At 42.0% G+C, this 136,297-nt stretch overlaps 20 protein-coding genes across 29 annotated transcripts in view; 11 read left to right on the top strand and 9 right to left on the bottom strand.

The window, feature by feature from the left end:
• Positions 1-1,093, top strand: part of LOC306714716 (endophilin-A1-like) — a gene marked incomplete at both ends in the record, with an annotated part of 17,763 nt that extends 16,670 nt beyond the window's left edge. Inside the window, 3 exons of one of the 2 annotated variants that reach the window (XM_079184829.1) lie at positions 1-45; positions 141-271; positions 897-1,093. The exon at positions 1-45 is cut by the window's left edge and continues 59 nt beyond it. In XM_079184829.1, the coding sequence (XP_079040955.1) occupies positions 1-45; positions 141-271; positions 897-1,093 (373 nt within the window). Of the gene's footprint in view, positions 46-140; positions 296-896 lie in introns of both variants that reach the window. The other variant, XM_079184828.1, reaches the window with a different exon arrangement.
• Positions 1,094-7,800: 6,707 nt separating this feature from the next.
• On the top strand, positions 7,801-13,021 carry LOC306714717 (acidic leucine-rich nuclear phosphoprotein 32 family member D-like). The gene is made up of 7 exons (XM_079184830.1): positions 7,801-7,939; positions 9,625-9,774; positions 10,135-10,257; positions 10,415-10,607; positions 10,707-10,804; positions 11,267-11,330; positions 11,443-13,021. Exons 1-7 carry the CDS (start codon positions 7,886-7,888, stop codon positions 11,529-11,531), a joined length of 771 nt encoding a protein of 256 aa, XP_079040956.1. The 5' UTR covers positions 7,801-7,885; the 3' UTR covers positions 11,532-13,021.
• Positions 13,022-20,861: 7,840 nt separating this feature from the next.
• LOC306714731 (C-type isolectin Sp-CL4-like) lies at positions 20,862-22,889 on the top strand. The gene is made up of 6 exons (XM_079184851.1): positions 20,862-20,939; positions 21,572-21,693; positions 21,779-21,906; positions 21,992-22,129; positions 22,241-22,349; positions 22,675-22,889. Exons 2-6 carry the CDS (start codon positions 21,618-21,620, stop codon positions 22,740-22,742), a joined length of 519 nt encoding a protein of 172 aa, XP_079040977.1. The 5' UTR covers positions 20,862-20,939; positions 21,572-21,617; the 3' UTR covers positions 22,743-22,889.
• Positions 22,890-23,757: 868 nt separating this feature from the next.
• LOC306714723 (uncharacterized protein) lies at positions 23,758-26,832 on the bottom strand. 2 transcript variants are annotated; one of them, XM_079184837.1, is made up of 4 exons: positions 26,737-26,832; positions 25,946-26,001; positions 25,464-25,817; positions 23,758-25,301 (listed from the first exon to the last, which is right to left on the bottom strand). In XM_079184837.1, exons 1-4 carry the CDS (start codon positions 26,745-26,747, stop codon positions 25,066-25,068), a joined length of 657 nt encoding a protein of 218 aa, XP_079040963.1. In that variant the 5' UTR covers positions 26,748-26,832; the 3' UTR covers positions 23,758-25,065. The 2 variants fall into 2 exon arrangements, with proteins under 2 accessions (XP_079040963.1, XP_079040964.1); XM_079184838.1 differs by having other exon boundaries at positions 25,696-25,817.
• Positions 26,833-30,124: 3,292 nt separating this feature from the next.
• Positions 30,125-32,034, bottom strand: LOC306714719 (uncharacterized protein). 2 transcript variants are annotated; one of them, XM_079184832.1, is made up of 4 exons: positions 31,873-32,034; positions 31,286-31,341; positions 30,699-31,058; positions 30,125-30,536 (listed from the first exon to the last, which is right to left on the bottom strand). In XM_079184832.1, exons 1-4 carry the CDS (start codon positions 31,959-31,961, stop codon positions 30,304-30,306), a joined length of 738 nt encoding a protein of 245 aa, XP_079040958.1. In that variant the 5' UTR covers positions 31,962-32,034; the 3' UTR covers positions 30,125-30,303. The 2 variants fall into 2 exon arrangements, with proteins under 2 accessions (XP_079040958.1, XP_079040959.1); XM_079184833.1 differs by having other exon boundaries at positions 30,125-30,533.
• A 577-nt stretch (positions 32,035-32,611) lies between these two features.
• Positions 32,612-34,933, bottom strand: LOC306714724 (uncharacterized protein). Of its 3 annotated transcripts, XM_079184840.1 has the most exons (4): positions 34,743-34,933; positions 34,125-34,180; positions 33,545-33,901; positions 32,612-33,382 (listed from the first exon to the last, which is right to left on the bottom strand). In XM_079184840.1, exons 2-4 carry the CDS (start codon positions 34,171-34,173, stop codon positions 33,144-33,146), a joined length of 645 nt encoding a protein of 214 aa, XP_079040966.1. In that variant the 5' UTR covers positions 34,174-34,180; positions 34,743-34,933; the 3' UTR covers positions 32,612-33,143. The 3 variants fall into 3 exon arrangements, with proteins under 3 accessions (XP_079040966.1, XP_079040965.1, XP_079040967.1); XM_079184839.1 differs by lacking the exon at positions 34,743-34,933 and having other exon boundaries at positions 34,125-34,223; XM_079184841.1 differs by lacking the exon at positions 34,743-34,933 and having other exon boundaries at positions 32,612-33,379; positions 34,125-34,223.
• Positions 34,934-35,508: 575 nt separating this feature from the next.
• On the top strand, positions 35,509-44,179 carry LOC306714709 (butyrophilin subfamily 3 member A2-like). The gene is made up of 6 exons (XM_079184820.1): positions 35,509-35,645; positions 37,974-38,327; positions 39,549-39,762; positions 40,193-40,257; positions 41,053-41,166; positions 42,198-44,179. The coding sequence occupies exons 1-6, from the start codon at positions 35,597-35,599 to the stop codon at positions 42,785-42,787; spliced, it is 1,386 nt and encodes a 461-aa protein (XP_079040946.1). The 5' UTR covers positions 35,509-35,596; the 3' UTR covers positions 42,788-44,179.
• A 494-nt stretch (positions 44,180-44,673) lies between these two features.
• LOC306714528 (Fc receptor-like protein 5) lies at positions 44,674-48,919 on the top strand (the record flags this gene model as incomplete). The annotated part of the gene is made up of 5 exons (XM_079184572.1): positions 44,674-44,704; positions 45,219-45,485; positions 45,612-45,857; positions 46,421-46,564; positions 48,075-48,919. 5 exons carry the CDS (start codon positions 44,674-44,676, stop codon positions 48,134-48,136), a joined length of 750 nt encoding a protein of 249 aa, XP_079040698.1. The 3' UTR covers positions 48,137-48,919.
• Positions 48,920-49,183: 264 nt separating this feature from the next.
• On the bottom strand, positions 49,184-56,101 carry LOC306714727 (butyrophilin subfamily 1 member A1-like). 2 transcript variants are annotated; one of them, XM_079184846.1, is made up of 9 exons: positions 56,048-56,101; positions 55,824-55,889; positions 55,605-55,721; positions 54,263-54,286; positions 53,160-53,501; positions 52,610-52,653; positions 51,244-51,273; positions 50,688-50,781; positions 49,184-50,526 (listed from the first exon to the last, which is right to left on the bottom strand). In XM_079184846.1, the coding sequence occupies exons 3-8, from the start codon at positions 55,687-55,689 to the stop codon at positions 50,725-50,727; spliced, it is 582 nt and encodes a 193-aa protein (XP_079040972.1). In that variant the 5' UTR covers positions 55,690-55,721; positions 55,824-55,889; positions 56,048-56,101; the 3' UTR covers positions 49,184-50,526; positions 50,688-50,724. The 2 variants fall into 2 exon arrangements, with proteins under 2 accessions (XP_079040972.1, XP_079040971.1); XM_079184845.1 differs by having other exon boundaries at positions 55,824-56,050.
• A 2,420-nt stretch (positions 56,102-58,521) lies between these two features.
• Positions 58,522-62,687, top strand: LOC306714718 (sialoadhesin-like). Its single transcript, XM_079184831.1, has 5 exons — positions 58,522-58,556; positions 59,113-59,370; positions 59,470-59,730; positions 60,962-61,111; positions 61,737-62,687. Exons 1-5 carry the CDS (start codon positions 58,526-58,528, stop codon positions 61,778-61,780), a joined length of 744 nt encoding a protein of 247 aa, XP_079040957.1. The 5' UTR covers positions 58,522-58,525; the 3' UTR covers positions 61,781-62,687.
• Positions 62,688-65,793: 3,106 nt separating this feature from the next.
• On the bottom strand, positions 65,794-68,031 carry LOC306714527 (sialoadhesin-like; the record flags this gene model as incomplete). The annotated part of the gene is made up of 5 exons (XM_079184571.1): positions 65,794-65,807; positions 66,105-66,233; positions 66,536-66,778; positions 67,115-67,375; positions 68,001-68,031. 5 exons carry the CDS (start codon positions 68,029-68,031, stop codon positions 65,794-65,796), a joined length of 678 nt encoding a protein of 225 aa, XP_079040697.1.
• A 1,261-nt stretch (positions 68,032-69,292) lies between these two features.
• On the top strand, positions 69,293-73,829 carry LOC306714726 (myelin-oligodendrocyte glycoprotein-like). Its single transcript, XM_079184844.1, has 5 exons — positions 69,293-69,426; positions 71,100-71,477; positions 71,606-71,695; positions 72,030-72,088; positions 72,246-73,829. The coding sequence occupies exons 1-5, from the start codon at positions 69,360-69,362 to the stop codon at positions 72,288-72,290; spliced, it is 639 nt and encodes a 212-aa protein (XP_079040970.1). The 5' UTR covers positions 69,293-69,359; the 3' UTR covers positions 72,291-73,829.
• A 603-nt stretch (positions 73,830-74,432) lies between these two features.
• LOC306714733 (guanine nucleotide-binding protein G(q) subunit alpha-like) lies at positions 74,433-79,221 on the bottom strand. Its single transcript, XM_079184853.1, has 7 exons — positions 79,083-79,221; positions 77,925-78,109; positions 76,483-76,637; positions 76,143-76,271; positions 75,763-75,892; positions 75,316-75,469; positions 74,433-75,131 (listed from the first exon to the last, which is right to left on the bottom strand). Exons 1-7 carry the CDS (start codon positions 79,216-79,218, stop codon positions 74,941-74,943), a joined length of 1,080 nt encoding a protein of 359 aa, XP_079040979.1. The 5' UTR covers positions 79,219-79,221; the 3' UTR covers positions 74,433-74,940.
• Positions 79,222-80,160: 939 nt separating this feature from the next.
• On the bottom strand, positions 80,161-83,168 carry LOC306714721 (uncharacterized protein). The gene is made up of 4 exons (XM_079184835.1): positions 83,020-83,168; positions 82,433-82,488; positions 81,944-82,300; positions 80,161-81,773 (listed from the first exon to the last, which is right to left on the bottom strand). The coding sequence occupies exons 1-4, from the start codon at positions 83,028-83,030 to the stop codon at positions 81,538-81,540; spliced, it is 660 nt and encodes a 219-aa protein (XP_079040961.1). The 5' UTR covers positions 83,031-83,168; the 3' UTR covers positions 80,161-81,537.
• A 539-nt stretch (positions 83,169-83,707) lies between these two features.
• LOC306714725 (uncharacterized protein) lies at positions 83,708-88,871 on the bottom strand. Of its 2 annotated transcripts, none has more exons than XM_079184842.1 (4): positions 88,709-88,871; positions 85,174-85,229; positions 84,689-85,045; positions 83,708-84,526 (listed from the first exon to the last, which is right to left on the bottom strand). In XM_079184842.1, the coding sequence occupies exons 2-4, from the start codon at positions 85,220-85,222 to the stop codon at positions 84,291-84,293; spliced, it is 642 nt and encodes a 213-aa protein (XP_079040968.1). In that variant the 5' UTR covers positions 85,223-85,229; positions 88,709-88,871; the 3' UTR covers positions 83,708-84,290. The 2 variants fall into 2 exon arrangements, with proteins under 2 accessions (XP_079040968.1, XP_079040969.1); XM_079184843.1 differs by having other exon boundaries at positions 83,708-84,523.
• A 104-nt stretch (positions 88,872-88,975) lies between these two features.
• LOC306714728 (uncharacterized protein) lies at positions 88,976-93,528 on the top strand. Of its 2 annotated transcripts, none has more exons than XM_079184847.1 (5): positions 88,976-89,058; positions 90,727-90,780; positions 91,409-91,464; positions 91,597-91,953; positions 92,116-93,528. In XM_079184847.1, the coding sequence occupies exons 3-5, from the start codon at positions 91,416-91,418 to the stop codon at positions 92,289-92,291; spliced, it is 582 nt and encodes a 193-aa protein (XP_079040973.1). In that variant the 5' UTR covers positions 88,976-89,058; positions 90,727-90,780; positions 91,409-91,415; the 3' UTR covers positions 92,292-93,528. The 2 variants fall into 2 exon arrangements, with proteins under 2 accessions (XP_079040973.1, XP_079040974.1); XM_079184848.1 differs by lacking the exon at positions 88,976-89,058 and adding an exon at positions 89,766-89,953 and having other exon boundaries at positions 89,998-90,780.
• A 10,420-nt stretch (positions 93,529-103,948) lies between these two features.
• Positions 103,949-106,705, top strand: LOC306714720 (uncharacterized protein). Its single transcript, XM_079184834.1, has 5 exons — positions 103,949-104,089; positions 104,277-104,486; positions 104,793-104,848; positions 105,076-105,435; positions 105,598-106,705. The coding sequence occupies exons 2-5, from the start codon at positions 104,428-104,430 to the stop codon at positions 105,828-105,830; spliced, it is 708 nt and encodes a 235-aa protein (XP_079040960.1). The 5' UTR covers positions 103,949-104,089; positions 104,277-104,427; the 3' UTR covers positions 105,831-106,705.
• An 886-nt stretch (positions 106,706-107,591) lies between these two features.
• On the bottom strand, positions 107,592-118,895 carry tec (tec protein tyrosine kinase). Of its 2 annotated transcripts, none has more exons than XM_079184814.1 (18): positions 118,777-118,895; positions 116,916-117,119; positions 116,369-116,473; positions 115,855-115,936; positions 114,725-114,853; positions 114,131-114,186; positions 113,769-113,983; positions 113,478-113,543; positions 113,226-113,280; positions 112,890-112,972; positions 112,260-112,393; positions 110,969-111,043; positions 110,703-110,874; positions 109,917-110,133; positions 109,419-109,483; positions 109,207-109,325; positions 108,939-109,096; positions 107,592-108,270 (listed from the first exon to the last, which is right to left on the bottom strand). In XM_079184814.1, exons 2-18 carry the CDS (start codon positions 117,051-117,053, stop codon positions 108,187-108,189), a joined length of 1,953 nt encoding a protein of 650 aa, XP_079040940.1. In that variant the 5' UTR covers positions 117,054-117,119; positions 118,777-118,895; the 3' UTR covers positions 107,592-108,186. The 2 variants fall into 2 exon arrangements, with proteins under 2 accessions (XP_079040940.1, XP_079040941.1); XM_079184815.1 differs by having other exon boundaries at positions 113,769-113,980.
• Positions 118,896-120,620: 1,725 nt separating this feature from the next.
• On the top strand, positions 120,621-127,947 carry txk (TXK tyrosine kinase). The gene is made up of 16 exons (XM_079184819.1): positions 120,621-120,910; positions 123,386-123,434; positions 123,831-123,912; positions 124,026-124,157; positions 124,236-124,300; positions 124,627-124,686; positions 124,782-124,836; positions 125,117-125,196; positions 125,292-125,416; positions 125,562-125,636; positions 126,267-126,438; positions 126,537-126,753; positions 126,844-126,908; positions 127,041-127,159; positions 127,315-127,472; positions 127,728-127,947. Exons 1-16 carry the CDS (start codon positions 120,898-120,900, stop codon positions 127,797-127,799), a joined length of 1,539 nt encoding a protein of 512 aa, XP_079040945.1. The 5' UTR covers positions 120,621-120,897; the 3' UTR covers positions 127,800-127,947.
• A 1,565-nt stretch (positions 127,948-129,512) lies between these two features.
• On the top strand, positions 129,513-134,502 carry LOC306714526 (cyclin-dependent kinase-like 4; the record flags this gene model as incomplete). The annotated part of the gene is made up of 10 exons (XM_079184570.1): positions 129,513-129,680; positions 130,035-130,229; positions 130,328-130,512; positions 130,600-130,712; positions 130,807-130,946; positions 131,292-131,380; positions 131,683-131,987; positions 133,578-133,800; positions 134,141-134,219; positions 134,299-134,502. 10 exons carry the CDS (start codon positions 129,513-129,515, stop codon positions 134,500-134,502), a joined length of 1,701 nt encoding a protein of 566 aa, XP_079040696.1.
• Positions 134,503-136,297: the final 1,795 nt, after the last annotated feature.

Below are 136,297 nucleotides of genomic sequence, written 5' to 3'. Positions count from 1 at the left end.
CTCTGCCGAAATCCTCCAACAGCTCTCCAGTAAGGTGGAGGAAAGGTACTGATTCATGTGCCTACCTGGGATGAATGTAAACCAATAGAAACAGATGGTGGTTAGACAAACCTTTTTTTGTTTGTTTCTGGCCCTTTCAGGATAAAAGAAGTGTCCGCTAAACCGAGGAAGGAGTACGCTCCTAAACCCAGAATGACCCTGGAGCTGCTGCCCCCCAGCGAGAGCCACAACGGCGGGATAAACTCGGCCAAATCGCCCGGAAGATCACCAGGTACAGAGCGGGAGTGCGTTCTGGGTTGGTGAATGAATGCTTGACCAAACCAAGATACGTTTTTGCTTGTTGCCATCTTGGCTCTCTGCAACCAGGCGGCAGCCTCCGGTTTCGGCAGAGTGAAGCCGATGCGGAAGTGTCGTAGAACTTGCATTCTCTCTAATGTCCATCAGGGGGAGACTCCTCTTGTTGTATAGAAGTCTATGAGAAAATGACTCTACTTCTCTCTTGATTTATTACCTCAGTAAACAGACAGTAGACCTGTCAATCACTGTGTAGCCCCGCCCTAAAGCATCCCCTGCTTTATGGTCTGTGTGACTCTAAATGGACCATCATTTACTAAATGAACATCATGCTGTATTGAAGAAGACTTGAAACTAGAGATTGAGACCATAAACTCATGTTCACAATGTTTACTGAGGTAATAAATCAAGAGAGAAGTAGAGTCATTTTCTCATAGACTTCTATACAACCAGAGGAGTCGCCCCCTGGTGGACATTAGATAGAATGCAGGTTTAAGGAACTTGTGCAAGGTACCTAGGTTGTCGCCTTGTAAAATATGACAACTAGAAGCCGTAGCCCTTCGATTACAATTCCTATACCTCTTGTGTCCGTCCCTTCACAGCCCCCATGGACCAGCCCTGTTGCCGAGCGCTCTACGACTTCGATCCAGAGAACGAAGGCGAGCTGGGCTTCAAGGAGGGCGATGTCATCACCCTGACCAATCAGATCGATGACAACTGGTACGAGGGCATGATCAATGGCCAGTCGGGCTTCTTCCCCATCAACTACGTGGATATCCTGGTTCCACTCCCTCATTAGGAATCCCGCCAATGACCCCTCGACCAATCCAGACACCCCGGAGAAAACAGCCTGTACTTGCATAAACAACAAAAGCACGCCCTCCTTCTACTACTTCTTCTTCTTCTGTGCTTCTGTGCGATTCTGCTTTCACAAAACGGGACTGAAATGACGGAGACGGGGGATGAGGCGGTAGTACGGGATTAGAGAAGGAGAAGAAGAAAGGGGGGATTTGAGGATTTCCTCACGTTAAGAGCTGCAGAACAGAAGGAACGAGAAGGGATGATCTTTTACGGCGCTCGCTCAGCCGGGCGGCACCGGAGACCCAATGAGGCTTTGGAGACTTGAGGCGCGGTGTATATGTACATGCATGTTTGTGTCTGTAAGTGCGTTTCGACCTGTTCTTACTCTGCGGCCGAGCCAGCACAAAGCTCTGCTTGTCCGTTAAACTGCCTGACAGCTGTTTTTGTAATGCTGTCTTCTTCTTCTCTTCTCAAGTTTCTTGCTGTACTTCTGACTTTTCTACCTTGACTTGCCTTCCTGTGCTTTTTCTTCAGCCCTAGATCTCTCAGCACTGGTCACAGTCTTTCCCTCTTTCTGTCCTTTCTTTCCTTCCGTCCCTCCTCGGCTAGCACTGCCTCTCAGCATGGCTCCATACTGAATGCAGGCTTCTAACCCTACGATCCAGAGCTGCAGTTGGTCACCTGCCCCGCTGCTGTTGTTTTGAGTATATCTCCTGTAACATACTCTGCCTTTCTTTCTCAGAGTCTACATAGAGTCTCCGCTCAGCGGCTGTATGCATGAACCAGCCAAATCAGACATTTGAGCGATAAGACGCCCCGGGGGAATTTGGTTTTCCAGAGCGCATCTTTGGATTAAAAGCTGTGTCTGCAATAAGTTGATTTTTACAGAATGAAGAAGAACGTAAAGTGGTCGCCTATTTATCTTATAAATGGGGATGTTTTTAAAGGTTTGAGGGTCAGGAAACTTAATTCAACACGTCAATAAACATGTCAGCTCAAGAGATTAAAAAGGAAAACTTGGTGTTTTACCAGGAAGCAGCAATATGCTAACACCACCAGCACAGGCCAGTTGTGTTGAACAGAACTTTTCGCCAGATTTGGGAACAGATAAGAATGTTATTACAGTGTGTGTAGAGGAAAAGATGCTTGTTTTTTTCTCTGTGTACTATTCTGACTTACCCATTCACAGTGTTTTGTGTGTACTGTGTGGAGTAGATGCTTGTTGACTCGTCCTATTTGTGGCTTTTTGCATGCTGGACCGTGTGAACAGTGGTAGCCCTTCTAAAATTCCTGTTTTCCGTCCAATGCCTTCGATTACATTTGGGAAGGCTGATGCTCAGTGTGTCCTACAACAAGACGTATCATTTAAAGGGACAGTTCACCCCCAAAATCAAAACACATACATATTTTTCCTCTTGGTTCCTGTTGGAGATATCAGCCGTTGAGATGTCTAGATTGATAAATAGCACTGCAGATAAGAGGAACAATATGTGGTTTTGATTTTGGGGGTGCCCTGTCCCGTTAAGTCCACTAAACATTGTAGAACTCCCAGGAATTCCAGAATGCTGACAAAATTCTGGAACCGTCAGAACGTTGGAGACGCGTAACCATTGTAACCCATATCCAGCTCATGTAACCAATCGATGATCTGTGAGGTCTCAACTACTTTAAAGAAATGTATTCTGCCGAGCAAAGTGAAGTTTTATACGTACAGTATACTTACATTGAAGCGTTAATGACGTTACAGAGCTGTCCGCTATGGTCTGTTATGAACGTTGTCGTCACTACCGTCATACTGTAATATTTCACCGAAAATAGTTAGCAATTAGCTTACTATTGGTTTCATACTACGGTTTCGGACAAATCTCACGTACTGTTTTTCAGCGTGCTAAAAAAGCATGTTAGCGCAGAATTTTCGGAAGCAGCCAGAGTCTTCAAACTCATCAATACAACGACGGTACCTGTGGCCCGGGGAACAATCTAGAACCTTGAGAGAATGATGTGGAAACATTTCATCATTCCGGAATCTTGGCAGCGTTCTGAAACTCCCCTTTTAAATTTAAGAAACTCTCAAACATCGTAGAACATTGGTGACACTTTGAACAGTATGAGAACATCCAGAAGTGTTCTCATATGTTCTGAACCTTCTAGAACCCTCCATACATTGAAGCATTAACACAAGATTTAGAACCCTTGAAATATGCTGATGGTGCATAAAAACCCGTTTGACTGTTCCAAGCAGTATCATGTCAGTAAGCGGTCGGTATTGGTGCTAACTGTTAGCCGTGCTAGTTCCCTGGAGTATGCATCACATACAGTATAAAGTGGAACTTGTTCTGTGGACATAACCGTTACTCCACCACAGTTATATGTGTTCAGAAGTGTTAGCGCTAGCTACAAGACAAGTTGACAGGAGGGAGTTTCACATGCAATGGACCAGCAATGGAGATGTTAAGAGATCTGCTGTGTTGATCTGTTTTTATGTTTCTTTGGTCTGTTAAAGCGAAACATAACGGTGAAGAACTATCATATCTGTTGTAATGGGCGTTCAATGTGGTGCTGGGTTTTTATTGAAATATAGTAAAACTGAAATTTGAATGGGTATCATATTGGATATTCAACGTGTTTTGATAAACTAAAAAGCTTAGGGTTTCTTCTTCCCAGGCGTTGTTTACTACGTCCTCAAACATCAGCAGGAATCTGTGCCAGATGTGGATAACCGGCTAGCCGTTCGCTTCACATTCCAGTACTTGCAGCGTTGAGCAGAATACTTAATAGTATGTAGTGCCTGAATAGTGAATACCTCATCATAAATTAAACGTATTCTGTTAAAAAACAGAGAAATGTTGCGTATTCTGAACACATGTGGGAAGCATTGGTTTAAAAGCATGGCATACACGCAAAACATTTGTACTTTGCATTATTTTTGTCACATTTTCTGCCTTTTCTTTACTACTTAAAATTGTAATATATGACAATCATTACGAGTCATATATCACAATAACTCATTTCAGTTAGCGACAGCTTTACTGGGGTGAACTGGACCAAACTTTTAGTTTGAACCAAAATCTAACTAATATCACAAATGTGTACTTAAGTGGACGATTATGACTATTTTTAGATGTTAAAACTTCCCTGATTCATACTCAGGATCTTAACCCAAAATCTGCATGATGGAGACAGTGTCAGAAAATAGCTCATGAGTAGCTTGTTTCAATCATTTTTAACGTGAGGTATCAAAGTATTCTCAGAATGTATACAGTACCTTTTGGTGTTTTAAAAATGTACATCAAATTATTTGTGTATTCTGCATATCCCATGACAACAAGTCGACACAGTTCATAATAGCCATGAAATGGATCGCGTAGTTGATAGTAGTAATAATTTTCCGACACAAATAGTAATAACAAAGAATAATAAAAAATACTGCATTTTTAACCAGAGATTCAGTATAATATATCTACAGTCAATAACCATTGAATACCAACGCAATAAATGACGATTTAACAATAAAATATAGAAGGAAGAGGTGACTCTGAAGGAAAACTGTGGATATCAATAACTGTAGAACTTGGACATCTCTTCCATTGCCAAAGCACATTAATTACAGCAACATTACAATCAGAAACTAACTTTCTCCGTTTCTGCCACACGCCTGCTCGTTCTGTAACCGTTAACAGGTTGTTGGTGTTTTCTCTTGATTTCATTTGTTTTGTCTGTTTGTTCTGATTGCGAAAAAAAAAAAATGTTCTGAATCCATTGTGGAAAGTCTGTGAGCTGCATCCAACCAAACCACTTCACGGCTGTTTGGGTCGATTATCCAAATAAAAATGGGGAGATATTTGTGCTGCTGGAGCCGATGTTAACTCTTTTTTTCTTACAATCTTTTGACAGGCTTATGCTATATTTGTATAGCACTCTTCTCCAAATTACAAAGTGCTTTAAGACGTTTTTGACTTTTCTCGTTGAGAATTTCGTTGCTCTTTTCTCCTTTAATTTGTGTTTTCTTTTGTGCTGATTTGCCCTCGAAGGCGACATGTATTCTAACCTCAATGAGGGACTTGTACAGTGTTGCGCTCCCATATTTTTTTTTTCCTGTTCACCTAAAATGAGAGTCGGACGTCGGCCGCATCACCGTCCACCGTTTCATTATCGATGTCGCTCTCGATTGTGAGATCGGGCGGAGAACTCCGAACCAAACCTGCAGACTGAAGCTTCAGTTCTGCAGTCTGTCCTCAGCGGTAAAGCAGCTCTGAAAGCATCTGAAATCTCTTTTTAAGGAAGTTATTTTAAAGCTCAAAAGATGCCTTTTTAATTGTGAAATGAAGGGAAATCAATAAAGATGAGGGATTATGGAATTTGGTTATTTTACATTAATCAATAAACTAGTAAATCACACACAAAAGGACCAACATCTCTTATCTACGACTGCCTCCTTGAATCAACCGTTCAACATTTTTGGAAAAAGTATTATTGTTGTTCGCTTTCTTACTGAAGAAGATTGCAACCAATCTGGTGTTTAATATGAAGCCAGTTAGCTTAGCTTAGCATTGACTCTCTGCAAAGAAAGAAATGAAATGGTTGAAGTAAGAGTTCAATATTTTGGGGATATATTAACATTTGTATTAGCTTTCTTGGTGTGAGTTATGTAAGAAGATTGGAAACCATGAAGTCAGTTAGCTTAGCTTAGCATAAAGACTGGAGACGGGAGGAATCAGCTAGCCTAGTTCTCTCCAACGCCTAAAGAAATTACGTAATTTGTTGAAGGAAGAGTTCGACATCTTGGGAAATATTATTATTGATATTAGCTTTCTTGGTGAGAATTAGATAAGAAGATTGAAACCACGTGTGTGTTTAATACGACGCCAGTTAGCGTAGCTTAGCATTGACTCTCTCCAAAGCTTAAAGAACTTAATTAAATGGTTGAAGTAAGAGTTCGACATCTTGGGAAATATTAACATTATTATAAGTTGGAATTTGTTTATATTTTGTTCCACTTTTTAGGCCCCTCCCACCAAATCCTCAGTGAACCAATGAGATTACTCCTGCTCTCTGGGCTGCTTTGCCTTTAAAGAAACAAACTACAGTCTGCATTGTGACAACGTGGTCTTGGTCTGGACTCTGATACATTAAACTATATGCCTTGTGGCTGTATAAAATAGCCCCCATGCCTATGGAAGCTGGTGTCTTCTGGTGATATGTGTGTATGTGAGGATATACACACTTTGTTGCTATTTATTTATGTATTGTATGTATATATGTATTTATTTATTTATTTATTCCTTCGTCCTATTCATTGGTTCGGCACCTGTTGCGTATTTGACGATTGTCAATACATTGGTGTATGATGTGCAGGAGGGGAGGATGGCGGCGTGGTCAATGGAAAAATCTAGCTGTTACTAACTAACTGTTGCTCTCCTCGTATTGGACGATGATATAATCTAAGACCACTGTATGTATAACTGCTTGTCGTGAAGATGATCTACAATGTACGGACAATAAAGAATTAACATGATTAAAAATGGCAAGAGTCCATTTTGTTCTTCATAGAAAGACACCATAAATAAAAAAAAAGGTGCATATGACACTTCATGTGTACTTTCTATGGGATGGCTTTTATTTTGAAATTATATTTGGGCCTACAATTTCAAATCACACTTTGGAAACAATGTTATTTTCATCTTCAAGCACTGGGTAGGCCTAATATATTAAAAAATATATATATATGAAAGAATTAGTATTATACATTAATTATACATTACATAACACACTTAATAGCCCAAAATCCCATCACAAATTTGCCTCAGAGGGCTTTTCAATCCTCTGTCCTATGGCCGCGTTGGGCTCAACAGTAGAGATCTTTTCAGTTGTTTTTTTCGTGTGCAATGAGCCAAAATGGCCGCCGCCGGCGCTGTGGAGACATGTTTCCCTCCTGCTGCCGTTTGGTTTCCCTCCTTTTACAAATTAACATATGGTGCATTCAAGGGCTCCTTAAAAAATTGAACTTTATCGCTCACGAGCAGCAAAATATGACGTTTGTGCACGAAATCAAGTATATATGCCAATAATATTGTATACAAATTGACTCAATGACGCATGCATCTTTCTTTGCGGTGTATTGTTGTTTATATGTAAAAATACAGCGTGCTGGAAGAGTAAAGAGGAGGAATTTGCGTTTATAAACATACAAGATGATGGGAAAGATACGTTTTTAACATGTTTGTGATATATGTATGTATTATCCCTATATGTTTAATTAAGTATGATGTATTGAGTGAAATCCTAACTTGCTTTATTCATTTGGAGGGTCATTGATGTTAAATGTATGTATTTTCGAGGACAAGTAAAAGCAGCAAACGGCTTGACCCACTTTTCACACACGCCACGGGAACGTTTCACACGCTGTGTCAAGCTCGACAGGAAAGACAGAGAAGACCGGAAGTATAATAGTGTTCCTTTAAAATAAATATATAAGTGAAAAAGCTCCATACCCACAATAGAAATATTTAGCTTAAGAAGGATAAAAAACGTGTCTAAAAAGTATCAGTTATACCATAGGTATTGTGTGGCGGTTGTAAATTAATATTCATCACAGGATATGCTTCAGTTCCATTTCCGCCGAGATGACTGAGAACTTTATTTTGCAAGTCTTGCCCGGAAGTCTTTGCGTTTTGACTCTAGCTAGCTTCACACAGGTTTCCGCGTGTTGATACTGAAGAGAAGAGGTTCGAGGAGAAACAAGTTTTTCCGCGTCTCAGAGACCCAAATTCAGGCCAAAAACCAGAGGAAAATGGACATGAAGAAGAGGGTCTCATTAGAACTAAGGCACCGGTCGCCGACAGAAGTGAGTAGTTTAATGTTGTTGTTTTTTTTACGTTAAACCTGACCGGCAGGAGAAGAAGGAGTGATGGCGAGCACATGGCAGGATGTCTGCAGCTCCACGGAAAAGTGCTCAAATGTAACATTTACCGTTTACTGTTTATACCTAAGCTGCAACTAGATATAACGTTTAAAAATATATTCAATTCGCTACCAATAAATCCTTGAAAAGACCAACTGCGCAGCTGTTTTACCGCTTTGTTTCCATTTTTAACGTTCACGCTTTTCTCTCGCTTATTTCACTCCAAACGGTTGTTAAACGATTCATTCATGAAACTGCTCGTGTGCAAAAGAAACTTGCGCGTGCCTCCTTGCTCGAGCACCGATATATACACATCCGTGTGTCTCGTGGGCCCGGCTAATGTCTGGGCCTGCCATATTTTAATAAGTTACAGTACGGCTTCTATTTGCCTTGCACGAGATGGTAACGTAACTCAATTTAAATACAACATGTATTGTGACCGGTCGAATAAATTCTCTATTTATTGTAGTATAGGACGCTAACGTTAGTACGTAAAAAACGACTCGTCACGATATTTCTTTAACGTTTAATACTCGTGTAATGCAGGAAATGCGTCATTGTTTTTTGGGGTTACACACTTAAAACGTTGGTTAAATCCGAAGTTATTCATTTCAAAACCACAACCCCCCGTCTTTAAACTAGCCTCGCAACGTTCGGGGTTTTACGTTCTTAAAAAAGTCTAATTTTCGTTGTTGTTTATCGTCGCGGATCCAGGAATTAGTCGAAGCCCAAAAGGGCGCGTAGCCAGCGGCGTGCTAGCTTTTGCTAAAGTGGCTACGTCGCGTGCGCTTGTTGTGCTTTTTCGTCGCCTCCATTGTAACCAATAGAAACGAGTTATATCCTCTCGCGCGCACTTCATCGGTAATCAAACGGGATAATTAGTAAATGTAATACTTTAGCAAGAAGCTATAACTTAGCAGCGTCACGTGTGTGTGTGAGGAGTTTATAAACAGTCTCGCGCCGGGATCCCGTCCAATATGAAACTGCGCAGGAGTCCTGCGCAGTAGTGTTATGTACAAATATTATATAAAAAAACCTATATATATAAAATAGGATGTATTATATACACTATTATAATTGTATATATAATGTGTTTAATTTTGGTTAAATTAAAATGTTTGAATATGTCAACTTAAAGTTTGGTAGATTGTGGTAGCCATTTTTTAAAAATACTATTATCCGATATTTTATGTACCAAAAACTTGCAGCTGTAGTCACATGTTCTGGGTTTTTGGTAAGCGTGTGAAGTTTAAATATCTTAAAAATAAATATGCCATTGCATTTTATAAATATAAAATGTTTGTTTAATATATTTAAATTCTCTTAATATCAGGTTAAAGAATAAGTAATTGAGTTTAAAAACAAAGGTTGAGCTAGCTGGTACACACAGCAGTAAAGTTCTTTATTTTTACAGCTTTCTCTGGTTTTCATGCAGCATGTTCATAACACTCATCTTTGCTTTTCATCACCGCGTGGCAGAGCTGGTTTTGGGTGAAATGAGTCTCTGGATTAGTCATACTGACACCGTCAAGACATCTCAGTCTAGCTAAAAGACAAAGGGGGCATTACACTTGTACGTGGTTGTAAAAATGTAGAGCTCATTGTTCTCGTCTCTGCGCCCTCTTCAGGTCCAGGAGCTGGTTCTGGACAACTGTCGCTCCGGCGAAGGAAAGATCGAAGGAATCACAGAAGAGTTCTCCAACCTGGAGCTTCTGAGCCTCATCAACGTCGGCCTGACCAGCGTAGCAGACATCCCCAAACTGGACAAACTCAAAAAGGTGAGCGGACCAGACGCAGTGACGCCTCAGAGACGCTGGAGACGGTGCAAATGCAACCGCTTAAATCACAATTACACAATGTAGTGTGAACGCGTGTATCAGGGTGTCCTCGGTGGAACAACCCGGAGCTGAAACCAGCAACAGAGAATATTAACCGGCAACAAGTTTGATACATTTATGAGCAAATTTGCCAAATATTCTCTGATTCCAGCGTCTCAAACGTGTTAATTATTATTCATGTATCACAGTAAACTGAGCATCTTTGAGATTTGAGCTCCACCAGCAAGTGAAATTAAACTTTGTCTCTCTCTCTCTCTGTCTCTGTCTCTCTCTCTGTCTCTCCCCCCTTCGTCTCCACAGTTGGAGTTGAGTGATAACAGGATATCGGGCGGTCTGGAGGTCCTGGCAGAGCGGCTGGTGAACTTAACGCATCTCAACCTCAGTGGGAATAAGTTCAAAGACATCAGCACCCTGGAGCCTCTGGTGGGTGGAGTCAAAGAAACGCACTTTCCACCAGACCTCGTAACCCGAACCGTGCAGAATAAACAAATGACGCTCGCGGCTTAAACTCCCACCAAAGAGCTGAAATCAGAAGTGTGATGGAGTAAATGATCCCGTCTTGTCTTTGAACCCCTTCCAGAAAAAGCTTCCCCTGCTGAAGAGCCTCGACCTGTTCAACTGCGAGGTGACCAACCTGACCGACTACAGGGAGTCCATCTTTAAGCTCCTCCCCCAGCTCACCTACCTGGACGGCTACGACATTGACGACTGCGAGGCGTCCGACTCCGACGGCGAGGGAGACGGCGTGGAGGACGAGGACGAGGAGGGCCTGGGTAACGGCGACGCTTTTGATATTTAAAAAAACATTCCCGTTTTCCGGGCGCCTCGCCCGAAATGTTTTCTCACTTTTCCTCCGTTTTCTTGTATTCCAGAGGGCGAGTCAGAGGACTTTGACGAAGAGGAAGAAGAGGACGAGGAGGACGTAGTGGCCGAAGAGGAGGACGATGATGATGATAGTAATGAAGACGAGGTGAGTCCGGGGCCGCCTCCGAGATACAAGATGAAGTGTTTCAGTTTGTTACAGAATCCGTCAAAACGTGACGCGAATACATGCAAACGTTTCCACAGTTGGTACAAATGTGTGTTTTTAAATACACTGAAATGAATGTCGAGTTAGCAACAGAGCTAGCTCAGAGGAGCCGTTTGTTTTTATTCGATACCAGTACTCATTTCTACCGAGTAGAGCGCTTGAACGCATCATGGTCGGGTCGACGATCCCACTTCAGAAGACCCGTACTGTCCCTTTAATGGGACGCTAACGCGTTAGCAATTAGCTCGCCAGCTGCAGCGGCCCTGGGAGAAGTCGGAGCTAATTGTACGCAGATGAATCGCTACTTTCCGCCGTCGTTAGCTCCGTTAGCTCATATAGTGGTTCTTCAGGCCTTCGTGTTTAACTCATTACACCTTCAACAACCAGCGTGTGTCTCCGCAGGACGGAGAGGTGAACGGAGACGTGGACAGCGAGGACGACGACGAGGAAGACGACGAGGATGACGGTCAGTAAATGAAAATGTTAAACTGTAGTTTACTTTCAAGAGGAACTGTTCAGTGCAAACTGCATAAAACATTTAAAAATAGTAGAAATAATGTTGATGTTGTGTTCTGCAGACGAGGACTCGTCTCCGGCCAAAGGAGAGAAGAGGAAGAGGGACCCTGAAGCTGAAGATGAGGATGATGATGACGAAGAAGATGATTAAGGACCCACAAAACCTGCTTAACCCCCCCTGACCCTCTTACCCCCCCCCCCCCCCCCCCCCCCCCCCCACCAACGCTCGCCCTCCCGCCTTCCTCTCGACTCCTGGGCTGCGTCCCATTTCTGAAGCCTGTCTCCTCCCGCTGCTCCCTCGTCTCCTCCTTCCTGCAGACGCTAAACACGATGTCCTCGCGTTTCATTTCTTTTTTTTAAATTCACGGCATCAAAAATAATCTAATAACAAATTCACGAAACCTTTAAGAACTCACACTGATGATTGTTTTTCATCCAGTTATCGGACGATTGTTTGAAAATCGTGATTAAAAACTCCCGTTTATTATTTCTCAGAGCAGAAAGTTCTCCGATGTTTAGTTTTTCAGCACAAAGAAAACAAAAGAGACTCAAATATGACAAAGACTCACATATTAGAAGAAGCGGTGAGTTCTTTGGTGTTTTTTTTGTTTGTAAAATCGCTGCGATGTTAACGTCTTTATCGCGTTAATCGTCGTAACTATTCAGTGGATGAACCAGCGACACTGAAGTGGAACATCTTTTCAGAGAAATGTGAACTAATTGTGATAAAAGTTTAATTTCACAAAAACCTCTTAGTGTTTAAAGTGTTAATTTTGGCTTCTGTGATCCTTGAACTGCCAAAATTCCCACTCAAACAACTAACAAGTGAACGCATCCCTCGGTCATGAGAAGAAGCTCAAGAAGTAGCGATCAAAAGGACGGGAAGACTCGATGAAGACCGCTTGATATCTTATTATTTCTAACTTTAGGTCGATTCATTCTCGATATCAGATGTTTCGTGAACTCGCGGAGCTTTAAACGTTGAGACGATTTGAGTCGTTAGTCGTCTGCAGAAGGAGCCGGAACAGAGAGGCTCATGGGAGGAAACGGAGCTTTAAGGACGCAAAAGCCAAAAGACACCAAATCTCCCCCCTCCTCCCCCGTTTTATTGTTTTGTTTCTTTTACCATCTTCCTCTGACATCACCGCTCTGGGACGAAGCCAGCAGCTGTGACCTCATTGACGGGCTCTGTGATGTCATCAACGGACAGTCAAACGTAGTCAGAGAGGAACCCTCCCCCCCTCCCCCTCCCCCGAGGCCGAGCGCGCTCAGGGCAAACTGTGTTCTCTCTTTTTTGCCAACAGAGCTTTTTAAAAGAAATATTTTTTCAGAGAAATTGTTTTTTGTTTAATTTTGTATGGTTGTCCGGGGACTCTCTCTCTCTCTTTACCTCCCCCCCTCTCTCTCTCTCTCTCCCTCTCTCTCTCTCTCCCCCCCCCCTCTCTCTTTACCTCCCCTCTCTCTCTCTCTCCCCTCCCTGCGCAGAGAGATCCAGTTGATCCTTCACACTCACACTGACTAGTTGACGTTGTGTTTTTCTTTTCTTTCTTTTTTTTACTTTCTGTAAGTTAAAGGAAAAACAAACAAAAAAAACACACACAAACAAAAAGGACTTTGTAAATAAAATCTTAACATTTTGCTCCCGGCGTCTCCTCTCTGGCCTTTTGTCTCCACGACACGACGACATCAGCCGTCCAACAACACGCTGCGGTGAAGAAATGGTAAAATATGTGTGTGTGTGTGTGTGTGTACAGAGTTCCCATGAAACAAGTGTTGATCACATGACTTATATCTTGTCCAACAACATAAAACAGTCATTAAGGAGTTATTTCAATGGTGTTTTAATACAGCCGTCCACCTTTATTCATGGAGCACAGTGTGAGATGAGAATAATCCTTTATTGGTACGATTACAGCAGAGTGGACACTGCAGATCAGAGACATCAGTAGAAATAGTCAGTAACGGTTTAATTAAGTAAATCACAAAAAGAAAAATATGTAATTTATTTGATGATACGTTTTTAATTTAATGGAACTCAATGTGCTTAATATTTAGAAGAGAAAATAAATAAGCATGCAGCGTCCACGTCCTCATCTACACCGTTAGTCCCACTATTCATATTGGTGAATAAATACTAATAGCAGCTGGTGGACTAGTAGCCTGAGGTTTTGATGCCTTGGTGACTGATCGGCTGTCTCTCAGTGAGGAGTTGAGGTTTCTGTGACTCAAACGTTGAGAAAGTGTTGTCGTGGCGCCGTGTGTCCACTGGAGGGCGACACACTACAGGCTGCGTTTAGATGCACAGTCCATGAAACTGTACACCTGTGTTATTACATATTAAAGTGGTTTATAAAGGTAAATGAAACACTTTGTTTTCAGGTTGACAGACTTTGCTCCAGTGCCCTTTGTCCTCATTTGCATACTTAAACACAACATTTAGGAAATGTGTAACATGGAATAGGGAATGGCTTTAATGTAAGCATTGAACTTTAAATGTTCTCAGTCTGGTTCAGTAGGCTGCACAATCATGGGGAAGACCGCTGACTGGACAGTCATTGACCCTCCACAAGGACGGGAAGCCACAAAAGGTCATTGCTAAAGAAGCTGGCTGTTCAGAGTGCTGTATCGTTTTGAGAGCTAGAATCACCTCTATGGCTGTAAACCATGGATCCATGTATGTGAGGCTTTGTCAGCCCTATGATTGGCCAATTCCAGACTATGACACCTCGTTCGACGCATAAGAGTCTTAAAAAAGCGTTGGGCGTGTAAGCTGGTGTTGATTGACAGTTGATTTAGCCACTAAAATACCAAAATACGCCGTGCGTCGCCGAGCGTAACATCCGATACGCCGAAAGTGAAATCTCTTCCCCCACGGTCCCCCGAGCTTGTCTGGCCCCCCTTTCTCCAGGAAACATGATAGAATCCTTCAAGAAGTTCATCTCAAGCTACGAAGCTTTTTGTTCGTAGCTTTCTCCGGAGTGGTAGTTTGCTGAGTCATGGAGACAAATACGTGATACTGTGGTACATCTTCTCGTTGATTATATTAGTTTGTGTATAATTGTGTTTGCAGAATGTAAAATGGCTGTGATGATGTTTTTGCCCAGAATTTCTTCGTTAAGTCAGTATATAACGTGTGTAGCATTCTTATATTCCTGAATGAAAAGTGCGTTCTACGACACGCTGCCACGCTAAACTGTCTCGCTGGAGGACCAAATGGTCCTCGCTCGGTACCAGAAGGTTGAACATTGTCATGGTTACATCCATGGTTACATGAGAGGGCCAGATGTTGACGTGAGAGGACCAGATGTTGAAGTGAGAGGACCAGATGTTGAAGTGAGAGGACCAGATGTTGAAGTGAGAGGACCAGATGTTGAAGTGGGAGGACCAGATGTTGACGTGAGAGGACCAGATGTTGAAGTGAGAGGGCCAGATGTTGACGTGAGAGGACCAGATGTTGACGTGAGAGAGCCAGATGTTGAAGTGAGAGAGCCAGATGTTGACGTGAGAGGACCAGATGTTGAAGTGAGAGGGCCAGATGTTGAAGTGAGAGAGCCAGATGTTGACGTGAGAGGACCAGATGTTGACGTGAGAGAGCCAGATGTTGAAGTGAGAGAGCCAGATGTTGACGTGAGAGGACCAGATGTTGACGTGAGAGGACCAGATGTTGAAGTGAGAGAGCCAGATGTTGAAGTGAGAGGACCAGATGTTGACGTGAGAGGACCAGATGTTGACGTGAGAGGGCCAGATGTTGACGTGAGAGGACCAGATGTTGAAGTGAGAGAGCCAGATGTTGAAGTGAGAGGACCAGATGTTGACGTGAGAGGACCAGATGTTGAAGTGAGAGGGCCAGATGTTGACGTGAGAGGACCAGATGTTGACGTGAGAGGACCAGATGTTGACGTGAGAGGACCAGATGTTGAAGTGAGAGGACCAGATGTTGAAGTGAGAGGACCAGATGTTGACGTGAGAGGACCAGATGTTGAAGTGAGAGAGCCAGATGTTGAAGTGAGAGGACCAGATGTTGAAGTGAGAGGACCAGATGTTGAAGTGAGAGGACCAGATGTTGACGTGAGAGGACCAGATGTTGAAGTGAGAGGACCAGATGTTGACGTGAGAGGGCCAGATGTTGACGTGAGAGGACCAGATGTTGACGTGAGAGGGCCAGATGTTGAAGTGAGAGGGCCAGATGTTGAAGTGAGAGGACCAGATGTTGAAGTGAGAGGACCAGATGTTGACGTGAGAGGACCAGATGTTGACGTGAGAGGGCCAGATGTTGAAGTGAGAGGACCAGATGTTGAAGTGAGAGGACCAGATGTTGACGTGAGAGGACCAGATGTTGAAGTGAGAGGGCCAGATGTTGAAGTGAGAGGACCAGATGTTGACGTGAGAGGACCAGATGTTGAAGTGAGAGGACCAGATGTTGACGTGAGAGGACCAGATGTGGGTGTGATAGGGCCAGATGCAGTATGGGTCGTGCCAGATGTTGAAGATGCTGAAAGGGGGGAGGGGGGGCAGTGGCAGCTTTTAATTTGTGGGTAAAACTGAGTAACAGTTGTGAGGAGAGGACACTGCGTTCCAGGAAACACGTTGAAGTCATGGTCTTTCATCCTCAGTTCCTGATGGAGATCTTGCAGAGTCCTAGTCTCCAGATATTTGCTATTAGGTGGAACATTGTCGCTCCAGTGTGCACTCGCTAGCCACATCGTCATGTCGGAGCTGTAGCAGCAGAATGCCGACCAGAGCATGGAGGGAATATTAATCCTGTTCCCGAGGACGTTGTTGGTGCTGGGTCGTGCTCCGGTTACCACAAAGCCTTCGATAACATTGTTGTGGTTGTTGCAGTATTTGTCCATAACGCATTTGATGCACGTCTCCATTCTGCTCCAGCTTCCCTTGTTGAACGCTGCTTCTTGTGGAACAATGTTCGTCAGGGTGAAGGTGGACATTTTGTCAGAGTTGTTGAAGGCATGAGAGCTTGGGAACAAATGGCCCCTGTCAAACACACCGTTGCGTCTGTAATCAGTGTTCGCTGCCTGGTGCTCGTAGGTTGTCTTGTTTTTCTCTCCAAACTTCATGTTCTTGTCATCTTCCTCCTCAAGCTGTAAGAGTTAAAGTCTAAGTTACTAGAGCAGGCAGAGTCGCTATAAAGTACATCAAATGTTCAGCCAAAATCCCCTTTCATTAAGCAGTAGCATTTAGAAAAAGCAGCACAGAAGAGCTGTCGCTCTTTGTTTTATTACATCATGAATAACAGATTTGGTGAGCGGGTCAATGCATGTGGACCACGTCTCCTTTGTGTATCTGGTCCTGATCTGGGTTAAACACTATACGGAGACGTCACCAAATCCCACGAAAAGAATCACCAAGACGTCGCGCTAACGACAACATATCACTTCCTGTCAGTTAACTTCAATTGCGGAATTATGTGAAATCACCAAGCTTTTTTCAATTTCATGTTGTCATTTTCATCCGTAACTCACTTTAACATTTACAGATAGAGAGAAACACGATGGTCAGACCTGTGGGATGTGCTTTGCTAGCGTCTTTGATGAACTATCCCATGAACTTGTACTATAGATGTGTGTGCACTAGCAGCAAATATTTGCACTCAAAATTCAATAATACTGTAAGTTAATAAAAAGAAACTACCTGTGGCTCTATCTTCCAGTCGTTTCGGGGTCTCTTTCCTACTGCCCCTCTGTACTTGTACGCAGAAAACACGGGAATCTTGTTCTCGGTGTCGTAGAGCGTCACAAATCTTCTCTCGTTCTTAAAAGTCTGGCATATGGGTTTGTATCGGTTCTGGTTCAGGATTTTCCCGCCCTCCAAGACGCCTGGGACCTGTGGCGGAGTTCCCTCCAGAAGAAACTGGTGACAGTCGGACATCGAGTCCACCACTTCGGTTACGGCAGGAACGACGGACAGGAAGAGGAAGGCAGCGAGGGGCGGGAGGTATCTCGTCTTCAGGGACGTCATCGTCAAACACTGTGCATCTTTAGGTCAGAAGAGAGAACAAGAGCAGTCGTCGGTACAGTTAATAAGTTACACTGCTTCATTTGGAACCAGAGCAGAAAAACAAATCCCAGAATTCATTTCAGCAGCTGGTGGTGCCCATCAGCTAAACTCCTCACCCGAACAACGATTGTCCAATTATAGCTAATAGCCATAAGTGGCTTGACCGAGGTTGGAGGGTGGAGTAATTCGTTTTTTAGCCTTTCAGAAGCCAAAAACATAAGCAATAGTTTAAGGAACGGATTAAATCACATGTTTATTAGAGTGTGTCGTGGAGATTTCAGGATCTTATATGCATTCTCCGTAAGAAGAGTCTCTATCTCTCCAAAGACAAAGCTTTAGTGCCTTACACAATGAACAAGGACAGAGCAAGACAAGATGGCCGACATTGTTCTGTGAGAATGATGCTGTTTTTGTACCAGGACTAGACAATGTGTACTCAACACAGTCTTGTGTCCTTTGCTCATTTGTGCATCTCATTCATCTGACTGGGCTGTAGACGCTTGAATTAAACGCACACAAAGACAAAAGTTGACTTTGACTCTAAACCTCAACCTCCCTCGACAAAGAAGATGAAGAAGTGGAGATCTGAAGACTGAGGACCGGAGCCGGCTCACTGCTGTGATCCGGTGAACCAGGTGGGAAGTGAAACTTCAGAGACATAAGAGTAGTGATTCTCACCACCAAAGGGTGTGCGGGGTCTGGGAACCGCTGCAGAATTAGAGAAGCTTCAGGTCTGGGGCCAGCTAGAACAGTACGGTCACACATGTGAAGTGATCATTTGTTCACCACAGTTCAGGTTTGGAGTTCTGGGAACTTAAGGGGATTCAAATATTCTTACACTGGAGCCACTTCCATGTATTGCATTTTTGTTTTGGTATCAGTTTACTTCAAATATGTCCACGTCAATTCTTGGAGTCACGATATTTATGATAGGATATATATGAAATATGATATTTATGATACAAAGTATTCAAGGAGGCCAATCAAAGGTTTTTCTTTTCTTTCTAAAAAGCATATTTATGGAGATATTTTTGACCACCATGAGTATTTTCTTATAGGAAAGAATATATTAATAATCAATGATCAAAAATGTCAAAATTGTGTTCATGTAAATATAAAAACCTGTGTGTCTGCAAATGAGTACTTTACATGATATTTTCAACGGCAAATGTGAGTAAAATGAACCCAAATGAAGTATGAATAGAAGAACGTACCTCCTTCCAGCCTTCATCCAACGATGTCTTGGTGTTTATGCAGCAGTGGAAACCAGACAGACTTCCCTAAATAACAAGCTTGTGGGGGAAGTGTACCTTATACTGTACATTCAGCAGTTTATGACGTTTGAGGAGAGGATGTGACAAGTTCGGGATTACTCTTAATTAACCTTTTACGGATCCAGATCTTCAGTTCAGACCGACTCAAGATACTCAGACACTACACGTGGGGAGGAACGGGGCTTCAAAACAGCTGGCACTGGCTTCACGCCACTTAAAATCACACCGTCTATACGATATGAGCCAAAGGAGGATTCAAAAGGTAATTTATTGACTTATGTCTGTTGAATAATATTTGCCATCCACACCCTTTAAATATTGAGTGGTGCCAAAGCAAACCTTTGGTGGTTGTCATCAATGTCAACTGCCTTATAGCTCTGACTGTCCTCCTTACATAAGTGTGTCCAGGCCAGAGGCTAGACACCGTCTGAACTGAGCTCAATACAGACTTCATGGTCTTAACAGAGAGAGACGGACTCTGTTTCATTACATTACAGTCATTTAGCAGACGCTTTTATCCAAAGCGACTTACAATAAGTGTATTCAACATCGGTATTCAAGAGAAATACTAGTCACCAGAAGTCATAAGTGCATCTCCTTTGTTAAACAAGCATCTAAGAGCAGAAACCAGAGCAAACGTACAGAGCAGAAACAAACATACAATAAGTGCAACGAGCAAATACAAATACAATAAGTGCTGAGAGGAAGGCTCAGGGTAGAGCTTCTTGAAGAGGTGAGTCTTCAGCCTGATGAAAGATGGGCAGCGACTCCGCTGTCCTGACGTCAGTGGGGAGTTCATTCCACCATCGTGGGGCCAGGACAGAGAACAGAGACCGGGTCCATCGGCCGCAGGGACCTCTGAGTGACGGGGAACCGATCGCCCCGAGGCAGCAGAGCCAAGTGGTCGAGCGGGGGTGTAGGGCTTGACCATGGCCTGGAGATAGGAAGGAGCTGTTCCTTTCACTGCCCTGTAGGCTAGCACCAGAGTCTGAACCTGGATGCGAGCTCTTACAGGGAGCCAGTTTAGAGCACGGAGAAGGGAGGTTGTGTGGGAGAACTTGGGGCGATTGAACACCAGGCGAGCAGCAGCTTTCTGGACGAGCTCCAGCGGTCTGATGGCCGACGCCGGGGCTCCAGCAAGTAGAGAGCTGCAGTAGTCCAGGCGGGAGATGACAAGAGCCTGGATGAGCACCTGCACCGTCTCCTCAGTGAGGAAGGGGCGAATCCTCCAGATGTTGTAGAGCAGGAATCTACAGGAGCGTGTAACCGATGAGATGTTTGCTGAGAACGACAGTTGGTCATCCAGGGTCACACCCAGGTTCCTCGCAGTCCGAGTTGGCGTCACCACGGTATCGTCCGTAGTGATGGACAGGTCTCGGTGCGGGCAGCCCTTCCCCCGGGAGGAACAGTAGCTCGGTTTAGTCCAGGTTGAGCTTGAGGTGGTGTATCGTCATCCACTTCGAGATGTCAGCCAAGCACGCAGCGATGCGTACCTCCACCGGGGGGGAAATGACAAGACCAGCTGGGTGTCATCGGCATAACAATGGTGAGGAAAGGAAGGAGTTCAGTCGCAATAGACTGAAGAAGAGGGGAGGGGATCGGATCAAGGGAGCACGTGGTGGGGCGGTTAGATATAAGAAGTCTGAGGACCTCGTTAGGGGAAAGGGGAGCAAGATAAGGGAAGATGGGGCCATGGAGAGGGGAGGGAGAGCTGGACACATCAAAGGGGTATGAAAGGGAAACTAAAGAGGGTCACATCTGGGTCAGGATGTTGGAAGAGATCCTGACTGGGCTGAACTGGATTTAGGCTGAATCGGGTCTTAAACAAACAAAACAAGCAAAGAAACGATAGAAATGCATTTTTTATATCACTTATTTATTGTATGTTAGCAGTTTTATTTGAATTCTAAAAGTGTAATCAGAGAATGTTGTTGCTGAAAACACACTTAAAAGTGACAGTTTATGTATTTTAACGTCAGTCACTGGAGGATCAAACAGAACCCCAAAACTCAGCTGCAGTCGGTTGAACTTTATTCTTACACATCAAACAACAGTCACATGGTAAAACTTTATGACTGTTTGTTCTGACAACTGTTTGATCTGATAACTGTTTGTTCTGATAATTAATCATATGATTATAAAAGATCCATTTGTTGACATTGGCAGAACATTGACATGTCCACAGGCCATGAGTGTTGAGTATAAGAGTGAGAGGAAGATCCACCTGACAGTCAGACAGAAGAGCAACGAGGAACCAGAACACATCTGTGGTGAGCTTCTTCTTCTCTCTTTGTTTTAGGACATCAGAACAACACGTATATCTGACAGGTTCTTCAGTCTTCTACCGGTTTTAAGGTTTTTTTTGTGCTAAACAGGACCATAACATGTTCATCAGTGAGCTTTAAGGTGCAGGTAGTTTCTTTTAACCTTTTGAACAGAACCAGACCAGCTGTTTCCAGTCTTCACGCTAAGATAACCAGCTTCTGGCTGTAGCTTCATATTCACTCTATCGTCTCTTCAAATCTTCACGACAAAAGAAATATTTCCTTAAATGTCAAACTCGTCTTTTAACAGGAGACAGAGATAAATACAGCTGTTCGTATGATGTCTTACAAAAAGTTATTCCTTCTTTTTTCGTGAGTTTTGCTACAAAATTCCAGCAACACGTGTCAATTTCCGCTCATTAAATGCATACAGTGTTTACAAACCCACTTCAAAATATCAGAATGAGCCCTTTAATGCTAAGCTAACCGGGTAGTTTCATGTTTAGCAAACCAGCATATCGCCCATAAAAAACGATCTTTTTCTTTGAGATGACTTGCAGTAAATCTGATCCAGTGATTGATTTCTTAAACCACCTGAAGCGTTCAGTCACGTCTGCATCGAACTGTCACATGTCCAGGTCACATTCCAGCGGAGGAGCACTGAGAGTCAGTGAGGTCTGAGTCATGCGTCCAGCTGTGGTAACTGCCGTCCTGCTGTTGGTGGGAGCCGTCATCGCGGTGAAAGGCTTATCGGACAATGGTAGGTTACAATACCAAGACCCACATGTTATTATTCAACCAAAACCCAAGAAACTCGCTCATTGAAGCACGTTGTGTTTTCACAGAGGTTGCTAGAAACATGTGCGACGCCGTGCATCCTATACGATGTGATGCTTCTCTATGGGTCACCTTTGATTGGACTACCAAGTGTATGAAATACTTTGAGACCCCCAAATCTGCCACCGATGCCCAGGTGATAAAACACACACACACACACACACACACAGGCTTATATGTTCTGATAAAGAAAACTTACACTCAAATGTCTGTTGTTTCAGGCTCACTGCCGCTCCATGGATAGTGAGCTGGTGTCAATAAACAATGCGGAAGAGATGCTTAATGTCTTGTGTATCAGCCATTTTTACAACACTGGTGCAGGCCGTCGATCCTTTTGGATCGGAGCCGTGAGATCACGGGTAAGCCGTGAACGCCTCATTGTAATCAGAGGAGGAAAGACCCCCGATGGACGATACGTAGAGCAGAACGTGTCACATGTCATCACTGATCCTCACCTTTGTGTTCTTCAGGGGAAGTTCATTAACACGGATGGAACTGTATTCAAGTACTCTAATTGGCTTCCGAACCAACCAGACAATTATCTTCGGCAAGAGGCCTGCGTCGAGATGAATGCTCTTGGTAAGGGAAAATAAATGATACAAAAGTAACTTCTGAATATGAAAAGAAAAGTCTGCAATCCTGCAGGAGCCCAAACACTACTGACACTACATGTGTTGTGTTTCTCAATAAAACATGTGGCCTTATGAGGTTATTTAGGGACGTTGATTACACTGATGATCACTCATCATGAACATGCGTCTACTCCTGATCATGTGACCTTCATCAAGTTGAAACGAGCACTTTAAGACTAAAATATTCCTGCATGAGGTCCATGATCTGTCTGCTCAAAGCAGGAAATATGAATATATAATCGATATATAATCGACCTTTTCTTTTTTTCCAGCCTGGGGAAAGTGGAACGATGCACCGTGCTCACTGAAGAAAGACTATGTCTGCAAAAAGAGAAAGTGATCATCACCAGCTGATGTTTGCTTTCACATGTTCAACCAGTGTCGACGTCGACAGCTGGTCAGCTGAGCTGCAGGTGGACCAGTCTGGTTCATGATAACCTGTAAACACCAGCTCTGAACTGTACTGCAGTAAACGCTTCAGCATTCATCTCCCAGCGTCTCCTTTCATTTGTTCACGTTCAGCATCATACGCGTTATTCATGTTCTTCCACGTGCATTTCTTTTTAACATAACTGTGGGACAACAACAGCGCTGCAACGCGTTTCACGGTGTCGGCGTTCTGTGTGCACGAAGCTCGTTAAAGGATAAATCCAATCATAATCCCATGAAAACACCAAATCCAACAATGAACTGATTCTAATAATTATGAACTGAACAAACGTATGTTGGTGTTGTCAGTAGAGACTAATCTAAGAAGGTGTTTTGATGTTATGATATCCAGTGAGAGGGTTGCACAATGAAATGCAAGAAAAACACAAACTATATAGTCTATGGAGGGTGGAAGATGAGTTAAGGATTACATATATACTTTATACCACAATCTATCAGTTTAAAAGCACGGGAAGTGCTTCGTATAAAGTGGGAGACAAAACATCTTGTTTGACCCTTGATGAGGTTTAAGGAGTTGGTGCTTTCGTAGGGTTCATTGATATATAAAGAGACTTATGTAGAATATGATTATGCTTTAATGAGGCTGTGAAATCTGCCACAGGACAGTTTAAAAGACAAACAAGTGGAAGAACTTGAACAAGACGTCTACACACAACAACAACTAGAACAAGAGGCTGCGTTGACTCTGACAGATTGGGATGAAAGGTGAACAGTGTTTGGTGTTCAGCTTGTAGGTCTGTGTGAAAGTCTGCGGCGCCCTCTTGTGGTTGAACTGAGTGGATGTGTTCACAAGGACTCGACTCATGAAGAAGAAGAGTCGTATAAATAACACGGACAGAGTGATACAGTACCAGCTGTCTCTGTCCGTGAGACAGCTGAATGGATAAAGAATCATGTTGTTTGACTTTATTTGTCTTTATTCATTTTGATCAATGCAGTGAACAGGAAATACAGCAAACAGACGACAAACTAATTCTCATTGTAACAAATATCAGCATCGACTTTACATTTATGGAGAGCAGCAGGAAACACATCTCCTCATATAGTCTCACACCTTAACTCAGACATAACCTCCATATGCATCACACACACACAACACGTTCAGCTCAACTCACTCCAGAGATCAGATCTAAGAAGTGGACGAATGAACTGATGAAGAGTCCGAACGATGAACCAGAGCTCTGATTCCTCTGTGATCTATCCAGCTCTGAGGTCAGTGATGAAGAGGAGGATGAAGGACGAGGTGAAGACTATCAGACAGTGATGAAGAGGAGGATGAAGGACCAGATGAAGACCATCAGACAGTGATGAAGAGGAGGATGAAGGACGAGATGAAGACCATCAGACAGTGATGAAGAGGAGGATGAAGGACGAGATGAAGACCATCAGACAGTGATGAAGAGGAGGATGAAGGACGAGATGAAGACCATCAGACAGTGATGAAGAGGAGGATGAAGGACGAGATGAAGACCATCAGACAGTGATGAAGAGGAGGATGAAGGACCAGATGAAGACCATCAGACAGTGATGAAGAGGAGGATGAAGGACCAGATGAAGACCATCAGACAGTGATGAAGAGGAGGATGAAGGACGAGATGAAGACCATCAGACAGTGATGAAGAGGAGGATGAAGGACGAGATGAAGACCATCAGACAGTGATGAAGAGGAGGATGAAGGACCAGATGAAGACCATCAGACAGTGATGAAGAGGAGGATGAAGGACCAGATGAAGACCATCAGACAGTGATGAAGAGGAGGATGAAGGACGAGGTGAAGACCATCAGACAGTGATGAAGAGGAGGATGAAGGACCAGGTGAAGACCATCAGACAGTGATGAAGAGGAGGATGAAGGACGAGATGAAAACCATCAGACAGTGATGAAGAGGAGGATGAAGGACGAGGTGAAGACCATCAGACAGTGATGAAGAGGAGGATGAAGGACGAGGTGAAGACCATCAGACAGTGATGAAGAGGAGGATGAAGGACGAGGTGAAGACCATCAGACAGTGATGAAGAGGAGGATGAAGGACCAGATGAAGACCATCAGACAGTGATGAAGAGGAGGATGAAGGAGGAGATGAAGACCATAGAGAACCCCTCTCACTCCTACGACCGGCTGTGACTGAGCAGCTCATTCAGACATCAGATCATCACAACGAGACCTTCAGACGCTGCTTTGGACCTCCGACCTCTGAGAGACTAGATTCATGTCTATGAAGAGAGATTCATTGGATCTAGTTCTGCAGGCGGAGAGGGAACCATTGGATGTTTTCTACGCAGACAGTAATAACCACCCAGCAGAGTTCCTACTACCATCATCAGTCCCACTGCACAGTAGAGGACGATCCATCCCGGACTCTCTGCTTGTGATGGACTTCCTGTCGTTGAAGGATCTTTTCCTCCACTTGTTGTGTTTGGTGTCTCAGGTTTGGGTTGAACCCTCTCTGCTGTAAAGAGACCAAACGAGTCTGAGTCATTCATGAGAAGAACCAACATCTCACTGAAACATGAACTAAACGTCCTCAACAGATTAAACTGAAACATATTCCACAGATCCTGTAAGAAGGAAGTGAAACGAGTGAGGAAGTTCTTCTACTGAATCAACTCACCTGTGACGTTGAGGCGACATGTCTCAGAACCACTACCTTCACCCGTAAACACTCCACACAGGTAAAGACCTGAGTCATCAGTCCTGAGTCCGAACATGTGGAGTCTGAGTCGTCCTTCTCTGAGGTCGTCTTTGTCAAACTTGACTCGTCCTGCAAACCGTTTGTCCTGAACCCCTGAGACCTCGTCACCTCGAAATAGATGAAGCAGGAAGACGGGTCTGCCATCATTTACCATCTCACAGTAGATGTTCATTTTGATGGAACCGTCTGTTCTGGGCATGAAGGTCCATTCCAGAGTGACGTCCTGGTTCTCCTCTGCCTGATAGGAGCTCTGTGTCACCTCCACGAATGGTCCTGTTGAGGAGACAGAGAGGGAGAGTGAGGAGCAGACAAACAACGTCAACATGAGAGCCTTTAAACTCCACCTGGAGATGTTTACTGACGCTGAGCTTTAAAGACACAAAGTGAAGCTGTAAACTAACCAGAGACACAGGAGGTCAGTGTGATGAGCAGCAGGATGCTGCAGATCATCTTCTCCCTGTGAGAGGAGACAGAGGACCAGAGTCATGAACACATCACATCACAGCTCAAGAGAGACCAGCTACAGTCTGTCTGTAGTCACTGCAACACTTCTTCTTCTTCTTCTGTGGTTCTTGTGACAACATGTCTGACCAGAGGACTGGACAGAAATCTGTTGCGTTTCATTTCCTCTTTATGAAGTTTCCTATTTGACATTTCACATACTGACATGCTGACGTTGGCAGAATAATGTGGTGCAGGAGTCAAACCCAGGTCTCAGTGTTCTCCACATAACCGTGGTCATCACCAGACCAATCACAGCTTACTTGATGTCTGTTCTTCTGTATGACAGCAGACTATTTAATAATCATGTATTTATGGTTCAACCTCCATATTATTCAGATATAATTCTCATGTATTAGGTTTCTGTCTAAAGGGGATTACTGGCTCAGTCCCTCTCAAACTAGAACACATTTAAAAGATCAACCAGCAGGTTAGAGTGTAAATGAACCAGAAACACACAGACATGGATTTCACTGAAGGTCTGACAGATAGAATTAGTCAGTGACCTCCACAGAGGAGGATTCATTTTACCGTGAACGTCAACTCAGATACAGCCCACGCGTTGTTGAGATACAACACTTCTTCTATTGGAGCGTCCATGTTGTTTCAACATTACTGATGAACAATACTGGTCCGCTGTTGGAGTCCGTCGTGAGGACTGAAAGTTTAAAGTAGAGGAGAAGGAGCCTACCTGTAACTCATCCTTTGAACACGGAGTCTGTAGAGATCAATGATTCACTGCATCGATGAGTCCAGAGAGAAGATCTTCACAACAGGACTCACTTTCTGCACAGAGACACGTCGACTCTGTCTCTGTGGTTTTGAGGTACCAGTGAACAGACTCCTCCCTCTGTGCTGCATGTCTGTAGTGTGATATGTTCACTAAATAAAACACTCATCACACGTCATCTGTGTTCTCTGGGAAGTCGAGAATAGTCGTAATATGTTAAAAGAAAAACGTGTTTATTACAAACGAAGCATAATGCTGTGTTACAAAGAAAAACGTTGATGGTGTTTTGTTTATAATTTAACCTCCACTATGACGAAGAGGGATTGTAATTATCTGTGAACTCATCTCTCATATTCATGGACTACTTTTATTGCCTTTATACAAACCCTGTAAATAAAGAAGTCAAGTATTAAATGATCAAGATGCAGTTTAAGGGAGAACCACAGTGGGAACCCTAATTAACATATGAATGATATATATATATATATATATATATATATATATAATCTAAGAGAAGGGTCATGAAATAGTACTTGAAGGAAATGCAACTCAATCAGAAAGGAGATACGACTTTATATTTCATGAGTTGCATGAGAGTTGGTCACCAAGAATTCAGTTTATATATTTAATAAGTTAATATGAAGATAAATGAGCTTCGTGAAGCGGCTGCTAACAGTTGTTTAGTGGAGTTGTCACATGACTTCCTTTCTACAACAGCTGAGGAAAGGTCATGACCTGGTGATTACTACATCTGTAGGACAGCCCTTAGTAGCAATGTGACGTTAAAGGCCGTTCCAGAAGGTGGGAAATTACATATCCACACCAAAAAACACGGAAGTTTAAGAGACTTTGATTCATTTTTCCTCACATTCAGTTAGAAATGAACAGAGAGGATGTTTTCAAACAGTGAAAGTTATTGATTGGTCCATATTGTTATAACTTAACTAACGTTTACTAAGAAGCGATTGCTTGTTTTTGCAGCTTATTGCAATTGTATTCAACGTGTTGCAACTGTGTTAAAGTTGTACAACTGTATTCAGGATGACAATACATCTTTGAGGCAAACTGCATTCATTTACTTTTCAACATTACATGTTGCACTTTATGTTTAGCTCCAGCTCCTCACGTCACTACAGCCTCGTGCCGGCGCACTACGGTAGGAAACACAACATTCTCGGTGTCCCTGAACGCACCAAACATCGAGTATAAACGGTGCAGTGAAAAGGTGAATGAGGATCTCCTCAGTGTGACTGCAGACGTCACGGTGACCGAGCGGGATTATTCATCATAAAGTCTAATGTTTTATTTTCCTTCGCAAAGAGAAACCCTTTAGTTGTGTTCTGCTGATGGATCGTCGTGTTCTCCTGCTCGCCGCTCTGCTGTCTGCTTGTTCAGGTATTGATGAAGAGTTCTTTTAAACGCGCTGTTTGTGTTTAAATATGAAAATATTAATATTAATAATCCAACTGAAACTTTAGGACTCACTTCTATTCTTTCTTTTTTTTAAACTGACGTTCTGCTTTATTGTTGATGATATTTCTGTCTGGCTTGTTTGGTATTTAATCAGAATGAGAATCAGGTTTATTGCTCTTTATTACGTTTATGATTTTTTTTTTTCACATACGAGGAATTTGTCTTGTTATTGTGGAGCGTGACGTCACAACAAACACAATGAGAGTGAATACACGCCAGTTTATATTATAGCATAAAGAGTTGTACAGCGATTAAATTAAACATTTCATGTTTTTACTGTGAAGCACTTTCATACTTTGGTTTTACTTAATAAATAAATCTTTCATGTGTTTGTGGCATTTCATTGCTGGAGATGTTTCTCTCATTTTCAACTATTTATACACTGTTTTTAGTTTAATATGGATTAACAGTAGTTAACAGTAGCAAAGGGGGGCAGTGCAATAAGGAAAGGTGGTGAGGAAAAAACATAAGTACGTTTTTTTTTTTACATTTCTACCTCAGCACAGCTGTTTAGTGGGAGTTTGTTCCAGATACGTGTACGTAGCTGCTTCCTTTTTAATCTGGACTCTGCAGACCTGAACCAGACCTGAACCAGACCTGAACCAGACCATTGTAGAGGTCTGGATGGTTTGTAATGGAGCAGTGGAGCAGAAATGTATTCATGTCCTAGAAATCATGAAGTGCCTAATTAACCAGCTGTAGATATTTAAAGAACTGATGACAGCTTTTCTCTTTCTTTTTTCAACGTTAATGTTTCACATGAGGAAGTAGGAGGAGCCAGACGTCTGCTGCACGAGGAGTTGCATCATCCATGTTGTTCCACTTGAAAGTGAAAGTATCATCAGAGTTTTGATAAGAAACATTTAACTGCTGTTATGAAACAATAATCAGTTCTCTTCTGAACTTGAGATTTGTTCCATGTTAACATGACTGATGAGTGATCAATTATTCAGATCTTCCTCGTGGTGCTTCAGTTCAGTTGGTTCGATCGAACCTTCATCGTCTCACATGAACTCACCACACGGTGACATTAAATGTGTTTGAATATGAAACTGTAGTTTAACCTCACTGTGTTTCATCCCGTCTGTTACTCACCGTCTTTTATCCATCGTCAGTATTTTAACTCACTGAGTCCAAAATAACTTTCAAACGACTTGCAGCACAAACAATATGCTGATCTTCTATTATTTTCATACAGACATAATGTATATTAGTGAGATTCATGAGGATATGAATGGATATGGACAATCATGTTTCATCTTATTTTTATTGAACATTTATGAACAAATACAATGAACTGTAAATACAGGATCAGTCAACAAGTTCTCATAAAAAAACATAACATTTTACCAATTTAAACAAAGCACCATTATATCAGAAGTGAAAGCTCGACTTTGAACGGACGTGAAGTACATTTTAGGACATTGTGTCGATAATACTTTCACTCTTTGCTTGAAGAAACATTTAGACCGTTTAGATTCACATGTGGTCAGTTTATCAGATAAATCTAGATGTGAGAGCTGCCATGGGTTTAAAAAAGGTCTGCTAGTAAAATGAACATAAAAGTTCATTTAATAGGCAATAATGAATATGAGCTTGACTTTGAAACATATAAACAATGACAGTAAATAACAGATCGCTGTAACAGACAAAAATAAATGAAACGATAAATTCATGCTCCTCAGCAGTATTTCAATAAAATGAACTTCGCTCCAGAGTTCAGATCTAAGATGTGGACGAATGAACTGATGAAGAGTCTGAACAATGAACCAGAGCTCTGATTCCTCTGTGATCTATCCAGCTCTGAGGTCAGTGATGAAGAGGAGGATGAAGGACCAGATGAAGACCATCAGACAGTGATGAAGAGGAGGATGAAGGACGAGGTGAAGACCATCAGACAGTGATGAAGAGGAGGATGAAGGAGGAGATGAAGACCATACAGAACCCCTCTCACTCCTACGACCAGCTGTGACTGAGCAGCTCATTCAGACGTCAGATCATCACAACGAGACCTTCAGACGCTGCTTTGGACCTCCGACCTCTGAGAGACTAGAATCATTCTATGAAGAGAGATTCATGGGAACTAGTTCTATAGACTATTGGATCTTGTTGTTTTCTACGCAGATAGCAACGAACACCCAGCAGAGTTCCTACCACCACCACCACCACGACACAGTAGAGGACGATCCATCCCGGACTCTCTGCTTGTGATGGACTTCCTGTCGTTGAAGGATCTTTTCCTCCACTTGTTGTGTTTGGTGTCTCAGGTTTGGGTCGAACCCTCTCTGCTGTAAAGAGACCAAACGAGTCTGAGTCATTCATGAGAAGAACCAACATCTCACTGAAACATAAACTAAACGTCCTCAACAGATTAAACTGAAACATATTCCACAGATCCTGTAAGAAGGAAGTGAAACGAGTGAGGAAGTTCTTCTACTGAATCAACTCACCTGTGACGTTGAGGAGACATTTCCTCGAACCTTCACCTTCACCTGTGAGCACATCACACACGTAAAGACCTGAGTCATCAGTCCTGAGTCTGGACATGTGGAGTCTGAGTCGTCCTTCTCTGAGGACGTCTTTGTCAAACTGGACTCGTCCTGCAAACCGTTTGTTCTGAGACTTTGAGACCTCGACACCTTCATGAAGATGAAACAGGATGAAGGGTTTGAGATCATTTAACATCTCACAGTAGATGTTAATGGACTTGATGGAACCATCTGTTCTGGTGTTGAAGGTCCATTCCAGAGTGACGTTGTGGTTCTCCTCTGCCTGATAGGAGCTCTGTGTCACATTCACTACTACTGATCCTGTTGAGGAGACAGAGAGGGAGAGTGAGGAGCAGACAAACCGACAACGTCAACATGAGAGCCTTTAAACTCCACCTGGAGATGTTTACTGACGCTGAGCTTTAAAGACACAAAGGTATGAAAAAGGTGCATGATTGTAATAATAACTAGAGTCATGTTAAAGTGTGTTAGTGAGGCTGAAGGTGTATTTAGTCTGTGTGGAGAACAAAGTGAAGCTGTAAACTAACCAGAGACACAGGAGGTCAGTGTGATGAGCAGCAGGATGCTGCAGATCATCTTCTCCCTGTGAGAGGAGACAGAGGACCAGAGTCATGAACACATCACATCACAGCTCAAGAGAGACCAGCTACAGTCTGTCTGTAGTCACTGCAACACTTCTTCTTCTTCTGTGCTTCTTGTGACAACATGTCTGACCAGAGGACTGACACCAGGAGAGGAATCACTGCTGAGTTTCTGTCACTAGATGGAGCCAGTTAGAATTATTACACTGAGGAAGAACCAGGAAATACTGGACTGGTTCCAGATAAATGCCTCAACAATATTAAAAAGAGGAAGCTCCTCTTTATAACGGTAGACTATTTAATGTTTTAATATCTCTCTGTGATCATGTATTTATGGTTTAACCTCCATATTATTCAGATATAATTCTCATGTATTAGTTTTCCGTCTAAACGGGATTACTGGTTAAAAGATCAACCAGCAGGTTAGAGTCTAAACCAGTGGTGCCCAATACGTCGATCGCGTTAGTGCCGGTAGATCGCATTCCATTTAAAATAAAATTGATGTCCTCGAGGGTAGAGAAGGAGGAACCTACCTGTAACTCATCCTGAACCAGACCTGAACCAGACCATTGTAGAGGTCTGGATGGTTTGTAGTGGAGCAGTGGAGCAGAAATGTATTCATGTCCTAGAAATCATGAAGGTTTTATTAACCAGCGGTAGATATTTAAAGAACTGATGACAGCTTTTCTCTTTCTTTTTTCAACGTTAATGTTTCACATGAGGAAGTAGGAGGAGCCAGACGTCTGCTGCACGATGAGTTGCATCATCCATGTTGTTCCACTTGAAAGTGAAAGTATCATCAGAGTTTTGATAAGAAACATTTAACTGCTGTTATGAAACAATAATCAGTTCTCTTCTGAACTTGAGATTTGTTCCATGTTAACATGACTGATGAGTGATCAGCTATTCAGATCTTCCTCGTGGTGCTTCAGTTCAGTTGGTTCGATCGAACGTTCATCGTCTCACATGAACTCACCACACGGTGACATTAAATGTGTTTGAATATGAAACTGTAGTTTAACCTCACTGTGTTTCATCCCGTCTGTTACTCACCGTCTTTTATCCATCGTCAGTATTTTAACTCACTGAGTCCAAAATAACTTTCAAACGACTTGCAGCACAAACAATATGCTGATCTTCTATTATTTTCATACAGACATAATGTATATTAGTGAGATTCATGAGGATATGAATGGATATGGACAATCATGTTTCATCTTATTTTTATTGAAAGTTTTTGAACAAATACAATGAACTGTAAATACAGGATCAGTCAACAAGTTCTCATAAAAAAACTTAAAATATTAAATTAGTTCCAATTTAAACAAAGCACCATTATATCAGAAATGAAAGCTCGACTTTGAACGGACGTGAAGTACATTTTAGGACATTGTGTCGATAATACTTTCACTCTTTGCTTGAAGAAACATTTAGACCGTTTAGATTCACATGTGGTTAGTTTATCAGATAAATCTAGATGTGAGAGCTGCCATGGGTTTAAAAAAGGTCTGCTAGTAAAATGAACATAAAAGTTCATTTAATAGGCAATAATGAATATGAGCTTGACTTTGAAACATATAAACAATGAGAGTAAATAACAGATCGCTGTAACAGACACAAATAAATGAAACGATAAATTCATGCTCCTCAGCAGTATTTCAATGGAAACCACCATAGAGAACCCCTCTCACTCCTACGACCAGCTGTGACTGAGCAGCTCATTCAGACATCAGATCATCACAACGAGACCTTCAGACGCTGCTTTGGACCTCCGACCTCTGAGAGACTAGATTCATGTTTGTCTTTATGGATTCATTGGCTCTAGTTCTATAGGCAGAGAGGGAACCATTGGATCTTGTTGTTTTCTACGCAGATAGCAACGAACACCCAGCAGAGTTCCTACTACCACCACCACCAGTCCCACTGCACAGTAGAGGACGATGAATCCCGGACTCTCTGCTTGTGATGGACTCTCTGTCGGTGAAGGATCTCTTCCTCCACTTGATGAGTTTGGTGTCTCAGGTTTGGGTCGAACCCTCTCTGCTGTAAAGAGACCAAACGAGTCTGAGTCATTCATGAGAAGAACCAACATCTCACTGAAACATAAACTAAACGTCCTCAACAGATTAAACTGAAACATATTCCACAGATCCTGTAAGAAGGAAGTGTAACGAGTGAGGAAGTTCTTCTACTGAATCAACTCACCTGTGACGGTGAGGAGACATTTCCTTGAACCTTCACCATAAACTGTGAGCACATCACACACGTAAACACCCGAGTCATCAGTCCTGAGTCTGGACATGTGGAGTCTGAGTCGTCCTTCTCTGAGGACGTCTTTGTCAAACTTGACTCGTCCTGCAAACCGTTTGTTCTGAGACTCTGAGACCTCGACACCTTCATGAAGATGAAACAGGATGAAGGGTGTGAGATCATTTAACATCTCACAGTAGATGTTAATGGACTTGATGGAACCATCTGTTCTGGTCTTGAAGGTCCATTCCAGAGTGACGTTGTGGTTCTCCTCTGCCTGATAGGAGCTCTGTGTCACATTCACTACTGATCCTGTTGAGGAGACAGAGAGGGAGAGTGAGGAGCAGACAAACAACGTCAACATGAGAGCCTTTAAACTCCACCTGGAGATGTTTACTGATGATGAGCTTTAAAGACACAAAGGTATGAAAAAGGTGCATGATTGTAATAATAACTAGAGTCATGTTAAAGTGTGTTAGTGAGGCTGAAGGTGTATTTAGTCTGTGTGGAGAACAAAGTGAAGCTGTAAACTAACCAGAGACACAGGAGGTCAGTGTGATGAGCAGCAGGATGCTGCAGATCATCTTCTCCCTGTGAGAGGAGACAGAGGACCAGAGTCATGAACACATCACATCACAGCTCAAGAGAGACCAGCTACAGTCTGTCTGTAGTCACGGCAACACTTCTTCTTCTTCTGTGGTTCTTGTGACAACATGTCTGACCAGAGGACTGGCACCAGGAGAGGATTCACTGCTGAGTTTCTGTCTCTAGATGGAGCCAGTTAGAATTATTACACTGAGGAAGAACCAGGAAATACTGGTTCCAGATAAATGCCTCAACAATATTAAAAAGAGGGAACTCCTCTTTATAACGGTAGACTATTTAATGTTTTAATATCTCTCTGTGATCATCATGTATTTATGGTTCAACCTCCATATTATTCAGATATAATTCTCATGTATTAGTTTTCTGTCTAAACGGGATTACTGGTTAAAAGATCAACCAGCAGGTTAGAGTCTAAACCAGTGGTGCCCAATACGTCGATCGCGTTAGTGCCGGTAGATCGCATTCCATTTAAAATAAAATTGATGTCCTCATGGCATTTGCCACTTCATTGACGTACAGTGCAACCAGTCTGAGATCACGTCTTTACCTTACTCTGATGACTTGCACTGAAAGGAATCAACTAGGGTAGAGAAGGAGGAGCCTAACTGTAACTCATCCTTTGAACACGGAGTCAAAGTCAATCATTGTAGAGATCAATGATTGACTGCATCGATGAGTATAGAGAGAAGATCTTCACAACGGGACTCACTTTCTGTTTAGAGACACGTCGACTCTGTTTCTTTTGTTTTCAGGTAACCGTTAACAGACTCCTCCCTCTGTGCTGCATGTCTGCAGGTAGGACAGGGATGTGACATTAAAGGCCGTTCTAGAAGGTGGGAAATTACCAATCTAAATCAAATCCACACCAAAAAAAAACAGAAAACACGGAAGTTTAAGAGACTTTGATTCATTTTTCCTCACATTCAGTTAGAAATGAACAGAGAGGATGTTTTCAAACAGTGAAAGTTATTGATTGGTCCATATTGTTATAACTTAACTAACGTTTACTAAGAAGCGATTGCTTGTTTTTGCAGCTTATTGCAATTGTATTCAACGTGTTAGCAACTGTGTTAAAGTTGTACAACTGTATTCAGGATGACAATACATCTTTGAGGCAAACTGCATTCATTTACTTTTCAACATCACATGTTGCACTTTATGTTTAGCTCCAGCTCCTCACGTCACTACAGCCTCGTGCCGGCGCACTACGGTAGGAAACACAACATTTCTCGGTGTCCCTGAACGCACCAAACATCGAGTATAAACGGTGCAGTGAAAAGGTGAATGAGGATCTCCTCAGTGTGGCTGCAGACGTCACGGTGACCGAGCGGGATTATTCATCATAAAGTCTAATGTTTTATTTTCCTTCGCAAAGAGAAACCCTTTAGTTGTGTTCTGCTGATGGATCGTCGTGTTCTCCTGCTCGCCGCTCTGCTGTCTGCTTGTTCAGGTATTTATGAAGAGTTCTTTTAAACGCGCTGTTTGTGTTTAACGCGCTGTGACAGGCTGCGGTCGGTGCGGTGAGTCCGCGGGACTACACGCACACGGTGAAGGTGTCACTTTGCGCTCTGAGGAATTAACGCCAACATGTCTCACTATTTACACAAAGCAAACAATCAATCGATTAATGGAGGAAATAACCAGCAGATTAATCCGTTGTGAAAATAATCATACATTTATATTTCAAAATGAGCTCAACAGTAAAATCCTGCTTCCTCATTAATGCATGAGTACAAATGATCTAATAATTAAATATATAATAGTACAACAGTCACAGTTTGAATACTTTAGCTATATTCTACTGACTAGTATTTGTACTGAAGTAAAGTACCTAAATACTTCTTCTAGAGGTTTGAACGAGTTTTCTCGTTAGACTCTGAAAATGAGCTCTTTAGGACCCAACATGGAGTTCTGCTGCAGCGTAAAATGGAGAAGTTATTGCAAAAATATATTTGAATACATTTAGTTGAAGCACTTTCTTTATTTTGTCTCAGAGTTAAAAGGTCAGGCTTATTAAACTGAGATTGTGTCACACTTTCATTTGAAATATGGAGTGTTGGAACGTAACTTACTGTATATATATTATAAGTACCGTTCTTAAGTACAATTACCTCAAAATTGTACTTAACTTGATTATTTCCACTTTATGCTACTTTATACTTCTGCTCCACTGCTAAGAAGGGGTATAGGTAAAATAAAGAATTATAATAATTATAATAATAATAACTGAGCAGGGGAGGGGGGTAATATTCAAAGAAAAAATAAAGATTAAATTTGTAAATTTAGGAGAAAGAAATTGGGAGATTATTAAGTCGTACATTTACAAGAAGTTTGTACAAAAGAGACATTTCTCCTCTAAACTTCTGAAATGGTTTGACTTCAATGTGAACTTTTCAAATACAATAAAATAACTGTTAAAGACCCAAAGAAGTCACATTTTCCAACACTTCACTCAAAAATGTGAAAGTTTAGTTTCTTCCTCTTTTGTTTCCCTCCAATCGTCGCTCGACCCTTCAGATTCACGTGGTGACCCTGTGACCTCCAGGCCGGCAGCCACTGGACTGAAATAACTTCATACGAAGTAGTTAGAAAAAGCTGCAACAGTAACTCTATAACGTGCATCTGGATGCAACAATCTCCGTTTTGTCATTTTTCGAGTACTTTTACTTCTGATACATTAAGTATATTTTGCTACTAATACTTCTACTGAAGTGTGGTTTTTAAATCGCAGGACTCTACTTGTGTTAGAGTATTCTTTGCTCTGTTGTAGTGGTGGTACTTCTTATAGGACTGTCCATTTATATTCTCTAAATGTGTATAAGAACATGTTCACATTGGAAATATAGACTTTTTATATGACTTCATTTAAAGCCAACAGTTTGCTCTCATGTGAATGTTGCACAAGTTTCCAGTTGGTCCAGATTCCTCTATTCAGTCCTGTTCAACTGCCTGAGTTGAACATTTCCAGCTGTTCTTTTCTGGAGTGTGGCCGCCTCCCTTTTATTATGGTACATTGACCAAATAAATGTGAGTCACTACCGAGGTTTCCGTTCTCACTCCCCCCCCCCGGTGCAGAGCTGCAGACTTGTTGACACTCGCGAGGGTGAATCACGTCTCACAAACCGTTACCGGCGCTGTCACACCCCCGTCAGCCCGGTTCAGAGCGGAGGAAGCGTGGGCGTCACGTCCGTTGAGAGAAGGAGATGTGTTTTGAATAGATTGGCTAGAAAAATAGGTTGAACCCAAAGCTGTAAAGGCAACTTGGGGCTCAGTGTCTCAATCGCTGCCCTGAATTTTAATTAGTAATTATTTATTTTATTGTTATCATTTCAATAGTAATTATTACTAAATGTAGTGTGCAGCATGTAATTATTGCTTGTCGTAAGATACATTTCAAGTACATGGGTGTGCGTAAAGGGTGACCGTGAGGAACTTCTAACTGGTCCTGAGTCTCAGTGTAGTCCTGATCCTCTATCAGACCTCCATCAGTAAAGAGACCATCAGAGAGAAGATGGTCTGTTTCTATAGAGTTATTCTTGATGCTCGTCATCGGAGCCACCGGGTCGGATTCTGGTGAAACCAGATGAACTCATGCAGGTTCACCAGAACCTCCTTCAGCTCAGACTCCAGCAGAGACCGGTCCACCTTTAGACAGACCCAGATCCTCCAGCAGAGTCATTTTGTCTCTTTAGCGGAGCATTTTAGAGAATTTAAAAACCTTCGATAATAAAATACCCAATGTGTAAAGCCTGTCTTGAAATGATGTATCCTTTTCTAGGAGTCTCCCTGGTGCATAGACCCCCGGAGACGGTCCTGGCCTTGGCCGGCGGGGATGTCATTCTGCCTTGCAACTTCATCCTCCCGCCCAGAGAGGAATTTCCAACAGTCGAGTGGTCCAAAGAAGGCCTGCAGCAGCCAAACGTGGTCTTCTTGTACCGCGATGGCTGCGAGACGCCCGAGATGAAGAACCCGGCCTTTCGGTACAGGACGAGCCTCATCACGAAGGAACTGAAGAACGGAAACATCTCGCTGAGGATCTCCAACGTGCAGCTGACCGATGCCGGGAAGTACCAGTGCATGACGCTCTGGAGGGAGGCCGCCCGGGACATTACAGCAGTGGAGCTCGTTGTGGGTACGTCCAGTCAGTTATTTACATACAGTAACGGTTTTGTAGTTGCTTTTTAATCACGGAGGAGGGTCCGCCTACGAGTGCTGCACAGGCCTGACGATCCATTGAAGTGCGACTCCTCTGGTTGTATAGAAGTCTATGAGAAAATGACTCTACTTCTCTCTTGATTTATTACCTCAGTAAACATTGTAAACATGAGTTTATGGTCTCAATCTCTAGTTTCAAGTCTTCTTCAATACAGCATGATGTTCATTTAGTAAATGATGGTCCATTTAGAGTCAAACAGACCATAAAGCAGGGGATGCTTTAGGGGCGGGGCTACACAGTGATTGACAGGTCTCTACCAGAGACTTACGCAGCGTCTCTACGTCGCTCCTCCTCAGTCCATATATGGTCACTTCCTGTTCACTGGTTGCCATCAAGGCCGATGACCTGGATTAAAGCAGGACGTTGTCCCTCCTCTTCTTGGACACCAGGACGGCAACAAGAAGAAGCCGAGCCAAAGTGTGTACAGCCGAGTTTCCTTGGCTTGCATCCATGAAAGCTTGTATGTTACTTATAGAGTCTGTGTTTGACTTCAGCTTAATACTGGAGCTCTAGGGGGTCAACTGGTTGTTCTTATTACGTATTAAATATGTTATTTTAATGTCACCATATAGTGTGGTGCATTCCTCAAACATGTTACGCTTGATGCCATGCAGCCCCTTTTTAAAGAAGCATTTAAGGATGTTGACAGTTGTCAGGGCGTAGAACCGATGATCTGTTGGTTTTTATGAAACAAGCCGTCTTAACAAAAGCATGAATTGAGTCGGATCCTGACCTAAAGAAATCCGATTTGGAGGATTGTGTATCTATTAGCCTCATCAAACGCTCTGAAGATGTCCCCCTGTGCTCCAGTGTGATGTGTGATTTTATTAAACAATTATTAAGTTGATTTAAAAGAGCCACAGTTGCAGCTCTACTTTATACTGTCAAAAGCAAGACAATAACATTTGGGCGTGGCGAGCTAGGTATTTATTACCTGCCTGTTTCCACCCACACGTCATGAGAGAAACACTCTCTGAAGTTCTGCGTTCACACTTTTACTATGTAACGTTGATGATTTTATGTCCCACAGCGCAGATAAACACACGGCTTTCATCAGCGTTGTCCTCGTTAATATTTCACAAACGTCAGATGGAACATTCAACGGGCTCACGTTGTGGTGATTCCTGTTTTTAATAGCTGCCATCTCAGAGCCAAAACTCTCCGTCACGTCAGCCGAGGGCGGAGGCGTGATCCTCCGGTGTGAGGCGGACTGCTGGCTGCCGGAGCCCGAGATCTACTTTCTGGACGGGGAAGGGAACGAAATCGCCGCCGACGAACCGAAGAGAGATCGAGACGCCCGCGGATGTTTCTCTGTGACACGGAGAGCGACTCTCCAGGACGCCACCAACAGGTATCAAGTGTCGTGTCATGGCCCCGTCTTCGAACTTAAAGACGTCATTTTCTCATAGAGCAGAGCCACAATGATCAGAGAGATGTCCACACATTCAGACCCATGCAGTGTGCAGCAAACATCCGAGCATTCAACTTTCACCTGGAAAGGCAGTCAGAGAAAGTACACTGTCACATTCCAATGCTTGCATGCAACACACCTGTTCACACCTGTTCACACCTGTTCACACCCTGGAGGTAGAAGCTCCACCTGCTGGAGAGTTCGTGCTGTAATGGCGTCACTTTACCTGATCATTTTGTCTTTAGCTTCTCTTATTATTATGTATTTATACGTATTTCTGTCCTCGTGCTGCACCTGAATGTGAGAATGATGTGGGTTTGTGATGTCTTCTTACAGTTCTGATTTATAAACTGATGTGTTTTCATCACAGGGTCACCTGCCGAGTTCACCAGCCGGAGATCAACCAGACCAGGGACGTGGAGATTCCACTGCCGGGTACGGCTGCAGCTTTAATTAACCCTCTGAACCCCAGAACCCACCGGCGGGACGGGAAAGCATGTTTCTCTAAACAATCGGCAAAACTACACCGTTGATCGCAGCCAGAAGCTGTAAAAAACGTTGTTATCTTGAGATTTCCACCTTTCAGACGGTCATTGAACACATCATGTGCGACAAACGCTTCCATTTAGAAAAAGTAACCAAAATGAAGCTTAGATTTGTGATATTTCATCAAAAACTCATTTAAAATCTCGACCAGAATAAACCTTTTGCTTTAAAAAGATTCAGTTAAGCCATGATTGACGTTAAACTGCACAAAAGACATGTTTTAGATTGTTCTACTTCTATTGTGATGTTTCCATAGAGGAGTATCACTTTTATATTGCAGTGAAATTAAAAACCACAGAGAGTAAAATGTGACGCAAGCAAACAACGCCCCAAAACTGCTCTGGGTTCAGAGTCTGAACACTGAAATTCACAATTTAAATTGTTGTATCACAGTTTTAGCACCGTATTTGTCTTTTGTTACATATTTAATGTTTGCAGTTAAACTGTCTTTTTCTAAACGTACTTTTTAAAGATGTCATTGCAGTTATATTTAGCATAATACGCTGAGATTTCTCTTGCCAAGATTGTTACATTGATGTTCATCCAACTCTTCCAAATGCATAAAAACCCATAAATATACTTTAGGAAGAAGTCTGCAATGACATGAAGAAGCATCAGTCACTTCATAATATTTCTGATGCATCGGATCATTTACTCTCGTCTGCGTGTTTATTGTCCCGTCAGGTGTTGGAAGCTGTTCCTGCTCTCTACGCGTCGTCATCGCTGTCGTGACCGTTGTGCTTCTATGCGGAGCTTCATGTGGATTAGCCTTCTGTCTCTGGAAGAGGAGAAAACCTGGTGAGTCATCAACACGAAGACGATATTTATTTAAGTGTTCTCTGTGCTGAGTTTTAGTGTTCAAGGTGAGAAACATTGTTTTTCATGCACTCGTCAACTTTAAGATTTTGTTCCATAACTCGTCTTCTTTCAGACAAAGAGTGCAAAGAAAACATTTATTTTACTTCTTCGTCTGTTTTTATCTGTATTTTTCTCCTAAATTCACCAAAAGTTACCATTACATAACTCCTCATTTACATGTTTAAACATAACATTTCAGAACACTTGTAATACAATAAATACTTCTCTTAATGCCGGTAATGAACTGGTGAAGTTTCATGGTGATATCTATGAGTTCATTTTTTGACGCTAATGTTTTCATGCACCAAACTTTACACGTTCACTCCTCTCTATGTTCTGAAGGTTACCACGGAGGGGTTTGTTCACACATCATTTACAGCCTAATTTATTCAACGTTTTATTCATAAAAACATGGAGAACATTATTTTTTACAGTCGATGTTCTCTAAACCTCTGGAAGGCTTTTACTGTGAAAGAGATGCAGGAAGTGTTTGGTTCTCTATTCATTGTATTTCGTCTATTAAATAAATAAAATGACCAGAGTGAATCAACCTCTAATGGATCATTCCAGGCTATTAACATGAGATTGTTAAAAGCGTATCATTCCTGAGATCTGGGAACATGATGGCGTCATTTCAACGCATGTCAGACGATCAGATCGATTGTAAACAAGTCAGCGGTAAAGACGAACAATCTAAACCTCTTCTTTCGGAGGTAAGACCACGATGGATGGTCATCCTGCTACTCATTGTGTTTTTAGGTGAAATGTATGCAATTGCACATTTCTAGTGGAACTAGACGGTTCGGAGGTGGAGGATAAAACGATTGCCAGCACAATAATTTAGAGACGTAAGAAACCGGAATCGTCTTTCAATGAAAGATTAACGTATATATCGTATATATATTGTTATCGGGATATGAAATGACCGATATCGTCACGCCCCGCTAATCTGTCGTCTTTCTTTCACACAGCGGAGGAACCAAACTCGCCCACGTCTTCATATCAAAGTTCAAGCTGCGGCTCCTGTGAAGATAAGCCGCTGATTCCGGCTGTCAAGGCTGAAAACACGAGAAACATCGAGATGCTGACCATGAAGGTGGCGGAGCTCCAGTTGAAGCTGAACGAGAAAGAACTTACCATCCTCCAGCTACAGCACAGGCTGATTGCTGCTGTTTGCCACAATGACCAGCCAGTGTTCCTCCACAGTCCTGCAGCCTCAACCGACAGCAGACCTCCAACATCTCGCAACTTACCAAGGAGGGAGAAGCCGGGCATCTCACGACAGATCAGTAATCCGGCCCCCGGCTGCCCCGTTGCTGAATCCCATCGTAGACACAGCAGCCCGGCTCGCTTTAACTTGTTTTCTGGTTCGGCCGGCCCTTCAGAGAAAAGGTCCGGCCGTCTCAGCCGTTCGGTGAGCGACCCTCGTGGTTTTGGTCCCGGTCCAAACAGCAAGCTTCAGCGACGGCATTCCTCGGTGTTTCCATCTCCAGCGACGTCTAACGGTCCCTTCACACGCCTGGCAAACGTGACGGAAGAATCTGAGATGTTAATCGCATGAGTGGACGCAGAAAGTCTCAGTCTTGGATTTCCCGAAACGTTGGGAAATAAAAGCAAGACTGCAGTAAATCGGGTATCTAAATTTAAGGGGTTTCAGAATCAGATTTTTTTTTTAATTTCTAATCTTGACTGTTCAATACGTTCTACCTTTTGAGAGTATCTTCATGCTTCTCAACCGGAGAGGTCCGCGCAGTCTACCTGGGGATTCACCTCGCCGGTCTCTGTGTGGGAGGATCCCCTCGTGGGACCTCTTCCCGGTCGCATTCCCTAAGAGGCTGTGCACCGATCTGGCCTCCAAAAATAACTTTTAAGGATTTTAAGATGATTGTCGTCGATTGGATGATTCGAACATCGACATTCAGGGGGCAGCCGTACTGATTCAAGAACATGTTAAATATTTATAGACAACCATGTTTCACTAGAATTCAATCAATCAATTCAATTTGCCGCAAAAAAAAACTCCATCAGCTTTTAAGCTAGCATGACACATTTTAATTCGGGAGGCGGACTTTGTCTGGACGGAGCTGTTTCCCCCCCGTTTCCAGTCTTTATGCTAAGCTAAGCTAACTTGATTGATATAAATCCTAATCTAATTCTTGGCAAGGTTTTTCCTTTCAGCACAACAAGAGGTTTTTGTATATATTCTTCTTCTTCTTCTCTCTCCATACTAATTGTTGATTCGTTGCTGTGCCGTCAGTCACACAGAAGGGGCGGGGCTACGATGATTAGCGCTATTTCTTTCGCTCGTGATTAGGCTCCTCTTGTTCACTACTTCTTCTGCAGATTTATAAAATGCAACACTACAGGCTCTTTTACATACAGTAAGGAACATTTCACGTTGTTTAACGTAACATTTTGTAATGTATTTCAATCACTTTGTGGCTCAAACAAACACGGGACTTTCACCCTGGAGATCGCTGTTCATGTCCCGCGTGAAACCAAAAGGCATCGTCCTTTTCTTACGTAACTTACGTACTTCACTAACGCCGCCTACGTAAGTTACCTAACAAGTTATTTCAGTACGTAGTTTTACGTAGTTTGTTTTTAACCCTAACCTCGATCTTTTCATTACCAAGTAGTTTTGTATCAGGATACGTTGCGATTGCTTTCAGGGTTGATCCCGTTTTATTTATTTGACGTCGTTTCACCAGCAGTAGTGCTCACTTCTTGTACATTTCTACAGCTAAAGCACGGAACCTTAATTTATGGAATGTATTGCATTTTGTAATAATTTATGAAAACATGTCTGGGGTTTGTATGTACGGGCTCCTTCATTTAATAATTCTAATGTATGTATAAAATACGTAAATAGGAGTTGAATTTTTTTATGTTTTATAAAAATCAGTTCTTTTTTATGTCCACTTTCTTATGGAATAAAATACTTCATATAATATTTCAGTGTTTGCTTTATTCACACAAAACTTAGGAATTAATTAATTATACATTATTTTTGTTGTTGTATTTAATCAGCTCTGAAAACATTTGATGAGTTAGAATTCATTCTAAAATATGTTTATTAAATATGTTTTATATTTTGTTGAATTATATTACAATCACTCAGTTTGGGGATTTATGGCTTTGGATGTATGACTTGGAAGTGTAGGAGAACTCCTCGGTTCTTTATTATTATATCTTTATTATCAATGGAAACAAATTGTGTACATGTAAGTTTTGTGTTTACAACCCAATAATCAGTGAATGCAGGATTTATATTTCTTAATTAAACGGAGTAAATTCAAGGTTTTCTTTCGTGCAACTTTGGAGGAAAAGAATACTTTGAGGCGTTGCTCACAGGCAGCTGCTGTGACGCCTAACAGAGAGTCGAGGTACGTGAGGACTTAACTCACAGAGGAAGTGCGGAGAGCTGTCAGTGTGCGCTCAGACAGGATGCTGTTCACACCGTTCTGTCTGGTGATGTGTGAGTACAAACTCTTCTTTTTACTGTGTAGGAAATAATCTCTGCTGATTTAGTGCCTTTGAATTCATTGAATCACTGATTTGTGTATTTTCTTCTTTTCGCCTTGTTTACCTTCTTGTTGCCTTTCTTTCTTTCTTATTTGTTCTTTTGCTGCCCGCCTCGCTTTTATTTTTCATCACGCTGTTTTTCTTACATTTCCTTTCAATTTTTATTCCTTTTTTGCGTTTTTGTATTTTTTCATATTTCTTTCTTCGTGTTTACTTTTCATACTTTCCTCCACCGTTCTTGTCACACTTTTCTTCTTTTTGCGGTCTCTCTCTTCTTCTTCCTGTCTTTACTTGTTAATTACTTTCTTCTTTTGATTTATTTCTTTTTACTTCCTGATTTTCAAACGAACTGCGATCGTTCTTTTGTCACTTCTTGCCGTCCTTTCCTTCTGCTTTTTCTTTCCAATTCCAACCCTCCAATCCCCGACTCTGCTGTGTCTCTTCCTCTTCTTTCCTCCCTTCCTCAGCCTGTCTTCAGGTCGTCCCTGACAGGTCTCAGTTCTACAGGTACAAGTCCATCTCTCTGAGCTGCGGGGATCGGCTGAACTCCACCGGCTGGAAGGTGAAGAGGAAAACGCCGGACGGCGGAGTCAGACCCTGCACCTCCGGCTGGGGCACCACCTCCTCGGGCTCGGCCTGCATCATCGGAAACACCTACCCGTCCGACACCGGGGTGTACTGGTGCGAGTCCGGGGACGGGAACAGGAGCAACAGCATCAACATCACCATCACCGGTACTGCGTTGGAAACAAGTGATGCCGTTACATGTTGAACTGTATTCAATTCATCAGAATCACAAAGTAAAGTTTAGTTTGTATTAGAAATGGAGACTTTAAAATGAGTTTGTTTCTTGTCCACAGACAGCACTGTGCTCCTGGAGAGTCCGGCCCTCCCCGTGTCGGAGGGAGCTGCTTTGACTCTGCGCTGCAAAGCCGAGACGGAATCCCCCGATCACACGTTTGATTTCCTGAAAGACGGCCGCGTCGTCAGCAGCGGCGCCAGGGGAGAGATGACCGTTCACAGAGCTTCCAAATCGGATGAAGGACTCTACGTTTGCAGCATCCCTGGATTTGGAATATCATTAGGCAGCTGGGTGAACGTTGAAGGTGAGATGAACGGTCTTCAGTCTGTCAAATAGATGAATGTCAAGGCCAGATACCAACTTAAAATAGTCCGCTGGTTCCCAATTGTGAAAACGTGGTCCAACTCAATATGGACGGTTAAAAAAAAAGGGATAAAAACCAAACCAATCATCTCTTTTCATTCCACGTGTTCGTCTTCCTCGTCAAAACTTGTCGCCTACATTTTCCAAAATGCAACTCAACTAGTGGGTGTGTCGGTACGCTGTGACATCACTGTTGGATGTGAGTGCACAGTTCAGGTTTATGTGTTGAAATACTGCCCACTTCTCATTTGAAGCAGGTGAATAGGTTGATCTATACAATAGGGAACGCTCACCTTGACTAAACATGCAGTAAAAGTCACACACGGTGGCAAAATACGACGAAAATACGGATAAGATCACGTTGGTTAGATACTCAGGTTTCACATGAAGACATCAATGAGGCAAAGTAATCATTTAAATCCAACATTTAGATAACAAGGACGTTAAATATGAATGAGAAAAACACTGTGACCACAGTGGCTAAGAGTTCACTTATCTTCACAGGTTCTCTTCTACCTTCGTCTTCACCTCCACCTGCAGCTTCCTGTTCGGTGTCGGTCACCAGACTGATGTTCCACGTGTTGGTGGGAACGCCTTACCTGCTGTCCACCATCTTACTGGGACTCATATACAGAGACAGGAACAGAGGTGAGAACACTCGCTGCACGTGTCCAGGGAGGTATTCTAGCTTATACGTGCTAATGTTAGCGAATCAGCTCGAGCTATAACCATCAAACAGCACTGGTAGCTAGCTGTGCTATCAGTTAGCTTGTTTGGTTCCTGAAAGCCTTTTACTTTTGTTCATTACCAAAGATTTCAGGGTAAAACTTTGATAAAACTCAGGAAATACAATCAGCTGAAAACACTCCAGTGTCATCTGCATAACTGATGATTTCAGTGGCTTTGTTTTTATTTATCATTAATAACCAATAGTCTATATCAAGTTTAAAATACCATGTGATACTACATAAACATGCAAGCAGTAATTCAACTGTGACTCACTGCATTCTGTCCTATTGAGACAAACATTCCACAAAACGTGCCAAAGATATTCTAAGCGAACTTCCTGTTCTTCAAGTGATGCAAGACACATAATCGGACTACAAAGCCGCTCAGTTTCACTTCATTATTTAGTCTAAAGACACAGGTGTGTTACACTGTAGCGGTTGCTAAGAGCGTTAAATATAATGTTTTTCTGACATTGGTAGAAATACGCCAGATCAAGTTATTTCTATCAACTCACGACATGAGAAGTCGTGTTTGTTGCCATTTTTGTGGCCACTTTTCTTTCTGGCTTTGTCTTCCAGAAGTTAGCATCTTCAGAGAACATGTTTTAACTATACATGTTCTTTATTTTGTCGCCAAGCGGGTCTCTTAATGCACCAGACTCTTGTTATCAAATGTACTTTATTTGCCTACGCTGATGTGTAATTGTACTGCATTGTTGTATTGTTGTCGTCGTCCTCGAGCACATACCGGAGACAAATTCCAATCAATCTGTCATGACACGGTAATAAAAGATTGAACCTTGACGCTCACACAAAATTCCCTTTTGCTCAAAGCTAATATTAAAAGACAGCTGCTGTCGTGACAGACTGACTGTGGTTTTGAGGTTGGACGTAAACTCCGACATTGCAACACAACGTTCAGGTGGCTTCTTCCTCTGCTAATCAGTATCTGACGGGCTGCTCTCCAAAGAAACCCAAACATCTCAAAGGGAAAATGTGCCACCTTTTTAATGTGGATGTCCAATCAGGTGTTGAAGGTAAATGTTGCTGCAAAGCTGTCAGAGCTACGTTACCACGGAGCTCACACTGCAAAACATGTGAAGAGAACAATTAAGTTCTGTTTTTGCCAGAGAAGTCCACGCTTAAATAACCCGGAGTTCTTTCTTGACTCCAATGACGTCACTGTCACGTTAGTGATGCTGGGTGCAGGAAGAACAACAGATGCTGCAGCTGCAAACTTTTCTGGGTCAATAAAGCACGCACCGACGAATCTATCGCTTCTATGGACAAAATCTAGCATCAACACTGACTGGACAGCCACGTAAAAGGTGGCGAGTTTTCCCTTCTTAATCTGAGTAAAGATTTAAGCAGATTAGCATCAATGATTTTTAAGACATTAATCTGATTATTGGATCTCTTTCTGCTCGCAGCAGCTCGGACGGTAGCGGAGAGAAGAGGCAGCAACAACGTCATCATGGAGATAGTTGTGTAGACCTTCAAACTGGTGAAGGTCGTCACTATATTCTGCATTGTATGGGACTTGGCACCACTTGATGTCCTGGAGATCCATTTTTTTACCACCAGCAGTTGTATTATCTGACTGTAAATGACGTTTATGTGTTTGTCTTTCTTTAAAGCTGAAGACATCAGCCTTGTTTGGATGTAAATGTCAGTAGATGTTCACTGCGATGTAAAGGAAGTGGAGGGTTTTCTGTGGTTTACACCATGCAAACATGATGAGGTGTGAAGTTTAAGTCCAGTCGTTTGTTTGTTTTGCATTTTTCCATTTGACATTTCAGACCCGTCCAGAATTTTGTAAATCTTTCACAAATAGCTTAATCCATAAATTGCCTTTTTATTGTTTTAAGTATTTTCTCACCTTCGTATCCTGCTGTGATTATAAATGTTACTTTGAGTTAAAAACAGGAAAATACATTTTAGCACTTATTGTGCGGTACAGGTCAGTTGTGGTGAGATTATTCGCACTGAAACTAGGTCGGTGTTATTTCTAAGAAGTGGAAACATTGTGCCATTTAAAACCCACCCGCACGCCATCAGTAAGGAAAACATTAAAACTGACAATGTTGTAAAAATAACAGAATATATAGATATTTGTTTAAGTGTACAAGTACACTGGGAACCCGTAAACACTTAGGAGTGTGTGTTATGGCACATTGAATTTAATGAAAGGATTAATAAGTGTTTTTCACAGTGTGAATGGAAACTCTTGTGGTTTGGTTGTTGAGTGAAGTTGCTCTCCGTTGTGTTCTGTGGCTAACGCACAATAAATCTGTCTTTAAGTTAAAGTCAATGTGAACAGAGCGTCTCTAACTTTCTTTGCATATACTGATGTGTTGCTGTGCAGTTTGAGGTAAATGGGTCATCGTGGGGCAGTGGCTTATTGTTGGGGAAATAAAATAGAAACATAAAATTACTGGGAACAGAAATGCAGATGTGTTGTCTGTGTACACACATACAGGTCATACGGAGGAAACGTTGAATTATATTAAAAGTATGAGAGAAATGTCATGTATATGATTCAGCATTTTTTTTATAAAGTAGTTTGAGCATCTACAGCATGGTAAAGAGTAAAACATGGAATAAATCAATAGGTATAGTACAGAACAATTATATTATTGTTAATATATATATATTATATTTTAGGATGGCTTAGTGCTTTTCAGAACTGATGTTGCAAAGTGCTTCACAGGATGGTAAAAACACACTTAAAACAGAGCAGCACCGCTGCAAATATAAATGGTAAAACAATGTCATAGGGAAATAAAAGCAGTAATCTCACACACACACACACACACACACACACACACACACACACACACACACACACACACACACACACACACACACACACACACACACACACACACACACACACACACACACACACACACACACACACACACACACACACACACACACACACACACACACACACACACACACACACACACACACACACACACACACACACACACACACAGGACCTGAGATATCGACTCTATTCCTGAGATGGTTGATACAATCATGGCACTTATCAAAATTTACACAAATATCAAAAACCTTTGCATTTAAATCACTAAATCACAGCCCTTTCTATATCACATTGTTGGAAATTCTGGAAGAAAAGTTTGCATTTTAATAACTTCATGGAAAGCATGGCAGCCAGCATACTGTGAATAATCATGTGATACGCTCACGTACCTGAACATTGTTTAAAACAAATAATTTAACGGTGCAATTTGTAACTTCTGGATGCAGTTTTAGTTTGATTTCATTTTAGTTTACCTCGAGAAGCGATAGTGAGTCACTGCAGCGTCCAGCCTGCCATCAGTCCAACGTGAGAGGAAACAGGAAGTAGTGTTTGTTTATTGGATGGCAAAAATATGGCAACGAGAAAAACGGCTCGTATTTTTCCTTTTGTAGTTGTACAAAGTTGTAGTGGGATGTAAGTTGATCAATATGACCATTGTTCTTTGTTTTAGATAGATAGAAGATACGCCACCCAAAACTGGATGCAGAGAAACACTCTCACCATACGTAGCGTTTTAATCTTGTGAGAGCGAATCGGGCTCAACTTGCTTTTGCAGGAATTATATTTTCTTTAATTTCTTTTTTTTTCCGCAGGTGCCTGAGAGATGTAGTGTTCACTTCTACATTTACATTCGCCGCCGTTGGTACGAGGTGCGGCTTGAAAATCGCCAGTTATGTTTGTGAAAACCAGTTCCTTTTGAAACCATTTGTTTCGTTTGCTGGCTGAGTTATAAAGCGTCACTGTGTCTCCCATATTCTTCATTCGTCTCAGGATTGTTCTTGTTGTGTGCCGGTTGTTGCGTCCTCTCCTGTCTCGTCTTTTACTTGCACCTATACGACACAAAAGACAGGTTTCGTCCCGGATCACCCAGTAAGGAGTCTTTTAAGTAAAACCTGTTAAACTGAAGCGCTACAGATGACCACAGGGACAGACATAGATAATGTAAACTTATTCTTTGAAATGGGGAAAATGAGTGGGACGTGTGACTTACTGATCCTTCATATCCATCCAGATCCTCCATATTTTTTTCAGTAATGTTGCAAGTACAACATTGCAAATGCACCCAGTACCAAAGTAACCATATCCTGGAAGAATAGAGGAAATATGTCAATATCTGTTCTTCACTGTGGGACTCCAAGATAATCAATCCGTTCATTTCACACCCGCTTCTCCTGCTCAAACTCAATGCATACTTGTATTACATATTGTGAATATTCTCCTGAAATATCAGAACAATCAGCTCAGAAAAATCCACTGAACCAGCCTGAAAATACTGAACCGACCTCTTGAATTCATCAGATATTGGTTCATTTGGGTTGTAAAGTGTTTCACAATTACAGAAAGACAATATAAATGAATCTGAATTAATATACAAACCCGTTCTGAACACAACTTTGTCATATCATCCCATTGGAAGTTGGCATAGTGAACTTGTTAGTATTAAACAAATTGTATCCTTAATTTGACACCAGTATAACAAGCAATAAAGGACAAACACAAAGGTGTTGTATGTGCGTGGCAACAGTAAAGCACTTTTTCTTACTTACCGCCATACTTTTTAGACCCTGGTTGGTAGTCTGTCAGAAAAAATGATAAAACAGATTATCCCCAAAAATACTTAAATGGTTTCATGGATACAAACATTGCATTTAGACTTCCTGTTCATTGCAGATGTCCCCGCTGTAGGACTAATAAAGGATTATCTTATCTTATCATTGAAAACGTTTTTTATCAAAAGTAGGAACGCTGAGCAACAGCGGGTCCTATTTCAGAAACTATTTGAGAGACTTTATTTTCTTTAAAGTCTTTAATTATTATTATTCATCTATTCATTCAGTTAGTTATGTAGTTATTTTTGTCTTTGTTCAGGATATATGTGTTGATGGTGGGACAACGGAACAAAAGGATCTTTGTTGTTTAATTTCACCATATGTGCATGTAGCTCTCCTGATATGTTCTGTTTCCTTGTTTTCAAAATACAAAAGGAAAGTAGGAAAAAAAGTATATAAGTCCACAGTATCCAGGGCTTTTTAAAACCGTTCAAGTTTCCATCAAAATGTAGAGCAAGTTATAACCAAATTTCCAGAAAAAGGGAAAGAAAAAGCAAATTAAGGCGCATTTCAATCCACTAATGTTATGCAGATATTACAAATGAGTTGCATTGAGATCATGGATGTGTCCTTGTTAGAGTCAAAATCTAAATGACTAATTATAAAGTGTGCTTACAAAGCTTGGTGTCCTGATGTGTCCTTGTTGTGTGAACTTCCTCTGACATTAAGCACCACAGCTGTTTAGTCTATCCGAACGAACGCTCAGCACTGGTTGTAATGATTAATAAAGTTGTAGACGGCGTCAATGCTTCATGGCGTCTTCCGATGATAAAAGTGACCTTTGTTCTAGAACGAATTGTTAAAGTGTCCCGATACTTAGAATATGCTGAATGAAGGCAATTCGTGTGTGTGTGTTATGCTTCTGTGACGTGTTGCCTGTGACACTGATGTTTACTTAGTATATATACACCAGAGGCTCGGAGACAGATCTCTGAGCAGCCTTGATCCATGTTTACTGTGTGTGAATCAACTCTGTCTCCTTCTTTGCAAAGAATAAACGTCCTGTTTAACGATTGTTACCACGGCTCGAGTGAATTTCTCCTCACAGTCCTTTAGCTTGTATTTATGTATCAGCACAAACATGCTGATCATCTCATTACTTTGCTACTGGACACCTTCACATCTGCAGGCCTATCCTCAAGTTATGGAGATATAATACTGTGAGTGCTGCAGTCCAAAAAAAAGACTTAACTTTGATGTTACAGTGCTACAAAGTAGGTAAACCAGCTGAATATAAAGAGTAGTTAAAGGGTACGTGTGACAAATACAGTGTGGGAATAAAAATGTGTGTAAGTGCACTTACTGGCATTTCTGTACTTTCAGATCCGGCCAGCTTTGCAGAATCGGCTGAAAAAAAAGACAAAGGTGATTAAAGTACTCCAAGCTTTTCATTTATCATTTTGAGGTTAATGAGGAATTTTGACAATGATTGTATGTACTATGTGTTTCTTTTTTTTTTTAAACATACGACCCCATACGTTGTTTGCACTGCAGTTTATTATGACCCATATTTATGTTCAGTTAGGAGGCGACCTCTAGTGGTAGTTATGACTGCAGCAGACCAGGAAGTCAGGTGACGTATAAAGAATAGTTTAAACCCTGTTTGTGTCCCGTGTGAAAACAAAAGTCAACTTTTACTTATTTGTACATCCGGTTTGTCTCTTAAGCACTTGATGTCATTACGGTGCTCGTGCCACGTCAGTTTAAGTCACTACGTCTCTTGAATGAGTTTCTGTAAGTGTTCATTTACATCATTGTGTTTTCATTTATGTATTTGTGTTTGTAATTTACATCAGGCCTAACATTATTGTTTTTATCTACATATGTGTTAAGCAACAAAAAAAAAGAGTTACACTGAATGTTGAGCGTTGTTGAGCAGGAGATTGTGTGATGTCCAGTTCGAACAAAGCATGTGTATTCTCCAGCGTCAGTTTTCTGAACTGATGAGATTTTCACTGCAGGTTTCCCTTTGGTAAGATTCCAGCTGCTGTCCTTAGATGCTCTGCCTTTGAATTGGTTTGCCTGAACCCCAATATAAGTATCTCCACTTCTGTAGACCAGGACATTGATCTTGTTGAATTTCCATTCAATACTTCTGTCCGTCACGTCGCGTTGACTCTTAAGCTGACAGTCCAAAGTGACGTCCTCTCCAACTTTTGCATGAACGTCTGGTTGGCAAATCAAGTCACCCTTTTCTGTAACGAGAAACGAGATAAAGCCTTTACCTGGTAATGTGAAACTCAAAAGGGGCCCACAAATATATTAAGAAGGAAATATGTTCCTCTATCTATCACAGAAATGTTTTTTGGGTTTGTTCAAAACTGTTTTATTTCCCTTTTCCTGCCACTTAGTGGGACTCGCTGATGGAACACTTGCACATTGACACAAAATGGCCAGTAAAAAAGTGACTCCAAACCCAAAGACATAAATTGACAAATGATGCAAAACAATGACTAGAAGAGACACAAAACGGCAACTAAAAAGGGGGAAAACCCCACAAAGAGACACAAAAAAATAACTAAGGGGCTAACTAAACTAAAAAAGGGGCTACAACCACAGAGAGAAACAAAATGACTACAAAGAGACATAAAAAGACCACAATGCAACAAAAGACAACTACAAAGAGACACAAACTGTGTCTTTGAGAGGTGATGGAGCCTTTTGTCCAATTGTCTCATAATCTGGTGGATACACAGTATTGTTATTTATATTATATTATTTAATCTTATATATATTCCATTTTATTCCCATATTTGAACTATTTTTTTCTATTTTATGTTCTGTGTCTTGGATTCTCATTTGCACTGCGTGCTCTTCTTGTAACAGGCTTTGAAGCTCTAAGAATATGTTAAACACAGTCTTGAACTTGAATATTAACCTAAAGATTCATAGCTTCTGAATGACGGGAGGAGTCACATCTATGTACATTACAAGGTAGAGACTTTGTCTGACTTACCGAGCTTCTCTCCATGCTCTGGTCCTGTGGGGGGGGGGGGGGAAGACAAAAACATGACATGAAAAAACCCTCTCATGGTCCTGGTGAGACGAGCATTTACACTTCCTGTTATGACCATATCACAGTGAGTTGTGCAATGTTCTGCACCGCCCACATTATTCTGAGACCGATTAAAACCCAGGAGGAAGTAAAAGTGAATAACCTGTTCACGCTGTTAGACTACGACTTATTAAATACATTGATAACCTGTGTAACCGTAACGAATAGTTAAAAAGTATTTCTCATAATTACAAGAAACCCTCTCATGACGATCGATAGGCCTAATACTGACACTATGACGTCATGATCTCAATCTGAAAAAAAACTTTCATTTCTCTCTTTTCTTCTCATTTAGTGAATGAATTCCGATCAATTATAGTTAAAAAATATTTTAATTACAAATATTTATGTATTTTCTAAATAACATATATTATAAATATATCATGTATTTAAAAAATGTATTTATAGACATTTAAAAATATTTGATTAGAATTATAATCAATTATAGTAAACAAAATCGAATGAGAGAAGATGGAAGGTTGTTTTAGTTTTTTTTTAGCACATAGTGTCAGAAAGGTCCCTAATGTATTTTAAATAAACTTATAATTGACTTCAGCAAATGTGTAGCCCCCCCCCCCTTTAATGTGTGGATCAGTACGCTATCACTATGACATGGACATCATATATATATATACACAGTATATATAAAAATGTATTTAATATTGGTTCATGTTCGATTATTGTCAGCCAATCAAAAGAGGAAGGTGGACCTACAGCAGACTGTAAAATAAAGTAGCATCCAGCGACTGAAAGTCCTTCATATCGACCATTTAGAATCTTACATGAAGTTCATTTTAAATAAAATATCTTTAAATCTTAAAAATGACAAACAAATCCGAGACAAACAAAAGTCACTGCTGAGATAAATACCGTCCCTTCAGCTGCTAAACAGTCTGTGATGATATAACATAATAATCCCTTCAGCCATGTTGTTTTATACTTCACGATGGACACACGTGTATATTTACCACAAACTGTCCCATAATCCTTCTCTTCTCTCCTCTACATACTGGTGGACGGACAATCCCACAGACAGCAGTTATTAAAGACATATCAGTAGAAATCACTCAACTATAACAATAAGAAACAGGATTAGAATGAGCGCTGTGAGCCCTGATAGTACGGAGCCATGCGGCCTATAAGATCCAATCAAGACACTAATAACTCATCACCATCCTGATCAACAACAGTATGAAGCCTATGAAGGTGTACAGTTTTATTTAATTAAAATGAGTAATGGTACCTGTATCTGCTTTGATCTGAAGAACAATAACAATATAGAGTCCAATCAGTCCAATCAGTCCAATCAGTGCAGTTCTGCTCTTCATCGCGGCATCGACGTGTCAACGTGAATCTGTCTCTACAAAAGAATAAAGAAGAAGGTAAAATAAAAGGTTAAAAGTGTATGAAATGAGAATAATAACTGCGCCATTGTGAAAACAACTTCTACTTTCGATCTTACCGGTATGAAAAACAGGCTCCGTTGACGTGCAGGAACCACGGACGGACTAGAGCTGGTCTCTGCTCGCTGTGTGAACCAGATCACAATGCAGATAATTAAGTAGCCCTGACGGCAGGTGTCAGGTGGGCTGGCTTTTTTTTTTTTAATCTAACCCTGTCACAGCAGCAACATTAAATTCCGAGAGCAAAACTAATGAACAAGTGAAAGACAATAAGCGACAATACCGGTTCACTCAGAGGAGACAGTTCATGAGTCAGAGTCAGCCAGGTGAGATCAGCCGCACCTTTTGGGGTTGGACCTAATTAACATAAATGGGTTTAAACACGTGAAGAGTCAATAAATCAAGTTTCTTTTTAAAGATAACTCAGATAAATCATTATATCATAAACTAATTCTGAAAACAATTTGAATCAATAAGTGAAACATTATTGACCAATGGTCAGAATTTCAGATTGTAAAATATGGAGAAAAATATACAAAACACCTTTCAATATAGTGTAGTCCAGTAAAACTCCACCTTTATTAAGTATTACCTCAGTAATACACATATAAGTTATAGCACAACACTTGTACTGCATTAGATACTGAATGTAGTGAACACTGTGTGTTTGAACAGAGCCTAGATAACAGCTTCAGGTCCCTTCACAACTATCTCTTTAAATATGTGTGAGTAATATTTCCTGAAATATTCCGTTTGGTTTCATTAATCTAGTTGCTGTTGAACTGTAGATGTTGTATTCTCTCAGTGACTGCCGGTCTCCTGTTGTACCAGTAGATGTCAGTCCTCACCTGAACAGGACTTCCTCACTTCAATCGATTCATTTTAATAATCAGAACATTCATCGTGTCATTTCTTTCCTTATCTTTCTGCCTCTGCAGTGTGAAACTACATTTATCCAGTTGGATTAAAGAACTAAAAAGAATCAACTTCTCAATAAAGCAGCGTTCAATGATTGATGAATTAATGATCGTGATTAGCGGGAGAAAGTACCAGAACAGGAAGTGGAACCACGTGGCTGCTCTGTTGTTGTGGTGAGCTGTGATCAGAGGAGTATTCAGAATACCACACTGTGACATTACTCTACTGAAAGTCCTGCATTCAAAGTATTACAGAAGTAAAAAAAGAATGTATCAGCTGAATGTACTTAAAGTAAAAGTATTTATTGATCAGTAAAATATTTGACTATTTTAGCTGATGTTTGTGGATTAATATTACTGCTGAGTTAATGTTTATGATGCATGTTTTCACTAGTTTAATCTACATTAATGCATCATATTCTATAAGATCATCACATCCTGTGAGAACCTCGTATCTCTCAAACTGTTTTCAGCTTTGTGACGATGCCTCTTCCAGCTGATCCAAGAGGCTTTTCTTCATGTTCAAACAACCAAAACTAGTTGTTGGTGCGTTAGAGGAGCCGCTAAAAACAGTTTCCAGTCCGAGTTAGTTTGAGTCTTTGTTGACCATGTTGCTGCTTCATTTCCTGTTTCACTGAAATGTGACAGATGGCCTCTCTTGTGGACGATGACGTTTGATTCTGTGGTTTTTGGTTGGAGACCGCATGGACCCAGAGGTGTGCGTCCTCTACTTGGTTACCATCCTGCTGTTTGGGGTCTTAGAAATATCTCAATGTGTGAAATGGTGCAAAACGATGAGCACAAGTGGGCCGTAGGACGGGGATCAGGTGAGGCTCATTGGAAGACGTGTATCGCTCAGTTCTGTAGCTTATGGATGAAAGTAGGTCAATGAGGCAAATATCTATCTGAGGTAAACTAAATATGGCTTCTTGGTCTAAAGATTTATGCACATTGTTTTGCAACACAGAGGCTTTATTTGAAAAACTAAAAACGTATCAGTTTGCGGATTTTTACGATGATGAAAATTGAAAATGGTCCAGAGAATTATGTAAATACTTCGTCTGACAAACAAAGATCTCTATGTGCTCAGTTGAGGTCTGGTATTTCACCCGGGACTGTTGAAAGTGGTTCATCTAGAAGAAGAGAAGCAGAGACTCAATGGCCAAGAGCACATGCTACCACTGTAGTAGTAGTAGTCCTGGTTCTCCCGTGCCCCCCTTCCATCCAGCGGGTGCAGCAATACGTCTTGGGTCTCCAGCAGGGTGGACCGGTCTCTGCTGGAGGATCTGGGTCTGTCCACGGTGGACCGGTCTCTGCTGGAGTCTGAGCTGAAGGAGGTTCTGGTGAACCTGCATGAGTTCATCTGGTTTCACCAGAATCCGACCCGGTGGCTCCGATGACGAGCATCAAGAATAACTCTATAGAAACAGACCATCTTCTCTCTGATGGTCTCTTTACTGATGGAGGTCTGATAGAGGATCAGGACTACACTGAGACTGGTTCAGGACCAGATAAAAGTTCCTCACAGTGACTCTAAAGTAAAATATCTAAATATGTCCTCCATCACTGCTTATTGACAGAATATTATGAAATCATTACTTTCTAAATATTCTTTTAATGATTGAATAAATGCTGATATTTGGGTCCACTACTTAAACATTTTTGAAAGCTTAGAGCTCAAGCAAGTTTGAAACATTTGTGAATTTCATTACAGATCAACGACTTTGTTTTTAAATGTAACGTTTATGTAGTTAAACAATGGCCTCCATGGTTTCCTGTGCTGAGTCAGGATGTGGTCGACTACTCGGTAAAACTTGATAGAGGCAGACTGAGGTTGGCACAGAATGGAGATCACATCACTCTGCCTCATGCTCTGTAAGTAATTTGTCTTAACTTCACTAAGTAACTATTTGAAGATGCTAAATGTACATTTCTTAAAGAAAGAAACCTCTGGCAACTATTCTGGTTTGACCTATTTCATGATGAGATCATCTGTGTTATCTGAAGTCACTTTAAGCTTTTCTTGAAAAAGGGATTCCTTTCTAAAGATGCAATTAGGCTGCATTCATCCATTTTATGTTTGTCCGTCAGATGGAAAAGTCCACATTCTCCTTTTTTAGCTCTGCTTTGCTCTCCACAACCAATTCATGAGAAAAGTAATCTGGCTCTTTTTTTAGAAGCAACTTTCTGATTGTGTCTAGCTGCCGTTCTATGCAGGACAGGGAGTGGTTCCTCCGAGGTTGTAGAGCACTGAACAATTTCACAGCTGGGTTAATGTGCCGTAAAGCCCAAATGATGAGCTAAGGGAGGTTAACAAGCACCGTAGAGCTGCAGAGTTGGTGGTAATTATCTGTGGGTTCCTCACTTTCAGCAAATCTTTTCACATGACACATGTTATCTAACATTAAATACCCCCCCCCCCCTCCTGCAGCCACGCTGAGCATTACTCCCAACAGATTGCAGTTCTTTTGGCACGACCAAATCTCTTTGAGATGTGTGGCAAACTCCAGCGGCTGGACAGTGAGGAGAAACACGTCCACTGAGACGTCGGATGCATGCAAGTATGGCTGGGGGATCCCAGGTGAGTCCTCCTGCACCATTCAGGATGTCTACCCGACAGACACCGGAGTGTACTGGTGCGAGTCTCAGCAGGGGCAGTGCAGCAACACTGTCAACATCACAGCGACAGGTAATACCAAATGTGCATGGATTTTTGCAAATTAACAGACTTTGCAAAGTCTACAAGTCTTTAATACAAGTATGGAAAAATTATTCTTTTATTTTTCAGATGGTGTTGTGATCCTGGAGAGCCCTGCGCTCCCTGTGACGGAGGGAGATAAAGTGACACTTTGCTGCTCCTACAAGGAAGACGACGAAGATGAATCTACGTCGAATTTCTCTGCTGTGTTCTACAAAAATGAAGTTTTCATCGGCACCGAGAATGCAGGAAAGATGGTCCTCCCAGCGGTGTCCGGGTCTGACGAAGGCTTCTACATGTGTGAACACCCCACGAAGGGGAAGTCACTGCAGAGCTGGCTGGCTGTGTCAGGTGACATGATGTTCTGCTTCCTATTTACTGTATACCGATGTTTAAGATGCTTTAGGTTTCAGACATTTAGGTCGTTTTTATCGGCTGCTCCCAGTGTTTCTTTTTAAATTAGACTATTTTTAGATAAAGAACTCAGTGTCTTCCAACCTAAGTTTTATTCTTAGCAGAACAAGGCTTTGAAACAATATTTTTTGTCAACCAATTTATAATTTGTGAGCTTGAATACTTTATTCCTTTCCTCAATATAAGAATTAAAAAACAAACGCCAAACAATAAAGAACACCATGTATGAGGGACAGGGGAGATAAATATAAAAAGGGCACCAGCTTCTCACATTGGGCCACCAACACACAAAGTATCCTAGAGGGCACTTCATCACGTTTTCTCCACTAGAAGAGCACCCTAGAGGGCACTTCATCACGTTTTCTCCACTAGAAGAGTATCCTAGAGGGCACTTCATCACGTTTTCTCCACTAGAAGAGCACCCTAGAGGGCACGTCATCATGTTTTCTCCACTAGAAGAGTATCCTAGAGGACACTTCATCACGTTTTCTCCACTAGAAGAGCATCCTAGAGGGCACTTCATCACGTTTTCTCCACTAGAAGAGCACCCTAGAGGGCACTTCATCACGTTTTCTCCACTAGAAGAGCACCCTAGAGGGCACTTCATCACGTTTTCTCCACTAGAAGAGCATCCTAGAGGGCACTTCATCACGTTTTCTCCACTAGAAGAGCATCCTAGAGGGCACTTCATCACGTTTTCTCCACTAGAAGAGTATTCTAGAGGGCACTTCATCACGTTTTCTCCACTAGAAGAGCATCCTAGAGGGCACTTCATCACGTTTTCTCCACTAGAAGAGCATCCTAGAGGGCACTTCATCACGTTTTCTCCACTAGAAGAGTATTCTAGAGGGCACTTCATCACGTTTTCTCCACTAGAAGAGCATCCTAGAGGGCACTTCATCATGTTTTCTCCACTAGAAGAGTATCCTAGATGGCACTTCATCACGTTTTCTCCACAAGAAGAGCATCCTACAGTACACCTCATTACATTAATTCCACTGGAAGAACCACAGTGATGACACCGATCGCTCTTACATTTGTCCTCTTGTTGCACCCTGTTGACAGTATTCATATGGCCTTATTAAACAAAAGTTACATTTGATTTAAGATTTGAATGAAATCAGAAGTGATTATGTTTCATGTTTGGAACTCCTTTTCTTCCTCACAGTGAGACCTCAGCCTACAGATGTCTCTCCTCCTCCTCCTCCTCCTCCTCCTCTCATGTCTCTGCCCAGGCTGCTGTGTACCATCCTGCTGTTCGTCCTCTACACTGTCGTCCTCATAATGTGCATACACTTGTTCTGCAGGATGGCTCGAGGTAAGAACGCCTCTGATAATACAGTAATAGAAATCCATCACCTCTTCTGTATGCCTCCTCCACAAGAGGTCAGGAACAACTCTATTGACCTTTCAGCAACATGGAAGGGCTCTCTTGAAAATGTATGTAGGCTGACTTTGTGTTTGGGTTTACCAGAGCTAGCTGTATGGGTACGAGAACACGGTGAAAATACTCCACTTCAAGCTAAAGTCATGCATTCAAGACTTTACTGAAGAAAAAGTTTGTATCAACAAAATGTACCCAAAGTATTTGAAGTAGTGGAGTATTGAATGTTCCCTGTGAGTGTTTGACTGTTTGACCATTACTTTAGCGTTACACTAAACTAGCAGCTAGAAACAGTTTCCAGTCTGTTGTTCATGTGGCTGCTTCATTTCCTGTTTCACTGAAATGTGAGCGATGGCCTCTCTTGTGGCTGATGACGGGTTTGATTCTGTGGTTTTCGGTGGGAGATCGTACCATTAAAAATCACACACATTTGGAGATGCGTGGTTTTCACTGGACAGGAAGGGTTTGAGCTGATCGTCACAGCAAAAACAATGAAGCCACGTCAGGTAGAAGTCTGCTCACTCCACTCAACACTTTCTCTGCTCTGGTTGTTCTGCAGCTCGAGCTGATGCTAAAAGGAGAGCTGATCTCGTACTGGAATGAAGAAGAAGAAGATCTACAACCTGTGATATTGCAGATATATCGGCCAATATGAGTGTGAAGGCAATATTCCTATATTTTTATTACATTTTTCTCAAATGGTCTATTTTATTTTAATCTCTTAGCTACTGTATGGAGGAGGGAACCTGGCAAAACAAAAAATGAATAAATTAAAAGATACATTTAAAAAACAAATGGATGAATGTAAAAATAAAATAGATAAATGCAAAGAAAATGAAGGCGAATTAAGACAGAATATACTTTTACCAATTAATGAATGAATACATGTATCTTTCATTTGTTTTTGGTATATTTTTTGGCATATTTATTTATTTATTAAGTCATTTATTTTGTCATCTTCCGTCCTCCATAAACCTGATGCATACATGCTTTTTTAAATCATCTTTATAATTGTTTGCATTTCTTATTCTTATGTAACAATCTGCAGAGTTAAATTAACAGCCAGAGATAAATAATTAAATGTGACGATGAATAAATAAATGTAAAAATAAATACACACAAGTAAGGATTTATAGAAATAGATACTTTACTCTGATGTCCTGTATATTAGTTTGTATTTTGAGGATTATGGGATGTTATTGGTGCAGTTCTTATGTCATAAATCAAAGTATAAGATGGAAAGTGATGTAAGGGAATGACATCACACCCGAGTTGACTGCGTTCCAGTAAAACGGTGAAACCTTGATACCTGATGACAGCGCGTTATGTGTGGATGTGTCTGTAACCTTCAGGTCAGATCTCTGCAAATCTTCTTCTTTGAGAAACATTCACTCAAATGTCTAAATAAACTCATGAGCAGCAGCTTCAATGATTGTCACGCCACCTAGTGGGCAGGTTACACTTTCACTCAATAGACCTTATTTCCATAAACATGTAGAACATTGTAATTGTGCGCTTAATAAACTAAATAAAACATAAGAAAACTTCCTCTGCAGTTGAACTCTTTACTTGATGATTCTGTAAAGTTGTGTGAGAGCTCAGAACTCTGCAGAACTTAAAAATCCTTTAACTTTGGTTACACCTGAACGCATCATTTGCTGTGACGTGGAGGTCTCTCAGCTTCTCCAACCAGAGTCTGCTGCTCGTCCCGCTAAATGTGATGAAGGGAAATCTGTCCGTTTGCAGTATTTGCCCCAAAATAATTGCTTTTTATTCGCGTGTCTTCTCTGTTTTCCTTTCTTTTTTTATTATCCTTTATCACCTATAATTACATTATTTCCTCACAGATGCAATAACACAGATTGTCCAGCAGATGTCCACAACTTCAGTTGTAATGGAACGTGTTGCATTCATAGATCTGAACTCGGTAGAACTCACACGTCTCTCTAGGAACACAGTTCACCCTCCTGATGAGGACGTGAAGGAGACGCCTGTCATTACCTTCACTTCAGGTAAAGTCCAGTTTGATTCCTTTTTTAATATCTAAAAACATCAAACTTATGTCATAAGTTCTAGAAGTGTTGGTTGAATTGTCTTTCTGACTTGGTGACAGATGATCACATTCATCCGAACGTTCGCATCAGAACTATTTCACTGCGCTCCGTCAGTGACTCGTGTTGATGGAGGTTTGAACAGAGTCTCTAACAAAGCTGCTTTATATGATGCTGCGGTCCGTTCCTCTGGAAGTCACCAGGTTTCTGTGATTCCCCCAGTTTGTCTTCTGTTCTCGGTTTCATCATGAAACCAGAGGATCGGCTGGAGGAGTCGGAGCTTCCAGTGAAGTTTTCAGGGTTTTTTAGGGAAATATCAGCTCCTCCGTGATGTTTGAGTCAAATGTGTGACGCTGTTGATTCGGTGTTCTGGACGGTCACGTCTGGGTTCATCTTATCTTATCTCATCAGTTACATCATTGTATTCCATGGTGCAGCAGGTTTGGAATGGTTTAAATATAATCAGTGATCTCACGGTGCTGACTCAGGTGAAGGTGCGTTTCAGTGTGAACAGGAATGAGGAAGTACCTGTTTTATTACACACACATACTTTGTGTTGCTAAAAATAGGACTGAAGAACACATCTGATGTCAGGCCAAATAGTTTCCCACACACAGTATTCATTAATAACCGCAAGACCGAAACTCAGATGTTACGCATTTAAAGCTGCACCTTACACACGTGGAGACAAACGATACACACAAATGGCAACGATTACATTATTTATTAAAGTTTGTTCCCTTAAAGATGTTTCTGGTGTGTCTGTTTGTCATCCTGAGAGCGACATGCTGATCAGAATGAATGAATGAATGGAAATGTCATTTTATATTAACAATAAACTTGTTTGATAAAAGCTGTTGTTCAGTATTTAACCTCAATAGTTTATTACTTCTAAACAACAGGAACACGTATTTAAATATGCCTCAGTCTTTGTTTAAATGTTTTAACTATATTTTAATCTAATTTGCTTCATTTTGACTATGAATTAATTCTAGGGAAGTCCTGGGGACACAAAGCAGAGATGTGTGAGAGATGATACTGAAAACATTTAAACATTTAAACATTATCTACATTTAACAGATTGATTTCATCATTTAGAGCTGAAACATTATATTCAGACATGAAACTGAGTTTTTATTTGACTAATAAGACTTTAATCCCTTGTTGATGCAGGTTTAATTAGAAAACTCAGCTTTAATCCACCAGTTTCCTATAAATCCCACAATGCAACGCGTCTCCTGTTTGATCCATAACACCACAGAATCGATGCCCGCGCGCGTTGCCTCCTGTCAGGTGTTTCCCGGTTTGACTGATGAGTAGAAGGTCGGAGCAGCGGCCGCGTCTGTGGAGGAAGGACACGGTGGACAGAATAATAGAAACACCGTGTCACTGTTCGATTCCCACAAACGTGAACGGTACATTACTGTAAACAGGAAACAGAGAACAAAGGAGGGTTTCCCCTTAAAGAGGATAATAACAGATGTGTCCACTGTACTCTGAGGCTTTAAATGCTGCAATAAAACCAAATATGAGCATTAAAACCACGAGTATCTGTCCGCTCCTTCATTATGAAATATAGAATGAAACATCAGGAGAGACCGCGAGGCTGTGATGCTTGAAGTAAAGTAACAGAAAGCACGAGATGCTTATTTTAAACTCTTATTATTTGTCTTTCTATGTTTTTGTTTCCATGCACGTGCTATTATTAACTACATGTTGTCACTTAAATTCCATAAAAGTAAAAGTGGTGAAACTTGGTCAGCCTGAATGAGGTAATGCTGTTTCGTTTGCTATGTCACCATGGCGACGGGCTGTTGTGACACAGAAACGGACCAATAGGAGCGTAGAGGGGCGGGACTTCCGTCTCCAGGCAGATGACAACAAACACACAGGACCCAGTGCGTCGTTATAGATTTAAACTGTTATTTATGGGATGTCACATGAATATTTGAGGTTTTTGTTCATGTTTCTTTTAACGTCTTTGTATCAGCTGCTGATGTTGTTATCACTGAGTGTGAGTGTGTGTTTACCTCTGATCCTGTCGGTCTGAGCTTCCTGTGTGATGATGACGTCAGTGTACGACACGTCAGGGTCGACTTTACCTGCAGAGCAACGTTTTAGTGTTTGGTGTGAATTTAAAAACATGTGTTTGTGTCATAAATAATCCACAGACAGTGAAATAGTGTGAATATGTCTCTGAATCCACCACACTGTCTGTCCATCATCTACTCTACAGCTTGTAGTTATCTGGTCATCAAATGTCGAATACTTTACTTTCTTTAGTTACAATATCACCTTTGTTTTTTTGCAGTCAGGAAGTCAGAACAAAACGCACTTCACATCCAGATGTTTCTAAACTAAAACACATTCACGTGTTTCTGTTAAAAACAAGCTCCTCAAACTCCATCTGACTTTAACTTCTTGTACGTTCAGGTGTCTGGAAGTCAAATATTAATGTGGAAATCTGTGCGAGTGGATTGTTGGTGCTGCCGGCGTCATTATTTTAACCTTAAAGATCAGAAAGTCTTTACTTTAAAGGCTGCTGACAGATCTCCTCCTCGTAGTTTACATCTGGTGGGCTGAGGTCACGAGCACACGTCTGTGTTCACATGGACTAGAATAACCCGTTTAATAACTAAATTGTAGATTTAGTTTCTGTGTTAAACATAATTTCGCGGCCTCTTTCTGCAGCGTCTGACTGCTCGTCGAGGCTTTTCTTCAGCAGAATGAATCTGCTGTTTATTTCATACCACTCGTTTCCGAGTCCGACAATGAACTTTAGCACGTTCCGGCGTGCGACCTCCTCAACAGAAGTATCGCTGAAACAGCAGAATGTTAAGAGTTAGTCGATGTATTCACATGAAACCACGGCTGACCTTTGTGCCTCCTCCAGAGGCAGAGCAGCACCAGCAGTGCCAGCAGCACCAGCGAGAGGCAGCAGGCGCCCACCACAGGAAGCAGGAAGCCAGCGAGGGGGGAGTCCGGCGGCGGCTCGGGGCGGCCTGCTTCTAAACAGAAATACCACAGGTTGGCCTCGATGCAAACAGAATGCGGCTGGCTTTGTGCTGGATAAACCTCAGAATATGATAAAACGTTTGTATCAAATTTGGATGTTCTCGTCTGTCGCTGGTCAGACATGAAACGTAAAGATGTGCAGAAGACTTTTATAATGGTGGAACCAAATTCCAGCGTTTAAACGACATCATTTCCTTTTGTGTTGATGTAGAAGTTGTTTTTGGGGAACTTAAAGGGACATCTCTGTGTTCTTGACTTTGTGGCGAACTTGTCCCTTTGAGGCCGTCCTCACCTCTGACGGTCAGCCGGCTTTCTGAAGATCCTCCGGCTCCAGAGACGGCGCACTTGTAGAGTCCTTCATCGGCCTTAGAAACACTGGGGACGGTGATGTTTCCCGTGGCGCTGCTCCCGATGAGGAGGCCGTCTTTATAGAAATCGGCTGTGAGGTTGGAGGCCGACTTGGTTCTGCAGCGGAGGCTCGCGTCGTCTCCCTCCGTCACGGGGAGGACGGGACTCTCCAGGATCACGGGTCCAGCTGAGAGACGAGACAAGAAGATAGTTCACTTGAAGAGGTCAAAGCTCCAGCAAGACGTTTAGTCTAAAGAACAACTTTATTGTCGGACCAACGTTTCCTCTTCTAGACTTTTTACCTCCTCCAAGCACCTTGGAAGTCCGAACAGAAGTCCAGAAGTAGTTTTGTTGCCTAAATTTAACAATCTTCGGCTTCACTCTTCAGACCTGGAGGTTGACGACTTGTTTTGGAATTGGCATGTTGGAAACTGTGAGCTCTGTATGTTCAGCCCGTCAAAGACGAACGTCTGGAGGTGAATTTCTCGTCTAAATAGCTGCGAGTCTTTTTATTTACACCCACCGGTCACCAAGATGTTGACGACGTCGCTGCACCCTCCTGCTGCAGACTCACACCAGTACGCCCCGTTGTCTAGTATGTAAAGGTCATCGATGAAGCAGTGGTGGGATTCATTGGTTCCCTCCGAGGAACACTCTTGGTTTATACTCGTGGACGTGTTCCTCTTCACCCTCCAGTCAGGAGAGCTTCCCTCCTGCTCACAGCTCAGAGAGACGGACTCGTACTGGAAGAACTGAGATCTGTCGGGGAGAACTCTCAGAGCGGCTGCAAGAAAACACAGATTTACATCGTTTTCACCACCTCAGCAGAAAACCAAGCGACCACTCGCCAAGCTCGCCGGCTTCTTTCTTTCACTACGGATGTTGTTTTGAACAAACACTGAAGCTTCTCAGCAGGCGTCGATTCTGAACCCAACAGCTTTGTGTCGACGGGAAGTTATTTATATTATTAACAACAATAAACAGAATACAGAATCCTCCACGATGGTGCAATCAGAGGTTCACACGTCGCCCACGATCAAACGTGTGAAAGTAGCTCTCAGCGTGAAACCACAACGAGAAGAAGTCACATTTTAAAGATGAAGCTGCTGCTCGTCTCTGCACAGACTTTGACAGATAAACATCTGGTGGAGTTGTTGTTGTTGTTTGTATTTTACAGTTTGTTCTCTTCCCAACATAAAATATATTATCTAGCATTTGGTTTATCACCAGCGGGAAAAAAAAGTTGCAAATTTGCAAAATGCTAAAAATACAAACAAGGTAAACAGTGAGGATCATTAAGAGTGATTGCTTGAGTTTCATACAGTTATTAAGAGATGCAGAAACAAGGATGCAGAGAACTTTTAAGGCTAAATCTCAGCGTGAATTGCTCAAAGACGTTCAGTACTCACCAACGACAGCGCACAGTGTTGCTATCGCCATGCTGACTGATGACTGACTGACTTGTTGCATCCTATCACAGAGGCCACAAGCTTCCTGCTGGTATCTCTCTCTTCTTCTTCATCAGACTGACAGACAGTCAGACTGATGAAAGTTCACCGATTGGCTGAAACAGGAGGACGGACGGATGCGTTTGGTTACAATTGCGCAACGTGTCCAAGAGTTAAATGGGTCAAAGCTAACAAAACAGAGCATCCGGTCCTGCAGAGATATTCTGTGATTGTTATTTTGCTGCTTTGTCTCTCAAAGCTCTTTGTAAACTCTGTTTTTAAAGGTGCTCTATGAATAAAAAGTTATTATTATTGAAAACACATTCCTACGAATATAAACAGTCAAACATTCTCTGCTTCTCTGAGGATTTTAATTACTTTCTATTTGGGTTTCTGATAAATGAGATCATTTCACTTTATTTCACTTGCTCTGCTGGAACACAGCAGATATTCTGTAACACGAGTTTGTTTCACATTCAGTTTTATTTAGATGACGGGGTGAAGATCAGGTTTAAGGCTCTGCTACCATCATCACCATAGATACACAATTCTGTTTAAAATGATTTATTATTCCCTGTTTTTAGGTTTTTACTGTTCGTGCTGAGTCATAGAATAAATGCTGAGTCACACACCATGTGTGTTATCAATGATAACGATGACTAGTGTGACATTAATGTGATCATGTGACAGAAGTGGAAAGACCGCTTTGGGATAAAGTAGTTTAATTATTTTAATTATTATTTAATTTAATTTATTTTTTTATTTTGGTTTGTGGTTTACTCAAGATTTTATTTGTATGTATTTTATTTATTTATTTTTAATTGATTTGGTGGTTTGCTGTCAATTAATGTAAAATGAATTAAATTAAATTAAATAGTAAACATATGAATATATAACATTTTATTACTCAATCAATACTTATTCATTTGTTTACAATTCACAGACGTTATAAATATATTCATATATACTCACATTTATGTATCTTGTTTGTCTATAACAGTTCTGTTTATTTGTAACAGTCACATGATGATTACTCATCAGTTCATTCATCTTTTGTTTATAGTTATGTTAAGCCTAGAGGTGTGTTGGTTAAACAAAGCGAAGGGTGAAACCTGGAAACGAGCCAAAATGCGTAATGTGCGCCATGATGTCATTACATACGTGCACACGTTTCATTACGTCGTCATATATAAAGCAGCTGTAACACTCGTGGCTTCATTACTCAGACAAGCCTCTCCGCTGGAGCTCACTACAGACGCTTTAAGCGGCTCCGCTGGAGCTCACTACGGCGGCTCCTCGGTCCTTCTACCGGCTGTTCTTATGCTTCAGCTCTGCGGCTCCGTGCTCGTCTGGACGTGTCTTCTCTCCTTTAACACGGCTTTAAACGGTGAGCTCCGGGCTTTACTCTGTTTATTCTTTAGGAGATATAATAATCATGTTTATATGTGTATCCATTTGTTTATGAGCCTGAGTGCCGTTAAACTGTAACTGACCGTTATTCTAACTTAAAACCACTATAAATGATTGTCTGTTTATATTTATTTCATTTTTTTCTTTAAAATATCAGCATGAAGCATGTTACAACAAAACAAACTACTGTTTACTCACTGATTAACGGATATGCCACTAATAATTTAGCAAAAAGTAACATTTTGCCATATTAATCGCAATGTAACGTCTGATTTTAATAATAATACTCATAATAATAATAATAATACATTTTATTTTGTATATCGCTTTAAAAAGGTACTCAAAGACACTTTATATGGTAAAAACAGAAACAATAGAGGTAATTACAATAAAACTAAATAGATGACATCATGACTAAGGAACAACACAGGAAGAATAAGACATGTTGCTGTTTTTAAAACTAGTTTAATGTGATTACATGTTTTCACTGATGATGGCTGATTCAATAAGTGACTCAGAGCGGAAATGCAGCCTGAGGTTGAGCTGTCTAGACTTGTCCAGAACAAAGATGACGAGGATGGACCGGATCACAAACCTCACGGTTCTTGAGTCACGGTTCGGTTCGGATCAGCAAAGAAAAGGGGAGGAGTCAAATATAACTTTGCTTTCCATTTATTAATTAAAGAACTTCAAGAACACTTGAAGAAAATAACTTTGGGCTATAGTCTTACATAAAAACACTAATATTGAAGATGTCCAATTTGAAATAAAAATAAAACATTCCAGAATATTCTCTTCTGTTAAGTTTAAGTGCAACATGAGGTCTGTTGATAGCCTCGTCCTTAGATCAATATTGAAAGAAATAAACCAGTTAACCAGGTAGCTTCCACTGTTTACACTGAACTGAACTGCTCAGCAACAACTTGGGTCAATGTTTACTTCCTGTAATGTCATTCAAATACACACTAATGTTTACCATTAAATACTGTTTACCATTAAATACTGTTTACCATTAAATACTGTTTACCATGACTCTGAAATGGTCTTTTCAAGAAGATGAGAATATCTCCATTGTCTGGGGAGAGGGTCGACCTTTCTGTGGTGACTGTCTAGCTTCACTCTGCTGCTTCAGTCAGCACCTGCACCAGGTGTGTGTCTGTGACTCTCTCAGAGGGGGCGTTCTATGTGCTGACTTGTTTTGGAAGGCGGCAAATTCAAAACCCAATTTTGGGGACTCATCCAAAACAGATAAGCAGGACTGTTAAACCGTTACCAGGAAGTATACAAAGCTCCTATTGTTCCATCACACGACATGTGTTCATGGCCACCGTAGAACCACGGGGGTAACTTGTGATTGAATTCAGTTTTAAATTAAAATACCATCTAAACTCCCATGACAGAGGTTGGTCACGCTGTTGATGTTTTTCAGGGTCATGCGTTTTGTTTCTCTTAATCAGATGTTTTTTTTCTCAATGTTGCTCAAAGAATGATGACTCGTGGTCACGAGGAGTCATCATGACTCTGCAAAATCACTGAAGTCCAATAAGCGTCACATGTTATCAGTCCTGGAAGTCTGGTGTGAGTAGTTTAGAAGTTCAAATAAAAGTTGAGATAAAGTAGCTCAAACTCGTTCCTCCGTGTTTTTTCCAGCTCAACCTCAGGTGATTGGGTCTCGTCAGCCAATCGTGGCCGCCCCGGGCGACGATGTCATCCTGCCGTGCCACCTAGAGCCTAAGTTCAACGTGGAGGGTCTGACGGTGGAGTGGTCGTTGCCCGACCTCAAGCCGGACCCCGCGGACCCGCTGAGCCGGGTGGAGTACGTGCACCTCTACAGGCGCCGGCACGAGATCCCGGACATGAAGATCCGGTCGTACGTCAGGAGGACGACGCTGTTCACCGACGAGCTGAAAGACGGAAACATCTCGCTGAAGATCACCAACGTCACGCTGGCCGACCAAGGAAGATACCGATGTTTCATCCCCAAGTTAAACAGCCCGGTGGACCAGTCAGTGGTCCAGCTCGTTGTTGGTGAGTTTGTGGTAGAGTCTCTTTGTGGGTTTTCTGCAAATTTAGACATCTTTGAACCTTTTAAGGATTGTTTAGTCAACACTTTCTGCGAACTATAATCGTCTCTCTTTGATCTTGTGTTTTTTCAGCAACACAATCTGATAAAACCTGGACGCCGGAGCCGGAGCTGCAAACCAAAAGTCTCCCAGATCCAAATCAAAACGATGAGACCGATGCAGGTGAGAAAACCTTTGATGAGGAGAGAATGAAGAATCTTCAGCATTAATAGTGTGTAGATGGTACCCAGACTTCAACCTCTAGTTCTGAAGAGTGAAGCCAAAGCTTCACGTGTTAAAGCTGCATTCTCTCTAGTGTCCACCAGGGGGCGACTCCTCTGGTTGTATAGAAGTCTATGAGAAAATGACTCTACTTCTCTCTTGATTTATTACCTCAGTAAACATTGTAAACATGAGTTTATGGTCTCAATCTCTAGTTTCAAGTCTTCTTCAACACAGCATGATGTTCATTTAGTAGATTATGGTCCATTTAGAGTCTCCTTTGTTTTAACATCAGGTGGTCGACTTCATCTAAGCGTTCTGATCCCGTTGGGCGTCTTCGTCTCTCTGATCCTGGTTGGTGCGTTTTTCCTTATTAAACGACCTCAGAAACAAAATGTAAGAAAACAAAACCGTTCTGTTTCTTCTTGTTGAGTAAATCCTGACTGACTCTCCGTAAGACAGTTTTTATTATTATCGTTCATAATTAAATGTATGTTAATTATTCCCACAGCGGCCGAAATATGACGTCGCTCCAACCAAACCACTCCGGGTCTGAGGCGCCTTGCTCAAAGGCACGTTGGTAGTTAATGCAGAGCAGCACGTCCAGCCTCAACTGGACCCGGTGGACCCGGTGAGGTCTTCACGTTGGATCCAGATCCCCATCGGACACGATGTAAGTCACGTTTGAAGACGACTGTTTGACTTTGTCTCACGCTGGAGGAATCTGCTCTTCGTGGGTTTAAAAAAGAGAATTTGAATTTGAAAAGCGACACCGGCTGGATTGTTTCTTCCTGCACACGTTTACAAGAAGTAAATCCCGGAGAGGACCTGTGCCGGAGAGGGAAACCCTCTTTAATCTGTCGACACGAGATTCAGCAGCTGGATCACGTTTCGTCTCTAGGAGACGAAGAAAGAAGCCAAACTTCATGGAAGAGCTACTGTTAGCGCCATAGCTTCACCTCCACGCCAGCTGTTATTGTGAAGGAAATACAAGTTGTTGTTTTTGGCTTGTTGCTGTCGTAGACGACACATTATGGTCTGTAGGTGACCTCCACCGTATTATTGTTACGGCGCTGTGATGAGGAGTAAGTTCAGACTTTACTCTCAATGAAAAAACGCTGAACCTCGTGAACTTCTCACGCAGAGTTCATTTCACTAATTTAATTAATTAATTTAATTTGTAGCATTAGCTTGATGCTAAGTGTCAGATATTACTGTATCTGACTTGATGTTTTTTAATAATGATGTAAGTGTAACAGAACAGACCTCCTGATATATAAAGTAAAGCCATCAGCGTTCGACTAAATGACGTCAGTTAGCTTAGCATAAACTGATGATCCCTCATTTTAAAACTATTAATACTACGAACGCTGAAACACGAGGCTGGATCTCTCCATGTATGAAGACATGCATTTTAGAAATACGTACAGTAAATGTAAAATGACGACGTGTGACACTTAATCAAACTGCAGCTTGTTGAAGACCAAGCGCTCTACTTCCTGAAAGTGCCTTTGAGCAAGGCACCTTTACCTCACTATACTATTTATGCACTGAATATAAAAATCTCAAGTATGTATATCTATATCTTGTTTTAAGCCTCTAAAATTGTGATTTCTGGATGTTATGCTAACTTGTCATGTCCTGGAAGTGCAGGACACTTCCTGTTAACCGATGTACACGTTTACTTTACCAGCTGAGAAGTTTTAAATGTTTAACCTGATTTAATAAATCCCTGAATCGCTGATGCAACCCAGCTAATCTGCAGCACAGCATGAAGAAGAATGTGTGTTTAGTGTTTTTAATGTTATTTATTTCCCCACCTGTTCAGACAGGTGATGGTGTTAGAAGGTATTATTCTGAAGAGCGAGTGTTCTCTGAGGACGATGTCGAGGTCACCCGACTGTTTCACAATGATGACGTGTGACGGGTGTGAAACTTATTTAAAATACAGAATTCAGGTTTTTGAAGACTTTAAGCACTGAATATATAAAACATGAGTGTTTTGTGTTTCTATGATGTAGAACGAGTGTCCTCGAGGTATTTAGAATATTTGCACTGAAATGTTTCGTGTGTGACACTTTTTAACCCGGCGGTCTCTAAATAAACCACATTTACAAACGACTACAGCGTTGATTGATTTGTGTGTATCTGCTGTCCGTGTGCATGACGCTGGAGTTTAACTCGCACGGCTTCGATCGCTCAGACACTTTCCAGAGCTTTAGTTTATATAAAACCTTCTATTAGCCGACAGAAGAATTCAACATTAAACTCTGATCGTCACTGAAGAGGTTTCATGTGCTCCTTTAGGACTCTGGTTTGTTTCCCTTCTGTTAGAGGACTCGTTCCTCTCCTAAACCTGTAGTCCTCATCTATTCTCCATCCACACTCAGTGGAGCGGTGCGTAGTTGTTGAAGGAGTCTAGTGTCAGTAAATGTACCGTGTCGGTTACAGTTTGCACACGAACAACCACTGAAACGACAACACGCCTCAATATCCAGGAAGCTCCCGTGTTTTCCTTCTCCGTTGCTGTGGAACAGTGCAGACACTCTGGAGATGAATGTACCAGAATAGTCGACTATTTGTTGGTTGTGTAGGTAACGATGGGCTCTACAAACATGTTTAAATCACACCAAACCTTTTAGGAAAATGCTTTTTATTCAAGAACAGATTTCTTTTCTTGTAGATCTTTTATTCCTCTCAAAGCCTCATTTACTATGTAAAGACATTATATATATATATATATATTAGTACAAGGTGCTCCGTGATTGTATAAGTTTGTTTTTATCTACACTGTGCTCCACTTACACTTTTTGTGTACTTGTAAACTTTGGTGAAAAATATCCTGGAAGTTCTCTCAAAGGGTGCAGTAAAGTGAGTGAAATGCAGTAAAGTAGGTTGGTCATGTAGTAAGGAGGGCGTGCAGAGTAATAAAGTGGTGTTTCCGTGTAGTAAAGGTGGCGTTGCTGTGAAGTCTGTGAGACCGACAGAAGTTCCTTATTGGGGGAGCGACGCACTTAATGGCCCCGCTGACGTGTGCCGTCACCATAACTACTGTTACCGGCAGCCATTATCAGTTCAATGTGCATTCTGCTCCTGATCTCTCTGTCTCCTCACTGAGGCAGTTTAATTGATCAGGACGCTTCATCACAGACGTCCGTCTTCAAAGGGTCCTTTGATGAAGCGCTCTGTAGCTTCTCCTGTGTTTGTTAAACGAATCTGTAGTCCATCAGGTAGCTGCACAGGATGTGGTCCTTCAGCGCCCTGAAGACGAAGCGGATGTCGTTCGTGTCCGTGGCGCAGGTGAAGTGGGAGTAGATGATTCTTTTCTCGTTGGGGTTGAGGCTGACAAACTTGTCCAAGATGAACTGTTGCGCCGCTTCGACGTCCCTCTGGGGACCTGGTGGAAGGAGACGAAGGGCCCATTAAAGACCCCGTGGTTCCTCCAGTGGTTACATAAGAGCTCAGGGAATATAAGACAGGCTCACACTGCAACGTGACACGATTTCCTCTTTCAAAAGTCACATGAAACACGTTTAAACACAACGTTGATCAAGTCAGTACCTGCTGATGTTTCCTCTTACCATCATATTCAGGAAAGTAGTCGACCAGATGCGAGTGCAGGATCTTCTCCTCCAGTAAATCTATCTTGTTGAGGAACAGCATGACTGAGGACAGGTGGAACCACCCGGAGGTTATGATGGTCTGGAACAAAGCCATGCTTTCCTCCATGCGGTTCTTTTGAGAAACACAAAACATCTGAGCTGAGCAGGAATACGGAATCGGACATCATGTTAGATTCAGTTTGCCTGAGAACAAGCCTGTGTGAGCGGTTCGCTTTGTTGAGCAGAGTGACTAAAGAGCTCCCCCTGCAGGTGAACCGCTTCAGAGGGTTGAGGTCTGTCAGTGTCCAGAGAAGAGACACCAGACGAGTGCTCCACTCTGTGGACTATCTAACTCGTCGTCTCCACCTGTTTGGTCCTCCAATGACACAACGTATTAGGAGGAGATCAGCTTGTAAATTATCTCACCTCCTTGGCGGACTCGACGAGGACCTGGTCGTACTCGCTGATCGCCACCAGGAACATGACGGAAGTGACCGCCTCGAAGCAATGAATCCACTTTCTCCTCTCCGAGCGCTGGCCTCCGACATCCACCATCCTACAGCCACGGATTCAAACACAGCGTCGTATTAACACTTTGAAGTCTTATTCTTGGTGTTTAGGGCCAGACATTGAATATGATGAGCGTAGACGTGATGACTTGACGGTGAGGGTCTCACATATTTACAGCAGGAAATTGACTTCTTGCCCTGACAGCTTTCCGCTCGCTTGCTTTAATGCTACCTGAGACATTTTACCCAAATGTAAATCCTGCTCCATGAAACCTAACAAGGACCTGAAGCACTCGCCTGAACCCCACGTTCTCCAGGTCAAAGGGGTACTCCAGGATCCCCGTGGTGGGCACCCGGACCCTCAGGACGTCCTGCTGGGTCGGCAGATAAGAAGCGTCACAAATTCTGTGTATGTCGTTCAGGAAGCTGTTGAAACGGGAGGTCAAGGAGATGCAAACCGGTCAGCGTGAGGACAGAGGAGACATTCATTGTAATTGTAAAATATAGTTTCAGCCTCTTCACTATAAGCGAGAATTTAAAAGGTCTCTTCGCTCTTAAGCCTTTTGTCAACAGCCTTAAATGGAATAGCGCTGAGCCTTCTGAGTGCATTGAACAGGCAGCTTCTGTTTACACTCACTACTTGGCGGAGTCTGACAGCTGGTATTTCCTCTTCAGACCGTAGCATTCCTGGATCCCCGGGTCGGTCCACAGGCTCTGGATGGCCTCCACGTGAGGGTTCGTTAACGTCGTCACCCTCACCACGTCGACGCCGCGGACGATGCCGGCGTTTGCCTGAACGACACGACACACAGATGGATTTATGACGTCGTGTTTGTGCTCTTGTAGTGTTGGGACGTGTTGACGTCACTGGGTTTAAATCACACGACAGATGTAGAAGGAACAGAAGCCCTGAGAGGGAAGGACGAATTAGTTTTTTTGTGTGAGAAAACGAAGGTTTTGCCGGGATAATCGTTCTAGTTTCCTTTAATAAAAATGTAATCTGTGAAACAAGTAAGGGAAACAGTTTTGCCATATGAATACTTTCTTTCTTTTAGAGAAGTGTATGTTGTTGTAATACTCATTCTGGCCACAAGAGGCTGAAGTGCTGCAGGGATGAGTCCTAAAACCAGAAATCAGTCACTATTTTAAGCTTCCTGTTTAAATACAAACACCACATCGTGTAGAAATGTGTACTTGTTGTATTCAACACTGCATTGAAGGCAATTAGTCTGACACTGTAGAGCGAAGGACGCATACGGGATGTCTTCAGCTGTAGCTATACCCGAACCCTAAAAACTGCATGTAGCCTTCATCTGGATCTGACAGGATGTTCCACTTTCCACTCTTATCGAGGGTTCAATGAGTAGTCATCGGGCTGTCGGTGCTCTCTCGACAGCTCAGTCGATGTGACGTGTGATGGGCTGCACAGAGGATTGGGAGGTCAGAATAACCAGAAAACCCTGCTGGTTAGAAGACTGCAAAATGGGACTGGGTGTGGGACTTTTCTGGCATGCTAAATAGTGTGGGTCTGGGTATTGGTACCGGAATCCTACTTTTTTAAACTTTAAATTTTTTTAAAAATTTAAAAATTGGAAGGCACCGTTATTTAATGCTGCCAAAGGTTCAAGGCTTATATAGGCTGTTGTTGTCTTATGAAACAGGAAGTGGACTCTTCTCATCCTTACCTGGAACTTTAACTAATGTAGCATGTTTGTGTGTGCATGTGTGTCCGTTCACAGGGACGGATTCCTGTATGATTATCAGAGAGTTCTAGCTGTCTCCCTTTCCTGCTTTGTCTTTAACTGACTGAGGAGGAACCCGTCTTTACATTCCTGCAGTCAAACATCACGTGCTCTTCCCAAACGTCAGCCTTCTTCCATAAGCAGACAAAAACTCTCCGCCAGCGAGGATCTCAAGCGTAAACACGGCGGTAAATTACCAGAAGTGCTTCACCCTGCAACACACTGCAGGCTCTGAAGCGTGCGCACACTCTTCTGGTGAACAGCGTTGTGGTCAAACCTGCTTCTTCTCCATCTGTCTGTGTGAAGCGGCACAGAAAGACACTACAGCGTGGTCTACCTTGTTGTGTTCGTACTTGTAGGAGATCCGTAACGCGTCCATGGCCTGGATCAAGGTCTGCATGGCCGTGAAGATGTTCTGGTAGATCAGCCGGGCGAAGCCTCTCTTGTCCTCGTCAGAGTATCCGCGGCCGTGGATGATCCTCATCTGCTTGATGAAAGTGCTCTTCCCACTTTCACCGGTTCCTAGCCCCCCAACAGATGCACAACGTTACTGGTCCCCAACACATTAATGGGTTGTAGAGAAATGAACTACATCATGTTTTTGGGATTCATTGAGCATGAAGAAAAGTGTGAAGTTCTTTAACGTCTGGCTGTTATGCAGTCTTGCACTCGCGGTACATTTATAATCACAGTCTGGGTTTCATCTCGTCGTTGATGTGAGTGAGTCAGCTGTTAGCAGACAAAGGTTCAACGTAAACAGGAACAGTGGCTGAAAAACGTCTGTGAGAAGTTAACATACGCAGAGAGTCACAGAGAAAACATCTGTTTCTCGTCGTTTTCGTATCTTATTGTAATATTCTTCGTGCCGCTCTGTTTGTGTCTTTACTCAATAAAAACTAGCAGCAATACCACAGTATACAAATAATCAATTACAAGTAAAACTACACAAGTATTGGCAGAAAGAAATGTACTTAGAGCATCAAAAGTACAACTTATGCAAAATGTAGTTCTATTAATCATATACACAGTTTATTATTTGAACATTACTTAATTCTCTCATTTGTATTATTCTTAATAGTCTGTTTTTAATTTAACTCAAATATTTCAGCATCCACTCCTTCTTATTGTCTATTTTCATTCAATATATATTTATTTATTTATTTTTTTGAGCTTCATCTCTTTTCTAAAAAGTGTTTTAAAAATTGTTATTCATTATTATTATTTAATTATTATTATTAACAGTTATAGTTACGGATTAGGATTTTACATAAAAACAATAATAACTCTATAAATAAATAAAACGATATAAAAACAGTATATGAAATATTTAAAATGATCTCTACTGACCATCAACATGTAAATGCATCAGTAATAATATATCCTAGGATGAAATATGTAGTGATGTAAGTTTGTCTAGAAGTACATTTATTTGCTAATACTTTAAACATTTTGAATGCAGTATTTTGGACGGTAGGAGTATTTCCTCGTCCCTCACCGAGCAGAAGCAGCTTGTATTCCCGTCTGGAGTCCCTCATCTCGCGGCGGAGCTGCTTCTCAATCTCATCGTTGATCCGGCGAGCCTCTTCAGCCTCCGGGCTGAGGCAGCAAGCCCCCGCGGAGCTCAGAGTCATTGCGCCGGGAAACACGTCCGCTCCTGGGGAGAGGAAACAACTCAAAGTCCGTGAAGCAGCGAGTCGTTTCACTGCATCACTCACGTTCTCCAGGACAAATACAGAGGAAGCTCACGTCCTCTGGGTCCAGCTGTTTGTCTGGTCCTCCGTCCTGGGTGGACCATGTGACAGAGGGATGAGCTCTGATGGGAAATCGTGTGTGTCGCCCCCCCCCCCCCCCCCCCCCCCTCCTCTGGGTACATGGAGGACCCTCCTTTAATGTCCTCCTACCAAAGCAGGAGTTAAAACAGCAGATATAGCATAATTTAAGTTACAGTGAGGAACTTCTATCTGGTCCTGAACCAGTCTCAGCGTAGTCCTGATCCTCTATATGAACCAGTCTCAGTGTAGTCCTGGTCCTCTATCAGACCTCCATCAGTAAAGAGACCATCAGAGAGAAGATGGTCTGTTTCTATAGAGTTATTCTTGATGCTCGTCATCGGAGCCACCGGGTCGGATTCTGGTGAAACCAGATGAACTCATGCAGGTTCACCAGAACCTCCTTCAGCTCAGACTCCAGCAGAGACCGGTCCACCGTGGACAGACCCAGATCCTCCAGCAGAGACCGGTCCACTGTGGACAGACCCAGATCCGGAACGAGGAGGAGAGCTCAGCTCCCGGCAGCAGCAGCAATTCTTCCTCCTCCTCCTCCTCCTCCTCCTCCTCCTCCTCCAGGAGCAGAGCTTCTCCTCTCTGGGAGTCAACACCGACACCACGCTGCTGGAGACCCAGGACGTATTGCTGGACCCGCTGGAGGTGAAGAGAGGCACGGGAGAACCAGAACCAGGACTGAGAGGAGCAGACTGTCAGACCTGCTGCAGTAACAGACTCTGGTGCTCAGAGACACTACCACTTTAGACCACAGGGGGCGACAGAATCAACACAGAATCAAACATATTTTATAGTATTTCTTTAATTCAAAATCAAACTTTATTACCCAGGAGGCTCTACGTGGTGAAGCCTTTGAGCACATTTCTACATTGTTGAGTCCAAACGTCTTCACTTCATATAAAATTCTTACGGTTAGATAATCCAATCCAACTAAAACTTTACTAGAATAGAAATGTATTAGAGTTGTCATATACACAAAATTTGAGCATCAGAGGTAAATACATATTTTTACAGATTACTGACAGACAAAGAAAGTTTCACTCACTTTCCTCAAGTCCCAACTTAAATCTGTATTTATAAAACAGTTTGACACTTTGTGCTGCTGCGTGACTCCCTCTAGTGTAACAAGAGCGACACTAACTCTTATAAAATAATGCACATTTTCCCTCTGCAGCCGTCTGCTGTTGAGGCATTACAATGCTGTCTGTCTACACTGCTGCTCAAAGTGTCAACGTGTGCATTCTCCCTGAAAACTAAATACATCAAGTAGTGATTTTGCACTAAATTTCATGTTCATTCATCCGATAGTTGTTGAGATATTTCCATCTGAATGAAGAATGTTGGCCTCATGGTGGTGCTAGAGGGAAAGTCTGAGGTTAACCAAAGTCAGTAGGATTCATCTTCTGGAGAAATGTTTCTGGTTATGCTGCACATCCAGACTTTACTCACAAATATAATTACAATATGACGTGAATTATTCTTCATTAAACGAACCAGCATCATATCAGAAATGAAAGCTCCACCTGGTAACAAATGTTAAGCACATTTAAACACTTTGTGCTTCACTTAAAGTACATTTTAATGCAGGAATACTGTGTGGTATTAATACTTTTACTGTTAATAGTTACTGTTACTAAAAGCTGTTAATATGTCATTTTTAAAAACATACAAACAATAAAAAACAGATTATGAATAACAGATAGCTGAAACAGACAAAAAATGAATTAACATATATAAGGCCAGAGTTTACAAGACATTCATGCTCCTCAGCAGTATTTCAATGAAAACCACCATAGAGAACCGTTTAGATTCACATGTGGTCAGTTTATCAGAGAAATCTAGACGTGAGAGCTGCCATGGGTTTAAAAAAGGTCTGCTAGTAAAATGAACATAAAAGTTCATTTAATAGGCAATAATGAATATGAGCTTGACTTTAAAACATATAAACAATGAGAGTAAATAACAGATCGCTGTAACAGACACAAATAAATGGAAAGATAAATTCATGCTCCTCAGCAGTATTTCAATGAAAACCACCATAGAGAACCCCTCTCACTCCTACGACCAGCTGTGACTGAGCAGCTCATTCAGACATCAGATCATCACAACGAGACCTTCAGACGCTGCTTTGGACCTCCGACCTCTGAGAGACTAGATTCATGTTTGTCTTTATGGATTCATTGGAACTAGTTCTGCAGGCGGAGAGGGATTCATTGAATGTTTTCTACGCAGATAGTAACAAACACCCAGCAGAGTTCCTACCACCATCACCACCACCAGTCCCACTACACAGTAGAGGACGATCAATCCCGGACTCACTGGTTGTGATGGACTTCCTGTCGTTGAAGGATCTTTTCCTCCACTTGTTGTGTTTGGTGTCTCAGGTTTGGGTTGAACCCTCTCTGCTGTAAAGAGACCAAACGAGTCTGAGTCATTCATGAGAAGAACCAACATCTCACTGAAACATGAACTAAACGTCCTCAACAGATTAAACTGAGGAAGTCCACAATAATTTTTTTATCCAGGAAATCTCCTGAATTGAACCTGATGAGAAACTTCTACTGAATCAACTCACCTGTGATATTGAGGAGACATTTCCTTAATCGCCAACCTTCACCTGTGTTCACTCCACACACGTAAAGACCTGAGTCATCAGTCCTGAGTCTGGACATGTGGAGTCTGAGTCGTCCTTCTCTGAGGACGTCTTTGTTAAACTTGACTCGTCCTGCAAACCGTTTGTTCTGAGACTCTGAGACCTCGACACCTTCATGAAGATGAAACAGGATGAAGGGTGTGAGAACCGTTAACATCTGACAGAAGATGTTAATGGACTTGATGGAACCGTCTGTAGTGGGCATGAAGGTCCATTCCAGAGTGACATCCTGGTTCTCCTCTGCCTGATAGGAGCTCTGTGTCACCTCCACGAATGATCCTGTTGAGGAGACAGAGAGGGAGAGTGAGGAGCAGACAAACCGACAACGTCAACATGAGAGCCTTTAAACTCCACCTGGAGATGTTTACTGACGCTGAGCTTTAAAGACACAAAGTGAAGCTGTAAACTAACCAGAGACACAGGAGGTCAGTGTGATGAGCAGCAGGATGCTGCAGATCATCTTCTCCCTGTGAGAGGAGACAGAGGACCAGAGTCATGAACACATCACATCACAGCTCAAGAGAGACCAGCTACAGTCTGTCTGTAGTCACTGCAGCACTTCTTCTTCTTCTGTGGTTCTTGTGACAACATGTCTGACCAGAGGACTGACACCAGGAGAGGAATCACTGTTGAGTTTCTGTCACTAGATGGAGCCAGTTAGAATTATTACACTGAGGAAGAACCAGGAAATACTGGACTGGTTCCAGATAAATGCCTCAACAATATTAAAAAGAGGGAACTCCTCTTTATAACGGTAGACTATTTAATGTTTTAATATCTCTCTGTGATCATGTATTTATGGTTTAACCTCCATATTATTCAGATATAATTCTCATGTATTAGTTTTCCGTCTAAACGGGATTACTGGTTAAAAGATCAACCAGCAGGTTAGAGTCTAAACCAGCGGTGCCCAATACGTCGATCGCGTTAGTGCCGGTAGATCGCATTCCATTTAAAATAAAATTGATGTCCTCGAGGGTAGAGAAGGAGGAACCTACCTGTAACTCATCCTGAACCAGACCTGAACCAGACCATTCTAGAGGTCTGGATGGTTTGTAGTGGAGCAGTGGAGCAGAAATGTATTCATGTCCTAGAAATCATGAAGGTTTTATTAACCAGCGGTAGATATTTAAAGAACTGATGACAGCTTTTCTCTTTCTTTTTTCAACGTTAATGTTTCACATGAGGAAGTAGGAGGAGCCAGACGTCTGCTGCACGAGGAGTTGCATCATCCATGTTGTTCCACTTGAAAGTGAAAGTATCATCAGAGTTTTGATAAGAAACATTTAACTGCTGTTATGAAACAATAATCAGTTCTCTTCTGAACTTGAGATTTGTTCCATGTTAACATGACTGATGAGTGATCAGCTATTCAGATCTTCCTCGTGGTGCTTCAGTTCAGTTGGTTCGATCGAACGTTCATCGTCTCACATGAACTCACCACACGGTGACATTAAATGTGTTTGAATATGAAACTGTAGTTTAACCTCACTGTGTTTCATCCCGTCTGTTACTCACCGTCTTTTATCCATCGTCAGTATTTTAACTCACTGAGTCCAAAATAACTTTCAAACGACTTGCAGCACAAACAATATGCTGATCTTCTATTATTTTCATACAGACATAATGTATATTAGTGAGATTCATGAGGATATGAATGGATATGGACAATCATGTTTCATCTTATTTTTATTGAAAGTTTTTGAACAAATACAATGAACTGTAAATACAGGATCAGTCAACAAGTTCTCATAAAAAAACATAAAATATTAAATTAGTTCCAATTTAAACAAAGCACCATTATATCAGAAATGAAAGCTCCACTTTGAACGGACGTGAAGTACATTTTAGGACATTGTGTCGATAATACTTTCACTCTTTGCTTGAAGAAACATTTAGACCGTTTAGATTCACATGTGGTCAGTTTATCAGATAAATCTAGATGTGAGAGCTGCCATGGGTTTAAAAAAGGTCTGCTAGTAAAATGAACATAAAAGTTCATTTAATAGGCAATAATGAATATGAGCTTGACTTTAAAACATATAAACAATGAGAGTAAATAACAGATCGCTGTAACAGACACAAATAAATGGAAAGATAAATTCATGCTCCTCAGCAGTATTTCAATGAAAACCACCATAGAGAACCCCTCTCACTCCTACAACCAGCTGTGACTGAGCAGCTCATTCAGACATCAGATCATCACAACGAGACCTTCAGACGCTGCTTTGGACCTCCGACCTCTGAGAGACTAGATTCATGTTTGTCTTTATGGATTCATTGGAACTTGTTCTTCAGGCGGAGGGGGATTCATTGAATGTTTTCTACGCAGATAGTAACAAACACCCAGCAGAGTTCCTACCACCATCACCACCACCAGTCCCACTGCACAGTAGAGGACGATCAATCCCGGACTCACTGGTTGTGATGGACTTCCTGTCGTTGAAGGATCTTTTCCTCCACTTGTTGTGTTTGGTGTCTCAGGTTTGGGTTGAACCCTCTCTGCTGTAAAGAGACCAAACGAGTCTGAGTCATTCATGAGAAGAACCAACATCTCACTGAAACATGAACTAAACGTCCTCAACAGATTAAACTGAAACATATTCCACAGATCCTGTAAGAAGGAAGTGTAACGAGTGAGGAAGTTCTTCTACTGAATCAACTCACCTGTGACGTTGAGGAGACATTTCCTCGAACCTTCACCATAAACTGTGAGCACATCACACACGTAAAGACCTGAGTCATCAGTCCTGAGTCTGGACATGTGGAGTCTGAGTCGTCCTTCTCTGAGGACGTCTTTGTCAAACTGAACTCGTCCTGCAAACCGTTTGTTCTGAGACTCTGAGACCTCGACACCTTCATGAAGATGAAACAGGATGAAGGGTGTGAGATCATTTAACATCTCACAGTAGATGTTAATGGACTTGATGGAACCATCTGTTCTGGTCTTGAAGGTCCATTCCAGAGTGACGTTGTGGTTCTCCTCTGCCTGATAGGAGCTCTGTGTCACATTCACTACTGATCCTGTTGAGGAGACAGAGAGGGAGAGTGAGGAGCAGACAAACAACGTCAACATGAGAGCCTTTAAACTCCACCTGGAGATGTTTACTGACGCTGAGCTTTAAAGACACAAATTGAAGCTGTAAACTAACCAGAGACACAGGAGGTCAGTGGGATGAGCAGCAGGATGCTGTAGATCATCTTCTCCCTGTGAGAGGAGACAGAGGACCAGAGTCATGAACACATCACATCACAGCTCAAGAGAGACCAGCTACAGTCAGTCTGTAGTCACTGCAACACTTCTTCTTCTTCTTCTGTGCTTCTTGTGACAACATGGCTGACCAGAGGCGGGTATTTCGAGACTATAAGGAAGCATTTTCAAGTACACAGGTTTACAGTCTTTGTCGTCTTTTAACAAGGGATCCAGACATAATCAGTTGATGAGATGGTGGTTTGTAGACCAAAATTGAAGAGTAAAGTTGGTGTGAAGTCAGGTGTCAAATCCACCTTATATGCAACATAGTCAGGTGAGTAAACCATGAATGTTATTCCAAACATCTGCAAATAGATCCACTCTCAAAATTGCAGTTGTCAGTGCAAATAAAAATGCACAAAATATAGCTGATATAAATTACAGCCTCCGTAATTATGAAACAAAACATCCATAAATGTAGTTGTAGAACAGATTTACTTGTTCTCTCATTGAACTGATGGTGCAAGATCATCCGTATTTTTAGGCTTTGGACCTCCTTTATCTATGTGGTATGAATCCTGATATGATCTGTATTTGTCGGGCCCCTTCCTGACCCGGATGTGATGTCTGTTGGGTAGAAATTGATAAACTTTCAGCCACAGCTAGGGATCTGTAAGGTTCTTCACAGACTTGAGGAACTCACCATGGTGGAGTCTAAATTTGGTCCCGTGCCCTTTGGATCATTTTTGTCATACCAGTGCCTTCTTGAGGCTACTAGGGGAATCATGAAACATCCAAATGCCCCAGAATTCTCTCAGCTGCCTGTTGAAGGCTACAGGTTCTTGCCTGACTACGAGCAGCAGTACCACCTTGAGAGCCTACAGGTGTGCCATGAACTCTCTGCTGCCATAGAGGCTGAGACCAGGGAGCAGTCTGACAGCCCCCTGTGGGTCCAGGTACAACAGCCAAGAGTTACTTGTAGGTCTATCTTCATGCTTTGGGCTATCCAAATACCTGTACCGTAGCGTCACAAATAGACAAGCAGTAAATTTCAAGCAGCAGTTGGCTTCGGTTCTGCCGAGTAAAGCCAATGCATAAGTGAAGACCTGCATTCTCTCCACTGACCACCAGGGGGCGACTCCTCTGGTTGTATAGAAGTCTATGAGAAAATGACTCTACTTCTCTCTTGATTTATTACCTCAGTAAACATTGTAAACATGAGTTTATGGTCCTTCTGGTACAGACCAAGGACCATTTGGTCCTCCAGCGAGACAGTTTAGCGTGGCAGCGTGTCGTAGAACGCACTTTTCAGAAACGAATATAAGAATGCTACGCACATCATATACAGACTTAACAAAGAAATTCTGGGCAAAAACATCATCGAAACCATTTTACACACTGCAGACACAATTATACACAAACTAATATAATCAACGAGAAGATGTACCACAGTATCACGTATTTGTCGCCATGACGCAGTAAACTTTATAAAGCCACATTTTTTTTAGAGACTGTTGAAATGTTGTGCTATCATTTGGGAGAGTTTTAAACTTTCACCTGCATCATTCAAAAGAGATACTCATGCTTTCAATGCTTTTCTTTCCAGGTGAACCTGAAACTTTTCAATTTGAGCTGTGTGCCATCTTCATTTACTCTTAACCAGTAACATATACACTGATATTTACACATCTGAACAAATCTCACAAGTGTTACCTGTATTATAACATCAAAATTAATAAAATAAACCATGTAGTTACAGAATTAGTCTTTTTAGTATGGGTATGCAATTTTCGAACAGAGGCCTAAAAATAGGGCTAGGGCTTAAAAGGTTCTCCAGTTTCAAGTCTTCTTCAATACAGCATGATGTTCATTTAGTCAATTATGGTCCATTTAGAGTCAAATAGACCATAAAGACTTTACTTTTCCTATCAATAGTTATTTTGTTCTGCACAACTATTTTGAAGTTCACATAGAAACTGTAAACGAACAAAAGCACAAATGGTCAACAGGGACTACGAGTGAAAACAGACAACAATGAAACTGAGGACACGAGTGAGAGACGTGTGTCACCACATTTATTGACCCATAATCTAGTAAACTTTGATTTGTAAGAGATAGAGCAAGACCCGCACCCTTTTAACTAAGTTTGATTCGTATAATGAAGAATATAGAGGAAGATCTTAAGGATCAAGCCCGACCTTTCATTATTAAAGAGTACTATAATAGTCTGTTGTATTTTCTGGCTAACTCCTACCTCTGAAAACAAAACAAACTAAATGATTTTACACCAAAACTTCTTCACCAAAACAAATACAGAGGGGCCACCGACCAATAAACCTAAAGTTCACTATGTAGAGGGTACCCCAAACTCACCCACTGTCCCCAACCTCCCACCACAAACCTTCACAACTTCACAAAATCAGTGTCAGTTTAAACAGGCAGAGAACAAAATGAAGAGAGACTGAGCTCCTCAGGCTCCCTCCTCTCATGCTGGAGCCCCACTCTCCTGTTTAAAGAAGGCCTCTGTCCCAACACCTCATCCATGAGGACAAACCACGGCCAAGTGGCAGCAGTTGCTTTCCCACTCACTGCCTCTCCTGAACCTGGATACTTGCAATCCCAAAGCAGAGGAAATCCATCGAGACAGTTAACAAAAACAACAGCAGCAAAGCAAACGTCAGCAAACGTGTTTATTAACTTGTAGTAACACATATGCACACACTTTGTATTTTTTCTTTTTTTTGCTTGCAAGGGAGTCACCCTCCCCTGCAGGCACATTTTCTGCAAAAATTGGCCGAATCACATTGAGAAACCGTTTTTAATAATGTTAACACAAGGATGCAAACTTGACACAGCAGGAGTTACACAAATGCACATAGAAATCATTTACATGGATGCCTTAGTTTCACTTTGAAAAAAAGAAAAAGATGATTCTCTGTACAGCTATACAAAACCAAACCAGAAGTGTGTTGTCCTCTCCGTTCCAGCTGCATCATCCCTTTCTGCGCATGCGCGGGAGCGCCCTGCAGGAAGTCCCCGCACTACTCTGCCTCTGATTGGCTGCCGTCTGCTAAACGCTTACGTTAGCCTAGCTGTGATGCTAACCGGCGCTTCGAATTAGAGACTCAGACACGGTAGTCCGAAGAGAGGCCACCCGGTTAGAATGTAGATTTACAAACACGCGTAAATAAATACGAACGGGGTCTTCAAACTACAAGTGGCCTACAGATCGGAGCTAACAGGACGTCACTGTTGGTGTCACTTCCTGTTTATCTGCTGAAAAATGACCCCGCCCCCCCCCCCCCCCCCCGGAGATAAGATCACTTTCTTTTTCCTGGAGTGGCGCAGCTCCTCTCCAACGAGACAAATGCTTAAAAACAACATATTAAACATTAACAAAATATTAAACATTAACATATATAATGAACTGCGGGACCGCAGGCTGGAGTCCGTCGTGAGGACTGAACGTTTAAAGTAGAGAAGAAGGAGCTTACCTTAAAGTCTGAGTCTGTAGAGATCAATGATTCACTGCATCAATGAGTCCAGATACGAACATCTTCATCACACCTCTGTTATGGAGGAAGATGAACTTCCTGTCGTTCTGGTACAATATTTAGAAGAAGTTCACTGACTGTAACGGTCTGCAGGAGCTGTGATCACGTGATGTTTGTTTGTGTGTGACATCATCGTGCTCCGCCCACACGAGCTTTCAGGCGGTGTGGGCGGAGCACGATGATCACGTGATCACAGCTCCTGCAGACTGCAGACCGTTACAGTCAGGGAATGTTCTGTCTGGACTCATTGATGCAGTGAATCATGGATCTCTACAGACTCAGACTTTAAGGTAAGCTCCTTCTTCTCTACTTTAAACGTTCAGTCCTCACGCGTACTCCAGCCTGCGGTCCTGCAGCTCATAACTTTATATATGTTTATGTTTAATATGTTGTTAATGTTTAATATGTTGTTTATGTTTAATATGTTGTTAATGTTTAATATGTTGTTTTTAAGCATTTGTCTCGTTTGAGAGGAGCTGCGTCACTCCTGGAACATGGACAGGGTGTTATCTCGGGGGGGGGGGGGGGTCATTTCTCAGCAGCCCTCAAATGATAACGGAAAGTGACACCAACAGTGACGTCCTGTTAGCTCCAATCTGTAGGCCATTTGTAGTTTGAAGACCCCGTTCGTATTTATTTACGCGTGTTTCATTCTAACCGGGTGGCCTCTCTTCGGACTACCGTGTCTGAGTCTCTAGTTCGAAGCGCCGGTTAGCATCACAGCTAGGCTAACGTAAGCGTTTAGCAGACGGCAGCCAATCAGAGAGCCTTTCTCAATATGCGTACTTCTCTGTACTTGTGAACTTGTGGACTTGTGAAACGTCATCAGTCTCAGCCCAAGTACTGTTCCAATTCAAAGTTCACATCAAGCCAAGCCAGGTCCAAATGCCCGGATGTGGCTCGCTCCGCCCATTTTACCGGGGATGCATCGGAGGTGACTTGTGTGTACTTGGGACAGCCAAATATCCCAGAATGCATTTTGCACCAGCAACAGGAAACGATGGTGGAGGAGAAATCACACAACTGGAAGTTGAAACTTTCGAAATACTACTGTTGTTAAGTCACAGAAAGTAATTTTAGGATGTTTTTAGGCGAGAAGTTAGTTGTTTGAGCATCAAATCCGTGGTCGGTTTGTCAAGATTCAGCCGATTAAAAAATCTGCTCCGACGATTTCGGAGATGTGAGGTGTTGCTAGCGGGACCGGCAGTAAACCTGTACCGGGGGCTCAGCGCTCATGTTACCCGCCTAGAACTGCCTGATCTCGGCAGTAAAACCCCGCCAGCACCGGGGGCTCCGCGCTCACGGTGCCCGCCTAGAACTGCCTGATCTCGGCAGTAAAACCCTGCCAGCACCGGGGGCTCCGCGCTCACGGTGCCCGCCTAGAACAGCCTGATCTCGGCAGTAAAACCCCGCCAGCACCGGGGGCTCCGCGCTCACGGTGCCCGCCTAGAACAGCCTGATCTCGGCGAGTCTTTTTGAAACTTAGCGCTGGTATTGACGTCTCTGTAGCGTTTTCCTCATCGGCAAAGAGCACAGCAATCCGGATCTGAATATATATATGTATAAATACATATAATTGTATGTATATATGTGTATATAATATAATTAAAAAAATATTTTATTTTATTTTAAATGAAAATGAAAAAAGCAGGGTTGTCATATTTAGTTTGATTGTAAAAATACTTTACAGTAAAAAAACGGATTAAACTCATTAGCAAAACCAGCTGAGGTGGTGATGTCATCAAGTAAGCTGCTGTTCCAATTGTCCATACTGTGTCCTCTGTACTTGAAGTCTGGACTTGGAGTCCAGACTTCAAGTCCATACTCCAAAAGTTCACAAGTCCGTACTTGTGAACTTGGGTATTGAGAAAGGCCCAGAGTATGGGGCTCCCGCGAAGGGGATGATGCAGCTGGAACGGACTTCGAACTCGTATTATTAATTCTTGTTTTATTTACAGATGGCCGACCATCTGAAACCGACTCCTGTGTGGCTTTGGCAACGTTTAAAGAAGGTAAGGGAGCTCTCGTTCATTTATCAATGCCTGTAGACTAGAGTTGTACTTCGTACTCCCTGATTTGAACGTCTTCAGACTCTTTCCTCACAAGATGAGAACTTCATATAATCTATTTACTCGTTTTAGTCAAAACAGCTTCAATTACTAAATAAATAAATATCCTCTGATTTCATGTTTATTTATTGTTCCATCTTTAACCCTTTTTTGAAAGGAGAGCTCTATGGCATTATATTTCATTTTGTTTTTATATTTTGAATGTTGCGTTTCATTTTTACTATAAATTTATGCGTACAAATTGTGAGAAAAAGTGTTTTTACGCTCAAGAAGTTCTGGTGGGAGGATACCCAGACCCTCCACCTTAGACGGGTCCCCATCCATGTTGAACCAGAACCAACTTTGACTTCTTCAGTTCATCTGAAACCAGTTCAGGATTTCCTGTAAATTCTAATCCTCCTAACAGCAGTGATTCCTCTCCTGGTGTCAGTCCTCTGGTCAGACATGTTGTCACAAGAACCACAGAAGAAGAAGAAGAAGTGTTGCCGTGACTACAGACAGACTGTAGCTGGTCTCTCTTGAGCTGTGATGTGATGTGTTCATGACTCTGGTCCTCTGTCTCCTCTCACAGGGAGAAGATGATCTGCAGCATCCTGCTGCTCATCACACTGACCTCCTGTGTCTCTGGTTAGTTTACAGCTTCACTTTGTGTCTTTAAAGCTCAGCGTCAGTAAACATCTCCAGGTGGAGTTTAAAGGCTCTCATGTTGACGTTGTCGGTTTGTCTGCTCCTCACTCTCCCTCTCTGTCTCCTCAACAGGACCATTCGTGGAGGTGACACAGAGCTCCTATCAGGCAGAGGAGAACCAGGACGTCACTCTGGAATGGACCTTCATGCCCAGAACAGACGGTTCCATCGACTCCCTTTTTATCTCCTGTGATATGTACAATGGTGTCACACCCTTCACCCTGTTTGATCTGTATGAAGGTGTCGAGGTCTCAGAGTCTCAGAACAAACGGTTTGCAGGACGAGTCCAGTTTGACAAAGACGTCCTCAGAGAAGGACGACTCAGACTCCACATGTCCAGACTCAGGACTGATGACTCAGGTGTTTACCGGTGTGATGTGCTCACAGGTGAAGGTAAAGGTTCAAGGGAATGTCGCCTCAACGTCACAGGTGAGTTGATTCAGTAGAAGAACTTCCTCACTCGTTTCACTTCCTTCTTACAGGATCTGTGGAATATGTTTCCGTTTAATCTGTTGAGGACGTTTAGTTCATGTTTCAGTGAGATGTTGGTTCTTCTCATGAATGACTCAGACTCGTTTGGTCTCTTTACAGCAGAGATGGTTCAACCCAAACCTGAGAGAGATCCTTCAACGACAGGAAGTCCACCACAAGCAGAGAGTCCGGGATGGATCGTCCTCTACTGTGCAGTGGGACTGATGGTGGTAGGAACTCTGCTGGGTGGTTATTACTGTCTGCGTAGAAAACAAAATCAAAATAGAGTGCTGTAACAATACACGTGTTTGTATTGAAGCGCTCAGTACGAGGCTTACGGTTCGGTACGCATTACAAACCGAACAATACGTTTGAATAATACTATTGTATTTGGAACATGCAGAAGCTTAAAATGTGGGAAAGATAAAACCAATTATATTGTATTGAACCGTGCCGTACTGGACCGTGGCACCACTGTGTCGTATTGAACCGAACCGAGAAGCCGTCGCCATGTTGAACTGATGGGACTTGAAGGGTTTGAGTGATATTTTGGAAATGTTTAGTTTAGTTCAAATGTCGTCTCGATGGCGCTAAAGTTAATTGATCACCAAAGATGTTCCGGTTCATCCTCAGGGGAACATGAATGTTTGTGTCAAATGTTTTAGTGGTCGAGATATTTTACTTGAAATCGTTCCTTCATCAAAGCTAAACGTTGTTTAACAAAGTGCTTCTTCTCGGGCTGTTAATTGGTTTGGACGCCCAGATTTACATAAATAGACACATTAAATTAAATATGCGTGGTTCTAACTGAGAAGCTATTTATTCATGGTGGTGGTTACAGAAATAACCCTGGTACACAGCTCTTAAGCTGAGCCTCACCAGTGTTGTTACCCACAGTTCAATACTGCCGCATTAATTCAGAACTAACAAATGTATTAGTCATAGAAGTCGAGTTACTAACAGAGACTACACATCTTCCTGCCAACCACAAACTGCCTTTTTTATTGTGTTGGTATCAGAACTATAATGCACAATGAAGACTTTTAACAACGTATTATTGTCCTCGGCTGCCTTTGTGTGTGAGGATCAGCCTCTTCTGTTTGTTTCTTTAACAACAGAAATGAATGACAATCACGTCGCTGTGTTGTTACATTGATTCTACTGTATGTTGAAAACATTTTTGTACAAATGAACTCGATGGAGTTCTGTTTATTTCTGCTGCTGTCGGCCTCTAAAGCTCATTTAGATGCTTCAAGAACATGAACTTAAGTTTTATTTGAATGTAGCGTTTAGCATTAATTAACTGGTTGATTATGGATCTTAATGAAGGAAAAGACAGAAAGATGTTCAACAATGAAGTATTAAGTATTTGATTGAACAAACAAACTTTTTGTCTTTAGTATTTCTCTTACTGCACAAAATGGTTGTTTACATGTTATTTCATAAATAATGTATATTTTCTATTGTTGCAAAAAACATCTGTACTTTAATTCTGTCTGTACATATTTCAACCTTGTGGCCTTGTTTTTTATTCCGATACATGAAATACATTCTCTATATTTATATGTATTTCTTTATTAAATTGAAATAAAAAATAAAAAAGTCTCTGTTGTCATTGTTTTTGACCTCAATAGAGGTTTTGACCCCCAAAAAAAAGATTCTCCAGAAGTGTTTTCAAGTGAACTGGTTTAATCTCCACTCAACCATTTGTTGTTTAAGAATTAAGAGACAAAAATACAGGAAAGTTTAGTTTTACCTTTTTCTCTCCACTAGGTGACACTAACGGCTCTTTGAAATACAGCCGGATGTTTGGAGCAGGCAGCTCACGCTCTCTGTCACACAGGTAGCATGTCAAACAAAGCTCACGCTCTCAACAGCACCTGGAGGCTTTTATGTTGATGGATACTCAGATGTTTTGCAGATGTTGGACAGTGAGAACATCACAGACGGAGTTGCAGAAAAGAGTGAGCTGCTGCAAAAACTACTCATGTAGTGAGGTAATAATAATGCACCTGGGCCGGCAGAGTTAGTTTAGGTTCTGTTACTTAACTTATTGTTTTGTTATGCACCTTCAACACACACACACACACACAGCATGCAACACTACTGATACCACTGATGTTCACACCCCATCGTAAGTATATAAAAAAAACATATACGATGTAATTTCTTTGTAATCATCCAAAATAATGTGAAGTGTGTGGGTATTCTTCCACTGACTGGTCGATACGTGCGATGCATTGAGTGGGCCGGTCTGACAGTAACTCCCGGGCCGCCCCTGCTACCAGGATATATAAAGCGTCGTTGGTGACTTTGATGAGGGCAGTTTCTGTGCTGTGATGAGATCTGAATCTGGATTGAAATGGTTCATACAGTTGGTTTGAGTCCAGGTGGGTTTTGAGTCGGTGGGCAACAGTGCGTTCCAGTATTTTAGACAGAAAAGGGAGATTGGAGACGGGTCTGTAGTTGTTGTGGATGTCGGGGTCAAGGCCAGGTTTTCTGAGGATGGGTGTGACTGAGGTGAGTTTGAGGGCTGGAGGGGCGGAGCTAGTAGACAGGGAGGAGGTGTGGGCGGAGGGCCGGGAGACAAGCCATGACTAGAGTGGAAGGGACAGGGTCCAGGTCACAGGTAGGAGTCTTCATGCCAGAGAGTGATTCATTGAGATCCGAGAGGGAGATGAAAGACATAGTTGTAGACCTTGATAGAAATAGTTGTTAGTTTGCAGAGTCCAGCTTCCTTTTTAGCTCTGAAGTCCAATCAGCGTCACATGTTATCAGTCCTGGAAGTCTGGTGTGAGTAGTTTAGAAGTTCAAATAAAAGTTGAGGTAAAGTAGCTCAAACTCGTTCCTCCGTGTTTTTTGCAGATCAACCTCAGGTGATTGGGTCTCGTCGGCCAATCGTGGCCGCCCCGGGCGACGACGTCATCCTGCCGTGCCACCTGGAGCCCAAGTTCAACGTGGAGGGTCTGACGGTGGAGTGGTCGTTGCCCGACCTCAAGCCGGACCCCGCGGACCCGCTGAGCCGGGTGGAGTACGTGCACCTCTACAGGCGCCGGCACGAGATCCCGGACATGAAGATCCGGTCGTACGTCAGGAGGACAACGCTGTTCACCGACGAGCTGAAAGACGGAAACATCTCGCTGAAGATCACCAACGTCACGCTGGCCGACCAAGGAAGATACCGATGTTTCATCCCCCCTTATTAATGACGAAAAAAACATTTATAACTGTTGTTATAAATTGTGTACTAATGAGTGTTAATGTAGGAACAATGCTTTATAAAGGATGAATTAAGTGCTTACTCATCCTTAACTAATGTTTCATAGTGTGTAGTTATTATAAAGTGTTACTGTATCTTTTAAGTGTTTTTCCTCATTTCTCATCGTTTGTATCCCTTTTTAAACTTCACCAACATTCAGCTTTCAATTGAATTTGCAATATGAATAGTTTATATCAGAGAAGATTGATACTTGGCATCTGTCTATTGATACAATATTGCCACAACATACTATACTGTGTTGCCCCCCCCCCCCCCCCCCCCCTCTCTAATTTATAGTGATGTTAGTTATGTTTTGAACATAACGTTTTTCAATAGCATGTAAATGTGTGTAAATACAGAGTTTTGGTGGTAGGTCAGTTTGAGGGAGAAAACCTGTATTTTGAAAGATGTGGAATGTGTTCTCGTCCAGCGTTCACCTCCGTGATATGTGAATTATATATTCAGACGACACAAAGCAGAGATGTGTGAGAGATGAATGGCTTTTCTTGAACTAATATCCGTGTCTGGTACTGAAAACATTTAACAGATTGATTTCATCATTTAGAGCTGAAACATATTTAGACGATGAAACTATGAGTTTTTAATTGACTAATAAGACTTTAATCCCTTGTTGATGCCGGTTTAATTAGAAAACTCAACTTTAATCCACCAGTTTCCTATAAAACCCACAATGCAACGTCTTGTCCTGTTTTAACAGGTTTAACAGGTTTAACACCACAGAATAGATGCCAACGCCTGTTTGACTGATGAAGGTCGGAGCAGCGGCCGCGTCTGTGGAGGAAGGACACGGTGGACAGAATAATAGAAACACTGTGTCACTGTTCGATTCCCACAAACATGAACGGTACATTACTGTAAACAGGAAACGGAGAACAAAGGAGGGTTTCCCCTTAAAGAGGATAATAACAGATGTGTCCACTGTACTCTGAGGCTTTAAATTCTGCAATAAAACCAAATATGAGCATTAAAACCACGAGTATCTGTCCGCTCCTTGATTATGAAATATAGAATGAAACATCAGGAGGCACCGCGAGGCTGTGATGCTTGAAGTAAAGTAACAGAACGCACGAGATGCTTGTTTTAAACTCTTATTATTTGTCTTTCTGTGTTTTTGTTTCCATGCACGTGCTATTATTAACTGCATCTCGTCACTTAAATTCCATAAAAGTAAAAATAGAAACGGATTCAGCCTGAATGAGGTAATGCTGTTTCGTTTGCTATGTCACCATGGCGACGGGCTGTTGTGACACAGAAACGGACCAATAGGAGCGTAGAGGGGCGGGACTTCCGTCTCCAGGCAGATGACAACAAACACACATGGACCCAGTGCGTCGTTACAGATTTAAACTGTTATTTATGGGATGTCACATGAATATTTGAGGTTTTTGTTCATGTTTCTTTTAACGTCTTTTGTATCAGCTGCTGCTGTTGTTATCACTGAGTGTGAGTGTGTGTTTACCTCTGATCCTGTCGGTCTGAGCTTCCTGTGTGATGATGACGTCAGTGTACGACACGTCAGGGTCGACTTTACCTGCAGAGCAACATTTTAGTGTTTGGTGTGTAAACAGGAAACAGAAAACTGACATTTTGGGCCCTTGAGTCTGTGTCAGGCTGCCAGATAGATGCAGTGCTCTAAACGTACAATGTTTTTCTCTGAAGCTCAAGGATTCAAAGATCATTTATTGTCATTATGCGACACAGGTCTGCACAAGAAAATGCAGTTGTAGTCCATTTGCAACACAAGGAAAACTGCCGGCCGTAGCAAGTACATGCAAAGAGACCAAGAGAACTACAAAGAGATACAATAAGACTACAAACAGACCAAAAGAACTACAAAGACAAACAAAAAGACTGCAATAAGACACACAATCAGTACAAAAGGATGCAAATGTGTTTTTGTTTCCATGCATGTGCTATTATTGAATAGCACATGCAACTCACTTAAATTCCATAAAAGTGAAAGTAGAAACAGGTTCAGCCTGAATGAGGTAGAGGGGGCGGGACTTCATCTCCAGGCAGATAACGACAGACATACAAGACCCAGTGTGTCGTTGTATGACAGATTTAAACTTATTTATGGAAGATCTGAAGTCTGATAGTTCAAAATATCAAATGAACATTTCATGTTTCTTTTAACGTCTTTTTTATCAGCTGCTGGTATTATTATTACTAAATATGTGAGTGTGTGTTTACTTCTGATCCTGTTTGTCTGTGCTTCCTGTGCAACATTTAGCATTTGATGTGAAAAAGAACAGAAAAATCTGAAGAAAAAAAATATATATATTTAAAAAGCGTGGCCTTTCTCCAGCAGAATGAATGTGCTCAGTTGGAAATAAGGAAGAAAAAAAAAGCTTGAGTCAAGATTCGTCTATTTATTTCACTTGTTTCCGAGTCCGACAATGAACTTATAAAGATATTCATATATACTCACATTTATGTATCTTGTTTGTCTATAACAGTTCTGTTTATTTGTAACAGTCACATGATGATTACTCATCAGTTCATTTATCTTTTGTTTATAGTTATGTTAAGCCTAGAGGTGTGTTGGTTAAACAAAGCAAAGGGTGAAACCTGGAAACGAGCCAAAATGCAAAATTTGCGCCATGATGTCATTACATACGTGCACACGTTTCATTACGTCGTCATATATAAAGCAGCTGTAACACTCGTGGCTTCATTACTCAGACAAGCCTCTCCGCTGGAGCTCACTACAGACGCTTTAAGCGGCTCCGCTGGAGCTCACTACGGCGGCTCCTCCGTCCTTCTACCGGCTGTTCTTATGCTTCAGCTCTGCGGCTCCGTGCTCGTCTGGACGTGTCTTCTCTCCTTTAACACGGCTTTAAACGGTGAGCTCCGGGCTTTACTCTGTTTATTCTTTAGGAGATATAATAATCATGTTTATATGTGTATCCATTTGTTTATGAGCCTGAGTGCCGTTAAACTGTAACTGACCGTTATTCTAACTTAAAACCACTATAAATGATTGTCTCTTTATATTTATTTCATTTTTTTATTTAAAATAACAGCATGAAGCATGTTACAACAAAACAAACTACTGTTTACTCACTGATTAACGGATATGCCACTAATAATTTAGCAAAAAGTAACATTTTGCCATATTAATTGCAATGTAACGTCTGATTTTAATAATAATACTAATAATAATACTAATCATAATACATTTTATTTGTATATGCTTTAAAAGGTACTCAAAGACACTTTACATGATAGAAACAATAGAAGTAATTACAATAAAACTAAATAGATGACATCTAGACTTTTCCAGAACAAAGATGACGAGGATGGACCGGATCACAAACCTCACGGTTCTTGAGTCACGGTTCGGTTCGGATCAGCAAAGAAAAGGGGAGGAGTCAAATATAACTTTGCTTTCCATTTATTAATTAAAGAACTTCAAGAACACTTAAAGAAAATAACTTTGGGCTATAGTCTTACATACAAACACTAATATTGAAGATGTTCAATTTGAAATAAATAAATAAAAATAAAATATTCCAGAATATTCTCTTCTGTTAAGTTTAAGTGCAATATGAGGTCTGTTGATAGCCTCGTCCTTAGATCAATGTTAAAAGAAATAAACCAGTTAACCAGGTAGCTTCCACTGTTTACACTGAACTGAACTGCTCAGCAACAACTTGGGTCAATGTTTACTTCCTGTAATGTCATTCAAATACACACTAATGTTTACCATTAAATACTGTTTACCATGACTCTGAAATGGTCTTTTCAAGATGAGAATATCTCCATTGTCTGGGGAGAGGGTCGACCTTTCTGTGGTGACTGTCTAGCTTCACTCTGCTGCTTCAGTCAGCACCTGCACCAGGTGTGTGTCTGTGTGACTCTCTCAGAGGGGGCGTGTCTACAGCACCTGTCTGTGTGATTCTCAGAGGGGGCGTGTCTACTGGTTTATTTTCGCTTGCATAAAACAGATGAGTGGTTGGAATATCCTCTCAGCACCACGGTGTCGATGCTTGTTCAAAACACTCGCGTCAATAAATCCTTTACAAAACGCTCTTTCTATCGTATGTCGTTATTAATCTGATTGATCGGTTTGAGACCTGTCCATGCATTCATAGACAGCCTACATAGAGAGTGTACTGAGCTCAAACACGCGTACATATGATGTTTTACTTATTTAATATTCTTTACTGTTTTATTACTTATTTGTAATAATTGTTTTTTTTACTGACTCTTGTGTGCACTGTCCACTATGCTGCTGTAAACCTGTAAATTACAGACTATCAAAGGATTATCTTATCTTAGACAGGACGGTAACTCATTCTACACACAGGGGTTAGTGTGTCTGTTGAAACATTACAGTGGAGAGGCTTGCTGCAGCATTCATTTAGGATTTTGACAGCAGCACGAGAAATTATCCATCTTCATTACAAAAATAGTAGAATTACGACTCCAGCAGGAGGAGAACCGCTGATCCTGTCCGACCCTTGAACTGTGTTTCTGCTGAAATACCACAGAGGAACTAAATGTCTTAATGTACTCAGTGTTAGTAGATCACGACTCTTCATTGTGAACTGTTTCCTTCTGTCACGTTAACGTTCGTGCACGTGGCTCACCTCAGGGAAATGTTGACTATGCAGTTATATTAAAAGCATTTACTAATGTGAACGTTATAACGACTATAAATTGGATTGTCTGTTTTTATATATTTAATTTTTTTATATAAAAGAACAGCATGAAGCATGTTACATAAAACTACCGATTAACAGATATGCCACTAATAATTCAGCTTCAGTCATATTTTGCCATAATTGCAACGTAACAACTGATTTAGCTGTTTCATACTCATAGAAGAACTGCACCCTGAGGTGTGGCTGCTCATTCCAGGACAAAGAATCGGTGTCACTGAAATCTGTCATGTTTTGGAAGTTGGCCAGTTCCAAATTGGAACCCAAACCAGATGAGCAGGACGGCAAAGCGTTATGAGAAAGTATAAAGCTCTTTCATTTATCTGAGTGTGAGATTAACATCTTTAAGGTTGGTCTGTTCTGGCCGCTGTAGAAACATGCTGTTAAATTGTGATTTTACAAACAAATATTTAATTAAAATACCGTCCAAAGGGCAAGCTCAAGTTGTGGCAGCAGAGGCTCAGCTGCCACAACTTGCTGTGGTAGTTTTTAGCCTTTATTTTTTGTTATTTTACAATACGTGACAACACATTAAGAGTGTGGGCATTTCTCAATATGCGGTTTTATATTTTTAACAAACTGCATTGTGTATTTATCTGTGGTATTTATACTGTGTACTGTTTATAAGCGCAGGACCGATTTCTACCGGCAGACTGCGTTTGTCTTATTTATGAATTATTTGTGTCTGTATGTTTCGAAACTCTGATTGTGACGTTATTAATAAAAATAAAAATAAAACAGAACATGATTATGGTTTCTCTTGAATACTGACATTCATTTTTTGGGCTCAATGTTTCGAGGGAAATTTAAATGATATAACTCATCAAACCCAACACTGATGATAAATGATGTAAAGATCTCTGACTTTAATTGTTTCATAACAAAGTTATTGAGGGAAATATGAGATCATGAAAACACAAATCTTTCTAATAGATGAAGAAAGTTGTTTGTGGTCCTTTTGTTGTTCAGTCTACAATGAATATATATATATATATATATAGTCTGATCGGCTGCAGCGTCCAATCACATGACTGATGAACAATGAGGGGGCGTGTCAGCCGTTAAAACACTTCCTGGAAGTTTGTTCTCCTGCGTCCTCGCTCCTATAAATAAGAGCTTTGGAACAGCCGTCAATATGGCGAAGCAGAACAACTTCAGTTCGAGCGAGGAGATGACAAATAAACTTGGGATGTAGAAGAAGTGTTGCAGTGACTACAGACAGACTGTAGCTGGTCTCTCTTGAGCTGTGATGTGATGTGTTCATGACTCTGGTCCTCTGTCTCCTCTCACAGGGAGAAGATGATCTGCAGCATCCTGCTGCTCATCCCACTGACCTCCTGTGTCTCTGGTTAGTTTACAGCTTCACTTTGTGTCTTTAAAGCTCAGCGTCAGTAAACATCTCCAGGTGGAGTTTAAAGGCTCTCATGTTGACGTTGTCGGTTTGTCTGCTCCTCACTCTCCCTCTCTGTCTCCTCAACAGGATCATTCGTGGAGGTGACACAGAGCTCCTATCAGGCAGAGGAGAACCAGGATGTCACTCTGGAATGGACCTTCATGCCCAGAACAGACGGTTCCATCAAGTCCATTAACATCTTCTGTCAGATGTTAACGGTTCTCACACCCTTCATCCTGTTTCATCTTCATGAAGGTGTCGAGGTCTCAGACTCTCAGAACAAACGGTTTGCAGGACGAGTCAAGTTTAACGAAGACGTCCTCAAAGAAGGACGACTCAGACTCCACATGTCCAGACTCAGGACTGATGACTCAGGTCTTTACGTGTGTGGAGTGAACACAGGTGAAGGTTGGCGATTAAGGAAATGTCTCCTCAATATCACAGGTGAGTTGATTCAGTAGAAGTTTCTCATCAGGTTCAATTCAGGAGATTTCCTGGATAAAAAAATTATTGTGGACTTCCTCAGTTTAATCTGTTGAGGACGTTTAGTTCATGTTTCAGTGAGATGTTGGTTCTTCTCATGAATGACTCAGACTCGTTTGGTCTCTTTACAGCAGAGAGGGTTCGACCCAAACCTGAGAGACCAAACTCATCAAGTGGAGGAAGAGATCCTTCACAGACAGGAAGTCCATCACAAGCAGAGAGACGGGGAAGAATCGGCCTCTACTTTGTTGTGGGACTGATGGTAGTAGGAACTCTGTCTGTTGTTTTGGGGGGTTTCTTTCACTTTCCGCATAGAAAACAAGAGTCAATGAATCACTCTTTTTGCTACAGAACTAGATCCAATGAATCTCTCCTCATAGACATGAATCTAGTCTCTCAGAGGTCGGAGGTCCAAAGCAGCGTCTGAAGGTCTCGTTGTGATGATCTGACGTCTGAATGAGCTGCTCAGTCACAGCCGGTCGTAGGAGTGAGAGGGGTTCTCTATGGTCTTCATCTTGTGCTTCATCCTCCTCTTCATCACTGTCTGATGGTCTTCATCTCGTCCTTCATCCTCCTCTTCATCACTGTCTGATGGTTTTCATCTCGTCCTTCATCCTCCTCTTCATCACTGTCTGATGGTCTTCATCTCGTCCTTCATCCTCCTCTTCATCACTGTCTGATGGTCTTCATCTCGTCCTTCATCCTCCTCTTCATCACTGTCTGATGGTCTTCATCTCGTGCTTCATCCTCCTCTTCATCACTGTCTGATGGTCTTCACCTCGTCCTTCATCCTCCTCTTCATCACTGTCTGATGGTCTTCATCTCGTCCTTCATCCTCCTCTTCATCACTGTCTGATGATCTTCACCTCGTCCTTCATCCTCCTCTTCATCACTGTCTGATGGTCTTCATCTCGTCCTTCATCCTCCTCTTCATCACTGTCTGATGATCTTCACCTCGTCCTTCATCCTCCTCTTCATCACTGTCTGATGGTCTTCATCTCGTGCTTCATCCTCCTCTTCATCACTGTCTGATGGTCTTCACCTCGTCCTTCATCCTCCTCTTCATCACTGTCTGATGGTCTTCATCTCGTCCTTCATCCTCCTCTTCATCACTGTCTGATGATCTTCACCTCGTCCTTCATCCTCCTCTTCATCACTGTCTGATGGTCTTCATCTCGTCCTTCATCCTCCTCTTCATCACTGTCTGATGGTCTTCATCTCGTCCTTCATCCTCCTCTTCATCACTGTCTGATGATCTTCACCTCGTCCTTCATCCTCCTCTTCATCACTGTCTGTCCAGTTCCAGTGTGACCTGTGAATGTATCTTTTCATTTATGTTTGTCTGTTACAGTTAGCTGTTATTTACTGTCATTGTTTTGTTGTATATATGTTTAATGCTGTTAAATTAACTTTTATATTCATTTTACCAGAAGACAGTTTGGTTTTAAACCCGTAGCAGCTTTCACATCTCTGACAACCATCACAGCACATTTACAAACAGGATTTATCTGATAAACTGACCACTTGTTGTGGATCTAAATGGTCTCAATGTGAAGAGTGAAAAAAGAGGAATTATCTGCACAATGTACTGAACACTTTACTTTCTGATATGATGCTGGTTCATTTAAATTATAATTATTTATATTATGTTTTTACGAGAACTTGTTTACTGACAGGTTTATTGACTGTTCATTGTATTTGTTCAAAATAAAAATAAGATGAAACATGATGATTCTTTATCCATTCATATCCTCATGAATCTCACTAATATACATTATGAAAATAATAGAAGATCAGCATATTGTTTGTGCTGCAAGTCGTTTGAAATTTTTTTTGGACTCAGTGAGTTAAAATACTGACGATGAATAAAAGACGGTGAGTAACAGACGGGATGAAACACAGTGAGGTTAAACTACAGTTTCATATTCAAACACATTTAATGTCACCGTGTGGTGAGTTCATGTGAGACGATGAACGTTAATTTGATCCGAACTAACTGAACTGAACTTTGAAGTCTGGATGTTTATATCGGGTAATAATTCTGTCGTCATCGAGGTGAACGGCTGAGATATCAATCATTAACAGAAAGAACGAAATACACCTCAAGAGGAGTCTGCCAAGACAGTCGGGTTTGGTCCCTCCGGACCAAAGGTACAGTCAGGGAGCGACGGAAGGTCGATGTCTTCTCTATACCTGTAGTAAATCCTGTTTTAAAGATATTCTGTCTGGACTTATTGATCTCTACAGACTCAGTGTTCAAAGGAGGTTAAGGTAGGCTCAATCTTCTCTACTTTGAACTTTCAGTCCTCATGATGCACAAACTAACTCAAACCAGCAGTTTATACTTTATTTATGTTTAATATGTTGTTCTGTTTGTTTAGTATGTTGTTATCAGCATTCAGGTATCTTGTGCTGCGTGTTGTTGCGGTAGTCACTCTCTATGGGTGTTTCTCAACAGCGCCCGGACCAGCCTGAAGACATGGCAGTAGGCTCGTTTTAGATCAGCTGGGCCTCGCCTTGAACTTAGGCGAGATCAAGTGGCCGCAGCAGAAGGGAGGGGTGACAAAAAACAGCGATCAAGTCGACCATTTTTCAGCCACCTTCAAAGAATGACAGTGACAGTGGTGAATTCAGGTGCTCCCCTGATGGTCCCTTTTTCCAGAATTGGGTAATCGTTCTTCCGACTTCATTGTGTTCATGAGCTTTAATTCGTAATGAATCAAAACAACATGAATGCTACAAAGAAGACGTGCTGTGTTTTATTGCTTTTACATGGTAGCTGTTTCATAAAATGAGAAATGATTGAAGAATGATTGGACTAGTTACACATTTTTGTTACATTGAGTCTCTGTTGAGGAGACTTTTTACTCCTGGTTCTTCCTCTGTGTAATAATTCTAATCTATGTAACTGGCTCCATCTAGTGACAGCAACACATCAGTGATTCCTCTGTTGGTCCTCTGTCTCCTCTCACAGGGAGAAGATGATCTGCAGCATCCTGCTGCTCATTACACTGACCTCCTGTGTCTCTGGTTAGTTTACAGCTTCACTTTGTTCTCCACACAGACTAAATACACCTTCAGCCTCACTAACACACTTTAACATGACTCTAGTTATTATTACAATCATGCACCTTTTTCATACCTTTGTGTCTTTAAAGCTCAGCGTCAGTAAACATCTCCAGGTGGAGTTTAAAGGCTCTCATGTTGACGTTGTCGGTTTGTCTGCTCCTCACTCTCCCTCTCTGTCTCCTCAACAGGATCAGTAGTAGTGAATGTGACACAGAGCTCCTATCAGGCAGAGGAGAACCAGGACGTCACTCTGGAATGGACCTTCAAGACCAGAACAGACGGTCCCCCCAAATCCCTCAATATCATCTGTGTACTGTTAACTGGTGTCACACGCTCAGTCCTGTTTGATCTGTATGAAGGTGTCGAGGTCTCAAAGTATCAGGACAAACGGTTTGCAGGACGAGTCAAGTTTGACAAAGACGTCCTCAGAGAAGGACGACTCAGACTCCACATGTCCAGACTCAGGACTGATGACTCAGGTTATTACCGGTGTGATGTGAACACAGGTGATGGTCAAGATTATGGGAAATGTCTCCTCAACGTCACAGGTGAGTTGATTCAGTAGAAGAACTTCCTCACTCGTTTCACTTCCTTCTTACAGGATCTGTGGAATATGTTTCAGTTTAATCTGTTGAGGACGTTTAGTTCATGTTTCAGTGAGATGTTGGTTCTTCTCATGAATGACTCAGACTCGTTTGGTCTCTTTACAGCAGAGAGGGTTCAACCCAAACCTGAGAGACCAAACACAACAAGTGGAGGAAGAGATCCTTCACCGACAGGAAGTCCATCAATAGCAGAGAGTCCGGGATTCATCGTCCTCTACTGTGCAGTAGGACTGGTGGTGGTAGGAACTCTGCTGGGTGGTTATTACTGTCTGCGTAGAAATCAACAAGATTCAATGGTTCCCGCTCTGTCTATAGAACTAGAGTCAATGAATACATAAAGACAAACATGAATCTAGTCTCTCAGAGGTCGGAGGTCCAAAGCAGCGTCTGAAGGTCTCGTTGTGATGATCTGACGTCTGAATGAGCTGCTCAGTCACAGCTGGTCGTAGGAGTGAGAGGGGTTCTCTGTGGTGGTTTTCATTGAAATACTGCTGAGAAGCATGAATGTCTTGTAAACTCTGGCCTTTTATATTTTAATTTTTTTATCGGTTACAGCTGTCTGTTATTTATGGTGATAAATTTCATTGTATGTAAGCTCAGCTTATTATTGCCTATTAAATGAACCTTTATATTGATTTTACCAAAAGAACAAATTTACAAACAGGAGTTCTCTGGAAAAACTTCACATATTGTGAATCTAAATGGTAACTTTCTCACATGAAGTCAAATTAAAACTTAATAATGTGATTTATTAACAGCTTTTAGTAACAGTGCTGTTCATTTGAAGTAAAACTATTAACTATTAATAGTGAAGGTATTCATACCACACAACTGCTACCTAAAGAGAAGAGTGAAAGAGAAGTATTATCAGCTCAATGGGTTTAAATGTACTTAACAGCTGTTCGAAGTGGAGCTGAATGATATGAAGTTGAATGGTACAATGAAGAAAACATTTCTCTAAAAAACTAAATGTTTTAATCGTGTTTTCATATGAAGGAGAACAGTGCTGCAAGTCGTTTAAGTTACATGATGAATTGTGTTATGTGAGTTATGAACAAAGGGTTGCACCACATGTTGAGCTCTTCCTGCTGCTTTTCAGAAATTTTAACTTGATTTTCATATTTTATGATTTTCATTAGTTTACTGAACTTTCTTTATTTACATTTCATTGTATTTGTTCTAAATCTATAAATAAAAATAAGATGAAACATGATGATTGTCTTTATCCATTAATATCCACATGAATCTCACTAATATACATTATGAATGTATGAAAACAATAGAAGTTCAGCATATTGTTTGTGCTGTAAGTGGTTTGAGTCTTTTGAAAGTTAAAATAATGACGATGGAGATGTCGAACTATATTTAGCCACTTCAGTGTTTCCTCTTTTATTTTGTGGTACTCTCCTCTCCTCTCGTTTCAGAGTCTTCACTTCCTGCCTTTGTGATTTTTGTGCCCCGCCCCCTGATTGGATCCACCTGTGTCTAATCACCTAAACCTCCCCAGTGTGTTTAACCCCTTGTGTTCCCCTGGTTCTGCTTCTGTCTCTTCATCAGAGAGACAGACGTTGCTTCAGCCCGGGTTCAGGATACATTCAGCTTCCTCTTTCAGGTTCTTTTCCCTTTAAACCTGCTAAAGAAGCTGATAATCCTGGATCATGCAGACCAATTATTTGTAAAAACACAAGCTGGTTACTGACCGGCTTGTGCATAGACAACAATGGATGCAGTCCTGGTGCTCGACAGAGGCATTAAAGAAGCTCTAGTAATGTGGATTGGTGTCTAGATATAGAGGGCCTATGATATTCTGTGGAAAAAAAGGATTGGCTGTTAAATTGTGTGATGCAGGATGTTGAGTGGGAGGTAGTGTTTTAATCCTATCTTGTTTTAATATAATGGTTGATGATGTGTTTGAAGTAGGAGATGGCTTTGGTAGATCTCTCTCTTTGCAGACGATGGAGACGTATATGTAGCAGAGGGCGCCATGTTGGATACCTGATGGAGCAGAGAGCATTGACAAAGGTGCAGGTTTGGGCTGATAAATGGGGTTTCAATAGATCCATGATGGATTTATTTATGTTTACATAATCTTACTATGTATATTAGTAATCAACTGGAGCATTGAAGACAGGACATTACCGCTGTACGGGGCCGTAACACCAGACTACGGTAAGCGACGTCATCTTTACATCATCGCTTTATTAATGTTTTCTCAAATGTTCTTTTTGAGTTGAGAGGCAGCAATGAGTTGCAAGACATCCAAAATCAATCTACGACGGTTCAGCACTTTTAACATTAATGTGCAGGATGTGATTTGAATAACGTGAAGTCAGATTTTCTCACACAGTAGAATCAAACAGAGGCCTTGAGGTCCAACATGTGCAGCAGTTTGTGTTGTTGAACGCAGCTTGAGTTCAAGCTTTTAGGAGCACTGGCATCTTGATTGGATGAACAAATGTGATTGGTGGATGAGTGGACTACAGCTGGTGTGATTGGTCCATCCCCTCCGTCTGATTGGTGCAAGGACCATCACGCTATGCTCTCCATGTTGTAGAATCGGACACGTTGCCGCCATAGCACCCTGAAGAACGGCCGGGTTTCCACCAACCAGGATTTAGGGGCCAACGGGGCCGCCAACGGGGCCGCCAACGGGATTGGCGTGGGGACGGTGGAAGCAGCCGATTGGTCAGTTGATCAGTTTGGGGGAGAGGTCTCGCCCTCCAGAGCGTCTGAGATCATCAGGCAGAGCTGAGAGAACGACGGACGATCGTCAGGTCTCTGAAACGGAGAGAACACAGTCTGTGACAATTCCAAGCCATCTCTGAATGTAACCTCATACAAGAGCAGCAAAGAATTAGCTCCAAGAAGGAAGTGCTGCTTCTCCAAAGACTGTTTTGAAGTTGGAATGTGTCTCGTTGTGTGGACGAAGGCCAGGCGATAAAACACTCACGCAACCGAACTTTGAGTGTTGGTTATGTGCTTTCCTGGCTTTTTGCATCCAACAATTTCATTATTGCCATTGATGAATTGTCTATCGCCTCATAAACCAATCGTAGCCCAGGAACTAATGTGATTTACTATTTTTTTTTAGCAGCTATAGAAGCCGGTTCTAGGGACTGGAGGTCAAAAGGCAACACCAGAAACGGAACAAATATCTGCCATAAACTGCACAAATCGCTTAAAGGGTGGAGAATGTTCAAAAACCCAAGAAAGAATCGTCCCTTTCAACCATACGTATTTTTATTTGCATTCTGGCCAGAGCCATGGATATTAATAAGGTGACTGATAGTTTTGCGCAGAAACTAGTGAAGAAAAAACATGTTTTAAAGCTGCTTTAATCAATATTTCTGTTATCAAATTACTGTCATCCCAATCAAACTCTAAAATGAGCTGAGAAAACCAATTAAAACTGTTTTGAATGACTTATTGTCTCTCACGGTTCTCACCTCCTGCCAGCTGAGCTGCATGATGTCATAGATGGCGGGCGGGGCCATCTTGGGCCTGTACAGTCGGTGGCCTCTGGTTACCAAAGTAACCACCTCGTGGTTCTGATTCTGCTCAAACGGCATGCGACCCTCGGTGAACACCTCCCACATCAACACACCTGGGTACACAAACAATGGCGGTTTGACGAGAGTCGGGAGCTTTATTGATAAATGTCTCAATGTATGAATAGAGATGTTTGATGGTTTGTTGATGTTCGAGCGGGCGTACCGTAGGACCAGACGTCTGACTTGCTGCTGTATTTGCAGAAGTTAAAGACTTCAGGAGGCGCCCACTTCACCGGAAACTTGGCCCCCAATGAGCTGGTGTACTGGTCGTCTAACACGTATCTACAAAACACACATTTAAATGTGACGGTGGAATTTGCCACAGCGCCCAGTTTCAACCACGCTGTAGGTCCCGTGTTGGGATGAAAGTCGTACCTGGTCATGCCAAAGTCGGACACCTTCACCACCAGAGAGTCGTTCACCAGACAGTTTCTGGAAGCCTGTAGAGATGAAGGGAGGAAAGAGAGAATGTTAGCTTTGTTTGTTTATTGTTAGCCATTTGATTCACACGTTCATGTTCCCCTGATGATGAATCCTAATGACTTTGGTTACATCTCGACTTTTCCTCTCGATGTCTCAAATTCCTGCTAAACTAATCCCATAATCCTCAGCAGTACTTTGTTTATTAGCTAGCATATGCTAACATTGTAGCTAGCTAATAAGCTAACCCCCACGACAATAGTGGGTCAAGTTGCTCACGATACATGTACACATGTGTGCCTTAAACTGATTGTTAAAAGAGAAGAAAAAGCACAAATCCATCACTGATATTTATGTTAATTGTGTTTTTGTTTTAGGATGGGATATGATTAGCAAATGAGGACTCCTTCCAGCTAGAACCCAGACTGGAGTATCAGAGTAACCTGCAGTTACCAGATCTCTGTGGATGAAGCCGTTAGCCTCCAGGTGCTCCATGCCCTCGGTGATGTCCAGGCAGATGCTCAGCAAGGACCCCAGACTGAAGCTGCCCCGCCGCTGCCTGAGGAAGTTCAGCAGGCAGCCGTGCTCCATGAACTCCGTGACGATGTAAATGGGCTTCTGCTGGCTGCAAACTCCGTACAGCTGCACCAGCTTACGGTGGGACAGTCTCCTGGAGAAAACACACATTATGGAGCAGGATGCAGTGGACGAGTAGAAGAACTCTCACTTTGCAAATGAACAATAGCGGCTTCTGAAGAGGTCGGTTATATCAGAACTTATCAGAAGTTCTTCATTGAAAGAAAAGCAAAGAACGACAGATGGCTTTTCTGGATGGAAAAGATGTTTTCTCTTCTCTCTCCAATGTCTTTGGTAAGACACACGATGACCTGCGCTTTATCTAACATATTGTTTAACCTTTTAGTCTATTTTCTTTCGGCTTTGATTTAGTTTTTATTTTCAGCTTTACAGAAATAGGTGAACTCGTCTAATTTGCGAAACCACATTTTCTCTGGAAGACTTCCACTGAGAATCAAGTGGTAAGTATGCGACTCCTTGGTTATTCTTTATATAAACTAAGCTTAATCTAAATGTGTATAACTTTCTTTTCTTTTGTCAGTCTCCTCCTTTTATGATCTTTACTCTAACACCATAAACTTTATCTTCTCAGTGCCCTCTCCTCCCTCCTCTCCTCCCTCCTCTCCTCCCTCCTCCCTCCTCCCTCCTCTCCTCCCTCCTCACATCATGACTTTAGCCTCCTCGATGAAGTCCTCCTCGTACATGGCTCCCTCTCTGATGGCCTTGATGGCGACTCGGTGCTGAGCTCTCCACTTGCCGAGCCTCACCACGCCGAACTGACCGCTGCCCAGCTCCTTCATGAACGTCAACTCACAGGGGTTGATCTCCCACTTCTCTGGAGGGAGGAAGGAGAGGAAGTAAAGACAAAGAGGTGAGTTCATGGATGAACAAATGTTTAGAGACCGAGCCGGTGGTCTGTCGGGACTCACCGTAGCTGAAGCCGGCGGTGGACGGAGCAGACTTGTCCTGTTTCCCAACAGGATACCTCAACCTGGCAACAAGACCTGCGATATAGACAAAGATGAAGTATACGGCCGACGGGAAACGAAGTGTAACCATGACCAGACATTCATGTTCCCCTGAGGATGAATTGTAACGACCAGGTCAACATTTTAATTTGGTTTATGACCAAATACTAAACTAACGACACTCCCATCAGCCTCAGCTGAACTTTGTATTTAATACCAATTGGCAAATGTTTTCTTGACGAAATAATTTTTAGTGTTGAAATGAAAAATAGTATGAAAATGTTATTCAGAATTTCTCAGTTGGACAAAACAAGCAACCTGAAGATATTAGATATACTTTCAGAAATGATAAAGAAAAGCATTGAATAGTCATATTTGAGAAGCCGGAACCAGCAAATGCATTTTGGGCTTAAAAACATGAACGATTCATTCTCGGTTGATCGATTAATTGCTAACATGCTAAACAACGTTTAGTACAGCCCAGAGGTTGTATATCGGAAGTGTTCGTAGTCACCGTGACGTCACCCGTTGTGGGTTTGTGGACGACGGTTTTGAAGCTTCTACTTGGGCATTTTGGCCGATGCCATCTTGGATGCGAGGGTCCAAGAACCGGGGACGTCATATGTACTGATTATAAAAGCCCTCTAAGGCAAATTTGTGATACAAATTAATTTAATTTTGGCTATCGCCATCTTGTTTTTGCCCCATCAATCTTGATTTTTAGCTGTTACCATCTAGGTCTTTGGTCTGAAAACACTCTGTGAAAGGGTTGTAGCTGTAAGACGAAAATATGGACAACACCCAGACCGGACAACGCCGTGGTAGAGACCTGTCAATCACTGTGTAGCCCCGCCCCTAAAGCATCCCCTGTTTTATGGTCTGTGTGACACTAAATGGACCATCATTTACTAAATGAACATCATGCTGTATTGAAGAAGACTTGAAACTAGAGATTGAGACCATAAACTCATGTTTACAATGTTTACTGAGGTAATAAATCAAGAGAGAAGTAGAGTCATTTTCTCATAGACTTCTATACAACCAGAGGAGTCGCCCCCTGGTGGACACTAGAGAGAATGCAGCTTTAACACGTGAAGCTTTGGCAACTTTTCAGGACTGGAGGTAGCTGCTTGGTACAGCCTCACAGAGCTGCTAGCATGCCAGTAAACCCGTTTGTTAATATCCAGATAGCTACAGAAGTAGTTCTGGATAAACATGGCCGGTCTGGATCGACGGGTGACGTGTTGTTTACCTGCTGCGTTGTGTTTGTGGTACTCGATCAGTTCGGGGATGGAGCTGAACAGGTGTTTCTCCGCCAGGTAAAAGTGTAGAGGCGAGCCTTGTGACTCCTTGATGTGGTAATGTTTTATAGCTGCGCCTCCCTCCCTGCAAACGCACAACAATAATTTAATATATAATAATAATTTATCAATGCAGCTTACAGGCTTTTATGACTAAGAACTCTCTGAGTAAAAGGAGTAAAAGCCCTCTGCTGCACAGGAAGTGATGCTACTACTGCAAATCCCATTCTATTCAAATTCTCTCCACAATCATGTAAAACTTATCTTGAATTGTGGCAGAGTTTTAAGTTGGTTAAAAAGTGGAAAATCAGGTTTTCTTAGTTTGTGCAGCTTCGATTCCTTTCCTTGCCTCCTTCGCTCGCATCTCCGGTGGGAGAGGAAGAGACTCGAGGAGACGAGGCAACATGCATTTAACAAAACAAGACCTCCGCGCTTCGGCGCAGACATTTAAAAAAAGCGACGCCACTTAAATGTGACGTCTCCTCCGGCAAACCTCCTCTCTCCCTGAGATCCATCTCCACGAGGACGGAGGAGACGAGGAGGCACAAAATAGAGATGAGAAGAGCGGACCGTGTCCTCACCCTGCAGCAGACTTGGTGTAGAGGGACACGGTGTAGGTTCCTGGAGTGCTGGAGTCTCTGACTATGAAAGCTCCTTCTTTGTCCTGCAGGGGGCGACAGACGATCAGACTGACCATGAATACGTTTACTTTATGTGATTTAAGAGAAGTGTCTAAACAGACGTGGTTTATCTTTTCTACAGATCACAAAGATGAACAAACCACATTGTATTATTTTGTGATTTTAACATTAATATACATTAATATACTAAGCTTGCTGCGAGTAGTAGTGACAAGTAGAGGAACTAAAGGAAAAATAAAAAGAGTAAAAGAAGTAAAGAGGGATACAATCGCTCACCTCTTTCCTCAGCAGCTCCTCAGCTTTGTTCCTGTTGACTTGTTTGCTGTACCAGCTAGAACAAACAAACGATCACATCTTCATGAATATCATCTTGTTTTGTTGTGCAAAGTTATAGCTAAATACATAAAAAAATTACATAATGCATGTCTTTCAATGAAAATACAAAGTGTTTGTAACTTATTGGTAGTTTGACAAGCCTGATGTCTGCAGACACCAACCAATAGTCCACTGTTGCATAAACAAACTCACACAAACTGCAGCAGGTTTTCAGACGTCTTCTCTGTTACGTAGTTACTTGGGATGTAGCCTTCCTCGCTGTGAAACACAAACACAAGAGAACGGATGCTCATCATTCTATCCCAATGTTGAGATATTTCAGACGTCTACAAAAACACAAGTTAAAGGTTTGATACGTAACTTTTCTGCTTTAAATGTCTAAAAACGACTCGACCTATATAAAATGTTTGGCGTAGTTAAATTATACAATACAACCAGAGGAGTCGCCCCCTGGTGGACACTAGAGAGAATGCAGGTCCTCACCTGAACTGGTTTCGCGCTTTGTACCAGTTGACGTCACACTTGTCCAGTATGACGTACTCGCCTCCTTTGACCAGACTCAGGTCGTGCAGCTCGGTACCCGGGAAGTCGTACAGCGCCACCATCACCTCCTCCTCTTCCTCCTTGCCTTCGTCGTCGTCATCGTCCTCGTCGTCATCCTCACCCTCCGGAGGGAGAGGAGGAGGGGGCCGCCGCTGCTGGAGGAGGAAGAACGACGACGAGACGCTCGTGGGTTGTGATCGATGTGTGAATGAGGTGTGTGTGTGTGTGTGTGAGTGAGAGAGAGAGTGTGTGTGTGTGTGTGTGTGTGTGTGTGTGTGTGTGGGTGTGTGGTCATCAGTTACCTTCTTGTTTTTGCTTCGCTCCTCTCCAGGAATCGGGGGTAAAGGTTTCCTGGAAACTAGAAAACGGAAACTTTAAACCAAGCAGAAAGTTTCAACAAAACATCGTTGTTTTAGTACATTTACTAAGAAACTTTATATTACTGCTGACTAGAGGTGAAAGTACACAAATACATCAAGTACTGCACTGTACTTGATGCCCAACAGGTTTGATGTACTTTACTGTGAACCACACTTATCTGATTGCTGATAATACAACACGACAAATAGTTTACATTCAAAGATGAGTTTATTCAGGTGCTGTGAGTCATAAAGTGTTTTAACAAGTTGGGCTTCATCACAACCAGGACACCTAAAATACTCTTTAAATGTTATTTGAGCCCCAAAATCCAATTTTACTGCAGCGAAATTACTCAAAGTACTTTGAAATAAGTATCAAAAGTACTTTTAGTGCTTATGACTCCTAATTGGCTCATCCATAGCCAAAACTATGAGCTAAAAAAGAGTTATTAGATTATAACAGTTGATACGTTTCTTTTATTGAAATATAAGAAATCTAGAAATGTCTAATACTAGTACAACAGCTGAGTTTCTTACTGTCTCCAAACAGATTGTACTCCTCGCAGCCCGGAGCCTGTTTTTCTGCCTGGCGACAGCAGAGCCACGCACCTTCCTGCCAGAACTGAGGGTGAAACTTCGCCGATACCACAGCGTTGTCTTTGATCTCTACAGAGAGGAGGTTTCTGTGATTAACCTCGTGTGTGTGAACTGGAACAATCATTTATCAGGTTTCCTCCTTCACATCCAGCGACACACAAATAATACTTAAATGTAAAGAGTTTTCTATTTTCAAAAAAGTCTTCGAAAAATTAAAAATGCCTTTTTAACCCTTTTTAGATCACATCCCCGGTCATATTGTGCATCATATAAAACAATATATGCAAAAATATTTACAAAAAATAAATTTCTTTGTAATTTTAGATACAAATCCAGTCATCTTTCTGCCTTTAAAACAAGTACCAACCAGTTTTAACCAACAATATCATGACATTAATACGTCCATCAATCGAAAGCTTCACGTGTTAAAGCTGCATTCTCTCTAATGTCCACCAGGGGGCGGCGACTCTGGTTGTATAGAAGTCTATGAGAAAATGACTCTACTTCTCTCTTGATTTATTACCTCAGTAAACATTGTAAACATGAGTTTATGGTCTCAATCTCTAGTTTCAAGTCTTCTTCAATACAGCATGATGTTCATTTAGTAAATGATGGTCCATTTAGAGTCAAACAGACCATAAAGCAGGGGATGCTTTAGGGGCGGGGCTACACAGTGATTGACAGGTCTCTACCAGAGACGTATACGGCGTCTCTACATCACTCCTCCTCAGTCCAAATATGGACGTGTCCTTTTCTAAACAATGGTGGCGAGACTAGATTTAATAAATGATCTAGTAGGCTCCTGGAGTGGACTTTAAAGCAGCACCTGACCTCGTTTCACTCGTCTGACCACCACGTCTCCGGTAAAACGTCACATACACAAACAGACAGAGGAGGAGGAAACAGTGGGGGCTGCTGGAAACTTTGCCCTTCGAGTGAAAAACCAGTTTCAGACGTGTGGTTTAAAAGTGTGAAAAACAGCTCTGCAGCAGCTCAAACTACAACGCGTGAGAAGTGCTCTACATTCACACCTCGATGCACCGCTTCAGTAGAACAGAATAGAGACTGACCCCCTTTGAGGCTCTGGACCCAGAGGCTTCTGCTGTCGTGGCTCGGGGCGAACACGTAGAGGATGTTGGTGTCGTAGACCACCTGGACACAAACGAAGCCGGTTAGGAAACACTGAAGTGAACGTGTAGAACATCGGCGACGTAAAAATACATTTCCATCATGTTCTTCCTGCCTAAGGTGGGGAGTGAATTATACACTAATTAAAACATAGATATGAATATTGTATTCCATTTCTTCTAATAGATGGCATTATTGACAGACAGTGACGGACTTTAAAAACCTCTAATCCACATCTTCATCCACTTTATTACACCTGAGAAGTTGAGGTTGAATTTGAAGGTGTAAACCTTGATGGATGTTGCGTAATGATGTAACTGTTAATCTAACCTGGAGGTTTGCTTCCAACCAATGAATGCTTGAGTTTCTTGACCCACCAAGTTGTAATAAACCAGAAGTATGGTTTTACTGTAACACACAGAGCAGGTTGATTGTGATTAACTTGTGCGTTTGTACCTGAAAGGGGTATTTGTTCTGGCAGGGGATGATTTCTCCTCCGTTCTTGACGATCTCGGCACATCTGATGCGGCTCAGCTCGATCGAACCTCTCCTGAACTTCTTCTGTTGAAGGAAAACGGCAGCGTTTCACTATTTCATGAAGATATAAAGTATAAAGTACACGCTAAAACAATTAGCTATCTATACGGTAAATATGAAGCCACAGTCTGTTAGCTTAGCTTAGCATATAGAATGGAAACAAGGAGAAACGGCTAGCCGGGCTCTGTCCAAAGGAAACATCGATCTACCAGCAAGCTTCGTATTTAACCGGCAGATATGAAAGTAATATCGATCTTCTCATTGAACTCGTAGCAAAAAGCAAAGTATTGTATTCCCCCAAAATTATATTCAAACAATAATGTGTTCAAATGTAATATCTTGTTACAGAGATACTACATGAGAAACATGTGCAGCAAGTATAAAACACACCTGTACGTGAATTTATCTTTTATAGAATGCAAATCTTAATTAATCCTAAACTACGATGTAAAGTAATTAAAGTGACCTCTCTTCTTCCGTCGTAGTACGTCAGCTGGCTCTGCGTGAGGACAAACAGTCTCTCCTTGTAGTTCAGCGGCGACGTCCTCTTCTTCTGCTGCGAACGCTTGATGAGCATCTCCTCCAATAGCAGCCTGGCACTCATCCTGGCCCCGCCCACGCCCTCAGCCCATTGGTGGATGTCGTCAGAACGCGGCGGGCCGGAGCTGAGCTGAAGAGAGAAACACAGGCCTAGTTGTCTTGTGTTGCTTTGTGGTCATTTTATGTCTCTTAGTCGTTGCTTTGCATCTCTTTGTAGTTATTTTGTGCCTCTTTGTAGTTGTGTCTCTCTTTGCGGTTGTTTTGCGGTTGTTTCGTGTCTCTTTGCGGTTGTTTCGTGTCTCTTTGCGGTCATTTTGTGTCTCTTTGCGGTCGTTTTGTCTCTCTTTGAGGTTGTTTTGTGTCTCTCGGTCTCTTTGCGGTCGTTTTGTGTCTCTTTGCGGTCGTTTTGTCTCTCTTTGAGGTTGTTTTGTCTCTCTTTGAGGTTGTTTTGTGTCTCTCGGTCTCTTTGCGGTCGTTTTGTGTCTCTTTGCGGTCGTTTTGTGTCTCTTCCTGGATAGTACGAGTCTCTTTGAGTGACGTTTTGTAGGTGAAGGCCAAGGGGGGCCCCCGACACTTTTGGCCCCCGGGTCTGTTCCCGGTTGGCCCCAGTCAGTAATTCATCGACGCTGTCACGGCTCTCATTGATATCGTTTACGTCTACAATCCACCATCACCAGACTGCAGACAGACACAGTAAGAGACGAGCTAATACTAACGGTTATTATTATATATAGTATTAACTCATAACTACCTAACTAATGTACGAGTAAGAGTCCTGCATTCAAAACATAACTTGTAAGTATTATCGGCTGAATGTGTTTAAAGCTTGAAAAGTAACAGTGATCAGTTTCTGTATAACAAGTAGAAAGTAGAAACAAAAGTTTCAGGATCGATGTTGAAACATTTAAATTTCCTTTCATAACTGTAGCTAGAATATAAACACGTTTTAACTCGTTTATAGTGTCCTATAAATAATAATTTATAAACTAATAATAACCGTAAAGCTTCCTGAGTTAGATCAGGAAATATCTGATCAAAGAGAAATTAAACAAGATTAACAATCTGTCTCGAATTGATCCATTATGTTTACAGACAATTTAACAAGACAGAAACATATTATATCTCAGTTATGAATGTTTTCTGATGCAGTTAAAGATATTTGTTTGTTTGTAAATATTGGCAGACAGAGGAACAAACATCTATATTTGGGCATGCTTTATTTGTTTTAAGTATGACGCATTCACAAACTATATATAACACAAAGTCATCCTAAATAAATATACTTGTATTGTAAATACGTTTTTACTCCACTGATTTGTTTTTGGCATTTTTTACTTGTTTCTCCGTGTTTTCCGACAGCACTTGAACGCAACTGAAGGAAGCGACAAGCACCTGCTCACAGGTGGTGCGCGTTCATTTCAAGGTGATTTACATCATTAAAATGATATTTATGAAATCAAACATGAGCGCATGATTCACGTAGAACGTTATTATGGACTCATATACTAGTTTTAGATACTTTAACGTACTTTATGGTGTTTGTTCCTCACGCGGTGTCACTAGATACATTAAACGTGTATATATATATTACTATTATTACTTGTAATAAGTATTTCATGTCGTGTTTTAGTGTTTAAAGTAGTTTATAACAGCAGAACTGCAGATTTCAGTCGCTCTGAAGTCGCGGTCGCGGTTCAGTCGCGTGACAGACGCTCAAACTGCGCAGAAGAAGTTTATTTCTACAAACTTAATGACGTAACGTCAATAAAACAGCGTGTTGTTCTTACCTTCTCTCGTCATGTCGCAGATCTTAGCTCAGTGGAGTGAGTTTGTTTCCCATGTCGCTGTGAATCAGAGGAGCGGGATTCAGGAAATGAAGAGAGGGGACGGACACACAACACACAACACACACGCATATTGCGGATAGAGCGGTGTGTGTGTGTGTGTGTGTGTGTGTGTGTGTGTGTGTGTGTCAGAGAGGAAGAGGTCAGTGAGATCATCTGACTTCTAGAGTCAGACAGAAAGCAGAGTGCAAACATATTAAATATCTTCTGCAACATGAGATCTGTGAGGAACAACTTCTGTTTTTCAGCCTCAAGTTTTTTTTGCAACACTTGAAAAGTGAGGATGTTTTGTAGATGGAGACATTTTTAGAAAGTGAGGATGTTTTTTGGGGATATTGGGGACATTTTGGAAAGCGTTGAGTCTTTGTCTTTGGACTCTTTTCAAAATCAAGGATGTTTTTGAAAAGCGAGGATAGTTTTGACATTTTTGAGGTGAGAAGTCAAATTTATTACTTGATGAAGTTTTTACAAAAGACGACATTTTTGTAAATTGGAAACTGAGGACTACCGCTGGGACATTTAGGAATCAAGGACGTTTTTCAAGATTTGTTGTTTTTGAAAAGTAAGGACCGTTTTGGAAAGTGACAAGTCAAAACATTTTTAGGGACACTTGGAAGTTGAGGACAGTATCGAACATATAGAGTCATTTTTGTACATTTTCGAAGGCCGACAATTTTAGAAAGTGAGGACAATTTTTGACATTTCACAATTTAGGATGTTTTTGAAAAGTGAAGACAAATTTGTAATGTCTTTGATTTTTTGCAATCAAGGACATTTTTGTAAATTGAGGATATGTTTGTAAAGTGAGGTAAAAAAATGCAAAAAGGGAATTTTCCTTTTTTGTGAATTGGGGGCCGTTTTTAAAAAGGGAACATTTGTGGTGTGGACATCTTGGAAAGACAGGATGTTTTTGACACATTTTTGTAAATTGAGGTACTTTTTTTGACACTTGGAGATTGAGGACACCTTTCAAAATAGAGGATGTTTTTGGAAAGTGTTGACATTTACAGAAGTTTTTGTGAAGTGAAGAAAGTAAAAGGGGAAAGGAGAAAGTTGAAGTTAGGAAACGCGTTATCTTATCTAGACGGAGGTCCTCACAAGTATAGCAGTACAAATGGCAGAGGTGACACTTCCTGTGTGTACAAAGTTCATAACAGTCCACATTTATGGCATCATCACTGTAATTATTATTATTATTATTATTAGAAGCAGCACTAGTTGTAGTTAAAGTAAAAGTGAAAGTCACACTTGAGGTAGAAGTGAGGATTGGTTGCCTCTTGATGCGTTCACGGACGCTCAGACATCTGAGATGTGGTAACAGCAGAGTTAATAAACCAAATATATATAAATACATTTATATTTTCATTGTTCAGTCTTTGTCTTTGTGTATTGTTTCTTGTGTGGTTTTAAATATCTGGCAACATAGATCTTGTATCTGTTTCGATAAGATGCACTATCTGAACACCAGACCTCGTTCTGGTCATCAATAAATCATTTTATTGATGACCAGATACCTGCAGAACTATTCTCGATTTAAGAACAATGCCATCAGTTAATGTTTGCATCATGAGTTCTTACAGTGTGTGGGTGTGTTTTCTTCCTGGAGTCACTCAGAGAGACGGATGCTTTGTGGTTTCATTCACGTCATCCTTTCACTTCCTCTCTACCCCTTTATCTCTCTCTCTCTCTCTCTCTCTCTCTCTCTCTCTCTCTATCTGTAAACACCACACGTATAGAAGATTTGCTTTTAAATCAAACTTGTTCAGTGTGGCTGAGGCAGACAGAGACGGAGATGGAGTGATATCTTGTTTCTCCTCATATCTTCTTTCTTTTGTCTTATCTTCTTCAACTTCTCTACTTCCTCCACCCACCTCTCTCTCTCTCTCTCTCTCTCTCTCTTTGTGTCTCTGTCACTCAGCTTTAAAAGGTTTCTCACCTTAGTGGTTTCACATCAGCGCCGTCGATGCTTCTGATTGGAGAGATATCAACCTTGAAGAAGGAAAAGCTGGAGCTGAATGAGAGATAGAAGAACATGAAGAGGAGCTGAAGAAGAACAAGGCGATCATGATTCACTCAAGTAAGCCGCTTTACAGCATCTGCAGATTAAACACGTCATAATAAACTTATTGTAGGGACTTTAACAAACAGACTTTTAAGTCTGAGAAGAAACTTTCAAAACAGCCGCAGGATGCAGCAAACTAACTAAAAGCAAATCTACCCGAGCGAGGCGACGTGTTGAGTAGAACGAGTGACTTAAAGGTAAAAAACACTAACAGTCAAAAGAGAAAATGTGCTTTAAACATGCACGTTGAATTAGTGACGAAATGAGCAAAGAGACGAACCAAAGTCTACTGAGGTAGAGACGGATCCTCAGAAACGTCGACGTTCTAAAAACAAAACTGTCACAAAACGTTTCCGATGTTCAGATTTACGAACTCGGCCACCGAATCTGGCTGTAAAATGTCCTTCAACCGTTAAATTTAGATTTAAAAGAGACGGTTTGTTTCGAGTCGTCATTTCAACAAGACAGACTTCGTTGTGGTTCTTTCTGCTCTTTTAATGATTTTAACGTTGAGGGGGCACAGAGCTGGAAACGGAGACTGAAAGCTCCACCTGTCTGCAATGTAACACCTCTGATGTGTTCAGTACGTGGAAACATCTGACAGCTAAAGTAAAGTTTCAGTTGTTTGTCTCAATGGTCAGAGAAAGCTGGTTCATGTTTGTGTCTCGTGTTTTCATCACTACAACGGAAGCATCTATTTCTCTTAAAAATAAGTCTTTGAACGCCACACCAGCAGCTCTGTGAGGTTGTATTGAAGCACTGAGCTAAATGCTAATGCTACAGTGGCAACATGGTAATGCTAAGTGCGTATATAATGACCACCATGTTTTATTAGCCTGTTAGCATGCTAATATTTGCATACTCTGCATGCTAAACACAAGCTGAGGCTGATGGGAACATCATCAGGTATTTGGTCACAAACCAAAGTATTGGACGCATTTTGACCTGCGGGTGGCGCTAGAGGAAAAAATGGTAGAATCACCAAAGTCGGCAGGGTTCATCCTGAAGGGAACATGAATATCTGCACCAAATTTCAATCCAATCCCTCCCATTCTTCCTGAGATATCGCCATCCATAGAGCCAAGCTGCTAGTAAACACAATATGTTTCAGGAAGTCCAGTTCCTCACACAAATCTGAACACACACACACGTGATACACACACGTTTAGATTCAGAGTAACTCGCACTTCTCGATGACATCATGATATCTATTATGAATACAAGTCCATAAATCTGCTTAGATATCATAGTAAAACAGAGGCTCAGTGATAGTTCTCTAATCAAAGGGTTCATTGCAAACAGGAGCTGCTAATGGCTAATTCTGCATACTTTTATTTGTGCTAATTTGCCAAAATGAAAACAAATATGACCTTTTGCATCTGGCCTCAGCTCAGACTACTTACTTCCTTGAAGGGGTGTGATTGAGAGGTCTGGACTTATGGATGTTCACTGAACTGTAGAAGATTTTATTTTATTCCACTCGCGGGATAATAAAGTAACTTTCTATCCATCTTAATAAAAGCTTCATACGTTTGTCTTTATTTAATAAAATAACAGCCAACATGTTAAGTGTTCGGTCCTGAACCTCTGGTGAGCCGTTAACGAGATGTTGGTTCACCACAAACCACCAGAGGACTTCATCTCCCCTGATCCGGACACATGGAGCTCTGGGGCTTTTATTTTGGCGGTTAATCACATGACAACCATCGGTCTGTTGTGTGTTTTGTCTTCAACAAAGTTCAACTCATTTAAGCTGAAACAGGAAGACGTGCGACACACACTGAGAAAGTGACCCACGCACACACACACACACACACACACACACACACACACACACACACACACACACACACACACACACACTTACAGAGGAAGAGAGGAGTGAGTTAGTTCTGTAGAAAAGGAAACTATACTTCCTGACAAAGACCTCCTACTCAAAACCACAACGAGTTCAACCAGAACAGTTTATACTCTCATTGTTTTATTCAATGATTGTGCTTCAGTTGTAAAACTTAATTATGTTTAATTGTTATTGTATGAACGTTTTGTATTGTATTTAAATTGTAGAATTTGTATTAGTTATTAGTTATTACTATTACTTATATTATAGCTCCATATTATACAAAGATTCATTTATATTTTATGAAATTAGTCTGAAGTTTGAATTAAAATAAGAACGTGAGATGTAACACTATTGATTTAAATATTATTATTAATGTATTAGTGATGATGCTTTAATGACCCTTTGATCCACATCAAATCATAAATTAAAGATATAATAGTTTCATTTGAGTAAAACCTGAAAAGAGTTTACTTGAGCACATGTTTCTTGAGTTTGTGACTTTAAGTTCCTCTGAAGAGCTTTTTTATATTTCACTCTTCAGAATAGCGATGAAATGCATTTCGTATGATAATGTGCAGCTCATGATCTTCTGTTTTATGTGTTTTTTTGTCAGTAAAATGTCATTTTGCTCCCGTTTCCTCCTGCAGATCACTCGATCCACTCCATCTTCTGCTGCTGCTGCACCGTACAGAGCAGGTACGTCAGCACGCCAACTATTCAACTTCATGAAAGTGTTTCACTTTGACTCGGCCGCTCCCTTTAATATTCAGCCTGACGGTTTATATTCAAAATGTTTATCGGTCCGATATCTCAGCCACTCAATGTTTCTTTGATTGCATCTCGCTTCAGGTGCATCTGTTCTCCTTTAAAAACTCTTTGATTTGTTTCATCATCTGATGTAAAGTCAGAGTAATGTTCAGTAGATGAACGCGAGCGTCTCGTGGCTGTTTTGTTCTCGTAAACTCAAACATTCGATGCAGTTTCCAGATGTAAACTAAATGTGTTCCAGCTGGATGTTGAGTCTTCTAAACAGCTGCAGGTAGAACAACTGAGACACAAGTAGAAATACATATTTTAATTTGTTTATTCCAGGGAGATCAGCACCCGCATGGAGCTGGAGGGAAGCACCTCTTTATGTTTCCAGAGCAGACGATACCCGGGGCACGCCTGCCGGGTAAGAGTGTGTGTGTGTGTGTGTGTGTGTGTGTGTGTGTGTGTGTGTGTGTGTGTGTGTGTGTGTGCGTGATGTTTGTATCCGTTAATGTTTCTCCTCTCCGTGTCTCTCAGGTCGACAGGTCGAGGAAGAAGCTTCCTCTCCCGCCTCCCGACGACGAGGATGGCGAAGGTCCGGGGTTGCTGAGTGTCATCGCCATGTATGACTTCACCGCCAAGGAGGACAGTGACCTCACACTCAAACAGGTACACACACACACACACCTACACACACACACACACCAGGCAGGAGATGTGTGATGATGCGGTGTGTTGCGTCCACAGGGAGAAGAGTACGTCATCCTCCACAAACAGGACCAGCTGTGGTGGAGAGCGCAGGACAAACACGGGTAACTGAAAACAACACAAAGACTTTATAAATAACTACAACAGCTGATGGATTGTGATGAAATGAGGATCAGACGTTCATGCTCCCCAGAGGATGAACTGTAGTAACTTTGGTGATCCTCTCTGTGATTTTAACGTGTGAAGTGCGTACTGCAGATAGAAGCACATTCCCACCAGCCTCAGCTCATGAGCAAGTGTTAGCATGCTAACACGCTAAGCTAAGATGGTGAACTTGGTGAACATTAAACGTTAGCGTGTTAGCATCCCGATGCTAGGACGCTCATGAGTTTGTAGAACAGGATGTTCATGTTGTTGTTGTTTCTATCAGGAATAAAGGATTCATCCCGAGCAACTACGTGACGGAGAAAAACAGAATCGAGGCAAACTCGTGAGTTTTATCACACAATTTATATTGTTTTCATATTTGTTTGTCAAACAAAAGGTTGTTCTTTTAACTTTGTTAAAACTGTTTCCTTCCTGCAGGTGGTACTGCAAGAACATCACCAGGACAGAAGCTGAGCAGCTGCTGAGACAGGAGGTATCCACCTGTCTACCTGTCTGTCCACCTGTCTGTCTAGCTGTCGATATCGATAATCGTTCCAGCGAAAATGACAAAAATATTCTAGTTCCAGCTTCTGAAACGTGTTGATTCACTGCTTTTATTTGTCACATGTTGACTGAATATCTTGTGGTTTTGGGACGATTAGTCGAACAACCTTCAGCCATGGAAACTATGTTCACTGACTCTGACATGTTACAGACCATAACGGATAATAACAGTAAGTTAGTTGCAGAGTTAAAGTGTTTCTGTCTTCCAGGACAGAGAGGGGGGCTTCGTGGTGCGGGAGTCCAGTCAGAAGGGAGTCTACACCGTCTCCGTCTACACCAAAACATCCAGGTGATGCTCAGCGTGTACGCGACGGTCAAAGTCACACATACAGTTCATCTTCACCTGTGAACTCATCTCTTCTGTGTGTGTGTGTGTGTGTGCAGTGCTGTCGGGGATATTCGGCACTACCAGATCAAAATAAGTGATGCAGGAGAGTTCTTCCTGGCTGAGAAACACACCTTTACCTCCATTCCTGAAGTCATACACTACCACGAGCACAACGCAGCAGGTTCGTTCCCTCTCTGATGCTACGATGCTACGATGCTCTGATGCTACGATGCTCTGATGCTACGATGCTACGATGCTACGATGCAGCGATGCTCTGATGCAGCGCTGCGTGTGGAGCTCGGGTTGATGTGGTTCACTGTGTGCAGGGCTGGTGACCCGGTTGCGGTACGCAGTGGGTCCAATGGGACGGTGCGTCCCCGCCACAGCAGGATTCAGCTCAGGTGAACACATGAATACTCACAAACACACGTTTACATTAAGTCCCTCGTTATAGCAATACACTATGTAAACGTGTAATAAAGGGTTTGTAACACATGCATTTATCTTTCAACAACTTGTCTCCTCCTTCTCCTTCTTCTTGTCCCTCTTCTTTCTCCTCCTCCTCCTCCTTCTTCTTATCCTTCTCCTCCTCCTTTTCCTCTTTCTCCTTTTTCTTCTCCTCCTTTTCCTCCTCCGCCTTCTCCTTCTTCTCCTTCCTCTCTTTCTCCTCCTCCTCCTTCTTTTCCTTTTCCTCTTTCTCCTTTTCCTTCTCCTCCTTCCTCTTCTTCTTTTCCTCCCTCTCCTTCTCCTCCCCCTCTTTCTCTTTCTCCTCCTCCCCTTTCTCCTTTTCCTTCTCCTATTTTTCCTGTTTCCTTCCTCTCCTGTCCCTTCTCCTCCTCCTTCTCCTCCTCCTCCTCCTTCTCCTCCTCTTCATTCTTCTCCTCGTCCTTGTTTTTCTCCTTTTCCTTCTCCTTCCTCCCTCCTCCCTCCTTCCTTCCTTCCTACCTTCCTTCTTCTCCTTTCTTCCATCCTCCTTTCTTCCTTCCTTCCTCCCTCCCTCCCTTCCTTCCTTCCTCCCTCCCTCCCTCCAGAGAAGTGGGAGATCAACCCCTGTGAGTTGACGTTCATGAAGGAGCTGGGCAGCGGTCAGTTCGGCGTGGTGAGGCTCGGCAAGTGGAGAGCTCAGCACCGAGTCGCCATCAAGGCCATCAGAGAGGGAGCCATGTACGAGGAGGACTTCATCGAGGAGGCTAAAGTCATGATGTGAGGAGGGAGGAGAGGAGGAGAGGAGGGAGGAGAGGAGGGAGGAGAGGGAGGGAGGAACAGACAGTTTTAAGTGAACCTGTGTGTTGTGTCTCCAGGAGGCTGTGCCACCCTAAGCTGGTGCAGCTGTACGGCGTTTGCCTGCAGCAGCGGCCGCTGCTCATCGTGGCCGAGTTCATGGAGAACGGCTGCCTGCTGAACTTCCTGCGGCAGAGGAGCCGCGCCCTGAAGGAGGCGTGGCTTCTGTCCATGTGCCAGGACGTGTGCGAGGGCATGGAGTACCTGGAGGCTCAGAGCTTCATCCACAGAGACCTGGTGAGAGCTTGTGGCTTCTCCTCTCTCGCCACCTAGTGGTCACAATGATGAGCTGCATCTTTGAGGTTTCTGGTTGTTTCTCTCCTCCAGGCAGCCAGGAACTGTCTGGTCAATGACCTCAATGTGGTGAAGGTCTGCGACTTCGGGATGACGAGGTACGGCTGCCTCGTTCCTTCACGTTTTGGTTGAGATACGACAGCTTTTGACGGATCCCTGTTAAACGACGCGTCGTGTTTCAGGTGCGCTTCGGCAGTAGAAGGGTTCTGACGCTGTGCTCGTGTTTGCAGGTACGTTCTAGACAACCAGTACACCAGTTCAAGCGGTGCCAAGTTCCCCGTGAAGTGGTCTCCTCCGGAGGTTCTCCACTTCAGTAAATACAGCAGCAAGTCTGACGTCTGGTCCTTCGGTGAGGAAACCTAGAGCCTCAAACAGCCAACGCCAGGTCTCCACGGTGTTCACTGGAGGCAGGAATACTAACAGCAGTAGTAGTAGTACTAGTAGGCTGATAGTACTAGTAGGCTGGTAGTATTAGCTTCATGTAGCTGCTGTTGGTGTGTGCAGGTGTGGTGATGTGGGAGATCTACTCGGAGGGTCGGAGTCCGTTTGAAAACCGCTCCAACCTGGACGTGGTGAACGAAATCACCAGAGGAGTCCGTCTGTACCGACCGCACCGAGCCTCACAGCCGCTCTTCACCATCATGTACCGCTGCTGGCACGAGGTACTCACGAGTACTCACAAGTACTCATAAGTACTCACTCACTCATGTTTCAGTAATATGATATCAGGGATGTAACAGAACGTAATCTTCCTGAAACAAGTTTTGCACTTTGACAATAATTTCTCATCACTTTCAGACACAAACACAGATGTTTAGTTTATGTTTTGATAATCAGACTTTTTGTTAACCTCTGAATCGCAATGTCTTCTTCTCCTCCTCCCTTTTTCTCCTCCTTCTTCTTCGGTGGTGGTGTAGAAGCCTCTGGGTCGGCCATCTTTCTCAGAGCTACTGGAGGAAATCAGAAAACTGGCCGAAAATCCGGATTAACACACAAATTTATTTTACTGTTTATTATTTTACTGTTTATTATTTTTTTACTGTTTATTATTATCTTACTGTTCTCATGAATGCACACCGACGCTATGACGTCATTGTAAATATCTATATTTGTCATTAAAGTCTCATAACTTTCTCACAGATGCTTCTTTTAACCTTCATTTAAACACACAATATAAATAGAGCTTTGTCTTATTAGTGCACATTCAAAGCTCTCATTCAAACACAATACTGGACAATTGTAATATTAGTTGTACTTGTTTTAAAGTGAGTACTTTTACTGTGTTCTCCCATTATGTTCTAAATGTTTGTATACTTGTATATTAGTACCTTGTTCAGTCAAAACTATGACAAAAACGTCCTTAATAATGAAAACAAGCTTTAATTTCACTGTGGATTCAATAAGTTAATTAAATACTAAGATGAAGATGTTTACAGCCTTCATGATGGGATGTAGTGCAGGACTGTGTTCAGTTTTATCCTAAATTATGAAGTATTCCTGTTAATAACAGCAGCAGTGATGATGTCAGCAGGTGGCGGTAGAGCGCTTCTGTTTGATGACGTCACCTGGTCCTGATTATTCCTCGTTGGTTTTTGAGGATCTATTTTAAAAACGTTCTGGTTTATTATCACGTGACGACGTCTGACAGCGCTCTGATGCTCAGAACGGGTTCCCAGGAGTACAATCTTCATGTACTTGTACTTCACAATTCAAAGAGACTCAAGACAACATCAACATGTTTTTTATTAAAAACAACGTCACAGGTTTGGGTTTAGTGTTCTTCAACACGGTGACGTCACGTTCCGTCGCGCTGCATGGGAGGCGTCACCAGGGCAACGTGATGCGTGACACACGCACACACACACACACACACGCGGAGGGTCGAGTTGTCGGGTCTCCGGTGACTGAGACGACACACACACACACACACACACACGTTCACAAACTAAACGTTACTCCAGTGTTGATAACGGAAGTTCACCACGGAGATTCAACCGATAACAGAATTCACCTGCACGGTGAGTGAGTGCGTGTGTGTGTGTGTGTGTGTGTGTGTGTGTGTGTGTGTAACGTGTACTGCTTATAGTTAATATATTAATAATGATTGGTATTGTATGAAATAAGCTCAGTGGTGGAGGAAGTATTCAGATCCTTTACTTCACTAAAAGTCCTGCTTTAAAATGTTCCTTCAGTAAAAGTATTAAAACTGACGGTTCGGTTTTTATTGTGGGCAGAGAACAGTTCAAAGTATCTAGATCTATTGATTGTAAGCTAATTAAATATATATTACATGAAGCCATAACTTTATTATAATTTAATACATGAAAATAAGGCGACTTAATGCACAACTATGTTCAGAGATGTCTCACTTTTAGTTGGAATGTATTATTTTACCAAAGTAAAAATATCTGAATATTTCCTCTCTAGTGGACTTCTAATAGATTAATATATACTTTGAGTAATTGTGTTTATTTAGTTTTTTCTTTCATGTTTTCTGATTTCATACAACTCTTTGTTTCTTTTCCTTCTTATTGTCTTCTAATTCTTTGCCTCTTTCTAAATTCAGTTCTTAAAGCCGTTTGTTTGGCTGATTGTCAGATCAAGTGTTTACGGTAGATTCTGAACTATTTACAGCAGTAATAGAAGAGTCAGATGTATTTCTGAGAGATGTCTCGGTGTGTTTTTGGTTCCCGTAGTGTTTGATGGAGCGCTACGAGTCTCTGGGTCTGGTCGGCGAGGGAAGCTACGGCACCGTGCTGAAGTGCCGTCACCGGGAATCCGGCCGCCTCGTCGCCATCAAGAAGTTCGTGGACTCGGACGACGACAAGACGGTGAAGAAGATCGCCCTGAGGGAGATCAAGCTGCTGAGGGTGAATCCATCCGTCAGCCGATCCATCGATGAGTCTGCATGAGACTAGAACCCGAGCGAAGCAAAACACAAAGGCAGCCAGTCGGTCATGACGCTTAATTCTAGAAGATTCACCGTGAAAAACTAGCTGCCATTAGCATATTGGTACATTTAGCCTCCTTTGGACTATGCCACTTAATCATTTTACAAACATCACCGATGATTATTTATCAGAAATATTATTGTGTAAATATTCGGTGAACACATCAATACGAGGTATTTGGTGAAAAGTTCCATGATATTTGATTTTCTCCATATATTCCCGATACTTTAATAAAAAGCTAATGTTTCCGCTCTCATCCTTCTAACCATCAAGCAACTGCGTCACGACAACCTGGTGAACCTTCTGGAAGTGTGGAAGCGCCGCCGCCGCTGGTACCTGGTGTTTGAGTTCGTGGAGCGAACCCTCCTGGACGATCTGGAGCAGAACCCGAGCGGACTGGACCTGAACACCAGCCGGCGGTACCTCTACCAGATCCTGAGGGCCGCGGCCTTCTGCCACCAGCAGAACGTGAGGACGAACTCCGTCAGAGAGTCTTCTCGATGCTGCTGCCGGGGGGAAGGATTACCACATTGTCCCGTAGTTTTTATCATCTGTTTCCTTCATAGATCATCCACCGTGACATCAAACCGGAGAACATACTCATCTCTCAGGGGGGCGTGGTTAAGATGTGTGACTTTGGCTTTGCCCGGACGATGGCAGCGCCCGCTGAGGGGGGCGTCTATACGGACTATGTGGCCACTCGCTGGTACAGAGCACCCGAACTCCTGGTGGGAGACACCAAGTATGGCAAGTAGGTGTCAGTGTGTGCACCTGAGGATGTGTTAGTGTATGTTGTCTGTTGATACAGATGTTAACAGGTGTGTGTGTGTGTGTGTAGACCGGTAGACGTGTGGGCTGTTGGTTGTCTGTTATTAGAGATGTTAACGGGTCAGCCCCTGTTTCCCGGAGACTCTGACCTCGACCAAATTTACCACATCGTCCGGTGCTTCGGTAAGCACACAATTTAGATTTTTTTTTTTTAAATACGCAAAATCTCCTCTTTTAACTGTCTCAACACAATTGTACTCTTTCGGGGTTCTCCTAGGTAACCTGACAGCTCATCACCAGGAGTTGTTCTGCAGGAATCCCGTCTTTTCCGGAGTCTCACTGCCTGAATATTCTGCCAGAGTCCGACTGGAGCAGCGATTCCCTACGATCGCACCCGCCGCCCAGGACCTGGCTCAGGTACAGTTTAGACTTTGACTTAAATATCACAATTCAAAGTAACTACACAATCAATAAAAGCACATTTCAGTCAAATGATAACCGTACCGATGTGTGGGTTTTAAATCGAAAGCTTTTAGGAATCTTTGCAACATCGAGCAGCTATTAGAGGTCTTGTAGCTTTCATACCGACACCAAAATTCTTTGGTTCTCACTTCATACTGCTGCTATCTTTACCAGTAGGTGTTTCTATTTTAACTGAATTGTGGCGCCAGCTATGAACCTGTTCTGTATGTTTTAGTCACTTTCAGATCCGAAGTACAACAAATATCAAAATCAGTAATACTTTTGTGTTGTCTCTTTCAGAGTTGTCTTCAGATGGATCCGGAAAAACGAGCTCAGTGTTCAGAACTGCAAGAACATCCTCTGTTCACACAAGACTCTTTCCACATCAGGTTTGGTTTACTTTTACAAAGTTACTACTCATGCATCCACCAGAGTTTATTGTATCTAAAATATTATTTAATTTGACTGTTATGCCTTTGTGCCGGCGACAGTGGTGACTGAAGGTAAGTTTGTCCGGTCCAGTCTTGTGAACGCGTTTGGAGGGAATTTCTTGGAGTAGCTGGCACACCTTTAAATCTGTGTTAGACAGATCAGTAGTGATGCCAGAAGTCAAACCACCGACATTTTGATTGTTGAGTCGCCTCCAAATTTGAGTAATTGACCTTGTTCATCTTTCCTTGTATCTATACAGATTTTTGGATGAGCTGAATGCCAAGATCCAAAAAGACCACAGAGAAAACTCTACCTTCCCCAAAATATCTAAAACTCCAAGACGAGAAAGGAATGAAGGGGTTGACAAGAACCGACAAAGCAAAGAAAAGAAGCAACCTGAAGGTGTAGATGAAAAAGTCAACAAGGAAACAAAAGGAAAGCAACCTTTGAAGCCTTCAAAAACTATTCGGAACATCTCAGAACCTTTGATGTCCACCAAACAAGCCAAAACATTAGGCGCAAAGATGATCAATAATGCAGCAAAGACGACTGTGACCATGAGAGGTAAAGCGGGAAAAGCCACTGGAAAGGAACCAGAGATTTTTAAAACAACAAAACCCCTTAATTCTGATTCATTGGAGGTTGCCAAGACTGCAACAGATCTGAAAGACAGTGACACAGTGGCAGCTGAACCTAAACATGTGAAAGTTGCACCTCCAGAGCCAAGGCAAGACCATGTGAAAACTATGGATACAAAAGACAGAGGTTCTAGTAGCTTGCATTTTAGTTACTCAGACTACATTGTGTCAAGTGTGACTGAGAGAAACGTGATGGGGATCAGGAGATCATCAAAATCTGAGCCAAGTCAAGACTTTGGGAAGAGCCGGAACAACTCAACCTCAAAAGTGCCCAAATTGTCTAAAAGCTCAACCACTGACCATGCAAATGGGAGATTATCTCCAAAAGCTTCTATGACATCAACCATTGAACAGAAAATGACTAAAATGTCCACTTCAGAATACCTTGAAGGTGCCTCAGCTGTAACTTCGTGCAGTGATCAAGTAGAGACAAGCTTGACATTCAAAGCGTCGCAAACGTCAAGCAATGACCACATTGAGGTGGCTACCCCAACTATCCCTTCTGTCACCAAGCCATGCAAGATAACTATGACTTCAGAGCATCGTTCTAACATGGAGACAAAACAAAGAGGGCCACCTGAATGTCCAAAGGTCTTTCCCTCAAACCCCAGACCACCCAAGACTACCTCAAACTTTGGCCCAAAGATTACCCAAAACAACACATCTTTTTCCAACAGCCCTTCAAAGACCCTAACCTCAGATGTTTCAAGGCAGTCCTCCACAGTTTTTGTAGAGGCCAGTCCTTTCCACAGCTCTACAACACTACCTAAAGGAACCTCAAATGCAATGTTGTCCAAAACTGTCTCATCTTCAAACACTAAACCCACAAATGACCCTGCATGTGTACCCAACAAACCTTCGAGAGGCCTTCCAGACAGGGAACTTACAGAAGTGTCGATCGCAACCAAAACTCAGCAGGATAGTTGTAATACTTCAAACAGGGACCTCAAGGAAGATCACGGATGCTTGAAGATGAGCCCGGCAACCAAAACAGCTGCAAATCACACTGAGATATCTGATGCTTCAGGTGGACATTACAAAGGGAGTCCTGAGTTCTTGGAGCCGTCCAGTGTCCGTCAGGATTTCACCTCAGAATTCAGAACAACCTCAACTTCCATGCCGAATGAAATCCCTAAAACCAACGCGTCAGGAGGGACCGCTATTCTGAAAACATTGAAAGTCTCAGACAAAGAGAACAGGGAGGACTTGGCGCTTCCTGGTTCCATCAGTGCGAGAACCAAGTCTTTAGTAAATCAAACCTCAAAGGTTTCTAGAAGCTCAAATATTGAGCAAAAGAGCGACAGCAATAAAGCTGAACCTTACATAAAACCTGTGAAACCTCCTCACTTCAAATCTTTAATCGGAGACCTTAAAAAGCCAACAAAGTCCAACGCAACAATGACCCTAAAGAAAACTACATTTCCTACAGAGGCAAGAAAGAAAAGAGACAACCCAGGAAGTGACGACAAAACAAATATATCCAGAATTGCGGATTCAACTTCATTCACCTCTACAGCAACTGCAGACCCCAAAGCTTCAACAAGAAGCTCAGTCTTTCACAACAGGGACACGGCAGACGATGATGAGTTTGATTTCAGTGTACATCCTTCCTCTCCACCACCTCCACCTCCTCCTCCGTCCTCCACACCCCTCATCCCCTCCTTCTGTGTTGTCAGCCCGGCTGCCAGTGATCACCTTTCTCTGGGGGCAGGTTTCCATTCGGGGACTCACAGCTTTAGGTACTTAAGTTCTCACACACAAGTACAAATATTCAAGCGCACCAAAGAGTAATTCCGGCTCAAGCCCAATATTTGCTTGGTGGTATTGTTAAAGTCATTTTCCTTTCACTCAGAGGCTGAAGTAGAAGTTACTAGAAGCAGTTTGATTCTGAAAGTTGGCATACAGCAACCTGTGCAGCTGTTCTGATCGCATTCATTTAGTAATGTTCAAAATGTTAGGATCAAACCACGCACAAACACATATTTCCTTTGGGTTCCATTCGAGCTTTAGAGCCTTAATTACAACTGTTTATTTGTAATCAAATTAATGATAAAATGTGTTTCTTTGTGTTTGTCACAGGTGTGTTGACCATCCGAGGCATCACGGTGGCGTTTATGGTCGACTGTCAAGCCGCGTTACGGGATCTCTATCTGCACAGGTAACAGTGCGTGTTTCACTTACTTTACAACAGAATCCTTTTGAATTTGAATGTGTGTCACCACCGTCTCTCCTTTCAGGTGTCAGAGAAGAATCTGACCAGCGAGCGCCCCTTCCTGTCCGATCGACGTAACTTCTGCAACAGTGGAGGCATTTCAGTGACCAAAAAGAAGTCAGACATCCATTTCCCAGATCTGAGGAGCTCAGTGCTGCCGGAGGTCAGAGGAAGAGAAGGTACGCAAACACACATGACCACAGAGCTCAACTGTGAACGCCCACATTGAACAACACATTGAATTCAGAGCAAAAAGGATAATTGGGAAAAGGCAAAGGTACAAGACTCTGTACATAATTATTTTAAGATTTACTCATCCCAATAAAACAATCCCAATCTTCAACAACTGCATGGCTTATTTCTCGCCTCAATAGTGTTCAGAAACACATTTCAGTGAACTATTTTCGTAGTATAATAGAAAGTTTCCAGGCGAGCCGCCATGTTGGTCTGGTCTAAGTAGCCGATCAATCGATCAAAAGCCTTTCCTTATGTTAATTTGAACTGAACACACCCTCTTTCAACAAACAAGAATGGTGAAATGCCTCAAAGTTCAGGTTTCTTTAAGATCTTGACAACTGCCGTCTGAGACAAACAAATGTTTGCCAAGCCAATTAAACAACAAACATTTCAGGACTTTGGCTCCAAAACAATGACGAGCAGAAATTCCATTCAGATGCATTTGAGATATTATGAACCGGAAAAAATGTTGTTCCTTTATCTAAATTTTTACATCAAACAATATTTTGTTTTTACAGGCAAACACAACAAAGGCACTTCCAAGGATCAGAGGAAAGACAAACAACCAGTTCCTCCATCAGAACCAGAGCAGCACAGACACAAAAGTACTGACACACAAACACCTTAATTAACAAAGGCCGGCTGGTCATTTGTCAAATGTTAAAACGAATAATGTTGTAAAGACAAGAATGAAATATAATATATATTTACAGTTTTCAGGTTTGTTTTATTACGAAACAACTTTTTAAAGCAGCTAACAGATTATTCACACAGTATTTGTACTTTTAAAGGTGTTTAACATAGACATAAGAATAAAAAAGCTTTTTAAAGATGAAGATTGGTTGTTTTGGTTAATGGGAGCAGCTAAGCTAACAGCTGTAAGCTAACATACATACATGTAAACTTTGCTTGAAATCTTAATATTTTTTAACACAGTATTTACAAAAATATTTACTCGTGAAGCAGGAAGCGACAACATTTGGCCTCTCGTGCATTGCAACTTTTCTGGCTGCTAAATGTAGTGGTAATCTCGGGATTTGTGACATTTTTTGAAGGAAAGCCCTTTGCAGAGAATACAGGTGTGCTAACAGGTGTGCTAAGCTGTAAAGAAACTCTTCACAAAACTGAATAACCTCTTTGTTTGAAACCTAAAAGTTTAAGACTCGTCACTCGAGTCCTCTGAAGAAAGCGAAGCTATTTGCCGTCTCTTCTCGTTGGTCCTTCCGGCTCTTTGCAGCAGCGCTGCACCTGATTCGTCGCTATCTGATGTCACACCGTAACCGTTGTGAGGCAGCCCTCCCATTGGCGGAGAGATGAAATGGTTAAACCCTGGTAGAGAACCAGCCGCGTGTCCTCTGCCATTGGCCAGGAGGTAGTAGAGGAGGCTGTCGCTGCTTGGTCCTGCCGGAGCTGGCTGTGGCCTGATTGGTGTTTCAGTGTTTTTGGTTTCTGGTTTCCTTGGTGGTGTTTGTGCAGCTGGCTTTTTGGTTGTGGTGACGACCTGTTGGAAAATTATACATAAGACATTAAAATAGGACATGGCAAGTTTATTTTTGGAGCACCTTTTCAACACAGATGCGCCATAAACTGTTTATAAGAAGTGGACGTAGTCATCGTGGCGTCACCCATTTTGAAGCCTCAAGTTCGGCGTTTTGGCCGTCGCCATCTTGACTTTTTTTGCAACCAGTGAACAGGAAGTGACCATATTTGGACTGAGGAGGAGTCACATAGAGACGCCGTATACGTCTCTAGTAGAGACCTGTTAAGCACTGTGTAATTTAGTAAAA

The sequence above is a fragment of the Pholis gunnellus genome (assembly GCF_910591455.1).
Source record: "Pholis gunnellus genome assembly, chromosome: 23".
In the NCBI taxonomy this organism is placed as follows: domain Eukaryota; kingdom Metazoa; phylum Chordata; class Actinopteri; order Perciformes; family Pholidae; genus Pholis; species Pholis gunnellus.
Note: the sequence above shows the minus strand (reverse complement) of the source record. Positions and strands in the feature narration are given on the sequence as shown.

Coding starts and splice junctions, on each gene's coding strand:
- LOC306714717 (XM_079184830.1), top strand. CDS start 7,886: ATGGACATGAAGAAGAGGGTCTCATTAGAACTAAGGCACCGGTCGCCG. Junction 10,805..11,266: donor ATGATAGTAATGAAGACGAG/GTGAGTCCGGGG, acceptor GTGTCTCCGCAG/GACGGAGAGGTGAACGGAGA. Junction 11,331..11,442: donor GGAAGACGACGAGGATGACG/GTCAGTAAATGA, acceptor TGTGTTCTGCAG/ACGAGGACTCGTCTCCGGCC.
- LOC306714731 (XM_079184851.1), top strand. CDS start 21,618: ATGCGTCCAGCTGTGGTAACTGCCGTCCTGCTGTTGGTGGGAGCCGTC. Junction 21,694..21,778: donor GAAAGGCTTATCGGACAATG/GTAGGTTACAAT, acceptor GTGTTTTCACAG/AGGTTGCTAGAAACATGTGC. Junction 22,130..22,240: donor TCGGAGCCGTGAGATCACGG/GTAAGCCGTGAA, acceptor TGTGTTCTTCAG/GGGAAGTTCATTAACACGGA.
- LOC306714723 (XM_079184837.1), bottom strand. Junction 25,818..25,945: donor ACTGACCTCCTGTGTCTCTG/GTTAGTTTACAG, acceptor TCTCCTCAACAG/GACCATTCGTGGAGGTGACA. Junction 25,302..25,463: donor ATGTCGCCTCAACGTCACAG/GTGAGTTGATTC, acceptor GTCTCTTTACAG/CAGAGAGGGTTCAACCCAAA.
- LOC306714719 (XM_079184832.1), bottom strand. CDS start 31,961: ATGAATACATTTCTGCTCCACTGCTCCACTACAAACCATCCAGACCTC. Junction 31,342..31,872: donor TGGTTCAGGATGAGTTACAG/GTAGGTTCCTCC, acceptor CTCCTCTCACAG/GGAGAAGATGATCTGCAGCA. Junction 31,059..31,285: donor ACTGACCTCCTGTGTCTCTG/GTTAGTTTACAG, acceptor TCTCCTCAACAG/GATCAGTAGTAGTGAATGTG.
- LOC306714724 (XM_079184840.1), bottom strand. CDS start 34,173: ATGATCTGCAGCATCCTGCTGCTCATCACACTGACCTCCTGTGTCTCT. Junction 33,902..34,124: donor ACTGACCTCCTGTGTCTCTG/GTTAGTTTACAG, acceptor TCTCCTCAACAG/GATCAGTAGTGAATGTGACA. Junction 33,383..33,544: donor ATGTCTCCTCACCGTCACAG/GTGAGTTGATTC, acceptor GTCTCTTTACAG/CAGAGAGGGTTCGACCCAAA.
- LOC306714709 (XM_079184820.1), top strand. CDS start 35,597: ATGGATCGTCGTGTTCTCCTGCTCGCCGCTCTGCTGTCTGCTTGTTCA. Junction 38,328..39,548: donor AGCAGTGGAGCTCGTTGTGG/GTACGTCCAGTC, acceptor TGTTTTTAATAG/CTGCCATCTCAGAGCCAAAA. Junction 41,167..42,197: donor CTGGAAGAGGAGAAAACCTG/GTGAGTCATCAA, acceptor TCTTTCACACAG/CGGAGGAACCAAACTCGCCC.
- LOC306714727 (XM_079184846.1), bottom strand. CDS start 55,689: ATGAAGAGCAGAACTGCACTGATTGGACTGATTGGACTGATTGGACTC. Junction 53,502..54,262: donor AGAGCATGGAGAGAAGCTCG/GTAAGTCAGACA, acceptor TTCTCGTTACAG/AAAAGGGTGACTTGATTTGC. Junction 50,782..51,243: donor AGGGTCTAAAAAGTATGGCG/GTAAGTAAGAAA, acceptor CTATTCTTCCAG/GATATGGTTACTTTGGTACT.
- LOC306714718 (XM_079184831.1), top strand. CDS start 58,526: ATGGAGATCACATCACTCTGCCTCATGCTCT. Junction 58,557..59,112: donor ATCACTCTGCCTCATGCTCT/GTAAGTAATTTG, acceptor CCCCTCCTGCAG/CCACGCTGAGCATTACTCCC. Junction 61,112..61,736: donor GTTCTGCAGGATGGCTCGAG/GTAAGAACGCCT, acceptor GTTGTTCTGCAG/CTCGAGCTGATGCTAAAAGG.
- LOC306714726 (XM_079184844.1), top strand. CDS start 69,360: ATGCTTCAGCTCTGCGGCTCCGTGCTCGTCTGGACGTGTCTTCTCTCC. Junction 69,427..71,099: donor CTTTAACACGGCTTTAAACG/GTGAGCTCCGGG, acceptor TGTTTTTTCCAG/CTCAACCTCAGGTGATTGGG. Junction 72,089..72,245: donor TCTTCGTCTCTCTGATCCTG/GTTGGTGCGTTT, acceptor TTATTCCCACAG/CGGCCGAAATATGACGTCGC.
- LOC306714733 (XM_079184853.1), bottom strand. CDS start 79,218: ATGACTCTGAGCTCCGCGGGGGCTTGCTGCCTCAGCCCGGAGGCTGAA. Junction 76,638..77,924: donor ACAAGTACGAACACAACAAG/GTAGACCACGCT, acceptor CGTGTCGTTCAG/GCAAACGCCGGCATCGTCCG. Junction 75,470..75,762: donor TCGTCGAGTCCGCCAAGGAG/GTGAGATAATTT, acceptor GTTTCTCAAAAG/AACCGCATGGAGGAAAGCAT.
- LOC306714721 (XM_079184835.1), bottom strand. Junction 82,301..82,432: donor ACTGACCTCCTGTGTCTCTG/GTTAGTTTACAG, acceptor TCTCCTCAACAG/GATCATTCGTGGAGGTGACA. Junction 81,774..81,943: donor ATGTCTCCTCAATATCACAG/GTGAGTTGATTC, acceptor GTCTCTTTACAG/CAGAGAGGGTTCAACCCAAA.
- LOC306714725 (XM_079184842.1), bottom strand. CDS start 85,222: ATGATCTACAGCATCCTGCTGCTCATCCCACTGACCTCCTGTGTCTCT. Junction 85,046..85,173: donor ACTGACCTCCTGTGTCTCTG/GTTAGTTTACAG, acceptor TCTCCTCAACAG/GATCAGTAGTGAATGTGACA. Junction 84,527..84,688: donor ATGTCTCCTCAACGTCACAG/GTGAGTTGATTC, acceptor GTCTCTTTACAG/CAGAGAGGGTTCAACCCAAA.
- LOC306714728 (XM_079184847.1), top strand. CDS start 91,416: ATGATCTGCAGCATCCTGCTGCTCATCACACTGACCTCCTGTGTCTCT. Junction 91,465..91,596: donor ACTGACCTCCTGTGTCTCTG/GTTAGTTTACAG, acceptor TCTCCTCAACAG/GACCATTCGTGGAGGTGACA. Junction 91,954..92,115: donor ATGTCGCCTCAACGTCACAG/GTGAGTTGATTC, acceptor GTCTCTTTACAG/CAGAGATGGTTCAACCCAAA.
- LOC306714720 (XM_079184834.1), top strand. CDS start 104,428: ATGACAGTGACAGTGGTGAATTCAGGTGCTCCCCTGATGGTCCCTTTT. Junction 104,487..104,792: donor GTCCCTTTTTCCAGAATTGG/GTAATCGTTCTT, acceptor CTCCTCTCACAG/GGAGAAGATGATCTGCAGCA. Junction 104,849..105,075: donor ACTGACCTCCTGTGTCTCTG/GTTAGTTTACAG, acceptor TCTCCTCAACAG/GATCAGTAGTAGTGAATGTG.
- tec (XM_079184814.1), bottom strand. CDS start 117,053: ATGAGTGCCAGGCTGCTATTGGAGGAGATGCTCATCAAGCGTTCGCAG. Junction 113,281..113,477: donor GAAAACCTGCTGCAGTTTGT/GTGAGTTTGTTT, acceptor TGTTTGTTCTAG/CTGGTACAGCAAACAAGTCA. Junction 112,973..113,225: donor AGGAGCTGCTGAGGAAAGAG/GTGAGCGATTGT, acceptor CGCCCCCTGCAG/GACAAAGAAGGAGCTTTCAT.
- txk (XM_079184819.1), top strand. Junction 124,301..124,626: donor AGAGCGCAGGACAAACACGG/GTAACTGAAAAC, acceptor TGTTTCTATCAG/GAATAAAGGATTCATCCCGA. Junction 127,473..127,727: donor TGTACCGCTGCTGGCACGAG/GTACTCACGAGT, acceptor GTGGTGGTGTAG/AAGCCTCTGGGTCGGCCATC.